This window comes from Carcharodon carcharias (assembly GCF_017639515.1).
Source record: "Carcharodon carcharias isolate sCarCar2 chromosome 37 unlocalized genomic scaffold, sCarCar2.pri SUPER_37_unloc_1, whole genome shotgun sequence".
In the NCBI taxonomy this organism is placed as follows: Eukaryota; Metazoa; Chordata; class Chondrichthyes; order Lamniformes; family Lamnidae; genus Carcharodon; species Carcharodon carcharias.
In genome coordinates this window covers 4,978,989-5,106,377 of record NW_024470758.1, presented here as the reverse complement: position 1 = coordinate 5,106,377, position 127,389 = coordinate 4,978,989, and the positions used below count along the sequence as shown (strand labels likewise).

At 43.7% G+C, this 127,389-nt stretch overlaps 4 protein-coding genes and 15 non-coding genes across 19 annotated transcripts; 15 read left to right on the top strand and 4 right to left on the bottom strand.

Moving 5' to 3' along the window:
• The first annotated feature begins 6,540 nt into the window (after positions 1-6,540).
• trnam-cau lies at positions 6,541-6,612 on the top strand. The gene has a single exon. It is a non-coding gene; the product is annotated as a tRNA-Met (tRNA).
• Positions 6,613-31,563: 24,951 nt separating this feature from the next.
• Positions 31,564-31,636, top strand: trnaf-gaa. Its single transcript has one exon. It is a non-coding gene; the product is annotated as a tRNA-Phe (tRNA).
• Positions 31,637-36,069: 4,433 nt separating this feature from the next.
• On the top strand, positions 36,070-36,142 carry trnaf-gaa. The gene has a single exon. It is a non-coding gene; the product is annotated as a tRNA-Phe (tRNA).
• A 4,237-nt stretch (positions 36,143-40,379) lies between these two features.
• Positions 40,380-40,452, top strand: trnaf-gaa. The gene has a single exon. It is a non-coding gene; the product is annotated as a tRNA-Phe (tRNA).
• Positions 40,453-44,688: 4,236 nt separating this feature from the next.
• Positions 44,689-44,761, top strand: trnaf-gaa. The gene has a single exon. It is a non-coding gene; the product is annotated as a tRNA-Phe (tRNA).
• Positions 44,762-49,001: 4,240 nt separating this feature from the next.
• On the top strand, positions 49,002-49,074 carry trnaf-gaa. The gene has a single exon. It is a non-coding gene; the product is annotated as a tRNA-Phe (tRNA).
• Positions 49,075-53,312: 4,238 nt separating this feature from the next.
• Positions 53,313-53,385, top strand: trnaf-gaa. The gene has a single exon. It is a non-coding gene; the product is annotated as a tRNA-Phe (tRNA).
• A 4,241-nt stretch (positions 53,386-57,626) lies between these two features.
• trnaf-gaa lies at positions 57,627-57,699 on the top strand. The gene has a single exon. It is a non-coding gene; the product is annotated as a tRNA-Phe (tRNA).
• A 4,239-nt stretch (positions 57,700-61,938) lies between these two features.
• trnaf-gaa lies at positions 61,939-62,011 on the top strand. The gene has a single exon. It is a non-coding gene; the product is annotated as a tRNA-Phe (tRNA).
• A 4,242-nt stretch (positions 62,012-66,253) lies between these two features.
• trnaf-gaa lies at positions 66,254-66,326 on the top strand. The gene has a single exon. It is a non-coding gene; the product is annotated as a tRNA-Phe (tRNA).
• A 4,238-nt stretch (positions 66,327-70,564) lies between these two features.
• Positions 70,565-70,637, top strand: trnaf-gaa. The gene has a single exon. It is a non-coding gene; the product is annotated as a tRNA-Phe (tRNA).
• A 4,240-nt stretch (positions 70,638-74,877) lies between these two features.
• Positions 74,878-74,950, top strand: trnaf-gaa. The gene has a single exon. It is a non-coding gene; the product is annotated as a tRNA-Phe (tRNA).
• A 4,237-nt stretch (positions 74,951-79,187) lies between these two features.
• On the top strand, positions 79,188-79,260 carry trnaf-gaa. The gene has a single exon. It is a non-coding gene; the product is annotated as a tRNA-Phe (tRNA).
• A 26,064-nt stretch (positions 79,261-105,324) lies between these two features.
• On the bottom strand, positions 105,325-105,396 carry trnam-cau. The gene has a single exon. It is a non-coding gene; the product is annotated as a tRNA-Met (tRNA).
• A 5,115-nt stretch (positions 105,397-110,511) lies between these two features.
• Positions 110,512-111,198, top strand: LOC121274516 (histone H1-like). Its single transcript, XM_041181853.1, has one exon. The coding sequence runs from the start codon at positions 110,533-110,535 to the stop codon at positions 111,196-111,198; it is 666 nt and encodes a 221-aa protein (XP_041037787.1). The 5' UTR covers positions 110,512-110,532.
• Positions 111,199-112,015: 817 nt separating this feature from the next.
• LOC121274569 (histone H3-like) lies at positions 112,016-113,941 on the top strand. Its single transcript, XM_041181907.1, has 3 exons — positions 112,016-112,301; positions 112,968-113,008; positions 113,409-113,941. Exons 1-3 carry the CDS (start codon positions 112,016-112,018, stop codon positions 113,820-113,822), a joined length of 741 nt encoding a protein of 246 aa, XP_041037841.1. The 3' UTR covers positions 113,823-113,941.
• Positions 113,942-114,716: 775 nt separating this feature from the next.
• Positions 114,717-115,309, bottom strand: LOC121274536 (histone H2A-like). Its single transcript, XM_041181876.1, has one exon. It carries the CDS (start codon positions 115,217-115,219, stop codon positions 114,827-114,829), a length of 393 nt encoding a protein of 130 aa, XP_041037810.1. The 5' UTR covers positions 115,220-115,309; the 3' UTR covers positions 114,717-114,826.
• Positions 115,310-116,026: 717 nt separating this feature from the next.
• On the bottom strand, positions 116,027-117,011 carry LOC121274499 (late histone H2B.L4-like). The gene is made up of 2 exons (XM_041181838.1): positions 116,990-117,011; positions 116,027-116,433 (listed from the first exon to the last, which is right to left on the bottom strand). The coding sequence occupies exons 1-2, from the start codon at positions 117,009-117,011 to the stop codon at positions 116,084-116,086; spliced, it is 372 nt and encodes a 123-aa protein (XP_041037772.1). The 3' UTR covers positions 116,027-116,083.
• Positions 117,012-125,311: 8,300 nt separating this feature from the next.
• Positions 125,312-125,383, bottom strand: trnad-guc. Its single transcript has one exon. It is a non-coding gene; the product is annotated as a tRNA-Asp (tRNA).
• Between the last annotated feature and the right edge of the window lie 2,006 nt (positions 125,384-127,389).

Here is a 127,389-nt window from a genome sequence, read left to right as displayed (position 1 = left end):
ATAGGATATCGCTAGAGTGTTGAATGAATACTTCACGTCCATCTTCACCCAAGAGAATGAGGATGAAGATATCAAACTCGGGGAGAGAGAATGCCAGGTTCTTAAGCAAATTGATATAGGGATTGACAAGTTGTTGGTGCTGGCAGGCTTAAAAGTGGACAAATCTCCAGGTCAGGATCATTTATTTCCCAGACTGCTGAAGGACGCAAGGGAGGAGATCTCAGGGGCTGAGACCCAAATTTTTAATTCCTCTCTGGCCACGGGGGAGGTGCCAAAGGACTGGAGAACAGCTAATGTGCTTCCGCTATTTAAGAAGTGTTGTAGAGATAAGCCAGGGAACTACAGGCCAGTGAATCTCATGTCACTGGTAGGGAAACTATTGGAGAAAGTTCTGAAGGAGAGTATCTATCTCCACTTGCAGAGGCAAGTTTTGATCAGGGTTAGTCAGCATGGCTTTGTCAGTGGGAGGTCATGCCTAACAAATTTGATTTTTTTGAGGAGGTGACCAGGTGTGTAGATGAGGATAGTGCAGTTAATGTAGTTTATATGGATTTCAGCAAAGCCTTTGACAAGGTCCCACATGGGAGACTTATAAAAGAGGCAAAGGCACATGGGATACAGGGCAATTTGATAAGGTGAATTCAAAATTGGCTTAGTTGCCGGAGGCAGAGGGTGATGACAGAAGGATGCTTCAGTGACTGGAAGCCAGTGTCCAGTGGCGTACCACAGGGATCTGTGCTCAGCCCCCTATTGTTTGTCATTTACATAAACAACATAGATGACTAAGTAGGGAGTAGGATTAGTCAGTTTGCGGATGACACAAAGATTGACCAGATGGTTAACAGTGAGGTTGAGTGTCTTGAGCTACAGGAAGTTATAGACGGGATGGTCAAATGGGCAGATAAGTGGCAGAATTTTACTCTGAAAAGTGTGAGGTGATACACTTTAGAAGGAGTAATTTGACAACGAAGTATTCAATGAACGGCATGGCACTAGTAAGTTCTGAGAAATAAAGGGACCTTCGTGTGTGTGTCCATAGATCTCCGAAGGTGGAGGGGCATGTTGGTGGTGTAGTGAAATAGGCATATGGGACACTTGCCTTTATCAATCGAGGCATAGATTACAAAAGTAGGGAGGTCATGTTAGAGTTGTATTGAACTTTGGTGAGGCCACAGCTGGAGTACTGTGTGCAGTTCTGGTCGCCACATTATAGGAAGGATGTTATTGAACTGGAGAGGGTGCAGAGCAGATTCACCAGGATGTTGCCTGGGATGAAACATTTAAGTTATGAAGAGAGATTGGATAGATTTGGGTTGTTTTCGTTGGAGAAGAGAACACTGAGGGGTGACTTGATCGTGCTGTACAAGATTATGAGGGGCATGGACAGGGAGCAGCTGTTCCCCTTAGTTGAATGGTCAGTCACAAATGGGCATAAGTTCAAGGTGAGGGGCAGAAGGTTTAGGGGGGATGTGAGGAAAAACTTTTTTACCCAGAGTGTGGTGATGGTCTGGAATGCACTTCTTGCGAGGGTGGTGGAGGCAGGATGCCTCACGTCCTTTAAAAAGTACATGGATGAGCACTTGGCACATCATAATGTTCAAGGCTATGGGACAAGAGCTGGTAAGTGTGATTAGGTTGGTCAGTCAGGAGTTTCTCACATGTTGGTGCAGACTCAATGGGCCGAAGGGCCTCTTCTGCACTGTGCTACTGTGATTCTGTGATTTGAAGATAAACTGTGCACACTCAGCCACTAAACAATATTGCACCTTCATGTGGAGTTCAAGAGAGAGGGGGTGGAGGGATAGACAGAGACAGAGTGAGTGAGGGCGGTGAGACACAGACAATGCATCAGTTGCAGAAATCCTTGTAAATTCTGGTGTTATCCAGAAAGATTCTCATGGAGAGGCAGAAGCTGCAGTGTCAGACCTTAATGATATTGTAACAGAGATACATTATTAATCCCACAGGCAGAAATAATGTTGTATTTTAACAGAAATGAGGCAGTATGAACATAACGGTCCAGTTCTAAAAATTGTGCAAGGACAGAGGGATCAAGAGTCTTTATATCTTTGAAGGTGACAGGAGATTTTGAGGGAGTAGTTAGGAAAGCAGATGGGATTTTTGGTTTCGTCAACAGAGGTATTGAGCATACAAGCAGGAACATTATGTTTAACATTTATAAAGTTCTGGTTAGCCTGCAACTAGAATATTGACTCAATTGCTGGTCACCAAGTTTTTGGAAGGATGTGAGTCTTTGAAAGAGTGCAAAGGAGATTTACCAGAATAGTTCCAGGCATGAGTGATGATAGCTGCAAGGTTTGTTTGCGGAATCTGGAGCTGCTCTCCTTGAAGCAACGGAGATTGAGGGGAGGTCTGAGAGAGGTGTACATTATTATAACAGGTTTAGATCAGGTAGACAAAGGAAAGCAGTTCCCATTAGCTGAGAGCAGAAGGATTAGGCAGCACGGATTTAAAATTTAAGGCAAGACGTACAGGGGAGATGTGTGCAAGAAATTTGTCTCACTCCGGGTAATGACCTCAATGTTGATCCCTCTGGGCATTGTGGAAACGGAGGTGGTTAATGATTTCAAATGGAAATTGGGTGGGCACCTGTGGGAAATAAAGTTGCAGGAATGGAGCAGGAGAATGGAACTGACTGGATTATTCTATAGACAGTCAGACTGAATGGGCCGTATGGCCTCCTTCTGAGCAACATTGTTTCCATGACTCTATGTCTCTCTTTCTCTATGACAGTGTCTGTGAGTGAGAAACAGTGGCCCATGTTTAACCCTCGATTCCCTGTTGTACTCCTTGCAGCTCAGGGCCGTTGGGTATCACTCACAGTGAGTGAGTGTTTCACTCAGATTGAATGAATCTGTTAGAGTTCCTGACAGATATTAACTCCTGCACGGTCCTAGCAAACACCCCGACTACCAGCTTCTTCCAGTGAATCTGAAAGATTGCTTTATGAAGACAGGCCCCTGAACAGCAAATAGGCTGCACAGAAAGATCCCAAGCAGAATTTCTTAAGGGAGCAAGTCCTAATTTTCATCGTTCCCTTTCTCAGGAGCTCTACATATTTTGCTGATCTCAGATTATAAGTGAATTGGAGAACTTTTCAAAACAAAATTGTTTCACGGAATGTTGTAGAATTCTGCATCATTCCGACCCACCAGAGCTCAATGGGATGGATTGGAAGAGCGCATGCGCGCTGCTTTCCCCCAGCTCCACCTGGGACAGGAAGAGCTGCCAATGGAGAGACCCCGGTGCTGGGGGAATGGAACAAACAGCAGCCTCCTGGGAGGAGGGAGTCAAAATGGCAAGAAGCTGTTATTGAAAATCATTGCTGCTTTCTCCCCACAATGCAACAGTGAATATTCCTGGTTGAGTTCCCACTCCCCAGTTTTGTTGATGTTGGACAGTGGGGAGTGAGAACAGAGCCGGACAGTCAGGATGTGGGGAGTCAGACAAAGAGCAGCAATTGCAGGCTCAAGGTGAGATATAGGACGGGCACTTTTTAAACAGTGGCTGTTTGGTTTTGATGGCAGTTTTATTAGCGGAGATGGTGGCGTAGTGGGAATCTAGAGTTCCAGGTTAATGAACATAAGAACAGAAGGAATAAAGAGCAGGAATAGGCCTCTCAGCCCCTCGAGTTTGCTCCTCCAATCAGTAAGGTCATGGTTGATCTGATTGTAACCTCAACTCCACATTCCTGTCTACCCTCGATAACCTCTCACCCACTTGCTTTCAAGAGTCTACCCCTGCTTTAAAAGTATTCAGAGACTCCGCTTCCACCCTCTTTTGAGGAAAAGAGTTCCAAAGACTTAAGACCATCAGTGAGAAAAGAAAAATCTCCTCATCTCTGTCTTAAATGGACGACCCCTTATTTTTAAATAGTGACCACGAGTTCTAGATTCTCCTCCAAGAGGAACCATCCTCTCCACACCTACCGTGTCAAGAAACATCAGGGCCCCCTCAGGATAATGTTATGGAGGCGAGGGATCAAATCCCACCACAGCTGCTGGTGACATATAATTTAAAAAATCTTGAAAGTCTCGTTGATAAAAACCCATCTGGTTCACACACTCTCCTGCTCCTTTTGAACGAATATACATTCCTGAGACTTGGGCTCACTGCCTGTCTACCTTAGTGCTAACAAAAACAGAAAATGCTGGAAAACTCAGGAGGTTGAACAGCATCTGTGGAGAGAAAGACAGAGTTTACCTTTCATGTCTGTATGACTCTTAAACGTTAACTCTGTCTTTCTCTCCGTAGATGCTGTTAGACCTGCTGAGTTTTTCCAGCATTTTCTATTTTTCTTTCAGATTTCCAGCATCTGCACTATTTAGCTCTTATCTTATTGTGCTGTTGGTGCTTGTGGAACTGATGTCTCTGCTTTCTGTGAGTGATACTGTACTTACTGTGTGAGAAGGAGCTGGCTGCACTTCTCCTTTTGTCACGGAATCATTATTTCGATTCTGCTGCTATCAAACTTTTGCCTGGAGGAAGAAAAAGTTATTTATAATAATTCAAAGAGAGGTGATGTAGCAAATATAAAATAGACTGATGCATTTGTTTCAATTAATAGTCATTATGATAAAACAGAAAATTAAAAGCAACAACTCAAGCAGGGTCTGGTCTGAAGGGCAATTAGGGCGAGGCAACATATCCTGGCCTCGTCAATGACTCCCACATCCCATGAACAAATAAAAACATTAGTGGATCCCGAAAGTGGGAAGTAGTAATTTGAACTGTACAGAACTCCCTTCTCTGTCAGTCAGTCCCATCCATGGAGCAGTGGATTGTTTCTGGATGGCAGGAAATTGTTGTAAAATGATCCAAGTCCTTGGTCTGCAGTAGCTGGGTGCTGCAGCACTATCGTACAATCAGACACTGACTCTGTTCAGAGAGGGAGAGAGAGAGACAGAGAGAGAGAGTGTAAGCAAATCATCCTCTATCCCAAAGGTCTGAATAATAGTAAGAATAACGGAGACATTCAGATACAGAATTAATTCCACTTCCCCTGGCAGTAATGGTGTCTAATAGACACAGAATGATTTCCACATTCACATTCAGTACCACTGCCTGATACAGAATTAATCTCACCCTCACATATAGTGCCAGGCATTGACCCGTAAAGAAGAAATCCTACTCTCACAAACTGTTCCAGAACAGAGATGCAGAATGAATCCTACACTCACAAACACTATCTGTGATGGACACATACAGAACAAATCTCGTTCAAGTCCAATAACAGAATTCTCAGGATGTATCACACAATCACATTCATCACCAGAAGGTAACAGATACAGCTGAGAATTGACGACTGTGGTCCAGTTGTGAATTTACCAGATTTTCACACAGGAAGAGACAACATCTGAACACAACATGGAACACATTAACATGACAGGGAAAATTAAGGCTCCTGAAAGAAAATAATTACCCAATAGAAAATAACTCTCACTGAGCAACAGAGAACACCTTTGCAGAACAGGGAGCACTTTGAAACAACAGAGAACATTTTTACGCAGCTGGGAACACATTTGCACGACAGGGAAGCACATTACACAATGGTGAAGATCTCTCAAAAGCAGAAAGCACAGTTACACAATATAGAACACAGTTACACAACAGAGGGCACAGTTACACAACGGAGAGCATTGTTACACAACAGGGAGCAGAGTTAGACAACAAAGGGCCCAGTTATACAACAAAGTACACAATTACATAATCATGAACAGTTACACATCAGAGGGCACAGTTCCACAACAGAGAGCACAGTTAAACAACAACGGCACAGCTCGACGACAGATGGCACAGCTACACAACAGAAAACACAGTAAAAGAGCAGAGAGCATAGTTACATGATAGATAACACAATTACACAACAGAGAGCACAGAGAAACAAAATAGGACGCAGCTACACAACAGAGGGCAGAGTAACACAACAGAGAGCACAGTTAAACGAGAGCCAGCACAGTTACACAACAGAGGGAACAGTGAAACAACAGAGAGCACAGTTGAATAACAGAGAACAGAGTCCCGCAACAATGAACACTTTTATACAACAGGGTGCACATGCACAAAACAGAGTGCACAGTTACAAATAAGAGGGCACAGGTCCACAACAGAGATCACCGTTACACAACAGGGTGCACCGTTACATAACAGGGAGCACAAATGCACAACAGAGAACACAATTGCACAACAGGGTGCACTATAACTTAACAGGATGCACAGTTGCACAACGGGAGTCATTATTACAAACAGGGCACATCTCTGTGCAGCTGGGAACAGTTTACAGAAATGATTAGTTTCTCCACCTCGGTGTCTTGCTCATTTGATCGGCGTCTTTCTCTGTCATCTTGTGTATCCTGACAGTCTCTTGCTGCTTTTCTGTGCATTTCTCTGTCTGTTTCTGGTGTTACGCAGTGGAATTGTGCAGCCAAGATGATCCTCTCAAAACTCAAAAGCACAAAACAATGACTATTTAGCTCCCTAATACACAAAACTAATATTCATCAATTAGTGACAACGTGCAGCAGAGTGGCGCAGCGGAAGCGTGCTGGGCCCATAACCCAGAGGTCGATGGATCAAAACCATCCTCTGCTATTTTAAGATACCCACTAAAATAAACTTATCTGATTTGCAGGTAGCTGCGTCCTATTTTGTTTCTCTGTGCTCTCTGTTGTGTAATTGTGTTATCTATCATTTGGCATCTGATTTGGCATCTGGCTTCCTGCAAACAGTTCAGTCTGCAACAAATATCTCAAATTGCTTTTATCTACACAAGATTACGAGCTGCAATTGCATCAAACATACACCAGCCGAGAACAGCCCATTTCTCGCAAACAGCTGGCACAGTATGAATGTTCTTCTCTCTTTCATTATCACCCCAACGTTACCTGAATTGGAAATTTCTGAGATGGAAAAATATAGTGAAATTGAAATTTATTACGTGCAGGCTGTCTGACCTATATGACAACCTGCAGTCATTCATCATTCTAATTTGGACAACAGCTTCCTTCACTGCGACATGTACCATCGAGGATGACAGAATCATCATAGTGAAGACAGCATCATGTCAAAGGCAGTTAATCAGTATTTGAGTAGATATCAGCCTTCATGTTTAATTACTGGTTTAAAACTGGGATAGTGAAGTTTCCTTCCTTGGGCCTTGCATCAGATCCCTCTTGTACAGAAAACCTTTGAGACCCTCTGATTGTTTCCTTTAGCCTGTTAATAGCGGTTCGGAATTTAATGTGTTCAGCTTCCTGCTCATTCTGCCCTTTCTGACATTACTTAAGGTGAAAATTGTAACATTTCTGTGACCTTTCTCAGCCTGTAACATATTGTGGTCACTCATTGCCAGATGCTCATTTACTATCAGAATATGAATTAATTACCTCTCTTTACTTATTATGAAATCTAATATAACATTTTTCTCTTGTGGTTTCCAAATCAGGGTGGACGGCAGGAGAGGTTAACTGACAAAAGATTTGATGGTGCAAGGTTAAGGTAAATGGGCAAGTAACAAAACCAAAGATGTGTCTAAAGGAGATGTGAATGATGGCATGATAAACAGCTGCCATCCAAATGCAAAAACAAGAGAAAAATGTGAATTCAACCAAAATATCCAACGGAAAAGATACATAATGGGGATTAAGATTACATTCTCAAATTTTTGTACTCAGTGTTGAGTCTGGAAGTTTTAAACTGCTCAATTTAAAGATGAGACACGGTTCCTCGAGTTTACATTGAGATTCATTAGAACATTGCAGGATGCGGAGGACAGAAAAGTCAGTGTGAGGACAAGATGGAAAATTAAAATCACAGGAGATCAGAAACTCAGAGTCGGACTTGCTGACCGAGCAGATGTTCGTCAAAGCAATCACTGAAACTGCCTAACATAGATCAGACCACCATTGTGAGCAGTAAATGTGGGGTGCTAAATTGAAGAAAATACACATAAATCACTGTTTCAGCTGGAATGAGTATTTTGGTGAGGACAGGTAATATTCCATACCAACACTGCTAATTTACCTACCTTTTTTCTCAACTGGTTATCACTCCTCTCTGTGGTTGACAGAGCCCTCAAGCATTTCTGTTCCATTTCGGGAGCTCTGCTCTCATCACTTCCCTCTCTCCCAGAACATCGACAGGCTTCCCTTGTCCTGACCATCCTCCCCACCATCTTCCACATTGAATAGATCATCCCTTGTCATTTCTTTGTAAGGCAGAGAGTTGTTGCGGTCTTAAATGCTCTGCCGTAATTGAAGGTTCAAACCGAATCAAAATAAACTTTCAAAAGTGAAACAAGTAAATACCGAAGGGAAAATATTTTAAGGCTATTGTAAAGGGGAAGCGGAGTGGGACTGATTTGCTTCTATTGAGCTTGCACAGAAACGATTAACACAAATGTTTTCTCCCGTGTCGCTGTTTAGAATGAAATGGCGGTAAAGGATTCCCAGAATGCTCTGGGGGACTTAAAACGGTCTAGCTCTACAAGAAGGACCGGACTGCGCAGGCGCACCCATGTCCACCGGAAATCCTGTCTACGCCGAGCATGCGCGGTACAGCAACAGAAAGTTTCGCGTGGTCGAGCGCAGCCTCAGTAACACCGAGTCTCAGCGGCTCTCAGAGTGCGAATCAGAGCCGCCGGGTTCGGTGGACGTGCGGCGAGAGACCCGGGGGACGGCACCGTGAAGCCGATGGTGCAGCGCCTCCCCCATCCCAGCCGCCGCTTCCCGGTTTCTTCTCCCGTTTGCACCGAGTCTTTGATGTGGTAACAGAGAGGGTTGGGGAGGGTGATGCTGTTCATGTGGTTTACATGGATTTCCAAAAGGCATTTGATAAAGTCTCACACAACAGACTTGTGAACAAAGTTAGAGCTCATGGAATAAAAGGGACAGAACAACATGGATATGGAATTGGCTGAGTGACAGGAAACAGAGGGTAGTGGTGAATGGTGGTTTTTCAGACTGGAGGAAAGTTTATAGTGGAGTTCCCCAGGGGTCGGTGTTCGGACCCCTGCTCTTCCTGATACATATTGTTGACCTACTCCTTGGTGTATGGGGCACCATTTCAAAATTTGCAGATGACATGAAACTTGGAGATATTGTGAACTGTGAGGAGGATAGTGTTAAACTTCAAGAGGACATCAGCATATTGGTGAAATGGGCCGATAAGTTCGACCTCAGAATGAGCCGGGGCCAGCCCTGGGGAGCATGCACACTCTCAATGCCGGGGAAGTCAGTGCATTTGATAGAGCCTTTTCTGGGATGCAGGGAATTGTCGGAACTACAGCTACCATGGGCAGATGTTAGTAAGTGTTTTATTGCAGGTTGATTGTCAGTGACCCAGAAATGTGAACTTTTCTTCTTTCAACATATTTGCTGTCTGATGTGCTGTGTACTTCCAGCATTTTCTCTCTTTATTCTAGATTGCCACTATCCACATGATGTTGTCAGTGAATTATTGCAGGTGTTGCTCACAAAACCAAGGTCAGAAACGCAAACTGACAACTGAAGAACACTTTTCAAGCAGAATGGATGTTGGATGTGGAAGCTGTTCCTTGCTTACTTTGAAGGTATGTTCTTGTTGGCTGACTTAGAACTGGAGAGTAGAGAGAGGAGAAGGCGGTGGGTTTAACCGCGAGCACTTTTGAGAACAGTAGGGCCCAAGCATTTCTGATACAAGGTCATTTACTGTTTCTTGTACAGTAACAGAGACTGACAGGAAGTAAATTTCACATTCACATGTAACAGCAGAGAGTGACAGACGGTGTTAATTCCACCCACACTCCTATATTGTAAGAGAGATTGAGAGAGAGTTACTTCATCGAATCATAGAATGATTACAGCACAGACGGAGGCCAATCTGCCCATTGTGTCTATGCTGGCCTTCTGAAGGAATAAATCACCTCTTGCCACTTCACCGCATTTTCTACATAGCCCTGCACATTTTTCCTTTTTGGATAATAACCCAATTCTCTCTTGAATTCCTTGATTGAACCTGACTCTACTATATTCTCATGCACTTCTATCCAGTCACTGCATGACAACGTTTTTCTTCATGTTGCCAATGCTTATTTCGCCAGTTACCTTAAATCTGTGCCCAATGTCCCTCCACCTTTCCACCAATGGGATAAAAAGTCTTCCTGTCTGCTCTGCCACACTCACAGTAACAGAGACAGACAGAAAATTAATTCCACATACATTCAGTAATGCAAATTATTAGACTTTTTATTCAAATTCGGTTACAGGAACAGACTCTAACAGAGAGTTAATTTCACACTCAGGTCCAGTAACAGACATTGACAGGAAGACAATTCCACTATCACAGACAGCAACCAAGACTGTCAGAAATTTAATTTCACACTTACTCACAGTAACTGAGACTAGCAGAGAGTGAATACCACACTCAGGGCATAATTGATACTGACAGGTACAGAGTTAATTCTGCATTCATGTACAGCAAAGAGGTTGATATGGAAGGTATGAATTCCACACCCACAAACAATACCAGAGACTGAATGATAGAGATTTAATTCTTCACTCACATAACAGAGACTGAGAGTTAATATCTCACTCATATACAGTAACACAGATTGGCAGATGATGAGTGTGGCATTAACTTTCTTGAAGTAGCAGAGCCTGAAAAGGAGTTCTTTCCATGGCCTAATATAGTAACTGAGACTGACAGATACAGATTTAATTCCACGTTCTGATACAGTGACAGAAACTGACAGAGTTAATTCTATATTCACCTACAGTAACAGATTAGCATACAGAGTTAATTTCACACTCATGTACATATAACCGACATAAATCCGCGCTTGCATACGTGACAGTGATAGCTTAACATAATAGGAAGGATCTGAATGCTTTGGAGAGAGTGCAGAAGAGGTTTACGAGAATGATTCCAGGGATGAGACACTTCAGTTATGAGGAAAGATTGGAGAAGTTGAGACTGTTTTCCTGGAAGAGGTTAAAGCTAAGAGGAGATTTGATAGAAGTTTTCAAAATCATGAGGTGTGTGGATAGAGTTGATAGAGAGGAACTTCCTGCTTGTAAATGGATCGAGAACCAGAGGGCATGGTTTTAAAGTGTTTTGCAAAAGAAGCAAATGCGAAGTGAGAAAAAATTTTTTCACACGAGTAGTTAGGTTTTGGAATGCACTGCCTGGAAGTGTGGTGGAGGCAGGTTCAACTAAGTCATTCAAGAGGGCATTGGACGATTATTTAAATAGCAACAATGTGCAGGGTTATGGGGAAAAGGCAGGAGATTGACACTAATGCTCAGAGAGCTGGTGCAGACATGATGGGCCAAATGGCCTCCTTCTATAGTGTAACAATTCTGTGATTCTGTGAATTCACACTCACAATAACAGAGACTGACTGATAGAGAGTGAATTCCACACCCATTTACATTAGTTCCACTCTCATAACCGTAAAAGAGACTGACAGAGATTTAAATTACACACTCACATTCAGTGAGTGATGGACAGAGAATCAATTCCACCCTCACATGCAGATCAGGCTGAATTAATTCCACACTGAAATACAGTAAAAGAGAGTGACAAACAGAGGGTCAATTCCACATTGACAAATTAAAAATATAAGAAAGAGAATCAGGAGGAGGCCATTCAGCCCATCGGGCCAGCTTCACCATTCAATAAGACCATGGCTGATCAATAAGACCATGGTTTGTGGCCTCAAACCCACTCTCCCACCTGCCCTATAACCCTTGACTCCTCTGCCGATGAAAAAACTGTCTAACTCAGCATGAATATATGCAATGACCCAGCCTCCACTGCTCTCTGAGGTGGAGAATTACAAAGATTAAGGACGCTGTAAGAGAAGAAATTCCTTCTCATCTTCGTCTTAAATGGGAGATGTTTATTTTTAAACTGTGGCCCCTGGTTCTATTTTCCCCACAAATGGAAACATTCCTCTCAACATCTACCCTGTCAAAGCATCCTCAGAATCTCATATGTTTCAATGAGATCACCTCTCATTCTTCAAATCTCCTATGCGGATCAGCCCAACCTGCTTAAACATTCCTCATAAGACAATTCCTTCATCTCAGGAGTCAGTCTAGCACTTCTGTGAATTGCCCCCTCTGCAATTATATCCCCCTTTAAATAAGGAGACTCCAACATAACACAGTACTCTCGGTGTCGTCTCACCAATGCTGTGTAGCTGCAGCAAGACTTTCCCACTTTTATTCTCCATCCCCCCCCCTCCTTGGAATAAAGGCCAACATTCCATTTACCTTCCTAATTACTTGCTGCAGCTGCACATTAACTTCTTGTCATTCATGTACAAGGAGATCTTGATTCCTCTGTACTGCAACATTCTGCAGTCTCTCTCCACAGTATCATTGCATCGAAAGAGGCCATTCGGCTTATCAAGTCTGCATTGGCTCTCTGAAAGAGCATTCTGCCTAGTGCCATTCTCCTCCCTTGTCCCCGTAACCTTGCACGTTCTTTCCTTTCAGGTAGCAATTCAATTCCCTTTTGAATATCTCAAGCAAACGTGTCTCCATCACCCTTTGAGGAAGTTTATTCCAGACTCCAACCACCCTCTGGGTGAAAAAAAATTGAATTTTAAATGAAACTTTTGAGTCTATCTCACATCACGTTTACTCCTTTTGCCAATTATTTTGAGTCTGTGCATTCTGGTTCTAGATGTTCTATTGTGTGGGTACAATTTGTCATTTATTTACTCTGTCCATACCCCTCAGGATCTTGAATACATCCCTCAAGTCTCCTTTAAGCCACTTTTTCTCCAGGGAAAACAGCCCCAACCTCTCCAATCTATGCCACAGCTACAGTTCATTATCTTGGAATCATTCTTGTGAATCTTCTGTGTACTCTCTCCAATGCCTTAACATCCTTCCTTAAGTATGACATCCAGAAATGGACTCCAGATGAAGCCTAAAAAGAGACTTATAAAAGTTCAACATGACCTCCTTACTCTTCACAGAATCACAGAATCTTGTATTTTGTGCCCCTATTAATAAAGCCTAAGTTACTATATGCTTTATTACCTGCTCCCTCAATATGCCCCACCATCTTCAATGACATATGTAGATATACAACGTGGTTCCTCTGTTCCTGCACCTCTTAGCCCACTCACGAAATCCATCTATGTCACTTTGTAGCCTCCTTATGTCCTCTTCACAATTTACTTTTCTACCAACTTTGTCTCATCAGCAAATTTAGCAAACATTCCTCTGGTCCCTTCATCCAGGTCATTGATATAAATTGTAAAAAGCTGGGGCCCCAGCACTGATCCCTGTGGCACTCGTCATATCCTGCCAGCCATAAAAAGACCCATGTAGGCCAACTCTACCCATGCCAATATGTTACCCGCTTCACTATGAGCTTTTATTTAATGCAATAACCTTTGATGTGGCACTTTATCAAATACCTTCTTGAAATCTAAGTACAGTACTTGGACTGATTCCCCTTCATCCACAGCACATGTGAGCCCCTCAAAGAACTCCAATAAATTGGTTAGACATGATTTCCTTTTCACAAAGCCATGTTGACCCTTGAATTTTTCTAAGTGCCCTGCTATAACTTGCTTAATAGCCTCTAAAATGTTCCCTGTGACAGATGTTAGGCTAACTGGCCTATAGTTTTCAGCTTTCTGTGTCCCTCCCTTTTTGAATGAAGGAGTTATGTTTGCTATTTTCAAATCTAATGGAACCTTCCCTGAATCTAAGGAAGTTTGGGAAATTAAAACCAGTGCATCAGCAATCTCACTAACCACTTCTTTCTAGACCTTAGGGTGAAGCACATCTGGACCTGGGGATTTGTCAGCCCGCAGCCCCAACTATTTGCTCAATACCACTTCCCTGGTGATTGTAATTTTCCCCAAGTTCCTCCCTCCCTTCCATTTCCTGATTTACAGCTATTTCTGGGATGTTACTGGTGTCCTCTACAGTGAAGAACGAAGCAAAATACTTGTCTAATTCACCCAGCATTTCCCTACTTTCCATTATCGATTCCCCTGAATCTAGAACATGTGGGCACCATGTCAGCATAAGAGGTTGATCATTTTGGACTGAAATTTGGAGAAATTCTGCACTCTCAGTGTTGAATATTAATACTTCTCTATCCTAGTGAAATATGGATGCTTCATCCATGAATATATTTAAGGATGACGCAGACAGTTATTCAGTGAATCAATGGATATGGGATGTAGGCAGGAAAATCTAGTTAGGCAGAAGGTCAGGCCTCTGACCTTATTTTGTTTGCTTTGATATTGCCCCTCAGTGAGTGAATTATTTGGTGTATTTCAGTCTTTGGTATGATGTATAAGTGGTTTGGGTTCTGCAAGTCAGTCTCTGGTACTCTATCTGTGTGTGAATATCCTTTTATTTATCTTTTAGTCTGAATAAGTGTGAGTGATTTTTTTTTTCCATCAGTATCTGGTACTGACTGTCAGCTTGAGATTCATTCAACGTCTGTCAGTGTTTTATATTCCATGTGAATGTGGAAATAATTCTGTTTTTCAGTGTGAGTAGTTGCAATTAATTCTGCATCTGTCAGTATTGGAACTGAACAGGACTATGGGATTCATTCTGTATCTTACAATCTCTGTTAATGAATGTGAGTAAAATTCATTTTGTGTGCATTATTTTCCGGTACTGGAATTGATGGCGGGATTTAATATTTAACTGTTATTGCCTGGTACTGCATGTGAATTTGTGTCACATCGTTTATCAGTCACTATCTTTGTGTGTGTCTGTATGTGCGTGCAGGGTTCATTCTGTATTTGTCAGCATCTGGTACTGAATAGGAATTTGGAATAATGTATTTTAATATATGTCTACATCTGGGGCAGAGAGTTAGTGTGGGATTAATTGTATATCACTCGGTTACTGGAACCGTGTGTTTAAGTGGGATTCGTAATCTATCTATGTGACTCGGGAGCTGTATGTGAGGGTACTTTTCTTCCATATCTGTATTTAATAGGTATCTCAAGTGTGGTCAGCAAAACCATTTATTTCACATTGTAGATTGCAGTTCAGGGTTAACCTGATAATTGTGATTGGTTCTAAATTCACATATAAGCCAAATTGGGTAAGGATTGGGATGAGAGGTTTCCTTCCTGACAGGGGTTAAGATGTGAATCATTTACAACACCATGCCTGAGATAACTATTGAGTACAGATCCAGAATTAATCCCAGAGTCATAAGCAACATCAAAGATTGAGAACAATAAAATAAACCCCACATTCACACACAAAACTGGACATGATGAACTACTGGACAAACCCTATATGTTACCAGACACGGACAAACTGCCCAATACACAGACAGCACCAGAGACAGACAAATGCAGAATGAATCCCACATCTCACACAGTATAACTGACCAGTAGATACAGAATGAATTTCAAACAGTCTGAGATGTAGAAATAGAGAATGAATCAGACTTTCACACAGTAGCACAGACTTACAGACACAGAGGAATCATGAGCACATGTTCAGAATCAAAGCCTGATAGAGACAGAATGAATCCCATAGTCATTAATGAAAATGCAAATAGCAGAAGATGGTTTCAATCCATCGAGCTCTGGGCTATGGGCCCAGCATGCTTCTGCTGATCCACTCTGCTAGATGGGGAGGTGGTGACACAGTGTTATTGTCACTGGACTAGTATTCCAGAGGGACCCGGCTTCGAATCCCACCATGGCAATGGTGACATTTGGAATCAAAAATCTGTTGATGATCAGAAAACCATTGTCTGTGGAGAAAGAAACAGAGTTAACGTTTTGAGTCTGTATGACCCTTCTTCAGAGCTAAAGAGCAGTAGAAATGTGATGAAATGTAAACTGTTTAAGGGGGTGGAGCAGGTGAAGCTGGAAAGAAGGTCAGTGATAGGTGGGGGCTAATGAGAGATTGACAAAGATGTCATGGACGATAAGACTCTGAAGAAGGGTCATACAGACTAGAAATGTTAACTCTGTTTCTCTCTCCACAGATGCTGTCAGGCCTGCTGAGTTTTTCCAGCATTTTCTGCTTTTTATTGTCAGATTTCCAGCATCAGCAGTATTTTGCTTTTATCTTAGTGTTTAATTGCCTGCCACTGCTCTTCCAGGAATGCCCACCTTGAAGAAGGACTACTCTTCTGTCCGACAGGATTTCCATTTGTCTCTTTCGTCCTGTTCACCTTCATTGCTTTCCATATCCCTCCTGGTGTTTGACAAGGTGTTTACCAAAACTCGCTTCCACAGCCATGTTTCCTTCCTCAGCGACTGTCTCCGTCTCCGACTCACCCCACATGGATTCCAACTAAAGCTCCATCCCTCATGTTTCAAATCCTCCCAGCATTACAGGTATCTTCCGGACATAAAACATTCCTCGGACTGCTGTTCTTGCCGCATCCTGAGATCCACATGCAGTGCCATGTGCCGCCATATGAACACACTTGACCTCTCCCTCCAGCAGCACCGACTCATCCTGTCTCAAAGCTGTCCTTGTCCCCGGTTTCATTTTATTCTTCATCTCATCCGACGCCTTAATAAGAAACTTTTCCTTTCAGGTGCTAAGGAACGCAAGCTCCAACAACCTATTGATACCAACGCCCATCCAGGACCCTCCATCCCTTCCCATCCCTCTGACCCCATCCCACCTTCTAATCCCAGCCCTTGTCGTGTATTCACCGTACCCTCTAACCTTCCCCTCTCTGATGCTGAATGTTCTGTACTCAGCAAAGGACTCAGTTTCATACCCTTATTCCCTCACCTCAATGAATGTTGGGCTCAGCACGATGCTGAACTCTTCTTCTGCCACCTTCGTCTCCATTCTCACTTCTTTGGGCTCCCCCCGTTCAACGAATCCTTTCACCCACCTCCAGGATTCTCCCTCCACCTGGGCCCCTCCCTCTGGCCTCTCACCTGTTCTTGATCTTTTCATTGAGAACTGTCAGCGTGACATCAGCCGTCTCAATTTCCCTGTTCCTCTCACCCACTCTAACCTGTCATCTCCTGAACTTGCTGCGCTCCGTCCTCTTAGGTCCAACCCTGACTTTGTTATCAAACCTGCCGACAGGAGCAGTACTGCTGTTGTCTGGTGTACTGACCTCTACCTCGCCTGTCCATTTATGGGATATGTGGAACATTCCTTGTTCCCGTGCTACTCAGGCCCCCTCCTACAACTCTTCTTTTCACCACATCGATGACTGTTTTGGTGCCGCTTCATGGCCTCATCTGGACCTGGAAAAATTTATCAATTTTGCTTCCAATTTCCGCCTCTCTATCACCTTCACATGGCCCATCACCGACACTTCCCTTCCCTTCCTTGACCTCTCTCCTCCATTTCTGGTAATAGACTGTCCACCAATATTCATTACAAGCCCACTGACCACTACAGCTCCTCACACTCTGCTTCCTGTAAGGACACCATCCCATTCTCTCAGTTCCTTCAACTCCATCGCATCTGTTCAGATGATGCCACCTTATAAAACACCGCTTCTGACACGTCTTCCTTCTTCCATAACCGAGCTTACCCACCCACTGTGATTGACAGGGCCCTCAACCGTGTCCGACCCAACTCCCCCGCTTCTGACCTCACACCTTCCCCTCCCCCGACAGAACCATGATAGGACCATCCTTGTCCGCACTTATCACCCTACCACCCTCTGCATTCAAGGGATCATCCTCCGCCATTTCCGGCAACTCCATCATGATGCCACCACCAAACATATTTTCCCCTCACCATCCCCCCACCCCCATCAGCATTCCGTAGAGACCGTTCCCTCATGGACACCCTGGTCTTCTGCTCCATCATTCCCAACAACTCATCCCCTTCCCATGGCCACCTTCCCATGCAATTGTAGAAGGTGCAACACCTGCCCCATTTCCTCCTCCCTCCTCACCGTCCAAGGGGCCAAACACCCCTTTTAGGTGTAGCAGGACTTCACTTGCACCTCCTTCAATTTGGTCTACTACATTCACTGCTCCCAATGTGGTCCACTCTACACTGGAGAGACCAAACGTAGACTGGATGACGGCTTTGTGCAACACCTTTGGTCTGTCTACATGCATGACCCAGATGTTCCTGTCACATGCCATTCGAACACACCATCCTGCTCTCATGCCCACATATCCGTCTTTGACCTGCAACGTTCCAGTGAAGCCCAACGCAAACTGGAGGAACAGCACCTCATCTTCCGATTAGGCACCTAACAGCCTTCCGGACTTAACACTGAGTTCAACAACTTCAGGCCAGGAACTGTCTCCTCTATCTTCAACCCTCTTTCAATCCCCATTTTAGTTTAAATTATTTTTTATCCACTTAACCTCATTTTTTATTCATTGTTTTATTCCCCTTATCCCTTTATCCATCCTTTTTCCCCAACCACTGCCCCCTCCCTCAAAAGGGCCATCTGTTACTTGTTCCATGTTGTTCTTTTACAGAGTGCTTACCCTTGTTCTGCTATTAACACATTCTCCTTTCTTAGCTTTACGCCACAATCAGCACCTCCTTTAGCCCTTTCCACCACCATTAACACTCCCTTTGCCTTTTTGTCCAGGCCATTTTTGTCAATTTCTCCTTAGCCGCCACCTATCGCTGACCTTCTATCCAGCTTCACCTGCTCCACCCCTTAAGCAGTATAAGTATCATCACATTTGTACCTCTCTTTAAAAAGGGTCATACAGACTCGAAACATTAACTCTGTTTCTCTCTCCACAGATGCTGACAGACCTGCTAAGTTTTTCCAGCATTTTCTGTTTTTATTTTGGATTTCCAACATCCGCAGTATTTTTCTTTTAACAAAACCATTGTCGATTGTCATCAAAATCCACCCATCACGAATGTCCTTTATCTGGTCTGGCTGACATTTGACTCCAGACCCCAGATCCACAGTCCATTTAAATGCCCTATTAACAAGGGCAATTAGGGACGGACAATGTTGTGGGCAAAATCAGGGACTGAGAGTTACACAATGTATCTAACACTCACACAGATTACCACAGACTGAAAGTGACAGAATTAAACCCATTCTCACATTCAGCACCAAAGACTAACAGATGCACAATATGTTGCAAAGAGTCCCCGATATTGAGAGTGACTCCCACATTCCCATTCAACATCAGATACTGACAGATCCAGACTGAGTTCCACACTCAACATGAGCATCAGGTGTTGGCATATCCAGAATTAATCCCACATTCAAACACAGAACCAGGCTCTGACAGTGAATGAGAAGTGCACAATCAGATACTAACATGGACTGAAAGATCTAGAATCAATACCACCCGGACCTAGTGCCAGAGACTGACAGGCAAAGAATCAATCCAACACTGACATCTTGTGGTCCAGAATGACAGAAACAGCGTTAATCTCAAACTGACACATAGCCCCAGGGAGAGAATGAACCCCCCACTCATACACATGCACCACGAACTGACAGATGCACAATGAGTCTCAAACACCACCACATTCAGATACTGAACCACACCAACAATCACATTCAGGCCCAAAAACTGACAGATGCAGATTGAATCCCCTACACTCACACTGTATCAGAGAGTGAGTAAATCCCACGCGCTCTCGCAGTATCAGAGTGAGTAAATCCCACGCTCACACACAGGATCAGAGTGAGTAAATCCCACACTCGCACACTGTATCAGAGAGTGAGTAAATCCCACACTCACACAAAGTGGCAGAGAGTGGGTAAATCCCACACTCTCACACAGTATCAGAGTGAGTAAATCCCACACACACACTACCAGAGAGTGAGTAAATCCCACACTCTCACACAGTATCAGAGAGTGAGTAAGTCCCACACTCTCACACAGTATCAGTGAGTAAATCCCACACTCACACAGTATCAGAGAGTGAGTAAATCCCACATGCTCACACAGTATCAGAGAGTGAGTAAATCCCACACACACACAGTATCAGAACGAGGAAATCCCCCACACTCTCACATTATCAGAGACTGAGTAAATCCCATACTCGCACACAAGTATCAGAGAGTGAGTGAATCCCACACTCACACACAGTATCAAAGAGTGAGTAAGTCCCACACTCTCACACAGTATCAGAGAATGTTTTTGTTTTGGATTTCCAGCATCCACAGTTTTTTTGTTTTTATCTATTAATAAATGAACTAATGACCGAAAGTAATCGAAATGATGCTAAAGCAGTTTGATTCATCTTTAGATTTCACGATCCTGTCTCCAGGTCAGTGCTCTTAATGTGACGTTTTGGATGGCTCTTAAAAGAGCCTTTGTTGTGTGTTTGGTAGAAAGGGTCGAGTTGTTCAGCCGCCGAAACCATAGAGAGTGCGGTCCTGGCATTTCAGAGCGTATACCACATCCATGGCAGTGACCGTCTTGCGCTTGGCGTGTTCAGTGTAGGTGACCGCATCCCTGATCACATTCTCCAGGAAAACCTTCAGCACCCCGCAAGTCTCCTCATAGATCAAACCCGAGATCCGCTTGACACCGCCACGGCGAGCCAGGCGGCGGATTGCTGGTTTGGTGATGCCCTGGATATTATCACGAAGCACTTTGCGGTGCCGCTTTGCTCCGCCTTTACCCAGTCCTTTTCCTCCTTTCCCTCTGCCAGATATGATGATTCTTCACTCAAATCGCTGCTGAATATGAGAGACGCGCTGCTTCACGTTCCTCTTTTGTAGAGCCCGCCCCGACCTGACTGAGAAAGGGACAGAGAGTGAGAGGCGGGGCGGGGAGGAGACTGAGTCGAACTGATTTGTTTTCGAATTCTGGGCACCATTAGTGAACAGGGCGCTCGAAACAAATCTTACTCAATGGAACATCTTGTTTATCTATAGTTAGAAACCCAGATCTTTTAAATCCAGACCTGTCAGCAATATCCCCGCCTCATTCCAGTCGTTTCTACAACCAGACAAACAGTCTGCTTCCATTTCTAGGACAGCTTCTATTCCATTAACACACAACTCCCCTCCCAGAAGCATTGAGACTTTTACTAACACCTCTTCCAGCTGAATTGGAGAATACAATGTGTTTGGGTTTGAGTTGTGACGCGGCGTTTGGCCAAGGTTGAGTTTGAGAGATTTGTAATCTACAAGGCAGTCAAGAGGTATGAGGAGCAGGCAGAGAAGGAGAACTCAGGTCACAAACACACCAGCCTCTAAACCAGTTAATCTGTAGGTGTAACAAATGATTGGGACGAAGAACCAGATAAAATCGGATTACGGGCCTGTAATTTAGTTTATTCAGCGGGAATTCGAAAAGTTTTGCTAAAATTGAACCGGTCAGTGAAAGTGTCTGTCTAAGAAATGGAAATGAATACTGGCTGAAATTTAAATGGTTGGTATTGAGTTTGTGACAGCAAATCGATTAATTTAAGGGCGGTGTTGGTCTACTTATTTCAGACAGAACTTCATCATCCCTTCCAGGATAAATTGCATTTTTTTATTGTTCGGTACTTTTGTGGTTATCTACATGGAGCCGTTGTAGTTGGTCTCTATCTTTGACTCTTTCACGGCCTGTTCCCCGGGCAGCAACAGACCTTTTCCTGTCTCGATGTGTCCACAGAACCAGCAGGAGCCAATTTATTATGGACTGGTGACATCTTCTCGCTGAACGTGAGACGTGCAAAGAGGTAAGTTCTTTGGGTACGTTTTAAATGAGTGTGAAAAATACACAAGCATGGTGAGAGTTATTGCAAAGCAGTTTATCATTCAGACGCAAAATGTCAAAGATATAGGGTGTTTCGCGGTACTGTAAATGCTGACTGTAATTTAAGTGAGCGATGGTGGTTTAGTGGTGAGCATAGCGGGTTCGATTCCCGGCCATCGCAGCAGTGATGTGAAATGGTCAGACCACAATTACATCCCTCAGAGTGTAATTCAAAATTAGGTAAAGTTAAAGAAGAGAGTGTGGGGCGATTTGCAATAAGAAAATAAACTACTAACGAAATAAAATAGATCTAACGTTTTCATCACTCACGTTTTTCGATCGTAAAATTCGGGCCTAGGATGGAAAGACGCCTCACCTCCTCCCCCTCACATATTTCCGATATGTGAATGATACGTTTGCTATAGTTAAATCCGCAGCTGCATGTAACAATTTCCTTACATGTCTTTATGAGTTCCATCCTGCGCTCAAATTCACCTATGAAATGGAGCAGTCAAAATAGCTCCCCTTCCTTAACACCCTAGTTGAGGAATCTGCCAGAGGATTCTCTACCAGGTTTATCGGAAGCCGACCTTCACTAATCAATATACGCGTTGGGATTCTTACAGTTCCACGCTCTGTAATATTGGTCTTATCGGCAACTTTGTAAACAGGGCCCGAGCCATTTGTTCACCATGCAAGCTTGATGCTGAAATCGGGCTCATCAAAGGCATCCTGCAGGGTAATTGCTACCCTGATCAGATCATTTCGCGCTGTGTATCACACAAGCTCATGACCGGGCCTGAGACCGTCACTTTCCACCCTGAAGTATATTCTCTATCAGTATAAATTGTTGTCTTCCCCTTATATTGGTTTTCTTGGAAGTGTCCTGTTGACTGCAGAAGGAAAAGCTTTGACATGTCTCTTTTTTTCAGCCATTCTCAAATACATTGGCGCTTGTTTTAAATTTGAAAACCCGTTTCAGCTCTGCCAGTTTGGCTCCGTCACTCTGCGGCCCATTTTCTCATTGACCTTCGAAAGTTGGTGAAATAGGCTGCTCTCTGATTGGTTACAAATGCCACCCAATGAGATTCCGAACACATTGACCATTCAGAAGTAAAAAACAAAAACTGCGGATGCTGGAAATCCAAAACAAAAACAGAATTACCTGGACAAATGTTGAAGGGTCATGAGGACTCGAAACCTCAACTCTTTTCTTCTCCGCCGATGCTACCATTCAGAAGTGGCTGACTGCATTCCCCAGAAGTTCGGTGAAGGGTGAGTGCGGGAGGAATTCTTCATTCGTGGTGTAAGTGTGTGTAAGATTGTAGAAAGACCGGTGGAAGAACTCAGGCCAAAGCCAAGTATCACTCCTCCCGGGCTGGACTGCAGCTCCCCGCGGGCCGTGTTCACAGGCTCCTGAGAAAGAGCAGCTATGCTGAGCGTGTGGCTGCTGGAGCGCTCCGCTCTTCCGATTGTAACATTCCCGGCCGCTTTCAGGGGAGAGGGTCAGAAATCAGCCGTTTCTCTCTGTCCCGATGAAGCCTGTGTGAAGGAGTCGGTCGGTAACCTATGTTATTGCGTTTCCAGTGAGCTGAGATTGGCTCTGTTTAAAATCGCTGCTTTGTTACCGCCGTTTACAGATAAGAGATTGACAAATTTAATCTGTTCCTAAAATACTGCCAGGATTCTGTGACGCAAAATGCAATATTACAGCTCCTAAAGTGTGAGATTAAAATTGCCGGGAAATTAAGTCCTCATTTATCACCCCACCAGCCTCCGCATTCAAAGGATCATCCTCCGCCATTTCCGCCAACTCCAGCATGATGCCACCACCAAACACATCTTCCCTTCACCCCCCCTATCGGCATTCCGTAGGGATCGTTCCCTCCGGGACACCCTTGTCCACTCCTCCATCACCCCCTACTCCTCAGCCCCCTCCTATGGCACCACCCCATGCCCACGCAAAAGATGCAACCCCTGCCCCTTCACTTCCTCTCTCCTCACCGTCCAAGGGCCCAAACACTCCTTTCAAGTGAAGCAGCATTTCACTTGCATTTCCCCCAACTTAGTCTACTGCATTTGTTGCTCCCAATGTGGTCTCCTTTACGTTGGAGAGACCAAATGTAAACTGGGCGACCGCTTTGCAGAACACCTGCGGTCTGTCCGCAAGAATGACCCAAACCTCCCTGTCGCTTGCCATTTTAACACTCCACCCTGCTCTCTTGCCCACATGTCTGTCCTTGGCTTGCTGCATTGTTCCAGTGAAGCCCAACGCAAATTGGAGGAACAACACCTCATCTTCCGACTAGGCACTTTACAGCCTTCCGGACTGAATATTGAATTCAACAACTTTAGGTCTTGAGCTCCCTCCTCCATCCCCACCCCCTTTCTGTTTCCCTCTTCCTTTTGTTTTTTCCAATAACTTATATAGATTTTTCTTTTCCCACCTATTTCCATTATTTTTAAATATGTTTAAATCTTTTATGCTCCCCCCACCCCCACTAGAGCTATACCTTGAGTGCCCTACCATCCATTCTTAATTAGCACATCTGTTTAGATAATATCACCAACTTTAACACGTATGTGTTCTTTTGTTCTGTTGTTTGTGACATCTTTTGATGATCTGCTTCTATTACTGCATGTTTGTCCCTACAACCACACCAACCCCCTCCACTTCTCTCTCTCTCCCCCCATCCAAACACCGCCCCCCCCGCACCACCCCCCCACCCCACCCCACCCCACCCCCCACACACACCTTAAACCAGCTTATATTTCACCCCTTTTTTGGACTCACTCAAGTTCTGTCGAAGGGTCATGAGGACTCGAAACATCAACTCTTTTCTTCTCCGCCGATGCTGCCAGACCTGCTGAGTTTTTCCAGGTAATTCTGTTTTTGTTTTGGTAATTAAGCCGTTCGGCTATTATCTTTTTTTCCCTCAAATTGGCGGGATTTTCGAATTTGAAAATATAAACCAATTGGCGCTTCCAATTCTTGCTACCTGGCTCTCCGATTGGTTGAAGATTTGGATTGACAATGGACTGACCAATCAGAGCTAGAGCCTGGCTAAAGCATCTCAAACCATTCACAATGATTATTTATAGAGGTTAAACTGATCTGTATCTTCCACCCCACCTGTACTTGAGTCCTAAAATATACTTTTTTCCAACAGGCAAATAATTGAAGAAACCAGAATAAATGTGGTGTTTCCTCCAGCCAAGCTAGAATGAAGATTCCCTCCAGCTCCTCCCACACAGTACGTATATTATCACTAACAGAGCGCAGAGACACAGACAGGTCATCAATTTCACTGTGTCAGACAGCAGAAATAGTTCCAGAGTCGCACTTCCCTTCCATCCCTCAAACATTGCAGGAGAGATAGATGTTGTTCCAATGTTACCTCGACTCAGTACCACAAACGGGTAGTCCACATTCTCAGCCACGATCCAATTTTCACCAGGTCAATCCCACAATAGTACAGCCTCAGCTACAAACTAAATGTCAAATAAAACTGATGCATGTTTCCAAGTACAAGTTTACAGGCTTAACTTAATAATGTACACTGAGATTCATGTTATGCACTGGTACAATATTTGCACACATCATTAGTTTATAAATTGCAGTATTAATTCCCACATTGTGTCCTGACATACATTAGATGCAAATCCAAATCTCAATTACATTATCAGTTTGAGATATTCTAAAAGCGAGTATAACCTGAGGTACAAATTCAGATTCTAGCTAAAACTCACCCTGATTATGAAACTGAGAAGCAATATTAATTTGATGAGTATGAATTGAGCTATAAACTACATTCTAAATCCTCACACAGTGTCAAATTAAAGATACTTTACCAATTCAGGACTGAATTCCATTTTGCATTTGTGTGGAAATTCTGACTCAGAATCAGACTGAATGCCACATATCAAATCATTTTGTACAAGACCCCCTCAGTCGAGGGAATATCCCAGTCACCTTTCTCTGGAACTGACTCCAATGCAAGTAGTGTCCATCCTTCAGTAATCAGACCAAATCAGCACCCATTATTCTAGATGTGGTCTCGCCAATGCCCTGAACAGTTGCAGCAAGGCTCCTCCGCTTTTCTATTCCAGTCCCCTTGCAGTTAAGATCAACATTCCACCTGCCCACTTAAGTATTTGATGCACCTGCATGCTAACTTTTTTTCAATGATTCTTATACAGCGGCACCCATATCCATCTGTACTGCAACATTCTGCAATGTCATCTAAACATTTTTTGTAATTCTTGTACAAGGATCCCTCTGTACCACAGGATTCTGCAGTCTCTCTCCATCTAAGTAATATTCTTCTCTCCAATGCTTCTTGCAGAAGTGGACAACCTGACATTTTACTACATTGTACTTCCATTTTATCCCCACTCACTTGAACATCTACATATCTATGCAGACTCTTTCTCCACCCTCCGGTCTCACTCAGCTCTCACTCTCAGCTCTTCCAGCATAGTCCCAAGTTTCTGACGGTTTAGGAAATTCTCGGATCTTTCTTTAGTTCAAGATGGATGACCTCACTCTTCCCAGTATTGACCACCAACGGCCACAGTTTTATTCACTCACTGAATCTGTCAATGACCCTTTGAAACTTGCTGCTCCCATATACGCTACTAACCATGTCACCTAACTTAGTATTATCAGCGAACTTGAATATAGGCTCGGAGTTATTAAAATTTACAATGAAACAGAAAATGTTGTAAAAACTCAGCAGCCCTGGCAGCACCTGTGCAGAGAGAAACACAGTTAATGATTGAGTCTGTATGACTCTTCATCAGAGCTCGCCACAACTTTACACTTTGTGTCTCTTATTCAATTTTGTATCCATGCTGTCGCTGCCCCCTTAATCCCAGCTGCTGGAATTTTACCAATACGTTCATTATGTGGGACTTTTTCAATTCCCCTTGGAAGTCCAGACACACATCATCATCCTCACTTCCCTGGTCAATGCTCTCTGACACGTCACCAAAGAGCTTTATTAAGTATTTCAGTGCTGATTTTCTGTTAACCATTCTGTGCTGGTTATCATTTATCAACTCATGTTCTACCAAGTGACAATGAATTTTGTTCTGGATTATTGTCTTTAAACGTTTCCCCACCACCAGCATGAGACTAACTGCTCTGTAGTTACTGGGTTTATCCCTCTCCATTTTAAACACGGATGTAACATGAACAACCTGCAGTCATTTGGCTTCACTCGCATCTCCAAGGAGGATTGAAAGATCGTGGCTCGAGTCTCCGCTATTTCCACCCTTCATTCCCTCAATAATCCAAGGTGTATCCAATGTGGATCGAGCAGCGGTTCTACTGTGAGCGGTGCCAGCCTTATGATAGCTTCCACTTCATCTATTTTCATCCTATCCAATTTCCCCACCAATGACATTAGCAGCAAATGCTTGTTTTGTGATGACAGGTTTAGTGCAAAGTTTACGAGGCGAATACCAGGGATGGGCCGTTTGTCTTATGAAGTGAGGTTGAACAGGTCAGGCTTGTATCGCCTGGAGTTCAGGAGAATAAGAGGCAACTAGATTCAAACCTTTAAGATCCTGAGGGTCTTGACAGGGTGGCAATGGAGAGCACGTTTCCTCTTGTAGCAAAATCTGGAACTTGGTGTCACTGTTTAGAAATAAGGGGTCACTCATTTCAGATAGAGTTAAGGATTGCTTTTCTATCTGAGGGTCAAGCGTCTTTGAAGCTCTCTTCCACAAAAGCTGGTGGAAGCAGAGTCTTTGAATATTTTAAAGGCAGAGTTAGATAGATTCTTGATTAACGGGGTGTGGGGGTAGTGAAAGGTTATTGGGGTAAGCAGGAATGTGAGGTTGAGTTTATAATCAGATCAGGCAGGGTCTTATTGAATGGCGGAGCAGGCTCGAGGGGAGGAATGGCCTACTCCTGCTGCTAATTAGTTTGTTTGTATGTTCTCATTTAGTACGTCAGTCATGGCCTCTCCCCGCACAGGATCTCCAAATCAGCCCCCCTTTCAGTGACTGCCCTTATGCTGGTAAAAAAATCTTCAGTGTTTTCGGTTGTTACCTGCAAATCTTTTTTCATACGCTCTCTATTCTGATCTAATTTCCTTTTTCCATCTCTCCTCTGCACTTTCTGTATTCTGCTTGGTCCGCTAATGTATTATGAATCTGATTATTATCATCAGTGTTATTTGGAGTTCCCACAGAGCACAGGATGTGTAGGCAACAGATCTCAGCTGTCCCAACATTTCACTGAAATGTGTTGTCTATTTAATTAAAGTTCTCGTTATTTAGAGAGTTCCATTCTTTCCCTCTTGTACTTTTGCTGCAGTCTCTCAGTTAAAATTTAGAGTGTTCCACTCCTTCCCTTTTGTACTTTTGCTGCAGTGTCTCGGTTAAAATTACACAGCAGCTCCTTCCCCCTCTGCACTTAACCCTCACTTGCAAAAAATTGAAAATTTTAAGTCTTCACTCTGAAATTTACTCTCTCTGTGTTTGAGCTCACAGGTCACTTGAGTTCTTGTTTGTAATTTAATTGTTCCATATAATTTACCTGAAAGTAAGTATTGATTTTGAATATCAATTCATTTGCACTGTAATTCCAGTTTATTTCAATTCAATATATCAACAAACTAGAAGTTTGCTCCTAGTTTCTATGTTTTCAAAGGAAAATCTAGAGGTGACTTCTTTGTTCTGCAATAACGTGCCTGCTCAACTCAGTTCAATAAATCATGTTTTAAACAGAATGCTTTATCCAGACAATACATCTACTTGATGAGCTGATGGTGCATGGAGCACTCAGCTTTTACACACTGATCGTCACAAGAGTTGATTCAGTTTTGATGTTGACTTGTTCGCTGGTGTCGATTTACTCAGACTCTTCACGTGATTTCTGTGCTGTCCAATGAAGCTTTCTCAGCAGAGCTCTCAATAATAACAACTTTTCCTCATAGGATTTCAAACTTGATGGTTTTTGAACTATTTTATCAAATGATTTAGTTTTGTAAAAGTCACAGTCGCTCTCATGATCAAGCAGAAAGTTTAAATGTTGTGTTTTCAAGCAGCCGACATCTTTATTTGAGATATCATTGAGACAGGATTTTGAGTTTGAATCCAGTCACAAAATGTTCCGATGAAGCTCAAGGTTCGCTGGAGGAACAGCGCCTCATCCTTCAATTAGGAACTTTACAGCCTTCCAGTGTGAACATTCAGCTCAACAATATCGCTCTGTAAAAACTGCCAACATTCTGATTTCCTTCTGTTCGCAGATGTGGTTTTGAGCCTCTGTTTCACTGAGATGTTCTGAATTGCTCTTTTTCTTGACGTCGCAAAGCGCTTTATTATTCAACACGTCTGTCCATTACAGGGGCTGATGAAAGATCCAATCAGTGAGGGACGCATTCACCCTTTTAAAAAATTATTTCAGGGGATGTGATCGTCGCTCGCAAGGCCAGTAGTTGTTACACATCCCAAACTGTTCTTGAACTCAGTGACTTTCTCAGCGGGCAGTTAAGAATCAAACTCATATGTAGGCCAGGCCATAGAAGACATCAGAGAATCACCACCAAGATTAGCGTTAAATTACAAGTTTTAATTATTGAGTTTAATTTCCATCAGCAACGATGGTGGGAAATGAACCCACGTCCCCGGAATATTTCCACTGCTCCAATGTTTCCCCTTAGAGAGAGATGGAAATATCATGTCGAACGGACTCTAAGTCGGATCCCCATGTTATTGTGAACAAAAGTATCGAATCCAAGAAAAGTCGAAGCCAGCTGGCCTCATAACTTGGGTTGGAGAATCACATCAGTGATTCCAGGCATAGCTTCTGCAAAATTACCGCAATAAGGCGGAAACACTTGATAAAGTAATGACGCGTGTGGGATTTAAACCCACGCATGCAAAGCACAATGGATTAGCAGTCCACCGCCTTAACTTCTCGGCCACCTCGTCGCAAAATAGCGTTCCTTAAACATCCTTCTATACTTTTTGCATCCATGAACCGTTGAAATAAATGATCCTCTTTGGTACAGGCCCTGAATATTCGGCGAGATGTGTAAAGATGGAAATGCAGTTTATGTCAATAAAATAAAAGTGCATCACATCAGATCAGGGACTGTTGTAAACCGACTGATGTGAAACACTTCAACCAAATATCTAACATGTTTCCACACAGTGTGAAAACCCACCGCGGAAAGACCGGAACTTACAAGCATTTGGTAGCAAAAAGAAAACCCTCCCAGCCCATTGCAAGCACTGGAAACCAGCTAAAATGTGGTCAGTTAAAATGAAACACTGGGTTTCCCAGCTCTGCTTATCCTTTCAGTCAAGATTGAAACTGAGTGCATTCAGCCTCCCACGTGAATCCACAAATAGACGGTTCCCTCATTTGATGTATTAGAATAAATTCAGAGTCTCATGGCACCTGGAAACGTTCTTGAAACTTGGCATTCATTTATATCACGTGTGTTGAAGTGATGCATCCCCTGCAATGACTTCCCCGGTCCTGATTTCCGGAACTGCCACCACCTCGAACGCGAAAGGAAATGCTGCATTAAGATGGGCTCGTCCGGGAATTGAACCCGGGATCTCTCGCATATGAACTCAATGGAAATCCCAAAACGAGAACCATACCCCTAAACCAACGAGTCACCTACATAACAAAACGCCGTCAAGGAATCCTTTCATTGTCACACATTGTCAATCATAAACGAATTATAGTTCATTCTGGAATTCTTTTCCAATGCTTTAGAAAACCCGGGGACGACTCCAACCAGTGGAGAGTTTCCCGCCTTATTTCCATTCACTTCACTTTTGCTGAGGTTCCTTAATGCCACATAAGGTCAAATGCTTCTTTGAACTCAAGTACTGTCACTTGCACCTCATGTATTGAGTTCGGCTGTTTTCTTCATGTTTGGACCAAGGCTGCAATGAGGTCAGTGACCCTAGCAGAAAACAAACTGAGCTTCAGTGAGCGGGTTATTGCTGAGTAAGTGTCACTTGATCACACTGTCCCTCACCTTCTTGATAAACGAGATAAGGCCGTATTTGCCGGTTGGATTTTCCTGGTTTTTTTTGCGGACAAGACAGACCTGAGCAATTTCCCACATTGCCGGGTAGATGCCAGTCTTGCAGCTGTAATGGAACAACTTGGCCAGGAGCGAGGCAATTTCTGGAGCACAGGTTTTCAGTACTGCTGCAGGAATGGTGTCAGGGCCCAAAGCCTTTGCAGTTACCCGTGCCTTCAGACATTTCTTGATTTCACTTGGAGTGAATGGAGCTGGCTGAAGACTGTGATGCAGGTTTGTGCAAAAGCAAAACAGAGGGAATCACATATGTGGCTCAGTGAAACTCATCAGCTAAGCGGTGAAAGGTTTATTACAAACGGGCTACATTAATTCAGATTTAGATTTGGTGCAAAAGTAGCCATGACCAAGTGCCACACACACACATTTTTCTGATTTGCAGTTAGATGTGCTCCCGCTGTGACGCTTACATACTCATGAGTTGAGAAAGTGTAGGCGCTATCTGGTTGAGGTAATTGAGATGATTAATAGGTTTTAATGCGGAGAAACGATTTTCTCTGGTGGGGTAATACAGAACAAATGGATGTTACCTTAAACTTAGAGTTAAGCCATTTAATAATGACGTCAGGGAGCAATTCACTCAAAAGATGAAAAAAGCTGTTTGTAGGACACTTCCTGTGTAGTGATTGGCCGAGAGCTTATGGCAATGAACTGTTTCTTCGTTGGGTTTTGCACCCCCACTTTTACAAGAAAAACTGGAAACCTGGTGGGAACTGAAACGAGGTGATGGCTGCCCTTTGTCATTATGAGACCATACTCTCTGATATAAGCGGAGGACTTCAGGTTCCTGTAAAACTAAAATCCTTAGGTCACTAGATCAATTCTCGCTCCAAGGAAGCGCGTCTGTCAGTCGAAACAGCTTAGTTGGGAGATCGTTAGACTGAATATCTAAAGGTCCCTGGTTCAATCCCGGGTTTCGGCAGCAAGTAGCAAATCCTTTTGCCTGAGCGTCACCAGTTGCTGCTTGTGTTGCTCGCTAGCTGATGGTGCCAACAGTGTTTGGGGAGACCTCGTCCCACTTTTCAGGGTAGGAGACACTTGCCCTCCTCCAAACCACGCTGGCAGCTCTGTGCCCGCTGGTCCACGTTACTGGAATAATCATCGGTTCAACCTTTCTTGATAAAAACATATGAAATAGCGCTTGTCAACTCAGCTCCCATGAAACTATGCTAACAGCCGTGCAACTCTCATATGTTTCCAGCTTCTGGTTCCTCGATCAGTCATTGAGAAATTAAATTCCTGAAAATCCGTATTTTGATCCATTGCAATGGTGATTTTTTAATGTTAACCAGGGGACTGCAATTGGAATCCAATTAATCCATCGTTTCCCTCTCGTTTATTATTATTTCTTTGTGTCTGTGTCTCTCAGTGATTAGGTCGAGAAATGAGCTCGCCTCAGTCATGTGGCGGACGGATCTCATGAGTATTACAAATATTTACCCTTTCCTTTAAAATTCACATCAAAATTTATAATTGAAACACAGGAAATTCTGCTGAACCTGCTCCAAGGTCACTTCCATGACTCACTGAAACAACATAATTTGACCTTTCAGCAAGCTCTTTGCGTGCAGCCGTTACTGGGGGTCTTCCTCAGTCACGAATATTGGAAGCGGATCTTAGTTTTCTGCAAGTTTAGTGGGAAGCTCAATGTGTCCTCTGCTTTATAGAAGGACTTCGATAGTGACCTGGAGCTAAGTCTCTGAGTGAGCACCCTGTTTTGTGCGGAATTGGAGGAGTGCGCCGTTGGTCTAGTCCCAGTACTTCTCAGGTCGCACCATTTGCTCAAATGTTCATTTCACTCACCAAAATGGCTAATTATTTACTTTCACCACTGTTCCCGAGAACAAAAGAGGTTATAAAGTGCATTATTTCAATAAACAATAAATGTGTTTGTTTATTATATAAAAGGGTATTTTCGAATAGAAAATTAAAGCTTATGAACATACAGTATGGATCTGAAATTACGCAAATTAATCTTTCGACATTCCATATGTCACACACGCACACAAACACACAGACATACACACCCTCTCCCTCTCTCACAAACACACACACACGCACACACACTCATAATAGAAAACCATGATATTAAAAAGAGAAAGAGGGGAAATTAAAGCAAAATGATGGGTATGTTGAAAATCAGCAACAAAAACAGAAAATGCTGGAGAAAATCATCAGGTCAAAGAGCATCTGTGGGGAGAAATAAATAGAGAGTCAACGTTTCGAGTCCTTAAGACACTGCTTTAGAAAGGGGGCAATTTTGCCAAACATTAAACGTCAATGGATCAAGGCAAAGGACAGGGTGTGCAGTCCTTGAGATGGGGACAGTGTTCTACAGTAGCTCCCTGAGCACTGATCTGAGACAATATCAAGCATTTCTCTTCTCAAAGGAAAAAAAAAGCCCGCTTTTTAAAGCACAGTCTCCCAGGTATGTTTTGCTTCAGAACCATGAAATCCATGTGACCCCCTTTGTGCACAGCCCTATCGAGTTGAAATGTTCACAGCCTGATTTCAACATGGGGTTATATGCTTGTCTGAAAGAAGATTCAGACTGGCAGAGCTGGGTGTGGCTGTGGGGCCGGGGGCTGAAGGGTGGTGGTGGTGGTGGTGTTGGGGGGTGGAGTTGTGGGTGGTGGCAGCTGTGGGGATGCAGTGAGGGGAGGGGCGTGTTGTGGGGGCGGATGTTTGTGGCTTAGGCGGGAGGGTTACAGCTTCATATTACTTGACCATAATTTAGCTGTGTTTTAGGAGTTGCAGAAAGTCAGCTTTAATTCTACTTAATAAAGAAGTTCACGGGGAATTAACGCTCAGGGAAGTTAGGCAGCGCTCACTTCAATTGCTGCTCATCACATGTCTAAGTGGCAGTTTCTCAGGGCAGTAAGAGTTGGGATGGGCTTACTTTTGACAGAAAGTGTTGAAGTGGCATTTTCTGCGACAGATCTGATAGCCAAGAATGTGCGGGAAATTAACAGAAAGTCCGACCAGCTCATCCACAAAGTCAAGCTGGTGAAATGAAATGACTGGCGACCTGGTTCTCACCCTGATCACTCGGTTCTCGGATTCCTGCAATGTTCCAATGAAGCTCAAGGTTCGCTGGAGGAACAACGGCTCATCCTTCAATTAGGAACTTTACAGCCTTCCAGTGTCAACATTCAGCTCAACAATATCGCTCTGTAAAAACTGCCAACATTCTGATTCCAGGCATAGCTTCTGCAAAATCACTGGAATAAAGCAGAACCAGTTGAGAAAATAGTAATAAAGTTGAGATTTGAACCCACAGGTGCAAAGCACAATGGATTAGCAATTCATCACCTTAACCTCTCAGCCACCTCACTGTGAAACGACGTTAATAAACACCCTTCTATACTTTTTGCATCCATGAACCGTTGAAATAAATGATCCTCTTGTGTACAGGCACTGAATATTCGGCCAGATATGTCAGGATAGAAATGTAGTTTCTGTCATTAAAGTAAATGCCCAGCACATCAGATCAGGGACTGTTGTAAACTGACTGATGTGAGTCACTTCAACTTAATATCTAACATGTTTCTACACAAAGTGAAAACCCACCGCAGAAAGACCGGAACATACAAGCATTTGGTAGCTAAAGGAAAACCCCTTCCAGCCCACTGGAAGTACCGAAACAGAGTTAAAATGTGGTCAAATAAAATAAAACACTGGAGTTCCCAGCTCTGCTTGTCCTTTTAGTCAAGATTGAAACTGAGTGCAATCAGCCTCCCACGTGAATCCACAAGTAAACACTTCCCTCATTTGTTGTATTAGAAAAAAATCAGAGTCTCATGGCACGTAGAAACATTCTTTAAACCTGACATTCATTTTCATCACGTGTGTTGAGGTGATGCATTCTCTGCAATGACTTCCCGGGTGTTCAAACCTGCTCCTGATTTCCGGAACTGCCACCAGCTCAAGCGCGAAAAAAAAGCTGCATTAAGATGGGCTCATCCGGGACCTCACACATATTAACTCATTGGAAAATCCAAAGCGACCAACAAGCCTCCTGCGTAACGACAGCCAGTCAAGGAATCCTTTCATTCTCACACAAAGTGCAGCAATCATAAGCAAACGACATTTCATGTTGGAAATATTTTCGAATGTTTTCGAAACCCCGGGGATGACTCCAACCAGTGGAGAGTTTCCCGCCTTATTTCCGTTAACTTCAGTATTGCTGGGGTTCCTTGATGCCACGTTAGGTCAAAAGCTTCTTTGAACTCAAGTGCAGTCACTTGCACCTCACGTCTTGAGTTCGGCGGCTTTCTTCATATTTGGACCAAGGCCGCAATGAGGTCAGGAGCTGAGTGACACTGGCAGAAAAAAAACTGAGCTTCAGTGAGCGGGTTATGCTGAGGAAGTGTCACTTGATCGAACTGTCGAAGACATTTTCCCTCACCTTCTTGATAAACTAGAGAAGACGGATGGGTCGGTTTTTGCCACTTGGATTTTCCTGTTTTCTTTTGTGGACAAGACATACCTGAGCAATTTCCCACATTGCCGGGTAGACGCCAGTCTTGTAGCTGTAATGGAACAACTTGGCGAGGAACGAGACTACTTCTGGAGCACAGGTTTTCAGTACTGCTGCAGGGAGGGTGTCAGGGCCCAAAGCCTTTGCAGTTACCCGTGCCTTCAGCCATTTCTTGATTTCACTTGGAGTGAATGGAGCTGGCTGAAGACTGACATCTGTGATGCATTTCCCCAGCTTTGTGCAAAAGCAGAACTGAGGGATTCACATACGTGGCTCTGTGAAACTCATTAGCTAAGTGGTGAAAGGTGACAGTGTTTATCACAAACGGGCTCCATTCATTCAGACACAGATTTGGTGCAAAAGTAGCCATGACCAAGTGCCACACACACACATTTTTCTGATTTGCAGTTAGATGTGCTCCCGTTGTGACGCTTACATACTCATGAGTTGAGAAAGTGTAGGCACTATCTGGTTGAGGTAAATGAGATGATTAATAGGTTTTAATGCAGAGAAACGATTACCTCTGGTGGGGGAATACAGAACAAATGGATATTACCTTAATGTGAGAGTGAAGCTATTTAATAGCGACGTCAGGGAGCAATTCACTCAAAGGAGGAAGAACGCTGTTTGGAGGACAATCCCTGTGTAGTGATTGGCCGAGAGCTTATGACAATGAACTGATGCTTCGTTGGGCTTTGCACCCCCTATTTATCAAGAAAAACTGGAAACCTGGAGGGAACTGAAACGAGGTGATGGCTGTCCTTTGTCATTATGCGATCATGTTCTCTAATATGAGAGGAGGATTGTAAGTACCTGTAAAACTAGCATTCTTAGTTCTCTGGGTCAATTCTGGCTCGAAGAAAACACACTTGTCCGCTGAAATAGCTCAGTTGGGAGAGCGTTAGACTGAAGATCTAAAGGTCCCTCGTTCAATCCCGGGTTTCGGCAACAAATAAGAAATCCTATCGCCGGTGCATCACCAGCTGCTGCTTGTGTTATTTGCTAGCTGATGGTGCCAACTGCTTTTGGGGACACCCAGTCCAGCTTCTGAGGCCCTCCTCCATAGCACATGGACAGTTCTGTGTCCGTTGGTCCACGTTACTGGAATAAAGCTCGCTTTCACCATTCTTGGAAAAAAAATATGAAAAACCGCTGGTCAACTCAGCTCCCATGAAACTATGCTAACAACCGTGCAACTCTCATATATTCCCACCTTCTGGTCCCTCAATCGGTCATTGGGAATTTAAATTCCTCAAAATCAGTCTTTTGACCCATTGCAATGGTGCTTTTTAAACGTTAACCAGGGGACCGTAATTGGAATCCAATTAATCCATTGTTTCCCTCTCGTTTATTATTATTTCTTTGTGTCTGTGTCTCTCAGTGATTAGTTCGAGAAATGAGATCGCCTCAGTCATGTGGCGGCCGGATCTCATGACTATTACAAATATTTACCCTTTCCTTTTAACTTCAGATCACAATTTCTCATTGAAACACAAGAATTGCTGCTTCACCTGCTCCAAGGGCACTTCCATGGCTCACTGAAACTAATAATTTGACATTTCAGTAAGCTCTTTTTGTGCACCTGTTTCCTCAATCACGAATATTGGAATCAGATCTTAGTTTTATGCATGCTTAATGGGAAGCCCAACATGTCTTCGGCTTGACAGAAGGAGTCGACAGTGACCTGGAGTTAAGTTTGTGAGTGAACACCCTGTTCCGTGCGGAATGGGAGGAGTGCGCTGTTGGTCTAGTCCCACTACTCCACAGGTCGCAACATTGGTTCAAGTATTCATTTCACTCACCAAAATGGCCAATTATTTACATTTATCACTGTTCCCGAGAATAAAAGAGGTTTAAAAGTGGATTATTTCAATAATCTATTGTTTGTTTATTATTATTATTATAAAGAAGGTATTTTCGAATAGGAAAGTAAAGCTTATGAACATACAGTGCGGATCTGTAACAAAACAGAAAATGCATGGAGAAAATCAGCTGGTCTAACAGCATCTGTGGGGAGAAATAAATACAGACTCAACGTTTCGAGTCGTTATGACCCTTCTTTAGAAAGGGGGCAATTTTGCCAAACATTAAACGTCAATGGATCAAGGCAAAGGACAGGGTGTGCAGTCCTTGAGATGGGGATAGTGTTCTACAGTAGCTCCCTGAGCACTGATCTGAGACAATATCAAGCAGTTGGTCCTTCTCTTCTCAAAGGAAACAAAAGCCCACTTTTTAAAGCACAGTCTCCCAGGTATGTTTTGCTTCAGAACCATGAAATCCATGTGACCCCCTTTGTGCACAGCCCTATCGAGTTGAAATGTTCACAGCCTGATTTCATCATTGAGTTGTAGGCTTATCTGAAACAACATTCAGACTGGCAGAGCTGCAGGTGGATGCGGGGCCGGAGTCGGGGGGGGAGGGGGGGGGTGTTGCAGTGTGGGGTAAGGTAGTGGATGGGGGAGGCAAGGGTGGTAGCAATTGGGGTGATGCAGTGAGGGGAGGGGCGTGTTGTGGGGGAGGATGATGCTGGGTTGGGCGGGAGGGTTACAGCTTCATATAACTTGACCATTTTTTAGTTGTGTTATAGGAGTTGCAAAAAGTCAGCTTTAATTCAATTTAGTAAAGAAACTCAGGGAGGGAATTAACGGTCAGGGGAGTTAGGCAGCGCTCACTTCAATTGTTGGTCATCACATGTCTAAGTGGCAGTTTCCTGGCCAGTAAGAGTTGGAATGGGGTTACTTTTGACAGAAAGTGTTGAAGTGGCATTTTCCTGTGACAGAACTGATAGCCAAGAATGTGCGGGAAATTAACAGAAAGTCCAACCAACTCATCCACAAAGTCAAGCTGGTGAAATGAAATGACTGGAAACCTGGTTCTCACCCTGATCACTCGGTTCTCGGACATCTGCAATGTTCCAATGAAGCTCAAAGTTCGCTGGAGGAACAGAGGCTCATCCTTCAATTAGGAACTTTACAGCCTTCCAGTGTCAACATTCAGCTCAACAATATCGCTCTGTAAAAACTGCCAACATTCTGATTCCAGGCATAGCTTCTGCAAAATCACTGGAATAAAGCAGAACCAGTTGAGAAAATAGTAATAAAGTTGAGATTTGAACCCACAGGTGCAAAGCACAATGGATTAGCAATTCATCACCTTAACCTCTCAGCCACCTCACTGTGAAACGACGTTAATAAACACCCTTCTATACTTTTTGCATCCATGAACCGTTGAAATAAATGATCCTCTTGTGTACAGGCACTGAATATTCGGCCAGATATGTAAAGATAGAAATGTAGTTTCTGTCATTAAAGTAAATGCCCAGCACATCAGATCAGGGACTGTTGTAAACTGACTGATGTGAGTCACTTCAACCTAATATCTAACATGTTTCTACACAATGTGAAAACCCACCGCAGAAAGACCGGAACATACAAGCATTTGGTAGCAAAAGGAAAACCCCTCCCAGCCCACTGGAAGTACCGGAACACAGCTAAAATGTGGTCAATTAAAATAAAACACTGGGGTTCCCAGCTCTGCTTATCCTTTCTGTCAAGATTGAAACTGAGTGCAATCAGGCTCGCACGTGAATCCACAAGTAAACACTTCCCGCAGTTGTTGCATTAGAATAAATTCAGAGTCTCATGGCACGTGGAAACATTCTTTGAACCTGACATTCATTTTCATCACGTGTGTTGAGGTGACGCATTCTCTGCAATGACTTCCCGGGTGTTCAAAAGTGTTCCTGATTTCCGGAACTGCCACCAGCTCAAGCGTGAAAAAAAAGCTGCATTAAGATGGGCTCATCCGGGACCTCACACATATTAACTCATTGGAAAATCCAAAGCGACCAACAAGCCTCCTGCGTTACAATAGCCAGTCAAGGAATCCTTTCACTCTCACACAAAGTGCAGCAATCATAAGCAAACGACATTTCATGCTGGAAATATTTTTGAATGTTTTCGAAACCCCGGGGATGACTCCAACCAGTGGAGAGTTTCCCGCCTTATTTCCTTTGACTTCAGTATTGCTGGGGTTCCTTGATGCCACGTTAGGTCAAAAGCTTCTTTGAACTCAAGTGCAGTCACTTGCACCTCACGTCTTGAGTCCAGCTGCTTCCTTCATGTTTGGACCAAGGCTGCAATGAGGTCAGGAGCTGAGTGACACTGGCAGAAAAAAAACTGAGCTTCAGTGAGCGGGTTATGCTGAGTAAGTGTCACTTGATCGCACTGTCGAAGACATTTTCCCTCATCTTTTTGATAAACGAGAGAAGACGGATGGGGCTGTTTTTGCTGGTTGGATTTTCCTGTTATGTTCTGTGGACAAGACAGACCTGAGCAATTTGCCACATTGCCAGTCTTGTAGCTGTAATGGAACTACTTGGCGAGGAACGAGACTATTTCTGGAGCAGAGGTTTTCAGTACTGCTGCAGGAATGGTGTCAGGGCCCAAAGCCTTTGCAGTTACCCGTGCCTTCAGCCATTTCTTGATTTCACTTGGAGTGAATGGAGCTGGCTGAAGACTGACATCTGTGATGCATTTCCCCAGCTTTGCACGAAAACAGAACTGAGGGAATCTCATACGTGGCTCTATGAAACTCATCAGCAAAGCGGTGAAAGGTGACAGTGTTTATCACAAACGGGCTCCATTCATTCAGACACAGATTTGGTGCAAAAGTAGCCATGACCAAGTGCCACACACACACATTTTTCTGATTTGCAGTTAGATGTGCTCCCGCTGTGACGCTTACATACTCATGAGTTGAGAAAGTGTAGGCGCTATCTGGTTGAAGTAATTGAGATGATTAATAGGTTTTAATGCGGAGAAACGATTTCCTCTGGTGGGGGAATACAGAACAAATGGATATTACCTTAGACTGAGAGTGAAGCTATTTAATAGCGACGTCAGGGAGCAATTCACTCAAAGGAGGAAGAACGCTGTTTGGAGGACAATCCCTGTGTAGCGATTGGCCGAGAGCTTATGACAATGAACTGATGCTTCGTTGGGCTTTGCACCCCCTATTTATCAAGAAAAACTGGAAACCTGGAGGGAACTGAAACGAGGTGATGGCTGTGCTTTGTCAATATGCGATCATGTTCTCTAATATGAGCGGAGGATTGTAAGTACCTGTAAAACTAGCATTCTTAGTTCTCTGGGTCAATTCTGGCTCAAAGAACACACACGTGTCAGCCGAAATAGCTCAGTTGGGAGAGCGTTAGACTGAAGATCTAAAGGTCCCTGGTTCAATCCCGGGTTTCGGCAGCAAATAACAAATCCTATCGCCTGAGCGTAACCAGCTGCTGCTTGTGTTATTTGCTAGCTGATGGTGCCAACTGCTTTTGGGGACACCCAGTCCAGCTTCTGAGGCCCTCCTCCATAGCACATGGACAGTTCTGTGTCCGTTGGTCCACGTTACTGGAATAAAGCTCGCTTTCACATTTCTGGGAAAAAAAATATGAAAAACCGCTGGTCAACTCAGCTCCCATGAAACTATGCTAACAAACGTGCAACTCTCATATATTCCCTCCTTCTGGTCCCTCAATCGGTCATTGGGAATTTAAATTCCTCAAAATCAGTCTTTTGACCCATTGCAATGGTGCTTTTTAAACGTTAACCAGGGGACCGTAATTGGAATCCAATTAATCCATTGTTTCCCTCTCGTTTATTATTATTTCTTTGTGTCTGTGTCTCTCAGTGATTAGTTCGAGAAATGAGATCGCCTCAGTCATGTGGCGGCCGGATCTCATGACTATTACAAATATTTACCCTTTCCTTTTAACTTCAGATCACAATTTCTCATTGAAACACAAGAATTGCTGCTTAACCTGCTCCAAGGGCACTTCCATGGCTCACTGAAACTAATAATTTGACCTTTCAGTAAGTTCTTTGTGTGCACCTGTTTCCTCAATCACGAATATTGGAATCAGATCTTAGTTTTATGCATGCTTAATGGGAAGCCCAACATGTCATCGGCTTGTCAGAAGGAGTCGACAGTGACCTGGAGTTAAGTTTGTGAGTGAACACCCTGTTCCGTGCGGAATGGGAGGAGTGCGCTGTTGGTCTAGTCCCACTACTCCACAGGTCGCAACATTGGTTCAAGTATTCATTTCACTCACCAAAATGGCCAATTATTTACATTCACCACTGTTCCCGAGAATAAAAGAGGTTTCAAAGTGGATTATTTCAATAATCTATTGTTTGTTTATTATTATTATTATAAAGAAGGTATTTTCGAATAGGAAAGTAAAGCTTATGAACATACAGTGTGGATCTGTAACAAAAACAGAAAATACATGGAGAAAATCAGCTGGTCTAACAGCATCTGTGGGGAGAAATAAATACAGACTCAACGTTTCGAGTCGTTATGACCCTTCTTTAGAAAGGGGGCAATTTTGCCAAACATTAAACGTCAGTGGATCAAGGCAAAGGACAGGGTGTGCAGTCCTTGAGATGGGGACAGTGTTCTACAGTAGCTCCCTGAGCACTGATCTGAGACAATATCAAGCAGTTGGTCCTTCTCTACTCAAAGGAAAAAAAAGCCCACTTTTTAAAGCACAGTCTCCCAGGTATGTTTTGCTTCAGAACCATGAAATCCATGTGACCCCCTTTGTGCACAGCCCTATCGAGTTGAAATGTTCACAGCCTGATTTCATCATTGAGTTGTAGGCTTATCTGAAACAACATTCAGACTGGCAGAGCTGGAGGTGGATGCGGGGCCGGAGTCGTGGGTGAGGGGGGGCGGTTGCAGTGTGGGGTAGGGTAGTGGATGGGGGAGGCAAGGGTGGTAGCAATTGGGGTGATGCTGTGAGGGGAGGGGCGTGTTGTGGGGGAGGATGATGCTGGGTTGGGCTGGAGGGTTACAGCTTCATATAACTTGACCATTTTTTACTTGTGTTATAGCAGTTGCAAAAAGTCAGCTTTAATTCAATTTAGTAAAGAAACTCAGGGAGGGAATTAACGGTCAGGGGAGTTAGGCAGCGCTCACTTCAATTGTTGGTCATCACATGTCTAAGTGGCAGTTTCCTAGCTAGTAAGAGTTGGGATGGGGTTACTTTTGACAGAAAGTGTTGAAGTGGCATTTTCCTGTGACAGAACTGATAGCCAAGAATGTGCGGGAAATTAACAGAAAGTCCAACCAACTCATCCACAAAGTCAAGCTGGTGAAATGAAATGACTGGAAACCTGGTTCTCACCCTGATCACTTGGTTCTCGGACATCTGCAATGTTCCAATGAAGCTCAAAGTTCGCTGGAGGAACAGAGGCTCATCCTTCAATTAGGAACTTTACAGCCTTCCAGTGTCAACATTCAGCTCAACAATATCGCTCTGTAAAAACTGCCAACATTCTGATTCCAGGCATAGCTTCTGCAAAATCACTGGAATAAAGCAGAACCAGTTGAGAAAATAGTAATAAAGTTGAGATTTGAACCCACAGGTGCAAAGCACAATGGATTAGCAATTCATCACCTTAACCTCTCAGCCACCTCACTGTGAAACGACGTTAATAAACACCCTTCTATACTTTTTGCATCCATGAACCGTTGAAATAAATGATCCTCTTGTGTACAGGCACTGAATATTCGGCCAGATATGTAAAGATAGAAATGTAGTTTCTGTCATTAAAGTAAATGCCCAGCACATCAGATCAGGGACTGTTGTAAACTGACTGATGTGAGTCACTTCAACCTAATATCTAACATGTTTCTACACAATGTGAAAACCCACCGCAGAAAGACCGGAACATACAAGCATTTGGTAGCAAAAGGAAAACCCCTCCCAGCCCACTGGAAGTACTGGAACGCAGCTAAAATGTGGTCAATTAAAATAAAACACTGGGGTTCCCAGCTCAGCTTATCCTTTCTGTCAAGATTGAAACTGAGTGCAATCAGGCTCGCACGTGAATCCACAAGTAAACACTTCCCTCATTTGTTGCATTAGAATAAATTCAGAGTCTCATGGCACGTAGAAACATTCTTTAAACCTGACATTCATTTTCATCACGTGTGTTGAGGTGACGCATTCTCTGCAATGACTTCCCGGGTGTTCAAAAGTGTTCCTGATTTCCGGAACTGCCACCAGCTCAAGCGTGAAAAAAAAGCTGCATTAAGATGGGCTCATCCGGGACCTCACACATATTAACTCATTGGAAAATCCAAAGCGACCAACAAGCTTCCTGCGTAACAACAGCCAGTCAAGGAATCCTTTCATTCTCACACAAAGTGCAGCAATCATAAGCAAACGACATTTCATGCTGGAAATATTTTTGAATGTTTTCGAAACCCCGGGGATGACTCCAACCAGTGGAGAGTTTCCCGCCTTATTTCCTTTGACTTCAGTATTGCTGGGGTTCCTTGATGCCACGTTAGGTCAAAAGCTTCTTTGAACTCAAGTGCAGTCACTTGCACCTCACGTCTTGAGTTCGGCGGCTTTCTTCATATTTGGACCAAGGCTGCAATGAGGTCAGGAGCTGAGTGACACTGGCAGAAAAAAAACTGAGCTTCAGTGAGTGGGTTATGCTGAGGAAGTGTCACTTGATCGCACTGTCGAAGACATTTTCCCTCACCTTCTTGATAAACTAGAGAAGACGGATGGGTCGGTTTTTGCCGCTTGGATGTTCCTGTTTTCTTTTTTGGACAAGTCATACCTGAGCAATTTGCCACATTGCCAGTCTTGTAGCTGTAATGGGACAACTTGGTGAGGAACGAGACTATTTCTGGAGTACAGGTTTTCAGTACTGCTGCAGGAATGGTGTCAGGGCCCAAAGCCTTTGCAGTTACCCGTGCCTTCAGCCATTTCTTGATTTCACTTGGAGTGAATGGAGCTGGCTGAAGACTGACATCTGTGATGCATTTCCCCAGCTTTGTGCAAAAGCAGAACTGAGGGATTCACATACGTGGCTCTGTGAAACTCATTAGCTAAGTGGTGAAAGGTGACAGTGTTTATCACAAACGGGCTCCATTCATTCAGACACAGATTTGGTGCAAAAGTAGCCATGACCAAGTGCCACACACACACATTTTTCTGATTTGCAGTTAGATGTGCTCCCGCTGTGACGCTTACATACTCATGAGTTGAGAAAGTGTAGGCGCTATCTGGTTGAAGTAATTGAGATGATTAATAGGTTTTAATGCGGAGAAACGATTTCCTCTGGTGGGGGAATACAGAACAAATGGATATTACCTTAGACTGAGAGTGAAGCTATTTAATAGCGACGTCAGGGAGCAATTCACTCAAAGGAGGAAGAACGCTGTTTGGAGGACAATCCCTGTGTAGCGATTGGCCGAGAGCTTATGACAATGAACTGATGCTTCGTTGGGCTTTGCACCCCCTATTTATCAAGAAAAACTGGAAACCTGGAGGGAACTGAAACGAGGTGATGGCTGTGCTTTGTCATTATGCGATCATGTTCTCTAATATGAGCGGAGGATTGTAAGTACCTGTAAAACTAGCATTCTTAGTTCTCTGGGTCAATTCTGGCTCAAAGAACACACACGTGTCAGCCGAAATAGCTCAGTTGGGAGAGCGTTAGACTGAAGATCTAAAGGTCCCTGGTTCAATCCCGGGTTTCGGCAGCAAATAACAAATCCTATCGCCTGAGCGTAACCAGCTGCTGCTTGTGTTATTTGCTAGCTGATGGTGCCAACTGCTTTTGGGGACACCCAGTCCAGCTTCTGAGGCCCTCCTCCATAGCACATGGACAGTTCTGTGTCCGCTGGTCCACGTTACTGGAATAAAGCTCGCTTTCACATTTCTGGGAAAAAAAATATGAAAAACCGCTGGTCAACTCAGCTCCCATGAAACTATGCTAACAAACGTGCAACTCTCATATATTCCCTCCTTCTGGTCCCTCAATCGGTCATTGGGAATTTAAATTCCTCAAAATCAGTCTTTTGACCCATTGCAATGGTGCTTTTTAAACGTTAACCAGGGGACCGTAATTGGAATCCAATTAATCCATTGTTTCCCTCTCGTTTATTATTATTTTTTTGTGTCTGTGTCTCTCAGTGATTAGTTCGAGAAATGAGATCGCCTCAGTCATGTGGCGGCCGGATCTCATGACTATTACAAATATTTACCCTTTCCTTTTAACTTCAGATCACAATTTCTCATTGAAACACAAGAATTGCTGCTTAACCTGCTCCAAGGGCACTTCCATGGCTCACTGAAACTAATAATTTGACCTTTCAGTAAGCTCTTTGTGTGCACCTGTTTCCTCAATCACGAATATTGGAATCAGATCTTAGTTTTATGCATGCTTAATGGGAAGCCCAACATGTCATCGGCTTGACAGAAGGAGTCGACAGTGACCTGGAGTTAAGTTTGTGAGTGAACACCCTGTTCCGTGCGGAATGGGAGGAGTGCGCTGTTGGTCTAGTCCCACTACTCCACAGGTCGCAACATTGGTTCAAGTATTCATTTCACTCACCAAAATGGCCAATTATTTACATTCACCACTGTTCCCGAGAATAAAAGAGGTTTCAAAGTGGATTATTTCAATAATCTATTGTTTGTTTATTATTATTATTATAAAGCAGGTATTTTCGAATAGGAAAGTAAAGCTTATGAACATACAGTGTGGATCTGTAACAAAAACAGAAAATGCATGGAGAAAATCAGCTGGTCTAACAGCATCTGTGGGGAGAAATCAATACAGACTCAACGTTTCGAGTCGTTATGACCCTTCTTTAGAAAGGGGGCAATTTTGCCAAACATTAAACGTCAGTGGATCAAGGCAAAGGACAGGGTGTGCAGTCCTTGAGATGGGGACAGTCTTCTACAGTATCTCCCTGAGCACTGATCTGAGACAATATCAAGCAGTTGGTCCTTCTCTTGTCAAAGGAAAAAAAAAACCACTTTTTAAAGCACAGTCTCCCAGGTATGTTTTGCTTCAGAACCATGAAATCCATGTGACCCCCTTTGTGCACAGCCCTATCGAGTTGAAATGTTCACAGCCTGATTTCATCATTGAGTTGTAGGCTTATCTGAAACAACATTCAGACTGGCAGAGCTGCAGGTGGATGCGGGGCCGGAGTCGGGGGTGAGGGGGGGTGGGGGGTTGCAGGGTGGGGTAGGGTAGTGGATGGGGGAGGCAAGGGTGGTAGCAATTGGGGTGATGCAGTGAGGGGAGGGGCGTGTTGTGGGGGAGGATGATGCTGGGTTGGGCGGGAGGGTTACAGCTTCATATAACTTGACCATTTTTTAGTTGTGTTATAGGAGTTGCAAAAAGTCAGCTTTAATTCAATTTAGTAAAGAAACTCAGGGAGGGAATTAACGGTCAGGGGAGTTAGGCAGCGCTCACTTCAATTGTTGGTCATCACATGTCTAAGTGGCAGTTTCCTAGCCAGTAAGAGTTGGGATGGGGTTACTTTTGACAGAAAGTGTTGAAGTGGCATTTTCCTGTGACAGAACTGATAGCCAAGAATGTGCGGGAAATTAACAGAAAGTCCAACCAACTCATCCACAAAGTCAAGCTGGTGAAATGAAATGACTGGAAACCTGGTTCTCACCCTGATCACTTGGTTCTCGGACATCTGCAATGTTCCAATGAAGCTCAAAGTTCGCTGGAGGAACAGAGGCTCATCCTTCAATTAGGAACTTTACAGCCTTCCAGTGTCAACATTCAGCTCAACAATATCGCTCTGTAAAAACTGCCAACATTCTGATTCCAGGCATAGCTTCTGCAAAATCACTGGAATAAAGCAGAACCAGTTGAGAAAATAGTAATAAAGTTGAGATTTGAACCCACAGGTGCAAAGCACAATGGATTAGCAATTCATCACCTTAACCTCTCAGCCACCTCACTGTGAAACGACGTTAATAAACACCCTTCTATACTTTTTGCATCCATGAACCGTTGAAATAAATGATCCTCTTGTGTACAGGCACTGAATATTCGGCCAGATATGTAAAGATAGAAATGTAGTTTCTGTCATTAAAGTAAATGCCCAGCACATCAGATCAGGGACTGTTGTAAACTGACTGATGTGAGTCACTTCAACCTAATATCTAACATGTTTCTACACAATGTGAAAACCCACCGCAGAAAGACCGGAACATACAAGCATTTGGTAGCAAAAGGAAAACCCCTCCCAGCCCACTGGAAGTACTGGAACGCAGCTAAAATGTGGTCAATTAAAATAAAACACTGGGGTTCCCAGCTCAGCTTATCCTTTCTGTCAAGATTGAAACTGAGTGCAATCAGGCTCGCACGTGAATCCACAAGTAAACACTTCCCTCATTTGTTGCATTAGAATAAATTCAGAGTCTCATGGCACGTAGAAACATTCTTTAAACCTGACATTCATTTTCATCACGTGTGTTGAGGTGACGCATTCTCTGCAATGACTTCCCGGGTGTTCAAAAGTGTTCCTGATTTCCGGAACTGCCACCAGCTCAAGCGTGAAAAAAAAGCTGCATTAAGATGGGCTCATCCGGGACCTCACACATATTAACTCATTGGAAAATCCAAAGCGACCAACAAGCTTCCTGCGTAACAACAGCCAGTCAAGGAATCCTTTCATTCTCACACAAAGTGCAGCAATCATAAGCAAACGACATTTCATGCTGGAAATATTTTTGAATGTTTTCGAAACCCCGGGGATGACTCCAACCAGTGGAGAGTTTCCCGCCTTATTTCCTTTGACTTCAGTATTGCTGGGGTTCCTTGATGCCACGTTAGGTCAAAAGCTTCTTTGAACTCAAGTGCAGTCACTTGCACCTCACGTCTTGAGTTCGGCGGCTTTCTTCATATTTGGACCAAGGCTGCAATGAGGTCAGGAGCTGAGTGACACTGGCAGAAAAAAAACTGAGCTTCAGTGAGTGGGTTATGCTGAGGAAGTGTCACTTGATCGCACTGTCGAAGACATTTTCCCTCACCTTCTTGATAAACTAGAGAAGACGGATGGGTCGGTTTTTGCCGCTTGGATGTTCCTGTTTTCTTTTTTGGACAAGTCATACCTGAGCAATTTGCCACATTGCCAGTCTTGTAGCTGTAATGGGACAACTTGGTGAGGAACGAGACTATTTCTGGAGTACAGGTTTTCAGTACTGCTGCAGGAATGGTGTCAGGGCCCAAAGCCTTTGCAGTTACCCGTGCCTTCAGCCATTTCTTGATTTCACTTGGAGTGAATGGAGCTGGCTGAAGACTGACATCTGTGATGCATTTCCCCAGCTTTGTGCAAAAGCAGAACTGAGGGATTCACATACGTGGCTCTGTGAAACTCATTAGCTAAGTGGTGAAAGGTGACAGTGTTTATCACAAACGGGCTCCATTCATTCAGACACAGATTTGGTGCAAAAGTAGCCATGACCAAGTGCCACACACACACATTTTTCTGATTTGCAGTTAGATGTGCTCCCGCTGTGACGCTTACATACTCATGAGTTGAGAAAGTGTAGGCGCTATCTGGTTGAAGTAATTGAGATGATTAATAGGTTTTAATGCGGAGAAACGATTTCCTCTGGTGGGGGAATACAGAACAAATGGATATTACCTTAGACTGAGAGTGAAGCTATTTAATAGCGACGTCAGGGAGCAATTCACTCAAAGGAGGAAGAACGCTGTTTGGAGGACAATCCCTGTGTAGCGATTGGCCGAGAGCTTATGACAATGAACTGATGCTTCGTTGGGCTTTGCACCCCCTATTTATCAAGAAAAACTGGAAACCTGGAGGGAACTGAAACGAGGTGATGGCTGTGCTTTGTCATTATGCGATCATGTTCTCTAATATGAGCGGAGGATTGTAAGTACCTGTAAAACTAGCATTCTTAGTTCTCTGGGTCAATTCTGGCTCAAAGAACACACACGTGTCAGCCGAAATAGCTCAGTTGGGAGAGCGTTAGACTGAAGATCTAAAGGTCCCTGGTTCAATCCCGGGTTTCGGCAGCAAATAACAAATCCTATCGCCTGAGCGTAACCAGCTGCTGCTTGTGTTATTTGCTAGCTGATGGTGCCAACTGCTTTTGGGGACACCCAGTCCAGCTTCTGAGGCCCTCCTCCATAGCACATGGACAGTTCTGTGTCCGTTGGTCCACGTTACTGGAATAAAGCTCGCTTTCACATTTCTGGGAAAAAAAATATGAAAAACCGCTGGTCAACTCAGCTCCCATGAAACTATGCTAACAAACGTGCAACTCTCATATATTCCCTCCTTCTGGTCCCTCAATCGGTCATTGGGAATTTAAATTCCTCAAAATCAGTCTTTTGACCCATTGCAATGGTGCTTTTTAAACGTTAACCAGGGGACCGTAATTGGAATCCAATTAATCCATTGTTTCCCTCTCGTTTATTATTATTTTTTTGTGTCTGTGTCTCTCAGTGATTAGTTCGAGAAATGAGATCGCCTCAGTCATGTGGCGGCCGGATCTCATGACTATTACAAATATTTACCCTTTCCTTTTAACTTCAGATCACAATTTCTCATTGAAACACAAGAATTGCTGCTTAACCTGCTCCAAGGGCACTTCCATGGCTCACTGAAACTAATAATTTGACCTTTCAGTAAGCTCTTTGTGTGCACCTGTTTCCTCAATCACGAATATTGGAATCAGATCTTAGTTTTATGCATGCTTAATGGGAAGCCCAACATGTCATCGGCTTGACAGAAGGAGTCGACAGTGACCTGGAGTTAAGTTTGTGAGTGAACACCCTGTTCCGTGCGGAATGGGAGGAGTGCGCTGTTGGTCTAGTCCCACTACTCCACAGGTCGCAACATTGGTTCAAGTATTCATTTCACTCACCAAAATGGCCAATTATTTACATTCACCACTGTTCCCGAGAATAAAAGAGGTTTCAAAGTGGATTATTTCAATAATCTATTGTTTGTTTATTATTATTATTATAAAGCAGGTATTTTCGAATAGGAAAGTAAAGCTTATGAACATACAGTGTGGATCTGTAACAAAAACAGAAAATGCATGGAGAAAATCAGCTGGTCTAACAGCATCTGTGGGGAGAAATCAATACAGACTCAACGTTTCGAGTCGTTATGACCCTTCTCTAGAAAGGGGGCAATTTTGCCAAACATTACACGTCAGTGGATCAAGGCAAAGGACAGGGTGTGCAGTCCTTGAGATGGGGACAGTCTTCTACAGTATCTCCCTGAGCACTGATCTGAGACAATATCAAGCAGTTGGTCCTTCTCTTGTCAAAGGAAAAAAAAACCCACTTTTTAAAGCACAGTCTCCCAGGTATGTTTTGCTTCAGAACCATGAAATCCATGTGACCCCCTTTGTGCACAGCCCTATCGAGTTGAAATGTTCACAGCCTGATTTCATCATTGAGTTGTAGGCTTATCTGAAACAACATTCAGACTGGCAGAGCTGCAGGTGGATGCGGGGCCGGAGTCGGGGGTGAGGGGGGGGGGGGTTGCAGGGTGGGGTAGGGTAGTGGATGGGGGAGGCAAGGGTGGTAGCAATTGGGGTGATGCAGTGAGGGGAGGGGCGTGTTGTGGGGGAGGATGATGCTGGGTTGGGCGGGAGGGTTACAGCTTCATATAACTTGACCATTTTTTAGTTGTGTTATAGGAGTTGCAAAAAGTCAGCTTTAATTCAATTTAGTAAAGAAACTCAGGGAGGGAATTAACGGTCAGGGGAGTTAGGCAGCGCTCACTTCAATTGTTGGTCATCACATGTCTAAGTGGCAGTTTCCTAGCCAGTAAGAGTTGGGATGGGGTTACTTTTGACAGAAAGTGTTGAAGTGGCATTTTCCTGTGACAGAACTGATAGCCAAGAATGTGCGGGAAATTAACAGAAAGTCCAACCAGCTCATCCACAAAGTCAAGCTGGTGAAATGAAATGACTGGAAACCTGGTTCTCACCCTGATCACTCGGTTCTCGGACATCTGCAATGTTCCAATGAAGCTCAAAGTTCGCTGGAGGAACAGAGGCTCATCCTTCAATTAGGAACTTTACAGCCTTCCAGTGTCAACATTCAGCTCAACAATATCGCTCTGTAAAAACTGCCAACATTCTGATTCCAGGCATAGCTTCTGCAAAATCACTGGAATAAAGCAGAACCAGTTGAGAAAATAGTAATAAAGTTGAGATTTGAACCCACAGGTGCAAAGCACAATGGATTAGCAATTCATCACCTTAACCTCTCAGCCACCTCACTGTAAAACGACGTTAATAAACACCCTTCTATACTTTTTGCATCCATGAACCGTTGAAATAAATGATCCTCTTGTGTACAGGCACTGAATATTCGGCCAGATATGTAAAGATAGAAATGTAGTTTCTGTCATTAAAGTAAATGCCCAGCACATCAGATCAGGGACTGTTGTAAACTGACTGATGTGAGTCACTTCAACCTAATATCTAACATGTTTCTACACAATGTGAAAACCCACCGCAGAAAGACCGGAACATACAAGCATTTGGTAGCAAAAGGAAAACCCCTCCCAGCCCACTGGAAGTACTGGAACGCAGCTAAAATGTGGTCAATTAAAATAAAACACTGGGGTTCCCAGCTCAGCTTATCCTTTCTGTCAAGATTGAAACTGAGTGCAATCAGGCTCGCACGTGAATCCACAAGTAAACACTTCCCTCATTTGTTGCATTAGAATAAATTCAGAGTCTCATGGCACGTAGAAACATTCTTTAAACCTGACATTCATTTTCATCACGTGTGTTGAGGTGACGCATTCTCTGCAATGACTTCCCGGGTGTTCAAAAGTGTTCCTGATTTCCGGAACTGCCACCAGCTCAAGCGTGAAAAAAAAGCTGCATTAAGATGGGCTCATCCGGGACCTCACACATATTAACTCATTGGAAAATCCAAAGCGACCAACAAGCCTCCTGCGTAACAGCAGCCAGTCAAGGAATCCTTTCATTCTCACACAAAGTGCAGCAATCATAAGCAAACGACATTTCATGCTGGAAATATTTTTGAATGTTTTCGAAACCCCGGGGATGACTCCAACCAGTGGAGAGTTTCCCGCCTTATTTCCTTTGACTTCAGTATTGCTGGGGTTCCTTGATGCCACGTTAGGTCAAAAGCTTCTTTGAACTCAAGTGCAGTCACTTGCACCTCACGTCTTGAGTTCGGCGGCTTTCTTCATATTTGGACCAAGGCTGCAATGAGGTCAGGAGCTGAGTGACACTGGCAGAAAAAAAACTGAGCTTCAGTGAGTGGGTTATGCTGAGGAAGTGTCACTTGATCGCACTGTCGAAGACATTTTCCCTCACCTTCTTGATAAACTAGAGAAGACGGATGGGTCGGTTTTTGCCGCTTGGATGTTCCTGTTTTCTTTTTTGGACAAGTCATACCTGAGCAATTTGCCACATTGCCAGTCTTGTAGCTGTAATGGGACAACTTGGTGAGGAACGAGACTATTTCTGGAGTACAGGTTTTCAGTACTGCTGCAGGAATGGTGTCAGGGCCCAAAGCCTTTGCAGTTACCCGTGCCTTCAGCCATTTCTTGATTTCACTTGGAGTGAATGGAGCTGGCTGAAGACTGACATCTGTGATGCATTTCCCCAGCTTTGTGCAAAAGCAGAACTGAGGGATTCACATACGTGGCTCTGTGAAACTCATTAGCTAAGTGGTGAAAGGTGACAGTGTTTATCACAAACGGGCTCCATTCATTCAGACACAGATTTGGTGCAAAAGTAGCCATGACCAAGTGCCACACACACACATTTTTCTGATTTGCAGTTAGATGTGCTCCCGCTGTGACGCTTACATACTCATGAGTTGAGAAAGTGTAGGCGCTATCTGGTTGAAGTAATTGAGATGATTAATAGGTTTTAATGCGGAGAAACGATTTCCTCTGGTGGGGGAATACAGAACAAATGGATATTACCTTAGACTGAGAGTGAAGCTATTTAATAGCGACGTCAGGGAGCAATTCACTCAAAGGAGGAAGAACGCTGTTTGGAGGACAATCCCTGTGTAGCGATTGGCCGAGAGCTTATGACAATGAACTGATGCTTCGTTGGGCTTTGCACCCCCTATTTATCAAGAAAAACTGGAAACCTGGAGGGAACTGAAACGAGGTGATGGCTGTGCTTTGTCATTATGCGATCATGTTCTCTAATATGAGCGGAGGATTGTAAGTACCTGTAAAACTAGCATTCTTAGTTCTCTGGGTCAATTCTGGCTCAAAGAACACACACGTGTCAGCCGAAATAGCTCAGTTGGGAGAGCGTTAGACTGAAGATCTAAAGGTCCCTGGTTCAATCCCGGGTTTCGGCAGCCAATAACAAATCCTATCGCCTGAGCGTAACCAGCTGCTGCTTGTGTTATTTGCTAGCTGATGGTGCCAACTGCTTTTGGGGACACCCAGTCCAGCTTCTGAGGCCCTCCTCCATAGCACATGGACAGTTCTGTGTCCGCTGGTCCACGTTACTGGAATAAAGCTCGCTTTCACATTTCTGGGAAAAAAAATATGAAAAACCGCTGGTCAACTCAGCTCCCATGAAACTATGCTAACAAACGTGCAACTCTCATATATTCCCACCTTCTGGTCCCTCAATCGGTCATTGGGAATTTAAATTCCTCAAAATCAGTCTTTTGACCCATTGCAATGGTGCTTTTTAAACGTTAACCAGGGGACCGTAATTGGAATCCAATTAATCCATTGTTTCCCTCTCGTTTATTATTATTTTTTTTGTGTCTGTGTCTCTCAGTGATTAGTTCGAGAAATGAGATCGCCTCAGTCATGTGGCGGCCGGATCTCATGACTATTACAAATATTTACCCTTTCCTTTTAACTTCAGATCACAATTTCTCATTGAAACACAAGAATTGCTGCTTAACCTGCTCCAAGGGCACTTCCATGGCTCACTGAAACTAATAATTTGACCTTTCAGTAAGCTCTTTGTGTGCACCTGTTTCCTCAATCACGAATATTGGAATCAGATCTTAGTTTTATGCATGCTTAATGGGAAGCCCAACATGTCATCGGCTTGACAGAAGGAGTCGACAGTGACCTGGAGTTAAGTTTGTGAGTGAACACCCTGTTCCGTGCGGAATGGGAGGAGTGCGCTGTTGGTCTAGTCCCACTACTCCACAGGTCGCAACATTGGTTCAAGTATTCATTTCACTCACCAAAATGGCCAATTATTTACATTCACCACTGTTCCCGAGAATAAAAGAGGTTTCAAAGTGGATTATTTCAATAATCTATTGTTTGTTTATTATTATTATTATAAAGCAGGTATTTTCGAATAGGAAAGTAAAGCTTATGAACATACAGTGTGGATCTGTAACAAAAACAGAAAATGCATGGAGAAAATCAGCTGGTCTAACAGCATCTGTGGGGAGAAATCAATACAGACTCAACGTTTCGAGTCGTTATGACCCTTCTTTAGAAAGGGGGCAATTTTGCCAAACATTAAACGTCAGTGGATCAAGGCAAAGGACAGGGTGTGCAGTCCTTGAGATGGGGACAGTCTTCTACAGTATCTCCCTGAGCACTGATCTGAGACAATATCAAGCAGTTGGTCCTTCTCTTGTCAAAGGAAAAAAAAAACCACTTTTTAAAGCACAGTCTCCCAGGTATGTTTTGCTTCAGAACCATGAAATCCATGTGACCCCCTTTGTGCACAGCCCTATCGAGTTGAAATGTTCACAGCCTGATTTCATCATTGAGTTGTAGGCTTATCTGAAACAACATTCAGACTGGCAGAGCTGCAGGTGGATGCGGGGCCGGAGTCGGGGGTGAGGGGGGGTGGGGGGTTGCAGGGTGGGGTAGGGTAGTGGATGGGGGAGGCAAGGGTGGTAGCAATTGGGGTGATGCAGTGAGGGGAGGGGCGTGTTGTGGGGGAGGATGATGCTGGGTTGGGCGGGAGGGTTACAGCTTCATATAACTTGACCATTTTTTAGTTGTGTTATAGGAGTTGCAAAAAGTCAGCTTTAATTCAATTTAGTAAAGAAACTCAGGGAGGGAATTAACGGTCAGGGGAGTTAGGCAGCGCTCACTTCAATTGTTGGTCATCACATGTCTAAGTGGCAGTTTCCTAGCCAGTAAGAGTTGGGATGGGGTTACTTTTGACAGAAAGTGTTGAAGTGGCATTTTCCTGTGACAGAACTGATAGCCAAGAATGTGCGGGAAATTAACAGAAAGTCCAACCAGCTCATCCACAAAGTCAAGCTGGTGAAATGAAATGACTGGAAACCTGGTTCTCACCCTGATCACTCGGTTCTCGGACATCTGCAATGTTCCAATGAAGCTCAAAGTTCGCTGGAGGAACAGAGGCTCATCCTTCAATTAGGAACTTTACAGCCTTCCAGTGTCAACATTCAGCTCAACAATATCGCTCTGTAAAAACTGCCAACATTCTGATTCCAGGCATAGCTTCTGCAAAATCACTGGAATAAAGCAGAACCAGTTGAGAAAATAGTAATAAAGTTGAGATTTGAACCCACAGGTGCAAAGCACAATGGATTAGCAATTCATCACCTTAACCTCTCAGCCAACTCACTGTGAAACGACGTTAATAAACACCCTTCTATACTTTTTGCATCCATGAACCGTTGAAATAAATGATCCTCTTGTGTACAGGCACTGAATATTCGGCCAGATATGTAAAGATAGAAATGTAGTTTCTGTCATTAAAGTAAATGCCCAGCACATCAGATCAGGGACTGTTGTAAACTGACTGATGTGAGTCACTTCAACCTAATATCTAACATGTTTCTACACAATGTGAAAACCCACCGCAGAAAGACCGGAACATACAAGCATTTGGTAGCAAAAGGAAAACCCCTCCCAGCCCACTGGAAGTACTGGAACACAGCTAAAATGTGGTCAATTAAAATAAAACACTGGGGTTCCCAGCTCAGCTTATCCTTTCTGTCAAGATTGAAACTGAGTGCAATCAGGCTCGCACGTGAATCCACAAGTAAACACTTCCCTCATTTGTTGCATTAGAATAAATTCAGAGTCTCATGGCACGTCGAAATATTCTTTAAACCTGACATTCATTTTCATCACGTGTGTTGAGGTGACACATTCTCTGCAATGACTTCCCGGGTGTTCAAAAGTGTTCCTGATTTCCGGAACTGCCACCAGCTCAAGCGTGAAAAAAAAGCTGCATTAAGATGGGCTCATCCGGGACCTCACACATATTAACTCATTGGAAAATCCAAAGCGACCAACAAGCCTCCTGCGTAACAGCAGCCAGTCAAGGAATCCTTTCATTCTCACACAAAGTGCAGCAATCATAAGCAAACGACATTTCATGCTGGAAATATTTTTGAATGTTTTCGAAACCCCGGGGATGACTCCAACCAGTGGAGAGTTTCCCGCCTTATTTCCTTTGACTTCAGTATTGCTGGGGTTCCTTGATGCCACGTTAGGTCAAAAGCTTCTTTGAACTCAAGTGCAGTCACTTGCACCTCACGTCTTGAGTTCGGCGGCTTTCTTCATATTTGGACCAAGGCTGCAATGAGGTCAGGAGCTGAGTGACACTGGCAGAAAAAAAACTGAGCTTCAGTGAGTGGGTTATGCTGAGGAAGTGTCACTTGATCGCACTGTCGAAGACATTTTCCCTCACCTTCTTGATAAACTAGAGAAGACGGATGGGTCGGTTTTTGCCGCTTGGATGTTCCTGTTTTCTTTTTTGGACAAGTCATACCTGAGCAATTTGCCACATTGCCAGTCTTGTAGCTGTAATGGGACAACTTGGTGAGGAACGAGACTATTTCTGGAGCACAGGTTTTCAGTACTGCTGCAGGAATGGTGTCAGGGCCCAAAGCCTTTGCAGTTACCCGTGCCTTCAGCCATTTCTTGATTTCACTTGGAGTGAATGGAGCTGGCTGAAGACTGACATCTGTGATGCATTTCCCCAGCTTTGTGCAAAAGCAGAACTGAGGGATTCACATACGTGGCTCTGTGAAACTCATTAGCTAAGTGGTGAAAGGTGACAGTGTTTATCACAAACGGGCTCCATTCATTCAGACACAGATTTGGTGCAAAAGTAGCCATGACCAAGTGCCACACACACACATTTTTCTGATTTGCAGTTAGATGTGCTCCCGTTGTGATGCTTACATACTCATGAGTTGAGAAAGTGTAGGCGCTATCTGGTTGAGGTAATTGAGATGATTAATAGGTTTTAATGCAGAGAAACGATTTCCTCTGGTGGGGGAATACAGAACAAATGGATATTACCTTAGACTGAGAGTGAAGCTATTTAATAGCGACGTCAGGGAGCAATTCACTCAAAGGAGGAAGAACGCTGTTTGGAGGACAATCCCTGTGTAGCGATTGGCCGAGAGCTTATGACAATGAACTGATGCTTCGTTGGGCTTTGCACCCCCTATTTATCAAGAAAAACTGGAAACCTGGAGGGAACTGAAACGAGGTGATGGCTGTGCTTTGTCATTATGCGATCATGTTCTCTAATATGAGCGGAGGATTGTAAGTACCTGTAAAACTAGCATTCTTAGTTCTCTGGGTCAATTCTGGCTCGAAGAACACACACGTTTCAGCCGAAATAGCTCAGTTGGGAGAGCGTTAGACTGAAAATCTATATGTCCCTGGTTCAATCCTGGGTTTCGGCAGCAAATAACAAATCCTATCGCCTGAGCATCACCAGCTGCTGCTTGTGTTATTTGCTAGCTGATGGTGCCAACTGCTTTTGGGGACACCCAGTGCAGCTTCTGAGGCCCTCCTCCATAGCACATGGACAGTCCTGTGTCCGCTGGTCCACGTTACTGGAATAAAGCTCGCTTTCACCTTTCTTGGAAAAAAAATATGAAAAACCGCTGGTCAACTCAGCTCCCATGAAACTATGCTAACAAACGTGCAACTCTCATATATTCCCTCCTTCTGGTCCCTCAATCGGTCATTGGGAATTTAAATTCCTCAAAATCAGTCTTTTGACCCATTGCAATGGTGCTTTTTAAACGTTAACCAGGGGACCGTAATTGGAATCCAATTAATCCATTGTTTCCCTCTCGTTTATTATTATTTTTTTGTGTCTGTGTCTCTCAGTGATTAGTTCGAGAAATGAGATCGCCTCAGTCATGTGGCGGCCGGATCTCATGACTATTACAAATATTTACCCTTTCCTTTTAACTTCAGATCACAATTTCTCATTGAAACACAAGAATTGCTGCTTAACCTGCTCCAAGGGCACTTCCATGGCTCACTGAAACTAATAATTTGACCTTTCAGTAAGCTCTTTGTGTGCACCTGTTTCCTCAATCACGAATATTGGAATCAGATCTTAGTTTTATGCATGCTTAATGGGAAGCCCAACATGTCATCGGCTTGACAGAAGGAGTCGACAGTGACCTGGAGTTAAGTTTGTGAGTGAACACCCTGTTCCGTGCGGAATGGGAGGAGTGCGCTGTTGGTCTAGTCCCACTACTCCACAGGTCGCAACATTGGTTCAAGTATTCATTTCACTCACCAAAATGGCCAATTATTTACATTCACCACTGTTCCCGAGAATAAAAGAGGTTTCAAAGTGGATTATTTCAATAATCTATTGTTTGTTTATTATTATTATTATAAAGCAGGTATTTTCGAATAGGAAAGTAAAGCTTATGAACATACAGTGTGGATCTGTAACAAAAACAGAAAATGCATGGAGAAAATCAGCTGGTCTAACAGCATCTGTGGGGAGAAATCAATACAGACTCAACGTTTCGAGTCGTTATGACCCTTCTTTAGAAAGGGGGCAATTTTGCCAAACATTAAACGTCAGTGGATCAAGGCAAAGGACAGGGTGTGCAGTCCTTGAGATGGGGACAGTCTTCTACAGTATCTCCCTGAGCACTGATCTGAGACATATCAAGCAGTTGGTCCTTCTCTTGTCAAAGGAAAAAAAAACCCACTTTTTAAAGCACAGTCTCCCAGGTATGTTTTGCTTCAGAACCATGAAATCCATGTGACCCCCTTTGTGCACAGCCCTATCGAGTTGAAATGTTCACAGCCTGATTTCATCATTGAGTTGTAGGCTTATCTGAAACAACATTCAGACTGGCAGAGCTGCAGGTGGATGCGGGGCCGGAGTCGGGGGTGAGGGGGGGTGGGGGGTTGCAGGGTGGGGTAGGGTAGTGGATGGGGGAGGCAAGGGTGGTAGCAATTGGGGTGATGCAGTGAGGGGAGGGGCGTGTTGTGGGGGAGGATGATGCTGGGTTGGGCGGGAGGGTTACAGCTTCATATAACTTGACCATTTTTTAGTTGTGTTATAGGAGTTGCAAAAAGTCAGCTTTAATTCAATTTAGTAAAGAAACTCAGGGAGGGAATTAACGGTCAGGGGAGTTAGGCAGTGCTCACTTCAATTGTTGGTCATCACATGTCTAAGTGGCAGTTTCCTAGCCAGTAAGAGTTGGGATGGGGTTACTTTTGACAGAAAGTGTTGAAGTGGCATTTTCCTGTGACAGAACTGATAGCCAAGAATGTGCGGGAAATTAACAGAAAGTCCAGCCAGCTCATCCACAAAGTCAAGCTGGTGAAATGAAATGACTGGAAACCTGGTTCTCACCCTGATCACTCGGTTCTCGGACATCTGCAATGTTCCAATGAAGCTCAAAGTTCGCTGAAGGAACAGAGGCTCATCCTTCAATTAGGAACTTTACAGCCTTCCAGTGTCAACATTCAGCTCAACAATATCGCTCTGTAAAAACTGCCAACATTCTGATTCCAGGCATAGCTTCTGCAAAATCACTGGAATAAAGCAGAACCAGTTGAGAAAATAGTAATAAAGTTGAGATTTGAACCCACAGGTGCAAAGCACAATGGATTAGCAATTCATCACCTTAACCTCTCAGCCAACTCACTGTAAAACGACGTTAATAAACACCCTTCTATACTTTTTGCATCCATGAACCGTTGAAATAAATGATCCTCTTGTGTACAGGCACTGAATATTCGGCCAGATATGTAAAGATAGAAATGTAGTTTCTGTCATTAAAGTAAATGCCCAGCACATCAGATCAGGGACTGTTGTAAACTGACTGATGTGAGTCACTTCAACCTAATATCTAACATGTTTCTACACAATGTGAAAACCCACCGCAGAAAGACCGGAACATACAAGCATTTGGTAGCAAAAGGAAAACCCCTCCCAGCCCACTGGAAGTACTGGAACGCAGCTAAAATGTGGTCAATTAAAATAAAACACTGGGGTTCCCAGCTCAGCTTATCCTTTCTGTCAAGATTGAAACTGAGTGCAATCAGGCTCGCACGTGAATCCACAAGTAAACACTTCCCTCATTTGTTGCATTAGAATAAATTCAGAGTCTCATGGCACGTAGAAACATTCTTTAAACCTGACATTCATTTTCATCACGTGTGTTGAGGTGACGCATTCTCTGCAATGACTTCCCGGGTGTTCAAAAGTGTTCCTGATTTCCGGAACTGCCACCAGCTCAAGCGTGAAAAAAAAGCTGCATTAAGATGGGCTCATCCGGGACCTCACACATATTAACTCATTGGAAAATCCAAAGCGACCAACAAGCCTCCTGCGTAACAGCAGCCAGTCAAGGAATCCTTTCATTCTCACACAAAGTGCAGCAATCATAAGCAAACGACATTTCATGCTGGAAATATTTTTGAATGTTTTCGAAACCCCGGGGATGACTCCAACCAGTGGAGAGTTTCCCGCCTTATTTCCTTTGACTTCAGTATTGCTGGGGTTCCTTGATGCCACGTTAGGTCAAAAGCTTCTTTGAACTCAAGTGCAGTCACTTGCACCTCACGTCTTGAGTTCGGCGGCTTTCTTCATATTTGGACCAAGGCTGCAATGAGGTCAGGAGCTGAGTGACACTGGCAGAAAAAAAACTGAGCTTCAGTGAGTGGGTTATGCTGAGGAAGTGTCACTTGATCGCACTGTCGAAGACATTTTCCCTCACCTTCTTGATAAACTAGAGAAGACGGATGGGTCGGTTTTTGCCGCTTGGATGTTCCTGTTTTCTTTTTTGGACAAGTCATACCTGAGCAATTTGCCACATTGCCAGTCTTGTAGCTGTAATGGGACAACTTGGTGAGGAACGAGACTATTTCTGGAGTACAGGTTTTCAGTACTGCTGCAGGAATGGTGTCAGGGCCCAAAGCCTTTGCAGTTACCCGTGCCTTCAGCCATTTCTTGATTTCACTTGGAGTGAATGGAGCTGGCTGAAGACTGACATCTGTGATGCATTTCCCCAGCTTTGTGCAAAAGCAGAACTGAGGGATTCACATACGTGGCTCTGTGAAACTCATTAGCTAAGTGGTGAAAGGTGACAGTGTTTATCACAAACGGGCTCCATTCATTCAGACACAGATTTGGTGCAAAAGTAGCCATGACCAAGTGCCACACACACACATTTTTCTGATTTGCAGTTAGATGTGCTCCCGCTGTGACGCTTACATACTCATGAGTTGAGAAAGTGTAGGCGCTATCTGGTTGAAGTAATTGAGATGATTAATAGGATTTAATGCGGAGAAACGATTTCCTCTGGTGGGGGAATACAGAACAAATGGATATTACCTTAGACTGAGAGTGAAGCTATTTAATAGCGACGTCAGGGAGCAATTCACTCAAAGGAGGAAGAACGCTGTTTGGAGGACAGTCCCTGTGTAGCGATTGGCCGAGAGCTTATGACAATGAACTGATGCTTCGTTGGGCTTTGCACCCCCTATTTATCAAGAAAAACTGGAAACCTGGAGGGAACTGAAACGAGGTGATGGCTGTGCTTTGTCATTATGCGATCATGTTCTCTAATATGAGCGGAGGATTGTAAGTACCTGTAAAACTAGCATTCTTAGTTCTCTGGGTCAATTCTGGCTCAAAGAACACACACGTGTCAGCCGAAATAGCTCAGTTGGGAGAGCGTTAGACTGAAGATCTAAAGGTCCCTGGTTCAATCCTGGGTTTCGGCAGCAAATAACAAATCCTATCGCCTGAGCGTCACCAGCTGCTGCTTGTGTTATTTGCTAGCTGATGGTGCCAACTGCTTTTGGGGACACCCAGTCCAGCTTCTGAGGCCCTCCTCCATAGCACATGGACAGTTCTGTGTCCGCTGGTCCACGTTACTGGAATAAAGCTCGCTTTCACCTTTCTTGGAAAAAAAATATGAAAAACCGCTGGTCAACTCAGCTCCCATGAAACTATGCTAACAACCGTGCAACTCTCATATGTTCCCAGCTTCTGGTCCCTCAATCGGTCATTGGGAATTTAAATTCCTCAAAATCAGTCTTTTGACCCATTGCAATGGTGCTTTTTAAACGTTAACCAGGGGACCGTAATTGGAATCCAATTAATCCATTGTTTCCCTCTCGTTTATTATTATTTTTTTTGTGTCTGTGTCTCTCAGTGATTAGTTCGAGAAATGAGATCGCCTCAGTCATGTGGCGGCCGGATCTCATGACTATTACAAATATTTACCCTTTCCTTTTAACTTCAGATCACAATTTCTCATTGAAACACAAGAATTGCTGCTTAACCTGCTCCAAGGGCACTTCCATGGCTCACTGAAACTAATAATTTGACCTTTCAGTAAGCTCTTTGTGTGCACCTGTTTCCTCAATCACGAATATTGGAATCAGATCTTAGTTTTATGCATGCTTAATGGGAAGCCCAACATGTCATCGGCTTGACAGAAGGAGTCGACAGTGACCTGGAGTTAAGTTTGTGAGTGAACACCCTGTTCCGTGCGGAATGGGAGGAGTGCGCTGTTGGTCTAGTCCCACTACTCCACAGGTCGCAACATTGGTTCAAGTATTCATTTCACTCACCAAAATGGCCAATTATTTACATTCAGCACTGTTCCCGAGAATAAAAGAGGTTTAAAAGTGGATTATTTCAATAATCTATTGTTTGTTTATTATTATTATTATAAAGCAGGTATTTTCGAATAGGAAAGTAAAGCTTATGAACATACAGTGTGGATCTGTAACAAAAACAGAAAATGCATGGAGAAAATCAGCTGGTCTAACAGCATCTGTGGGGAGAAATCAATACAGACTCAACGTTTCGAGTCGTTATGACCCTTCTTTAGAAAGGGGGCAATTTTGCCAAACATTAAACGTCAGTGGATCAAGGCAAAGGACAGGGTGTGCAGTCCTTGAGATGGGGACAGTCTTCTACAGTATCTCCCTGAGCACTGATCTGAGACAATATCAAGCAGTTGGTCCTTCTCTTGTCAAAGGAAAAAAAAAACCACTTTTTAAAGCACAGTCTCCCAGGTATGTTTTGCTTCAGAACCATGAAATCCATGTGACCCCCTTTGTGCACAGCCCTATCGAGTTGAAATGTTCACAGCCTGATTTCATCATTGAGTTGTAGGCTTATCTGAAACAACATTCAGACTGGCAGAGCTGCAGGTGGATGCGGGGCCGGAGTCGGGGGTGAGGGGGGGTGGGGGGTTGCAGGGTGGGGTAGGGTAGTGGATGGGGGAGGCAAGGGTGGTAGCAATTGGGGTGATGCAGTGAGGGGAGGGGCGTGTTGTGGGGGAGGATGATGCTGGGTTGGGCGGGAGGGTTACAGCTTCATATAACTTGACCATTTTTTAGTTGTGTTATAGGAGTTGCAAAAAGTCAGCTTTAATTCAATTTAGTAAAGAAACTCAGGGAGGGAATTAACGGTCAGGGGAGTTAGGCAGCGCTCACTTCAATTGTTGGTCATCACATGTCTAAGTGGCAGTTTCCTAGCCAGTAAGAGTTGGGATGGGGTTACTTTTGACAGAAAGTGTTGAAGTGGCATTTTCCTGTGACAGAACTGATAGCCAAGAATGTGCGGGAAATTAACAGAAAGTCCAACCAGCTCATCCACAAAGTCAAGCTGGTGAAATGAAATGACTGGAAACCTGGTTCTCACCCTGATCACTCGGTTCTCGGACATCTGCAATGTTCCAATGAAGCTCAAAGTTCGCTGGAGGAACAGAGGCTCATCCTTCAATTAGGAACTTTACAGCCTTCCAGTGTCAACATTCAGCTCAACAATATCGCTCTGTAAAAACTGCCAACATTCTGATTCCAGGCATAGCTTCTGCAAAATCACTGGAATAAAGCAGAACCAGTTGAGAAAATAGTAATAAAGTTGAGATTTGAACCCACAGGTGCAAAGCACAATGGATTAGCAATTCATCACCTTAACCTCTCAGCCAACTCACTGTGAAACGACGTTAATAAACACCCTTCTATACTTTTTGCATCCATGAACCGTTGAAATAAATGATCCTCTTGTGTACAGGCACTGAATATTCGGCCAGATATGTAAAGATAGAAATGTAGTTTCTGTCATTAAAGTAAATGCCCAGCACATCAGATCAGGGACTGTTGTAAACTGACTGATGTGAGTCACTTCAACCTAATATCTAACATGTTTCTACACAATGTGAAAACCCACCGCAGAAAGACCGGAACATACAAGCATTTGGTAGCAAAAGGAAAACCCCTCCCAGCCCACTGGAAGTACTGGAACACAGCTAAAATGTGGTCAATTAAAATAAAACACTGGGGTTCCCAGCTCAGCTTATCCTTTCTGTCAAGATTGAAACTGAGTGCAATCAGGCTCGCACGTGAATCCACAAGTAAACACTTCCCTCATTTGTTGCATTAGAATAAATTCAGAGTCTCATGGCACGTCGAAATATTCTTTAAACCTGACATTCATTTTCATCACGTGTGTTGAGGTGACACATTCTCTGCAATGACTTCCCGGGTGTTCAAAAGTGTTCCTGATTTCCGGAACTGCCACCAGCTCAAGCGTGAAAAAAAAGCTGCATTAAGATGGGCTCATCCGGGACCTCACACATATTAACTCATTGGAAAATCCAAAGCGACCAACAAGCCTCCTGCGTAACAGCAGCCAGTCAAGGAATCCTTTCATTCTCACACAAAGTGCAGCAATCATAAGCAAACGACATTTCATGCTGGAAATATTTTTGAATGTTTTCGAAACCCCGGGGATGACTCCAACCAGTGGAGAGTTTCCCGCCTTATTTCCTTTGACTTCAGTATTGCTGGGGTTCCTTGATGCCACGTTAGGTCAAAAGCTTCTTTGAACTCAAGTGCAGTCACTTGCACCTCACGTCTTGAGTTCGGCGGCTTTCTTCATATTTGGACCAAGGCTGCAATGAGGTCAGGAGCTGAGTGACACTGGCAGAAAAAAAAACTGAGCTTCAGTGAGTGGGTTATGCTGAGGAAGTGTCACTTGATCGCACTGTCGAAGACATTTTCCCTCACCTTCTTGATAAACTAGAGAAGACGGATGGGTCGGTTTTTGCCGCTTGGATGTTCCTGTTTTCTTTTGTGGACAAGACATACCTGAGCAATTTGCCACATTGCCAGTCTTGTAGCTGTAATGGGACAACTTGGTGAGGAACGAGACTATTTCTGGAGTACAGGTTTTCAGTACTGCTGCAGGAATGGTGTCAGGGCCCAAAGCCTTTGCAGTTACCCGTGCCTTCAGCCATTTCTTGATTTCACTTGGAGTGAATGGAGCTGGCTGAAGACTGACATCTGTGATGCATTTCCCCAGCTTTGTGCAAAAGCAGAACTGAGGGATTCACATACGTGGCTCTGTGAAACTCATTAGCTAAGTGGTGAAAGGTGACAGTGTTTATCACAAACGGGCTCCATTCATTCAGACACAGATTTGGTGCAAAAGTAGCCATGACCAAGTGCCACACACACACATTTTTCTGATTTGCAGTTAGATGTGCTCCCGCTGTGACGCTTACATACTCATGAGTTGAGAAAGTGTAGGCGCTATCTGGTTGAAGTAATTGAGATGATTAATAGGTTTTAATGCGGAGAAACGATTTCCTCTGGTGGGGGAATACAGAACAAATGGATATTACCTTAGACTGAGAGTGAAGCTATTTAATAGCGACGTCAGGGAGCAATTCACTCAAAGGAGGAAGAACGCTGTTTGGAGGACAATCCCTGTGTAGCGATTGGCCGAGAGCTTATGACAATGAACTGATGCTTGGTTGGGCTTTGCACCCCCTATTTATCAAGAAAAACTGGAAACCTGGAGGGAACTGAAACGAGGTGATGGCTGTGCTTTGTCATTATGCGATCATGTTCTCTAATATGAGCGGAGGATTGTAAGTACCTGTAAAACTAGCATTCTTAGTTCTCTGGGTCAATTCTGGCTCAAAGAACACACACGTGTCAGCCGAAATAGCTCAGTTGGGAGAGCGTTAGACTGAAGATCTAAAGGTCCCTGGTTCAATCCCGGGTTTCGGCAGCCAATAACAAATCCTATCGCCTGAGCGTAACCAGCTGCTGCTTGTGTTATTTGCTAGCTGATGGTGCCAACTGCTTTTGGGGACACCCAGTCCAGCTTCTGAGGCCCTCCTCCATAGCACATGGACAGTTCTGTGTCCGCTGGTCCACGTTACTGGAATAAAGCTCGCTTTCACATTTCTGGGAAAAAAAATATGAAAAACCGCTGGTCAACTCAGCTCCCATGAAACTATGCTAACAAACGTGCAACTCTCATATATTCCCTCCTTCTGGTCCCTCAATCGGTCATTGGGAATTTAAATTCCTCAAAATCAGTCTTTTGACCCATTGCAATGGTGCTTTTTAAACGTTAACCAGGGGACCGTAATTGGAATCCAATTAATCCATTGTTTCCCTCTCGTTTATTATTATTTTTTTGTGTCTGTGTCTCTCAGTGATTAGTTCGAGAAATGAGATCGCCTCAGTCATGTGGCGGCCGGATCTCATGACTATTACAAATATTTACCCTTTCCTTTTAACTTCAGATCACAATTTCTCATTGAAACACAAGAATTGCTGCTTAACCTGCTCCAAGGGCACTTCCATGGCTCACTGAAACTAATAATTTGACCTTTCAGTAAGCTCTTTGTGTGCACCTGTTTCCTCAATCACGAATATTGGAATCAGATCTTAGTTTTATGCATGCTTAATGGGAAGCCCAACATGTCATCGGCTTGACAGAAGGAGTCGACAGTGACCTGGAGTTAAGTTTGTGAGTGAACACCCTGTTCCGTGCGGAATGGGAGGAGTGCGCTGTTGGTCTAGTCCCACTACTCCACAGGTCGCAACATTGGTTCAAGTATTCATTTCACTCACCAAAATGGCCAATTATTTACATTCACCACTGTTCCCGAGAATAAAAGAGGTTTCAAAGTGGATTATTTCAATAATCTATTGTTTGTTTATTATTATTATTATAAAGCAGGTATTTTCGAATAGGAAAGTAAAGCTTATGAACATACAGTGTGGATCTGTAACAAAAACAGAAAATGCATGGAGAAAATCAGCTGGTCTAACAGCATCTGTGGGGAGAAATCAATACAGACTCAACGTTTCGAGTCGTTATGACCCTTCTTTAGAAAGGGGGCAATTTTGCCAAACATTAAACGTCAGTGGATCAAGGCAAAGGACAGGGTGTGCAGTCCTTGAGATGGGGACAGTCTTCTACAGTATCTCCCTGAGCACTGATCTGAGACATATCAAGCAGTTGGTCCTTCTCTTGTCAAAGGAAAAAAAAACCCACTTTTTAAAGCACAGTCTCCCAGGTATGTTTTGCTTCAGAACCATGAAATCCATGTGACCCCCTTTGTGCACAGCCCTATCGAGTTGAAATGTTCACAGCCTGATTTCATCATTGAGTTGTAGGCTTATCTGAAACAACATTCAGACTGGCAGAGCTGCAGGTGGATGCGGGGCCGGAGTCGGGGGTGAGGGGGGGTGGGGGGTTGCAGGGTGGGGTAGGGTAGTGGATGGGGGAGGCAAGGGTGGTAGCAATTGGGGTGATGCAGTGAGGGGAGGGGCGTGTTGTGGGGGAGGATGATGCTGGGTTGGGCGGGAGGGTTACAGCTTCATATAACTTGACCATTTTTTAGTTGTGTTATAGGAGTTGCAAAAAGTCAGCTTTAATTCAATTTAGTAAAGAAACTCAGGGAGGGAATTAACGGTCAGGGGAGTTAGGCAGCGCTCACTTCAATTGTTGGTCATCACATGTCTAAGTGGCAGTTTCCTAGCCAGTAAGAGTTGGGATGGGGTTACTTTTGACAGAAAGTGTTGAAGTGGCATTTTCCTGTGACAGAACTGATAGCCAAGAATGTGCGGGAAATTAACAGAAAGTCCAACCAGCTCATCCACAAAGTCAAGCTGGTGAAATGAAATGACTGGAAACCTGGTTCTCACCTGATCACTCGGTTCTCGGACATCTGCAATGTTCCAATGAAGCTCAAAGTTCGCTGGAGGAACAGAGGCTCATCCTTCAATTAGGAACTTTACAGCCTTCCAGTGTCAACATTCAGCTCAACAATATCGCTCTGTAAAAACTGCCAACATTCTGATTCCAGGCATAGCTTCTGCAAAATCACTGGAATAAAGCAGAACCAGTTGAGAAAATAGTAATAAAGTTGAGATTTGAACCCACAGGTGCAAAGCACAATGGATTAGCAATTCATCACCTTAACCTCTCAGCCAACTCACTGTGAAACGACGTTAATAAACACCCTTCTATACTTTTTGCATCCATGAACCGTTGAAATAAATGATCCTCTTGTGTACAGGCACTGAATATTCGGCCAGATATGTAAAGATAGAAATGTAGTTTCTGTCATTAAAGTAAATGCCCAGCACATCAGATCAGGGACTGTTGTAAACTGACTGATGTGAGTCACTTCAACCTAATATCTAACATGTTTCTACACAATGTGAAAACCCACCGCAGAAAGACCGGAACATACAAGCATTTGGTAGCAAAAGGAAAACCCCTCCCAGCCCACTGGAAGTACTGGAACACAGCTAAAATGTGGTCAATTAAAATAAAACACTGGGGTTCCCAGCTCAGCTTATCCTTTCTGTCAAGATTGAAACTGAGTGCAATCAGGCTCGCACGTGAATCCACAAGTAAACACTTCCCTCATTTGTTGCATTAGAATAAATTCAGAGTCTCATGGCACGTCGAAATATTCTTTAAACCTGACATTCATTTTCATCACGTGTGTTGAGGTGACACATTCTCTGCAATGACTTCCCGGGTGTTCAAAAGTGTTCCTGATTTCCGGAACTGCCACCAGCTCAAGCGTGAAAAAAAAGCTGCATTAAGATGGGCTCATCCGGGACCTCACACATATTAACTCATTGGAAAATCCAAAGCGACCAACAAGCCTCCTGCGTAACAGCAGCCAGTCAAGGAATCCTTTCATTCTCACACAAAGTGCAGCAATCATAAGCAAACGACATTTCATGCTGGAAATATTTTTGAATGTTTTCGAAACCCCGGGGATGACTCCAACCAGTGGAGAGTTTCCCGCCTTATTTCCTTTGACTTCAGTATTGCTGGGGTTCCTTGATGCCACGTTAGGTCAAAAGCTTCTTTGAACTCAAGTGCAGTCACTTGCACCTCACGTCTTGAGTTCGGCGGCTTTCTTCATATTTGGACCAAGGCTGCAATGAGGTCAGGAGCTGAGTGACACTGGCAGAAAAAAAACTGAGCTTCAGTGAGTGGGTTATGCTGAGGAAGTGTCACTTGATCGCACTGTCGAAGACATTTTCCCTCACCTTCTTGATAAACTAGAGAAGACGGATGGGTCGGTTTTTGCCGCTTGGATGTTCCTGTTTTCTTTTGTGGACAAGACATACCTGAGCAATTTGCCACATTGCCAGTCTTGTAGCTGTAATGGGACAACTTGGTGAGGAACGAGACTATTTCTGGAGTACAGGTTTTCAGTACTGCTGCAGGAATGGTGTCAGGGCCCAAAGCCTTTGCAGTTACCCGTGCCTTCAGCCATTTCTTGATTTCACTTGGAGTGAATGGAGCTGGCTGAAGACTGACATCTGTGATGCATTTCCCCAGCTTTGTGCAAAAGCAGAACTGAGGGATTCACATACGTGGCTCTGTGAAACTCATTAGCTAAGTGGTGAAAGGTGACAGTGTTTATCACAAACGGGCTCCATTCATTCAGACACAGATTTGGTGCAAAAGTAGCCATGACCAAGTGCCACACACACACATTTTTCTGATTTGCAGTTAGATGTGCTCCCGCTGTGACGCTTACATACTCATGAGTTGAGAAAGTGTAGGCGCTATCTGGTTGAAGTAATTGAGATGATTAATAGGATTTAATGCGGAGAAACGATTTCCTCTGGTGGGGGAATACAGAACAAATGGATATTACCTTAGACTGAGAGTGAAGCTATTTAATAGCGACGTCAGGGAGCAATTCACTCAAAGGAGGAAGAACGCTGTTTGGAGGACAATCCCTGTGTAGCGATTGGCCGAGAGCTTATGACAATGAACTGATGCTTCGTTGGGCTTTGCACCCCCTATTTATCAAGAAAAACTGGAAACCTGGAGGGAACTGAAACGAGGTGATGGCTGTGCTTTGTCATTATGCGATCATGTTCTCTAATATGAGCGGAGGATTGTAAGTACCTGTAAAACTAGCATTCTTAGTTCTCTGGGTCAATTCTGGCTCAAAGAACACACACGTGTCAGCCGAAATAGCTCAGTTGGGAGAGCGTTAGACTGAAGATCTAAAGGTCCCTGGTTCAATCCCGGGTTTCGGCAGCCAATAACAAATCCTATCGCCTGAGCGTAACCAGCTGCTGCTTGTGTTATTTGCTAGCTGATGGTGCCAACTGCTTTTGGGGACACCCAGTCCAGCTTCTGAGGCCCTCCTCCATAGCACATGGACAGTTCTGTGTCCGCTGGTCCACGTTACTGGAATAAAGCTCGCTTTCACATTTCTGGGAAAAAAAATATGAAAAACCGCTGGTCAACTCAGCTCCCATGAAACTATGCTAACAAACGTGCAACTCTCATATATTCCCACCTTCTGGTCCCTCAATCGGTCATTGGGAATTTAAATTCCTCAAAATCAGTCTTTTGACCCATTGCAATGGTGCTTTTTAAACGTTAACCAGGGGACCGTAATTGGAATCCAATTAATCCATTGTTTCCCTCTCGTTTATTATTATTTTTTTGTGTCTGTGTCTCTCAGTGATTAGTTCGAGAAATGAGATCGCCTCAGTCATGTGGCGGCCGGATCTCATGACTATTACAAATATTTACCCTTTCCTTTTAACTTCAGATCACAATTTCTCATTGAAACACAAGAATTGCTGCTTAACCTGCTCCAAGGGCACTTCCATGGCTCACTGAAACTAATAATTTGACCTTTCAGTAAGCTCTTTGTGTGCACCTGTTTCCTCAATCACGAATATTGGAATCAGATCTTAGTTTTATGCATGCTTAATGGGAAGCCCAACATGTCATCGGCTTGACAGAAGGAGTCGACAGTGACCTGGAGTTAAGTTTGTGAGTGAACACCCTGTTCCGTGCGGAATGGGAGGAGTGCGCTGTTGGTCTAGTCCCACTACTCCACAGGTCGCAACATTGGTTCAAGTATTCATTTCGCTCACCAAAATGGCCAATTATTTACATTCACCACTGTTCCCGAGAATAAAAGAGGTTTCAAAGTGGATTATTTCAATAATCTATTGTTTGTTTCTTATTATTATTATAAAGCAGGTATTTTCGAATAGGAAAGTAAAGCTTATGAACATACAGTGTGGATCTGTAACAAAAACAGAAAATGCATGGAGAAAATCAGCTGGTCTAACAGCATCTGTGGGGAGAAATCAATACAGACTCAACGTTTCGAGTCATTATGACCCTTCTTTAGAAAGGGGGCAATTTTGCCAAACATTAAACGTCAGTGGATCAAGGCAAAGGACAGGGTGTGCAGTCCTTGAGATGGGGACAGTCTTCTACAGTATCTCCCTGAGCACTGATCTGAGACATATCAAGCAGTTGGTCCTTCTCTTGTCAAAGGAAAAAAAAACCCACTTTTTAAAGCACAGTCTCCCAGGTATGTTTTGCTTCAGAACCATGAAATCCATGTGACCCCCTTTGTGCACAGCCCTATCGAGTTGAAATGTTCACAGCCTGATTTCATCATTGAGTTGTAGGCTTATCTGAAACAACATTCAGACTGGCAGAGCTGCAGGTGGATGCGGGGCCGGAGTCGGGGGTGAGGGGGGGTGGGGGGTTGCAGGGTGGGGTAGGGTAGTGGATGGGGGAGGCAAGGGTGGTAGCAATTGGGGTGATGCAGTGAGGGGAGGGGCGTGTTGTGGGGGAGGATGATGCTGGGTTGGGCGGGAGGGTTACAGCTTCATATAACTTGACCATTTTTTAGTTGTGTTATAGGAGTTGCAAAAAGTCAGCTTTAATTCAATTTAGTAAAGAAACTCAGGGAGGGAATTAACGGTCAGGGGAGTTAGGCAGCGCTCACTTCAATTGTTGGTCATCACATGTCTAAGTGGCAGTTTCCTAGCCAGTAAGAGTTGGGATGGGGTTACTTTTGACAGAAAGTGTTGAAGTGGCATTTTCCTGTGACAGAATTGATAGCCAAGAATGTGCGGGAAATTAACAGAAAGTCCAACCAGCTCATCCACAAAGTCAAGCTGGTGAAATGAAATGACTGGAAACCTGGTTCTCACCTGATCACTCGGTTCTCGGACATCTGCAATGTTCCAATGAAGCTCAAAGTTCGCTGGAGGAACAGAGGCTCATCCTTCAATTAGGAACTTTACAGCCTTCCAGTGTCAACATTCAGCTCAACAATATCGCTCTGTAAAAACTGCCAACATTCTGATTCCAGGCATAGCTTCTGCAAAATCACTGGAATAAAGCAGAACCAGTTGAGAAAATAGTAATAAAGTTGAGATTTGAACCCACAGGTGCAAAGCACAATGGATTAGCAATTCATCACCTTAACCTCTCAGCCAACTCACTGTGAAACGACGTTAATAAACACCCTTCTATACTTTTTGCATCCATGAACCGTTGAAATAAATGATCCTCTTGTGTACAGGCACTGAATATTCGGCCAGATATGTAAAGATAGAAATGTAGTTTCTGTCATTAAAGTAAATGCCCAGCACATCAGATCAGGGACTGTTGTAAACTGACTGATGTGAGTCACTTCAACCTAATATCTAACATGTTTCTACACAATGTGAAAACCCACCGCAGAAAGACCGGAACATACAAGCATTTGGTAGCAAAAGGAAAACCCCTCCCAGCCCACTGGAAGTACTGGAACACAGCTAAAATGTGGTCAATTAAAATAAAACACTGGGGTTCCCAGCTCAGCTTATCCTTTCTGTCAAGATTGAAACTGAGTGCAATCAGGCTCGCACGTGAATCCACAAGTAAACACTTCCCTCATTTGTTGCATTAGAATAAATTCAGAGTCTCATGGCACGTCGAAATATTCTTTAAACCTGACATTCATTTTCATCACGTGTGTTGAGGTGACACATTCTCTGCAATGACTTCCCGGGTGTTCAAAAGTGTTCCTGATTTCCGGAACTGCCACCAGCTCAAGCGTGAAAAAAAAGCTGCATTAAGATGGGCTCATCCGGGACCTCACACATATTAACTCATTGGAAAATCCAAAGCGACCAACAAGCCTCCTGCGTAACAGCAGCCAGTCAAGGAATCCTTTCATTCTCACACAAAGTGCAGCAATCATAAGCAAACGACATTTCATGCTGGAAATATTTTTGAATGTTTTCGAAACCCCGGGGATGACTCCAACCAGTGGAGAGTTTCCCGCCTTATTTCCTTTGACTTCAGTATTGCTGGGGTTCCTTGATGCCACGTTAGGTCAAAAGCTTCTTTGAACTCAAGTGCAGTCACTTGCACCTCACGTCTTGAGTTCGGCGGCTTTCTTCATATTTGGACCAAGGCTGCAATGAGGTCAGGAGCTGAGTGACACTGGCAGAAAAAAAAACTGAGCTTCAGTGAGTGGGTTATGCTGAGGAAGTGTCACTTGATCGCACTGTCGAAGACATTTTCCCTCACCTTCTTGATAAACTAGAGAAGACGGATGGGTCGGTTTTTGCCGCTTGGATGTTCCTGTTTTCTTTTGTGGACAAGACATACCTGAGCAATTTGCCACATTGCCAGTCTTGTAGCTGTAATGGGACAACTTGGTGAGGAACGAGACTATTTCTGGAGTACAGGTTTTCAGTACTGCTGCAGGAATGGTGTCAGGGCCCAAAGCCTTTGCAGTTACCCGTGCCTTCAGCCATTTCTTGATTTCACTTGGAGTGAATGGAGCTGGCTGAAGACTGACATCTGTGATGCATTTCCCCAGCTTTGTGCAAAAGCAGAACTGAGGGATTCACATACGTGGCTCTGTGAAACTCATTAGCTAAGTGGTGAAAGGTGACAGTGTTTATCACAAACGGGCTCCATTCATTCAGACACAGATTTGGTGCAAAAGTAGCCATGACCAAGTGCCACACACACACATTTTTCTGATTTGCAGTTAGATGTGCTCCCGCTGTGACGCTTACATACTCATGAGTTGAGAAAGTGTAGGCGCTATCTGGTTGAAGTAATTGAGATGATTAATAGGATTTAATGCGGAGAAACGATTTCCTCTGGTGGGGGAATACAGAACAAATGGATATTACCTTAGACTGAGAGTGAAGCTATTTAATAGCGACGTCAGGGAGCAATTCACTCAAAGGAGGAAGAACGCTGTTTGGAGGACAATCCCTGTGTAGCGATTGGCCGAGAGCTTATGACAATGAACTGATGCTTCGTTGGGCTTTGCACCCCCTATTTATCAAGAAAAACTGGAAACCTGGAGGGAACTGAAACGAGGTGATGGCTGTCATTTGTCATTATGCGATCATGTTCTCTAATATAAGCGGAGGATTGTAGGTACCTGTAAAACTAGCATTCTTAGTTCTCTGGGTCAATTCTAGCTCGAAGAAAACACATTTTGTCAGCCGAAATAGCTCAGTTGGGAGAGCGTTAGACTGAAGATCTAAAGGTCCCTGGTTCAATCCCGGGTTTCGGCAGCAAATAGCAAATCATTTCGCCTGAGCGTCACCAACTGCTGCTTGTGTTATTTGCTAGCTGATGGTGCTAGCTACTTTTGGAGATTCCCAGTCCAGCTTCTGAGGCCCTCCTACATAGCACATGGACACCTCTGTGTCCGCTGGTCCACGTTACTGGAATAAAGCTCGCTTTCACATTTCTGGGAAAAAAAATATGAAAAACCGCTGGTCAACTCAGCTCCCATGAAACTATGCTAACAAACGTGCAACTCTCATATATTCCCACCTTCTGGTCCCTCAATCGGTCATTGGGAATTTAAATTCCTCAAAATCAGTCTTTTGACCCATTGCAATGGTGCTTTTTAAACGTTAACCAGGGGACCGTAATTGGAATCCAATTAATCCATTGTTTCCCTCTCGTTTATTATTATTTTTTTGTGTCTGTGTCTCTCAGTGATTAGTTCGAGAAATGAGATCGCCTCAGTCATGTGGCGGCCGGATCTCATGACTATTACAAATATTTACCCTTTCCTTTTAACTTCAGATCACAATTTCTCATTGAAACACAAGAATTGCTGCTTAACCTGCTCCAAGGGCACTTCCATGGCTCACTGAAACTAATAATTTGACCTTTCAGTAAGCTCTTTGTGTGCACCTGTTTCCTCAATCACGAATATTGGAATCAGATCTTAGTTTTATGCATGCTTAATGGGAAGCCCAACATGTCATCGGCTTGACAGAAGGAGTCGACAGTGACCTGGAGTTAAGTTTGTGAGTGAACACCCTGTTCCGTGCGGAATGGGAGGAGTGCGCTGTTGGTCTAGTCCCACTACTCCACAGGTCGCAACATTGGTTCAAGTATTCATTTCACTCACCAAAATGGCCAATTATTTACATTCACCACTGTTCCCGAGAATAAAAGAGGTTTCAAAGTGGATTATTTCAATAATCTATTGTTTGTTTATTATTATTATTATAAAGCAGGTATTTTCGAATAGGAAAGTAAAGCTTATGAACATACAGTGTGGATCTGTAACAAAAACAGAAAATGCATGGAGAAAATCAGCTGGTCTAACAGCATCTGTGGGGAGAAATCAATACAGACTCAACGTTTCGAGTCATTATGACCCTTCTTTAGAAAGGGGGCAATTTTGCCAAACATTAAACGTCAGTGGATCAAGGCAAAGGACAGGGTGTGCAGTCCTTGAGATGGGGACAGTCTTCTACAGTATCTCCCTGAGCACTGATCTGAGACATATCAAGCAGTTGGTCCTTCTCTTGTCAAAGGAAAAAAAAACCCACTTTTTAAAGCACAGTCTCCCAGGTATGTTTTGCTTCAGAACCATGAAATCCATGTGACCCCCTTTGTGCACAGCCCTATCGAGTTGAAATGTTCACAGCCTGATTTCATCATTGAGTTGTAGGCTTATCTGAAACAACATTCAGACTGGCAGAGCTGCAGGTGGATGCGGGGCCGGAGTCGGGGGTGAGGGGGGGTGGGGGGTTGCAGGGTGGGGTAGGGTAGTGGATGGGGGAGGCAAGGGTGGTAGCAATTGGGGTGATGCAGTGAGGGGAGGGGCGTGTTGTGGGGGAGGATGATGCTGGGTTGGGCGGGAGGGTTACAGCTTCATATAACTTGACCATTTTTTAGTTGTGTTATAGGAGTTGCAAAAAGTCAGCTTTAATTCAATTTAGTAAAGAAACTCAGGGAGGGAATTAACGGTCAGGGGAGTTAGGCAGCGCTCACTTCAATTGTTGGTCATCACATGTCTAAGTGGCAGTTTCCTAGCCAGTAAGAGTTGGGATGGGGTTACTTTTGACAGAAAGTGTTGAAGTGGCATTTTCCTGTGACAGAATTGATAGCCAAGAATGTGCGGGAAATTAACAGAAAGTCCAACCAGCTCATCCACAAAGTCAAGCTGGTGAAATGAAATGACTGGAAACCTGGTTCTCACCTGATCACTCGGTTCTCGGACATCTGCAATGTTCCAATGAAGCTCAAAGTTCGCTGGAGGAACAGAGGCTCATCCTTCAATTAGGAACTTTACAGCCTTCCAGTGTCAACATTCAGCTCAACAATATCGCTCTGTAAAAACTGCCAACATTCTGATTCCAGGCATAGCTTCTGCAAAATCACTGGAATAAAGCAGAACCAGTTGAGAAAATAGTAATAAAGTTGAGATTTGAACCCACAGGTGCAAAGCACAATGGATTAGCAATTCATCACCTTAACCTCTCAGCCAACTCACTGTGAAACGACGTTAATAAACACCCTTCTATACTTTTTGCATCCATGAACCGTTGAAATAAATGATCCTCTTGTGTACAGGCACTGAATATTCGGCCAGATATGTAAAGATAGAAATGTAGTTTCTGTCATTAAAGTAAATGCCCAGCACATCAGATCAGGGACTGTTGTAAACTGACTGATGTGAGTCACTTCAACCTAATATCTAACATGTTTCTACACAATGTGAAAACCCACCGCAGAAAGACCGGAACATACAAGCATTTGGTAGCAAAAGGAAAACCCCTCCCAGCCCACTGGAAGTACTGGAACACAGCTAAAATGTGGTCAATTAAAATAAAACACTGGGGTTCCCAGCTCAGCTTATCCTTTCTGTCAAGATTGAAACTGAGTGCAATCAGGCTCGCACGTAAATCCACAAGTAAACACTTCCCTCATTTGTTGCATTAGAATAAATTCAGAGTCTCATGGCACGTCGAAATATTCTTTAAACCTGACATTCATTTTCATCACGTGTGTTGAGGTGACACATTCTCTGCAATGACTTCCCGGGTGTTCAAAAGTGTTCCTGATTTCCGGAACTGCCACCAGCTCAAGCGTGAAAAAAAAGCTGCATTAAGATGGGCTCATCCGGGACCTCACACATATTAACTCATTGGAAAATCCAAAGCGACCAACAAGCCTCCTGCGTAACAGCAGCCAGTCAAGGAATCCTTTCATTCTCACACAAAGTGCAGCAATCATAAGCAAACGACATTTCATGCTGGAAATATTTTTGAATGTTTTCGAAACCCCGGGGATGACTCCAACCAGTGGAGAGTTTCCCGCCTTATTTCCTTTGACTTCAGTATTGCTGGGGTTCCTTGATGCCACGTTAGGTCAAAAGCTTCTTTGAACTCAAGTGCAGTCACTTGCACCTCACGTCTTGAGTTCGGCGGCTTTCTTCATATTTGGACCAAGGCTGCAATGAGGTCAGGAGCTGAGTGACACTGGCAGAAAAAAAACTGAGCTTCAGTGAGTGGGTTATGCTGAGGAAGTGTCACTTGATCGCACTGTCGAAGACATTTTCCCTCACCTTCTTGATAAACTAGAGAAGACGGATGGGTCGGTTTTTGCCGCTTGGATGTTCCTGTTTTCTTTTGTGGACAAGACATACCTGAGCAATTTGCCACATTGCCAGTCTTGTAGCTGTAATGGGACAACTTGGTGAGGAACGAGACTATTTCTGGAGTACAGGTTTTCAGTACTGCTGCAGGAATGGTGTCAGGGCCCAAAGCCTTTGCAGTTACCCGTGCCTTCAGCCATTTCTTGATTTCACTTGGAGTGAATGGAGCTGGCTGAAGACTGACATCTGTGATGCATTTCCCCAGCTTTGTGCAAAAGCAGAACTGAGGGATTCACATACGTGGCTCTGTGAAACTCATTAGCTAAGTGGTGAAAGGTGACAGTGTTTATCACAAACGGGCTCCATTCATTCAGACACAGATTTGGTGCAAAAGTAGCCATGACCAAGTGCCACACACACACATTTTTCTGATTTGCAGTTAGATGTGCTCCCGCTGTGACGCTTACATACTCATGAGTTGAGAAAGTGTAGGCGCTATCTGGTTGAAGTAATTGAGATGATTAATAGGATTTAATGCGGAGAAACGATTTCCTCTGGTGGGGGAATACAGAACAAATGGATATTACCTTAGACTGAGAGTGAAGCTATTTAATAGCGACGTCAGGGAGCAATTCACTCAAAGGAGGAAGAACGCTGTTTGGAGGACAATCCCTGTGTAGCGATTGGCCGAGAGCTTATGACAATGAACTGATGCTTCGTTGGGCTTTGCACCCCTATTTATCAAGAAAAACTGGAAACCTGGAGGGAACTGAAACGAGGTGATGGCTGTGCTTTGTCATTATGCGATCATGTTCTCTAATATGAGCGGAGGATTGTAAGTACCTGTAAAACTAGCATTCTTAGTTCTCTGGGTCAATTCTGGCTCAAAGAACACACACGTGTCAGCCGAAATAGCTCAGTTGGGAGAGCGTTAGACTGAAGATCTAAAGGTCCCTGGTTCAATCCCGGGTTTCGGCAGCAAATAACAAATCCTATCGCCTGAGCGTAACCAGCTGCTGCTTGTGTTATTTGCTAGCTGATGGTGCCAACTGCTTTTGGGGACACCCAGTCCAGCTTCTGAGGCCCTCCTCCATAGCACATGGACAGTTCTGTGTCCACTGGTCCACGTTACTGGAATAAAGCTCGCTTTCACATTTCTGGGAAAAAAAATATGAAAAACCGCTGGTCAACTCAGCTCCCATGAAACTATGCTAACAAACGTGCAACTCTCATATATTCCCACCTTCTGGTCCCTCAATCGGTCATTGGGAATTTAAATTCCTCAAAATCAGTCTTTTGACCCATTGCAATGGTGCTTTTTAAACGTTAACCAGGGGACCGTAATTGGAATCCAATTAATCCATTGTTTCCCTCTCGTTTATTATTATTTTTTTGTGTCTGTGTCTCTCAGTGATTAGTTCGAGAAATGAGATCGCCTCAGTCATGTGGCGGCCGGATCTCATGACTATTACAAATATTTACCCTTTCCTTTTAACTTCAGATCACAATTTCTCATTGAAACACAAGAATTGCTGCTTAACCTGCTCCAAGGGCACTTCCATGGCTCACTGAAACTAATAATTTGACCTTTCAGTAAGCTCTTTGTGTGCACCTGTTTCCTCAATCACGAATATTGGAATCAGATCTTAGTTTTATGCATGCTTAATGGGAAGCCCAACATGTCATCGGCTTGACAGAAGGAGTCGACAGTGACCTGGAGTTAAGTTTGTGAGTGAACACCCTGTTCCGTGCGGAATGGGAGGAGTGCGCTGTTGGTCTAGTCCCACTACTCCACAGGTCGCAACATTGGTTCAAGTATTCATTTCACTCACCAAAATGGCCAATTATTTACATTCACCACTGTTCCCGAGAATAAAAGAGGTTTCAAAGTGGATTATTTCAATAATCTATTGTTTGTTTATTATTATTATTATAAAGCAGGTATTTTCGAATAGGAAAGTAAAGCTTATGAACATACAGTGTGGATCTGTAACAAAAACAGAAAATGCATGGAGAAAATCAGCTGGTCTAACAGCATCTGTGGGGAGAAATCAATACAGACTCAACGTTTCGAGTCATTATGACCCTTCTTTAGAAAGGGGGCAATTTTGCCAAACATTAAACGTCAGTGGATCAAGGCAAAGGACAGGGTGTGCAGTCCTTGAGATGGGGACAGTCTTCTACAGTATCTCCCTGAGCACTGATCTGAGACAATATCAAGCAGTTGGTCCTTCTCTTGTCAAAGGAAAAAAAAACCCACTTTTTAAAGCACAGTCTCCCAGGTATGTTTTGCTTCAGAACCATGAAATCCATGTGACCCCCTTTGTGCACAGCCCTATCGAGTTGAAATGTTCACAGCCTGATTTCATCATTGAGTTGTAGGCTTATCTGAAACAACATTCAGACTGGCAGAGCTGCAGGTGGATGCGGGGCCGGAGTCGGGGGTGAGGGGGGGTGGGGGGTTGCAGGGTGGGGTAGGGTAGTGGATGGGGGAGGCAAGGGTGGTAGCAATTGGGGTGATGCAGTGAGGGGAGGGGCGTGTTGTGGGGGAGGATGATGCTGGGTTGGGCGGGAGGGTTACAGCTTCATATAACTTGACCATTTTTTAGTTGTGTTATAGGAGTTGCAAAAAGTCAGCTTTAATTCAATTTAGTAAAGAAACTCAGGGAGGGAATTAACGTTCAGGGGAGTTAGGCAGCGCTCACTTCAATTGTTGGTCATCACATGTCTAAGTGGCAGTTTCCGAGGCCAGTAAGAGTTGGGATGGGGTTACTTTTGACAGAAAGTGTTGAAGTGGCATTTTCCTGCGACAGAACTGATAGCCAAGAATGTGCGGGAAAGTAACAGAAAGTCCAACCAACTCATCCACAAAGTCAAGCTGGTGAAATGAAATGACTGGAAACCTGGTTCTCACCCTGATCACTCGGTTCTCGGACATCTGCAAAGTTCCAATGAAGCTCAAAGTTCGCTGGAGGAACAGAGGCTCATCCTTCAATTAGGAACTATACAGCCTTCCAGTGTCAACATTCAGCTCAACAATATCACTCTGTAAAAACTGCCAACATTCTGATTCCAGGCATAGCTTCTGCAAAATCACTGGAATAAAGCAGAAACAGTTGAGAAAGTAGTAATAAATTTGGGATTTGAACCCACGGGTGCAAAGCACAATGGATTAGCAATTCATCGCCTGAACTTCTCAGCCACCACACTGTGAAACCACGCCTAATAATCACCCTTCTATACATTTGCATCCATGAACCATTGAAATAAATGATCCTCTTGTGTACAGGCACTGCATATTCGTCCAGATATGTAAAGATAGAAATGTAGTTTCTGTCATTAAAGTAAATGCCCAGCACATCAGATCAGGGACTGTTGTAAACTGACTGATGTGAGTCACTTCAACCTAATATCTAACATGTTTCTACACAATGTGAAAACCCACCGCAGAAAGACCGGAACATACAAGCATTTGGTAGCAAAAGGAAAACCCCTCCCAGCCCACTGGAAGTACCGGAACACAGCTAAAATGTGGTCAATTAAAATAAAACACTGGGGTTCACGTGCTCTGTTTGTCCTTTCTGTCAAGATTGAAACTGAGTGCAATCAGGCTCGCAGGTGAATCCACAATAAAACACTTCCCTCATTTGTTGCATTAGAATAAATTCAGAGTCTCATGGCACGTAGAAACATTCCTTAAACCTGACATTCATTTTCATCACGTGTGTTGAGGTGATGGATTCTCTGCAATGAATTCCCGGGTGTTCAAACCTGTTCCTGAATTCCGGAACTGCCACCAGCTCAAGCGTGAAAAAAAAGCTGCATTAAGATGGGCTCATCCAGGACCTCACACTTATTAACTCATTGGAAAATCCAAAGCGACCAACAAGCCTCCTGCGTAACAACAGCCAGTCAAGGAATCCTTTCATTCTCACACAAAGTGCAGCAATCATAAGCAAACGACATTTCATGCTGGAAATATTTTTGAATGTTTTCGAAACCCCGGGGATGACTCCAACCAGTGGAGAGTTTCCCGCCTTATTTCCTTTGACTTCAGTATTGCTGGGGTTCCTTGATGCCACATTAGGTCAAAAGCTTCTTTGAACTCAAGTACAGTCACTTGCACCTCACGTCTTGAGTTTGGCGGCTTTCTTCATATTTGGACCAAGGCTGCAATGAGGTCAGGAGCTGAGTGACACTGGCAGAAAAAAAACTGAGCTTCAGTGAGTGGGTTATGCTGAGGAAGTGTCAATTGATCGCACTGTCGAAGACATTTTCCCTCACCTTCTTGATAAACTAGAGAAGACTGATGGGTCGTTTTTTGCCGCTTGGATGTTCCTGTTTTCTTTTGTGGACAAGACATACCTGAGCAATTTCCCACATCCCACGCCAGTCTTGTAGCTGTAATGGAACAACTTGGCGAGGAACGAGAATATTTCTGGAACACAGGTTTTCAGTACTGCTGCAGGAATGGTGTCAGGGCCCAAAGCCTTTGCAGTTACCTGTGTCTTCAGCCATTTCTTGATTTCACTTGGAGTGAATGGAGCTGTCTGAAGACTGACATCTGTGATGCATTTCCCCAGCTTTGTGCAAAAGCAGAACGAAGCGAATCACATACGTGGCCCTATGAAACTCATTAGCTAAGTGGTGAAAGGCGAGAGTGCTTATCACAAATGGGTTCCATTCATTCAGACACAGATTTGGTGCAAAAGTAGCCATGACCAAGTGCCACACACACACATTTTTCTGATTTGCAGTTAGATGTTGGATATTAGGTTGAAGCGTTGAAGTGATTCACATCAGTCGGTTTACAACAGTCCCTGATCTGACGTGAGGCACATTTATTTTAATGACATAAACTACATTTCCATCTTTACACATCTGCCCGAATATTGAGGCCTGTACCAAAGAGGATCATTTATTTCAAAGACTTATGCATGCCAAAAGTATAAGCGTGCGGTTAAGGCGATGGACTGCTTATCCATTGTGCTTTGCATTCGTGGGTTCGAGTCCCACTTGCGTCGTTACTTTATCAACTGTTTACTCCTTAATGCAGTGATTTTGCAGAAGCTCTGCCTGGAATCACTGATGTTAATCTCCAACCCAAGTTATGAAGCCAGCTTGTTCCAACTTTTCTTGGAAGATCTTGAATTCGATACTTTTCTTCACAATAACATGGGGATCCAACTTAGAGTCCATTCGACATGATATTTCCACCTCTCTCGAAGGGGAAACATTGGAGCAGTGGAAATATTCCGGGGACATGATTTCATTTCCCAGCATAGTTGCTGATGGAAATTAAACTCAATAATTAAAACCTGCAATTAAACGCTAATCTCAGTGGTGGTTCACTGATGTCTTCCTCGTCTGTACTACATATGAGTTTGATTCCTAATTGCTCGCTGAAAAAGCCACTGAGTTCAAGGACAGTTTGGGATGTGTAACAAAGTCTGGCCTTGTGAGCGACGTTCACATCCCCTGAAATAATTTCTTAAAAGGATGAATGCGTCCCTCACTGATTGGATCTTTCATCAGCCCCTGTAATGGACAGATGTGTTGAATAATAAAGCGCTTTTTGATGTCAAGAAAAAAATCAATTCAGAACATCTCAGTGAAACCGAGGCTCAAAACCACATCTGCGAACAGAAGGAAATCAGAATGTTGGCAGCTTTTACAGAGAGATATTGTTGAGAATGTTCACACTGGAAGGCTGTAAAGTTCCTCATTGAAGGATGAGCCACTGTTTCAGTTCCCTCCAGGTTTCCAGTTTTTCTTGATAAAGTGGGGGTGCAAAACCCAACGAAGCATCAGTTCATTTCGATAAGCTCTCGGCCAATCACTACACAGGGATTGTCCTACAAACAGCTTTCTTCATCTTTTGAGTGAATTGCTCCCTGACGTCATTATTAAATGGCTTATCTCTAAGTTTAAGGTAATATCCATTTGTTCTGTATTCCCCTGCCAGAGGAAATCATTTTCCGCATTCAAACCTATTAATCATCTCAGTTACCTCAACCAGATAGCGCCTACACCTTCTTATCTCCACGAGTATGTAAGCGTCACAGCGGGAGCACATCTAACTGCAAATCAGAAAAATGTGTGTGTGTGGCACTTGGTCATGGCTACTTTTGCACCAAATCTGTGTCTGATTGAATGGAGACCGTTTGTGATAAACACTGTCATCTTTCACCGCTTAGCTAATGAGTTTCACAGAGCCACGTAAGTGATTTCCTCAGTTCTGCTTTTGCACAAAGCTGGGGAAATGCATCACAGATGTCAGTCTTCAGACAGCTCCATTCACTCCAAGTGAAATCAAGAGATGGCTGAAGGCACAGGTAACTGCAAAGGCTTTGGGCCCTGACAACATTCCTGCAGCAGTACTGAAAACCTGTGCTCCAGAAATAGCTTTGCCCCTCGCCAAGTTGTTCCATTACAGCTACAAGACTGGCATCTACCCGGCAATGTGGGAAATTGCTCAGGTCTGTCTTGTCCACAAAAAAAAACAGGAAAGTCCAACCAGCGAAAACTGCCTGATCAGTCTTCTCTCGTTTATCAAGAAGGTGAAGGAAAATTTCTTTGACAGTGCGATCAAGTGACACTTCTCGGCAATAACCCGCTCACTGAAGCTCAGTTTGTTTTCTGCCAGTGTCACTCAGCTCCTGACCTCATTGCAGCCTTGGTCCAAATATGAAGAAAACAGCCGAACTCAAGACGTGAGGTGCAAGTGACTGCACTTGAGTTCAGAGAAGCATTTGACCTAATGTGGCATCAAGGAACCCCAGCAAAACTGAAGTCAAAGGAAATAAGGCGGGAAACTCTCCACTTGTTGGAGTCATCCCCGGGGTTTCGAATACATTCCAAAAGATTTCCAGCAGGAACTGTAAGTCGCTTATGTTTGATGCACTTTGTGTGACAATGAAAGGATTCCTTGTTTGTACTTTGCAATGCAGGTGGTTCATTGGGTTAGCAGCATGAATTTCACTTTTGGATTTTTTGTTGAGCCAATATGCGACAGGTTCCAGGTTCAAATCCCACACGAGCCCATCTTAATGCAGCATTTTTTTTTTGCACTCGAGGTGGTGGTAGATCCGGAAATCAAGAGCAGGTTTGAACACCCGGGAATTCATTGCAGAGAATGCATCACCTCAACACACGTGATATAAACGAAAGCCAAATTTAAACAACATTTCTCCGTGCCATGAGCCTCTGAATTTATTCTAATGCATCAAATGAGGGAACTGTCTACTTGTGGATTCACGTGGGAGGCTGATTGCACTCGGTTTGAAATGTTGATTAAAATGACAAACAGAGGGGCAAGCCCTGTGTTTCATGTGGCCCAGAGGTTAAGGCGATGGACTGCTTATTGCTTGTTCTTTGTACGCATGATTTCAAATCGTAACTTCATCAACTGTTTCTGCCTTCGTGCAGTGATTTTGCAGAAGCTTTGCCTGGAAACACGAATGTGATACTGGAACCCAAGTTAAGAGCCCAGGTTGCATAGACTTTTCTTGTAACGTCTCGGGTTCGATCTTTTTGTTAACGGTAACATGGCAATCCATTCGACTTGATATTTCCAGCTCTCTCTAACGGAAGACAGTGGAGTACTGGAAATATTCCGGGGACTTGGGTTCATTTCCCACCATAGTTGCTGGTGGAAATTAAACTCAATATTTAAATCCTGCATTTTAACGCTAATCTCAGTTGTGGTTCTCTGATGTCTTCCCTGGTCTGGCCTACATATGAGTTTGACTCCTAACTTCCCGCTGAGGAAGTTCAAGAACAGTTTGGGATGTGTAACAAAGACTGGCTTTGCGAGCGACACTCACATCCCCTCAAATAATTTTTTTAAAGCATGAATGTGGACCTCATTGATTGGATCTTTCATCAGCCCCTGACACGGACAGTCGTGTTGAATAATAAAGCATTTTGTGACTTAAAGGAAAAGATCAATTCAGAATATCTCAGTGAAACATAAGGAATTTTCTTTAAGCTGCTCCAGGGACACTTTCACGGCTCACTGGAACAATATAAATTCTCTGCCTTCACGGAATGAAGCCAGGCAGGAGGAGATACATGTTTCTCAATGATCAGACAATGCAGGTCAGGAAGTCTGTGTTCCAATGGTCGATGGATTCCTCTGTGAGGAATCTCTGGGAGGGATTTGTTTTTGCTGCGAAATATTTGTCTGTTTCAGTCTTTCCGCAGTAGGTTTTCACACTGCGCAGAGACATGTTGGACATGGTTTTGAAGTGTTTAGCATTAGTCCATTCACATCAGTCCCTGAACTGAGGTGATGGAAATTTCGTCTGCTGACAGACACTACATTTCCATTTTGATCATCTGGCTGAATATTCAGGACCTGTGCCGAAGAGGATCATTTAGTTCTACAGTCCATGGATGCCAAAGCTACATGACATCGTTAGATAAGTGTCATGCATGTGGTGAGGCGGTCCAGAGTTTAAAGCTATGAAACCATTGTGCGTCCCACGCGTGAGTTTGAATCCTGTTTTTGTATGGGACAGCGTTATGCAGAATGGATATCTGAAATTATCATTGTGATATCAGAACCAAGTTATGAGGGCTGATGGATTGTCTCGACGTTTATTGTAATTCCTTGAATATCGATATTTAAGGCTTGACCTGATGGTGATGCGCACGATGATTAAATGACTCACTAGCTTCGTTATTTAACCTGGGGCAGACAGTCTGCAAACCAAGCGGGAATTTACCTTGTTCAGGGGCGCTGACAAGAAGAATGTCTTCACGCGAAGGGTATTGGAAATCAAGAAGTCTCCCCCACAGAAGCTACTGCGGCTGAGGGACAATGGAAACATTACAAAAAAGATGATTCATATAATTGATTATTATTTATTCTTTCTCTGGAATTGGCTCTCACTGGCTAAGCCATCAGTTATTGCCCATCCCTGACTGTCCTTGAGAACTTGAAACCACTGCAGTCCATGTGGTGTAGATACACTCACAGTGATGTTAGGAACCGAGTTCCACAATTTGTGCCTGTGAAGAAACGGCGATATAGCTCCAAGTCAAGATGGTGTGTGGCTTGAAGAAGAACTTGCAGGTGGTGGTGCTCCTATGCATCTGCTGCCCTTGCCCTTCTAGGCGGTAGATTTCACGGATTTGGAAGTTGTTGTGGACGGAGACTTGGTGAGTTACAGTAGTGCATCTTGTCGAATGGTATACACTGCCGCCACTGTGCATCGATGTTGGAGGGATTGGATGTAAAAGGTGGTGTATTAGGTGCCAGGCAAGCAGGCAGCTTTGCTCGTATGTTGTCGAGCTTCTTGAGTGCTCTTGGAGCTTCAAGCATTCAAGCAAATGGAAAGTATTCAGAAAGAATCCGACCTGTGCCTTGTGAATGTGGGAAAGATTTTGGGCTGGGAGTAGCTGAGACCCTCTCCGCAGAATTCCCAACACCTGAACTGCTTTTGTAAGCACAGTATTTATATGTCTGGTCCAGTACAGTGTCTGCTCAACCGTAACACCCAGGAATGGTGCTTTATTCAGCGATGTTAATTTCATTGAGCTTCAGGGGAGATAATTGGATTCTCTCTGGTTGGAGATGGTCACTGCTTGGCCACTGATGAGGTGCAATTCTTACTTGCCACCTATCAGGCTATGCCGGAATATTGTTCAGGCCTCACTGTTCATGCAACGGACTGCTTCAAAGCCTCATTACTTGCAAATGGTGCTAACATTGCTCAAATCATCTGCGAACATCCCCAATTCTGAATCAATTTTGCCGGGAAGATCATTAATGAAGCAGCTGAAGTTGCTTGGACATAGATCTTTTATATTGAGGCTGCAGTGCAGCTTTGCCATAATGATAGTTGGATGAACAAGACTGGCAGGGGGATGGGGACCTGAGAGGGAAGATACAAGAGAGGGAAACAAAGATAGAAATGAAAGACAGAAAAGCAAAAAAATCCGAAGCGGAAGGCAGAGAAAACGGAGGCTGCAGCAAATAGGGCCATCGTACAAAGAAAGATGTGTAAAAAGAAAAGCCTAAAGGCACTGTAGCTGAATGCATGGAGCAGTTGAATAAGGTAGATGAATTAACAATGCAAATAGATGTCAATGCATAGGATATGATTGTGATTACACAGACATGGTTGTAGGGTGACCAATTTTGGGAGCGGAATACCCAATGGTATTCGATATTTAGGAAGGACAGGCAAAAAGGAAAAGGAGGTGGTGTGGCATTTTTAGTTAACAATGATATCAATACAATATTGAGAGAAAATCTAGATGCAGAATCAACCTAGGTGGAGCTATGACGCAATCAGGTGCAGGAAACATTCGCGGGAGGTGTATATAGGCTTCCAAACAGAAATGGTAAGATAGGGGGGCGGCATTAGACAGGAAATTAGAGATGCATGTAACAAGTGTGCTATAGTTGTCACGGGTGACTTTAATTTACATATAGAGTGGACAAACCAAATTATCAATAACACTGTGGTAAATGATGGAGTGTGCATGAAATAGCTTTTTTGACAAGTACTTCAAAGAACTAACTAGGGAACAGCCTATAATAGATTTGTTTATGTTTTTCAATGAGAAGGGGTTAATGAATAATCTTGTTGTGCGAAGTCCATGAGGGAGCAGTGACCATAACATGAAAGAACTCTTTCTTAGGTTATAAAATGAAGTAACCCAATCTGAAACTATGGTCTGAAATAAAAACAAAGGAAACTGCAGAGGCATGAGGAGTGATTTGGCTAAAATCGATTAGGGAACTTCATTAAAAGGCATGATGGTGGGTAGGCAATGGCTAATATTTAAGGAATGAATTCATGCATTGCTACAAGTATATATTCCTTCTTGGCACAAAAAGACAACAGGAAAATTGGCCCAACCATGGCTACAAAATAAATGAAGGATAGTATTAGTTCCAAACAGCGGTCATATAAATTTGCTGGAAAAGGTAGCAAGCCTGAGGATTGGAAGCAGTTTAGAATTCAATAAAGGAGAACCAAAAGGTTAATTGAGAGGAAAAATAGAGTATGAGAGTAAACTTGAAAGAAACATAAAGAGTATTGCAAAAGCTTAATATAAGTACACAGAAGAAAAAGATTAATGAAGACAAATGTAGGGCCCTTATACTTCGAAACAGCAAAATTTACAATACGATGTAGCAGGGCAATTCAACAACTACTTTCGTTCTACCTTCACGGAGGAAGACACAAATAGATTCCCATAAATTCCAGCCCACCAAAGGTCAAATGAGAAGGAGGAATTGAAGGGAATTAGTATTACTAAAAAGCAGTACTGGAGAAATTAATGGCACTGAAAGCCAATAAATCTCCAGGGCCTGACAATCTACATTCCAAGGTACTAAAGAACGTGGCCATGGAATTAATGGATGTGCTGGTTACCATCTCCCAAATTTCTGTAGATTCTGGTACAGTCCAGGCAGACTGTAGGATGTCAAATGTAACCCCAATACCTAAAAAAAGAGGAGGGGAAGAACAGGGTATTACAGTTCGGTTAGCCTGACATGAGGGAAAATGCTACAGTCTATTATAAAGGATGTGATAACAAGAAACTTAGAAAACATCAATGGGATTAGACAAAATGAACAGGGATTTATGAAAGGGAAATCATGTTTGTCAATGCTACTGGAGTTTATTCGAGGACATAATTGGCAGAATAGATACGGGAGAACCAGTGGATGTGGTGTATTTTTATTTTAAGGAAGCTGTTGATAAAGTGTCACATAAGAGGTCGGTGTGCAAAATTTAAGCACATGGGATTGGGGGTGATATTTTGCTGTGGATTGAGAATTGGTTGGCAGACAGGAAACAGAGAGTAGGAACAAATGGGTATTTTTCGGAATTGGAGATGGTGACCAGTTGGGTACCACAAGGATCAGTGCATGGGCCCCAGTTTTTCACAATATATTTCATTGACTTGGATGAGGGAATCAAATGTAATATTTCCATGTTATCTGACGACAAGGAACCTCGTCGAAGTGTGAGTGGTGAGGATGATGTAAAGAGGCTTCAAGGCGATTAAGGGAAGTTGAGTGAGTGACAGAATATATGGTAGCTGCAGTTTTAGATGGATAAGTGTTGAATTTATCCACTTTTGTAGGATAAACATAATGGCAGAGTATTATTTCAATGTTGATACATTGGGAAATGTTGATGTTCAAATGGACCTGGGTGGCCTTGTACACCAAACACTGAAAACAAGCACGCAGGTGCAGCAAGCAGTTAAGAAGGCAAATGGTATATTGGCCTTCATTGCAAGGCCTCTTGAGCACAGCAGAAAGGATGTCTTGCTGCAGCAGTGCAGGGCTTTGGTAAGGCCACTCCTGGAGTATTGTGTGCAGTTTTGGTCTCCTTCCCGAGGAAAGGATATACCTGTCAAAGTGGAAGTGAATGGAAAGTTCACCAGACTGATTCCAGGGATGGCAGGATTGTCGTTTGAGGAAAGATTGGGCTGACTAGGCCTGTATTCACTGGAGTTTCGAAGAATAAGAGAGGTTCTCATTGAAACGTATACAATCCTGGCAGGGCTGGACAGATATTTCTCCTTGCTGGGAGGTCCAGAACAAGGGGTAAGAATCTCATGATGCGGGGTTGGCCATTTAAGACTGAGAAGAGGAGAAAAGTCTTCACTCAGATGGTGGCAAAGCTGTGGAAATCTCTACCACAGAGGCCACATCAGTGAATATGTTTATGAAAGAAATGGATTTCTAAACTCAAAAGGCATCAAGGGGCATGGGGAAAGAGCGAGAGTGTGGCGTTGAGATAGAGAATCAGCCATGACGATATTGAATGGCGGAGCGGGTTCGAAAGGCCGAATGGCCTACTCCTTCTTCGATGTTTCTAAAAGGCTAAAAGAATGGCGCTAGGTTGGAATCATAGCATCATAGAATGGTTAAAGTACAGGAAGAAGCCATTCATCCAGCCATGTCCATGTCAGTCGCCTCCAGTCTCTTTCTATTTCAATATTTATAAAGATTCTCCTTTGGTGCCTTGCTTTCGTACTCGATGCTTCTATTTATAAAATCCAGGTTCCCGCATGTGTTTTGTTCAGGTTGTTGAATTGAGGCATGCGAGGTGATTAAGGGACTTGATAGTTTAGATACAGAGAAACAATTTTCCCTGTTTCGGGGAATCCAAAACAAGAGGACATAACATTCAATTTCAGCTAAGCCGCTCAAGGGTGACGTCAGGAAACACTTCTTCACACAAAGGTTCGTAAACATGTGGATCCTACTTCTGAAAATCGCGACTGAAGCTTAGGATAGGCTGAAAGTTTTCGATACTGAAACTGGGTACAAGTTTTTATTGTTATTAAGATGTAGGATATTTAAGGATTATGAAACCACAGTGGATAGATGAAGTGAAAATAGGGACCAGTCATGAGTTGAACTTTCTCGTTATATTCCTATATTCCCAAATTCCTCATCCTGCAGCAAACAGGCTTTCAGATGATCACCACTCTGTACATTTCCCTCAGCATCTCCTACTTAAGGGGAACAGCCCCAGCTTCTCCAATGTACCAATAAACTGAGGCTCCTCAGTGAAATCATTTTACCCCCCAATGTTTCCTGCGCACTACCTAATGTCGCCACAGCTTTCTAAAGTGTGTTGATCATTGTTCGACACAACGTTTTGCTCACGGCCCAACCATTGTTTTATAAAACTGTAGCTGCACTGGAACAGCTTGGCGAGGAGCGAGACTATTTCTGGAGCACAGGTTTTCAGCAATGCTGCAGGAACGGTGTCAGGGCCCGAAGCCTTTGCCTTCAGCCATTTCTTGACTTCACTTGGACTGAATGGAGCTGGCTGAAGACTGACATCTGTGATGCATTTCCTCAGCTTTGTGCAAAAGCAGAACTGAGGGAATCACATACGTGGCTCTATGAAACTCATCTACTAAGCAGTGAAAGGTGACAGTGTTTATCACAAGCGGGTTGCAGTAATTCCGATACAGATTTGGTGCAATGGTAGCCATGACCATGTGCGATACACATACAGTTTTCTGATCTGCAGTTAGATGTGCTCCCGCTGTGACGCTTACATACTCGTGGAGTTGAGAAGGTATTGGCGCTATCTGGTTGAGGTAATTGAGATGATTAATAGGTTTTAATGCAGAGAAATGATTTCCTCTGGTGGGGGAATACAGAATAAGTGGATATTACCTTAAACTTAGAGTTTAGCCATTTAATAATGACGTCAGGGAGCAATTCACTCAAAGGATGAAGAAAGCTGTTTGGAGGACAATCCCTGTGTAGCGAAAGGCCGGGAGCTTATGGCAATGATCTGATGCTTCATTAGTCTTTGCACCCCCTATTTATCAAGAAAAACTGGAAACCTGGAGGGAACTGAAACGAGGTGATGTCTGTCCTTTGTCATTATGCGATCATGTTCTCTAATATAAGCTGAGGATTGTAGGTAATGTAAAACTAGCATCCTTAGTTCTCTGGGTCAATTCTGGCTTGAAGAAAGCGCCTCTGTCAGCCAAAATATCTCAGCTGGGGGAATGTTAGACTGAAGGTCGAAAGGTCCCTGGTTCAGTCCTCGGTTTCGGCAAGACTGCTTGCTTGAGCGTCTTCCGTGTCTGCATGTGTTGTTCACTAGTTGATGTTGCGAATAATTTTTGTGGAGACTCAGTCCCACTTCTGAGGGTACGGGTGACTTGCCCTCCTCCAAAGCACGTGTGCAGCTCTGTACCCGCTGGTCCACGTTACTGGAATAACGATCAGTTTACCTTATTTTTCTTTGAAAAACATGTGAACAAGTGCTGGTCAACTCAGCTCCTATTAAACTATGCTAACAAGCATGTAACTCTCATACGTTCCCAGCTTCTGATTCCTCAGTCAGTCATTGGGATAATAAATCCTGAAAAATCCGTCTGTTGATCCATTTCAATGGTGCTTTTGTTAACATTAACCAGGGGAGCAGAATTGGAATTAATCCATTTGTTTATTGTTTTTTCTGCGTTCCTGTACCTCTCTGTGATTAGATCAAGAAGTGAGCTCACCTCAGTCATGCGGCAGATGGATCTCATGAGCATTACAAATATTTACTCTTTTCTTTTAAATTCAGATCAAAATTTAACATTGAAACACAGGAAATTCTGCTTAACCTGCTCCAAGGGCACTTCTATGACTCACTGAAACTAATAATTTGACCTTTCAGTAAGCTCTTTGTGTGCAGCTGTTTCTGGGGGTCTTCCTCAGTCACGAATAGTGGAATCGGATCTTAGTTTTCTGCATGTTTAGTGGGAAGCCCAATATGTCACCTGCTTTACAGAAGGACTCGACAGTGACCTGGAGCTAAGTTTCTGAGTGAGCACCCTGTTCTGTGTGGAATGGGAGGACTGCGCTGTTGGTCTAGTCCCACTACTCCACAGGTCGCAACATTGGCTCAAATGTTCATTTCACTCACCAAAATGGCCAATTATTTACCTTCACCACTGTTCCTGAGAACAAAAGAGGTTTTAAAGTGGATTATTTCGATAAACAACAAATTCATTTGTTTATTATAAAAAACTATTCCCGAATAGAAAAGTAAAGCTTATCAACATACAGTATTGAATATAAAATTATACAAATTAATTTTTCAACTTACCATAAGTCACACACACACACACGCGCGCTCTCCCTCTCTCACGAACACACATTCTCACACACAGACACACACACACTCATAATAGAAAACCATGACATAAAAAAGAGAAATAGGGGAAATTAAAGCAAAATACAGTGGATGCTGGAAATCTAAAACAAAAAGAGGAAATGCTGGAAAAATTCAACAGGTCTAACAGCATCTGTGGGGAGAAAAAAAAAAATCAGAGTCAACATTTCGAGTCCTTATGACCCTTCTTCAGAAAGGGGGGATTTTGGCCAAACTTTAAATGTCAAAGGATCAAGGCAAAGGACAGGGTGAGCAGTCCTTGAGATGGAGTCAGGGTTATACAATCGCTCCCCCAGCACTGATCTGTAACAACACCAATGATTCTGGCACTGCTTTTCAGGTGGTCTCATGGAATAATCGAGAGCACTATTTTCCAGCATGTAGAGCATCTCAAGAGTAGTTCATTCTAAATTCCGGCTGTGGACTGACTCTAGAGTGCAAAAGCGTCTCTCCCCTCTGAACCACTTTTCAGGATCCCACACCCTGACAATTCAGTTTAAATCCACCCCAACAGCATTAGCAAATGTCCTCGTGAGGATGCTGCTCCCGTTCCTGTTCCGATGTAACCTGTCCAACTTGAACAGGTCCCAATTCCAACAGAAATGGTCCCAATGTCCCAGGAATCTAAAGCCCTCCCACCTGCACCATCTCTCCAGCCACACACCCATCTACTCTGCCCTTCTGCTCCTATAGTCACTCCTGTGTGGCACCCGGGGTAACCCGGAGATCACCACCTTTGAAGTCTTGCTTTTCAATTTCCCACCTAATTCCCTAAAGTCTGCTTGCAAACCCTCATTTCTCTTTCTTCCTACGTTATTGGTCTTAACATGAACCACGGCCTCTGACCGATCACCCACCCCCCTTCAGAATGCCCTGCAGCTGTTCCATGACATCCTTAACCCTGTCACCTGGGATGCAACAGACCAACCTGGAGTCGGGCCTACAGTCACAGAAGAGCCTGTTTCCTCCCCTCACTAACCAATCCCTTCCCACTATTGCCACTGTCCTCCCCCACTGAGCAGCTGGATCACCCACAGTGCCATGGCCTTGGCTCTGGTTGGCCTCCTCAGAGGAACCGTCACTCTCACCATTTTCCATCACCAAGAAACAGTTTGCAAGTGTGGTGCACTCAGGGATTCCCTCACTACCTGCCTGGTCCCCTTCTGCTGTCTGGTGGTCACCCATTCCCTCTCTGCCTGCACCTCCTTCAGCTGCAGGGTGACCACCTCCTGAAACATGCTATTCACGAGCCTCTGAGCCTCATGGATGCACCGTAGTGCCCTCATCTGCTGCTCAAGCTGCAAAATCAGGAGCTCGAGTTCCTCCAGTCGGAGGCACCTGCTGCACACATGGTCATCCAGACCGCCGGGAGAGTCTAGGATTTCCCACATAGCGCAGGATGTGCAAATCACAGCACTGAGCTCCCCAGGCATAACTTAACTAAATAGAATATGAACTCTTGCTTTTATTTTACCCTTACTCCTACTTGAGTCTCGCTGCTTTAACCTTCTCTCTCTCCTAGAGTATTGCTTGTTTATGCTCTCCCTCCGGAAGGGTCTGTGTTTTAACCTCCGTGTCCCAGAGTTTGCCATTTTAACATCTCTGTCCCGAATCATTGCTGCTTTAACCTCTCTGTCCCAATCCTTGCTGTTTTAACCTCTCCCCCCCGAAGTCTGTCTGTGTTAAGCTCTCTCGCCCGAAGTCTTGCTGTTTTAAACTCACTCTCCGAATTCTCCCTGTTTTAACCTCACTCTCCCATAGTCACTGTTCTCACTATCAAACTGGTTTTCAGCATTGGAGACTGCTGGGAATGTTGACACCCTGAAGGAGTGCAGTCCAGGCCATGGCATCAATGGGCAAGAAATTGCACAGGAGGGAACAGCAAGGAGTAGAAATGCAGTCATTATAGGAGATTTCATAGTAAAAGGGAACAGACAAACATTTCTGTGAGTCCTGCATGGTGTGTTCGCTCCTTGGTGCCAGAATAAAGGACATCATGGAGAGGGTGCAGAATATTCTGCAGGGGGAAGTGAGTAAGCAGAGGTTGTGGTACACGTCAGTGTCAATGATACAGGGGAATAAGGTATTGAGTTTCCTCAGTCAGAATTTCAGCAGCTGGGGAGGGAACTAAAATATAGCACTCGAAGGGGGTAATCTCTGGATTACTACCAGTGCCACGTCATAATGAGAGTAGAAATAACTAGGGAGCATCAATACATGGCTAGAGGCCAGTGCAGGAGGTGGGGGAGGAGCTTCAGATTCTTGGGACATTGGGGCCAGTTCCGGGACAGGAAACAACTATTCAAAAGGAACAGGTTGCACCATGACAAGGCTGGGACCAATGTCCTTGTCAGGAGGGTCACTTGTGAGGTTGGGGAGGGTTTGAACAGAACTGGCGGGGGTGGGTGAGCACCACTATAAAGAAGTTGAAAAAAGGAATAACTAGAGAAGGAAGTAGAACCATATAAGATAGGAGTAGATGCAGAAGGAATCTAAGAGGAATACAAGGCCAGGTTTAGAATGCATGTGCGTAATCACACAAAGAGCAGTGAATAAAGCTGGTGAGCTAGAAGCACAAAGAGCCATTTGGGAAAATGTTGTGGGGGCAATGATGAAAACGTGGTTTAAAAATGGTGAGGATCGGGTTCATATTCAAGGATACAAAGTGTTCAGAAAAGAGAGAGAGAGAAAAAAATGGAGTTGTGGTGAGAGAGAGATAGAGAAACAAATACGCAGAGAAATCACAGAGACGTATAAGAACTATAGAGTGGTGATATCTGGGGATTTCTGAAATGTATTCAGGAGAACTTCCTCAACCAGAATGTTCTCAGTCCAGTTAGGAAGGAGGCATTGCTGGATCTGGTGCTGGGGAATGAGGTGGGCCAAGGTTGGCCACGTGAACCAAGTGTCTGTGGGTGAACCCTTGGCTAAGAGCGATTGGAAGGGAGTGAACTTCAATGGGGGGAGACGGGATTTAGCCAGGGTAAAATGAAACCAGAGACTGACAGGAAAAACTGTAACAGAACTTTCAGGAGGAAATCTTTCAGGAGATGTTTCAGGTACAGACTTGGTACATTCCAGTAAGGGGGAAAGGGAGGGGAACAAAAGCCAATCCTCCTTGGATGATGAAGAAGATAGAAAGTATGATGAAACAATGAAGAGGCCGTATGACGTATGTCAGATGAATTCTTCAAGTGAGAACCAGGTCACTGCTATTGTATGAGAGTGTGGAATTAACTCTCTCTCTGTCCATCTCTGTTACTGTATGTGAATGTGGAATTAACAAATCCCCGATATCTGTCAATCTGTATATGGATGCAAAATTAACTCTCTATCCATCAGTCTCTATTGCTATGTTTCAGGGCAGAATTATGATAACTTTCTACCTATCACTAAACATTAGTTTGTATGAGTATGGAATTAATTCAGTATCTGTCACCCTCATTACCGTTACTGTGTGTGAGTGCACAATTAACTCTCATCTGTCAGTATTTGCTTCTGAGTTTCAGTGTGGAATTACCTCTCTGTCCATCTTCGTTAGTGTGAGAGGGCAGAATTAATTCTGTATCTGGTATTCTATATTACTGTATGTAAGCGGGGCATTAATTCTTTGCTCATCTCTGTTATTGCACGTGAGTGTGGAATTATCTGTCAGTCTTTGTTACTGTATATGAGTGCAACATTTCTTCCATTCGATGAGAGTAATTGAATACAGAATTAACTATCTCTTTAATAGTCTGTTACTTTATGTGAGTGTGAATTAATTCTCTATCCTTTAGTCTCCAACACTTTACTTTAGTGTGGCATTAGCACACTGTGAATCTCTGTTACTGTCTGAGTGTGGAATTTGCTCTCTGTCAATCTATAATAATGTGAGTGTCATTAACTCTCCGTCCGTCAGTCTCTGTTACTCTATGGCAGTGGCTCACTTTCAAGTTAGCAAACTGTAACCAGTAGAGTGTCACAGGGATCAGTGCTGAGTTCTCAGTTATTTACAATCTATATTAATCACTCAGATGAATGGGGAGAGCATCACCAAATTTTCAGACAATACAGAGATAGGTGGGAAAGCAGGTTGTGAGGGGGACGCAAAGAGTCTGCAAGAGGATATAGAAAAGTTAAATCAGTGGGCAAACATTTGGCAGATTGAATACAATGTGGGGAACTTTGATGGGAAGAATAGAAAAGCATAACATTATTCAAATGATATATATATTAATGGCCTAGACTGTGGTGTGCAGGGAGTTGAGGAAACTCAGAATTTGCAGATGATCAGAAGATTGGAAACATCGTCAACTGTGAATGGGATAGTCTTGAACTTCAAAAGGACATAGACATGTTGCTGGATTGGGCAGTCAAGTGGCAGCTGAAGTTCAATGCAGAGAAGTGTCAGGTGATTCATTTCAGTAGGAAAAATATAGTGAGTCTGTATTAAATAAAGGCAGAGCCTCTAAAGGAGGTGCAGGAACAGAGGGACCTAATTGTATATGTACATAGGTCATTGCAGATGGTGGAGCATGTTGAGGGAGCTGGTAATAAAGCATATAGAATGTTAGGCTTTATTAACAGTGGCACTGAGTACAAGATTCATCACTGAGAAGAGTAAGGAGGTCATGTTGAACTTGTATAGGTCGCTTTTTAGGCTTCATCTGGAGTACTGGGTCCAGTTCTGGATGGCATACTTAAAGAAGGATGTGAAGGCATTGGAGACAGTACAGAGGAGATTCACGAGAATGATTCCAAGATAAAGAACTGTAGCTACGAGGATAGATTGGAAAGGTCAGGACTGTTTTCCCTGGAGAAAAGAAGGCTGAAAGGAGACTTAATAGATGTATTCAAGATCCGGAGGGGCATGGACAGAGTAAATGATGAGAAATTGTTCTCACTCAATAGAACATTAAGAACCAGAACGCACAGACTCAAAACAATTGGCAAAAGGAGTAAATGTGATGTGCGATAGACTCATAACATTTAATTTAAAATTTAAACTTTTTTCACCTAGACGGTGGCTGGAGTCTGGAACAAACTTCCTCAAAGGGTGGTGGAGGCAGGTTTGCTTGATATATTCAAAAGGGAATTGGATTGCTACCTGAAAGGAAAGAACGTGCAAGGTTACGGGGAAAAAGGAGGACAATGGGATGAGGTAGAAAGCTCTTTCAGAGAGCCAATGCAGACTTGATAGGCTGAATGGCCTCCTTCGATATTGTGGAGAGAGACTGCAGAATGTTGCAGTACAGAGGAATCAAGATCTCCTTGTATATGAATCACTGCAGCAAGTAATTAGGAAGGTAAATGGAATGTTGGCCTTTATTCCAAGGGTGGTGTGGAGTATCAAAGTGGGGAAGTCTTGCTACAGCTACACAGCATTGGCAAGACTACACCAAGAGTACTGTGTTATATTGGAGTCTCTTTATTTAAAGGGGGATATAATTGCATAGGGGGATGTTCAGAGAAGTTTGACTAAACTGATTCCAGAGATGAAAGAATTGTCTTATGAGGAATGCTTAAGCAGGTTGAGCTGATCAGCATAGGAGTTTCGAAGAATGAGAGGTGATCTCATTGAAACATATAAGATTCTGAGGGGGTTTGACAGGGTAGATGTTGAGAGGATTGTTTCCATTTGTGGGGAAACTAGAACCAGAGGGCACAGTTCAAAAGTAAACATATCCCATTTAAGACGAAGATGAGAAGGAATTTCTTCTCTCAGAGCGTCATTAATCTTTATAATTCTCCACCTCAGAGAGCAGTGGAGGCTGGGTCATTGCATATATTCATGCCGAGTTAGACAGAATTTTTCATCTACAGGAGAGTCAAGGGTTATAGGGCAGGTGGGAAAATGGGTTTGAGGCCACAATCAGATCAGCCATGGTCTCATTGAATGGTAAAGCTAGCCTGATGGGCTGAATGGCCTCCTCCTGCTTCTCTTTCTTATATTTTTTATTTGTCAGTGTGGAACTGACCCTCTGTCAGTCTCTTTGGCTGTATTTCAGTGTGGAATTAATTCAGTCTGATCTGCATGTGAGGGTGGAATTGATTCTCTGTCCATCACTCACTGAATGTGTGTGTAATTTAAATCCCTGTCAGTTTCTTTTATGGTTTTGAGAGTGGAACTAACTCTCAAACAGCCTATGATACTGTATATCAGTGTGGAATTCACTCTTTGTCAGCCTCAAGCTGTCTGAGAATATGGAATTAACACGTCAGTCTCTGTTACTGTATGTGAATGTGGAATTACCTCTCTATCGGTCAGTCTCGGTTACTGTGAGTGTGGAATTCTCTTTTCCAGTCTTTGTTATGACATCTGGGAGTACAATTAAGAACCTGCCAATTTCCATTAATATTTCAGTGAGGGATTAACTTACAACAACAGAGACTGAGAGGAATTAGTCATATTAGTCTGTCAATGTTAATGTGTGTGATTGAGGAATAAACGAACAATCTGTCAGCCTCTGTTACTGAGTGTGTGAAATAACTCTCTATCAGTCAGTCTCTGTTATTGTGAGTGTGAATTCACAGAATCACAGAATTGTTATGCTATAGAAGAAGCCATTTGACCCATCGTGTCTGCACTGGCTCTCTGAGCATTTTAACTTAGTGCCAATCTCCTGCCTTTTCCCCATAACCCTGCACATTGTTTCTATTCAAATAATCATCCAATGCTCTCTTGAATGATTCAATTGAACCTGCCTCCAGCACACTTGCAGGCAGTGCATTCCAAAACCTAACGGCTCGCTGCTTCTTTTGCAAAACACTTTAAAACCATGCCCTCTGGTTCTCGATCCATTTCCAAGCGAGAACAGTATCTCTATATCTACTCTTTCCACACACTTCATGACTTTGAAAGCTTCTATCAAGTCTCCTCTTAGCCTTCTCTCTAAAGAATGCAGTCCAAACTTCTACAATCTTTCCTCATAACTGATGTGTCTCATCCCTGGAACCATTCTCGTAAACCTCTTCTGCTCTCTCTCCAATGCATTCAGATCCTTCCCATTGTGTTAACCTTAACTTTCAATCTCTGTCAAGTGTGCAAGTGCAGATTTAGCTTTCTACCCAATCATGTCAGTTACTGTACATGAGTGTGAAATTCACTCTTTGGATGATAATCTGTTACTGTGGGTGAATATAGAATTAACTCTGTCAGTTTCTGTCACTGTATCAGAGCGTGGAATTGATTCTGTATCTGTCAGTCTCTGTTACTGTATCAGGCCATGGAAATAACTCCTTTCAGGCTCTGCTACTTCAAGAAAGTTAATTCCACACTCATCATCTGTCAATCTATGTTACTGTATATGAGTACGATATTAACTATGAGCCTCTGTCATGTGAGTGAAAAATTGAATCTCAATCATTTTGTCTCTGGTACTGTCTGAGAGTGTGGAATTCGTACCTTACATGTCAACTTCTGTTGCTGTACATGAATGCGGAATTAATTCTGTACCTGTCAGCCTCAATTATGCTGTGAGTGTGGTACTCATTCTCTGCCAGTCTCAGTTACTGTGAGTGGGTGTCAGATTAAATTCTGACAGTCTTGGTTGCTATGTGTGATTGTGGAATTGTCTTCCTGTCAATGTCTGTTACTGGATCTGAGTGTGACATTAGCTCTCAGTTAAGAGTCTATCACTGTAAGTGAGTTTGAATAAAAAGTCAATAATATACATTACTGTATGTATGTGGAATTAATTTTCTGTCATTCTCTGGTGTGGCTAGTGTGGCAGAATAGACAGAGAGACTTCTATTCCCATTCCATTGATGGAAAGGTAGAGGACCAATGGATGCAGATTTAAGCTAATTGGCAAAATAAGCAATGGCAGCATGGCGAAAAACCTTGTCATGCAGTATGTGGATCAGAGAAGTGCCTGAGAATGTAGTAGAGGCCGGTTCAATCAAAGAATTCAAGAGAGAATTAGATTATTATCCAAAAAGGAAAAATGTGCAGGGCTATGTGGAAAAGGCAGTGAAGTGGCAAGAGGTGATTTGCTCCTTCAGAAGGCCAGCATAGACATAATGAGCAAAATGGCCTCCTTCTGTGCTGTAATCATTCTATGACTCGATGAATTAATTCTCTGTCAATCTAACAATATATGAGTGTGGGTGGAATTAACACTGTCTGTCACTATCTGCTATTACATGTGAATGTGAAATCTACTTCCTGTCAGTCTCTGTTACTGTACAAGAAACAGTTAATAACCTTTTATCAGGAATGGTTGAGCACTGCTGTTCTCAAAAGTACTCGCGGTTAAACCCATCACCTTCCCCGCTCTCTACTCTCTAGTTCTAAGTCAGCCAACAAGAACCTACCTTCAAAGTAAGCGAGGAACGGCTTCCACCTGCAACATCCATTCCGCTTTTGAAGTGTTCTTCATTTGTCAGTTTGAGTTTCGGACCATGGTTTTCTGAGCAACACCTGCAATAGTTCACTGAAAACATCGTGTGGATAGAGGCAACCTGAAATAAAGAGAGAAAATGCTGGAAATACGCCGCACGTCAGACAGCATCCGTGGAGAAAGGAGTTCATATTTCGGGTCACTGACAATCAACCTGCAATAAAACACTTACTAACATCTGCCCATGGTGGCTGCAGTTCCCACAATTCCCTGCATCCCACCCACCCCCGCCAGTTCTGTTCCTCCAGTTTGCGTTGGACTTCACTGGAACAATGCAGCAAGCCAAGGACAGACATGTGGGCAAGAGAGCAGGGTGGAGTGTTAAAATGGCAAGCAACAGGGAGGTTTGGGTCATTCTTGCGGACAGACCGCAGGTGTTCTGCAAAGCGGTTGCCCAGTTTATGTTTGGTCTCTCCAATGTGTCTCTACAATGTAGACAATGTAGGCAATGGAGACATTGCCATTTTAACACTCCACCCTGCTCTCTTGCCCACATGTCTGTCCTTGACTTGCTGCATTGTTCCAGTGAAGCCCAACGCAAACTGGAGGAACAACACCTCATCTTCCGACTAGGCACTTTACAGCCTTCCCGACTGAATATTGAATTCAACAACTTTAGGTCTTGAGCTCCCCCCTCCATCCCCACCCCCTTTCTGTTTCCCCCTTCCTTTTGTTTTTTATATAGATTTTTCTTTTCCCACCTATTTCCATTATTTTAAAATATTTTAAATCTTTTATGCTCCCCCCACCCCCACTAGAGCTATACCTTGAGTGCCCTACCATCCATTCTTAATTAGCACATTCGTTTAGATAATATCACCAACTTTAATACCTATGTGTTCTTTTGTCCTGTTGTTTATGACATCTTTTGATGATCTGCTTCTATCACTGCTTTTGCCTACAACCACACCACCCCCCTCCACTTCTCTCTCTCTCGCTCTCTCTCTCCCCCCACCCCCCAACACCTTAAACCAGCTTATATTTCAACTCTTTCTTGGACTCGAACTCAAGTTCTGTCGAAGGGTCATGAGGACTCGAAACGTCAACTCTTTTCTTCTCCGCCGATGCTGCCAGACCCGCTGAGTTTTTCCAGGTAATTCTGTTTTTGTTTGGATTTCCAGCATCCGCAGTTTTTTTGTTTTTATATATAGGCCATTTTATATCTCCCGGAGCATTCTGGGAAGCGTTATCGGCCATTTCATTATAAACTCTAACACGGAAGGAAGCTTTTGTGTTAATAGTTTCTGTGCAAGTTCTTTAGAAGCAAATTAGCCCCATTCCCATTCTCCTTTACAATAGCCTTAAAACATTGTCCCTCCTGTGTTTACTCTTGAAAGTTTATTTTTAATCGGCGTGCACCACTATTTTCCACAGAGCATTCAAGACCACAACTCACAGCCTTACAAAGAAATGACAAGGGATGATCCATTCAATGTGGAAGGTGTAGGGGAGGAGGGTGAGGACAAGGGAAGCCTAAAAGCATTCTGGGAGAGAGCGAATTGGTGAGAGCAGAGCTCGTGAAATGGAACAGAAATGCTTGAGGGCCCTGTCAATCACAGATTAGAGAGATACCCAGTTGAGAAAAAAGGAAGGTAAATTAGCAGTGTGGGTATGGAATCTTACTTGTCCTCACCAAAACACTCATTCCAGCTGGAACAGTGATTTATGTGTACTTTCTTCAATTTGGCACCCCGTATTCACTGTTCACAATGATGGTCTGATCGATTTTAGGCAGTTTCAATGATTGCTTTGATGAACATCTGCTCAGTCAGCAAATACAACACTGAGTTTCCAATCTCCTGTGATTTTAATTTTATATCTTGTTCTCACACTGACCTTTCTGTCCTTGGTATCCTGCAGTGTTCTAATGAATCTCAGTGTAAACTCGAGGAACCATGTCTCATCTTTAAATTGAGCACGTTAAAATCTTCCAGTCTCAACATTGAGTACAACAAGTTGAGAATGTAATCGCAATCCCCATTATGTATCTTCTCCATTGGATATTCACATTTTTATCTTGTTTATGTTTTTGGATGACAGCTGTTCATCATCCCATCATTCACACCTCCTTTAGACACATCTTTGGTTTTGTTACTTGTCCATTTACCTTAACCTGGCACCATCAACTCTTTTGTCATTTACCCTCTCCTGCCGTCCACCTTGATTTGGAAACCACAAGAGAAAAATGTTATATTAGATTTATTAATAAGTAACGAGAGAGAGTTAATTAATATTCTGAAAGTAAATGAGCACCTAGTAATGAGTGACTAAAATATATTAGAGGCAGGGAAAGGTCACAGAAATGTAACAATTTTCACCTTAAGTAAGGTCGGTAAGGGCAGAATGAGCAGGAAGCTAAAGAAATGAAAATGTGAACAGCTACCAAAAGGCTAAACAAAACAATCAGAGGCACTCAAAGGTGTTTTCAGTACATTAGGTGTCTGACCCAAGGCCGAAGGAAGGAAACTTCACTTTCTCACTTCATGGTGAATTTGGAACTGAATTCCACCTTTTAAACCAATAATTAAGCAGGAATTGTGATATCTGCCCAAATATTGATTAACTGCCTTTGACATAATGCTGTCTTTACTATGATGATTCTCTCATCCTCAATGGTACATGTCGCAGTGAAGGAAGCTGTTGTCCAAACTAAAATGATGGATTACTGCAGGGTGTCATTTAGATTGGACATACTGCACCTAATAAATATCAACTTCACGATATTTTTCCATCTGAGAAATTTCTTATTCAGGAAATGATGGAGTGATAGTGAACAAGAGAAGAACATTCAGGCTGTGCCAGCTTATTGCGAGAAATGGGCTGGTCTCGGCTGGTGTGTGTTTGCAGCAATTGCAGCTAGTGACCTCGTGTGAATAAAAACAATTTGGGATACTTGTTGCAAACTGAAGTGTTTACAGGAAGCGAGATTCCAATGTTAAGACGTGCAAACTGTAAAGATAAATCAGATAAGTTTGTGGGAATATAAATAGCAGAGGATGGTTTCGATCCATCGACCTCTGGGTTATGGGCCCAGCACGCTTCCGCTGCGCCACTCTGCTGCACATTGTTAACAGTGGATGAATGTAACTTTGTGTATTAGGGAGATAAATAGTCAATTGTTTTGTGCTTTTGAGCGAGAGAAAATGTGTTGGGAGGATCACCTTGGCTGCACAATTCCACTTTGCAACACCAGAAACAGACAGAAAAACACAGACAAAAAGGCAGCAAGAGGCTGCCAGGATACACAAGATGACAGAGAAAGATGCCGAGCAAATTAGCAAGACACTGAGGTAGAGAAACTGATCATTTGTCTAAACTATTCCCTGCTGTACAGAGATGTCCACTGTTTGTAATAATGAGTTCTGCTGTGTAACTGTGCACCCTGTTGTGTAACTGTGCACCCTGTTGTGCAACGGTGATCTCTCTTGTGGACCTGTGCCCTTTTTTTGTAACTGTGCATTCTGTTTTGTGTATGGGCACCCTGTTGTATAACTGTGCTCTCTGTTGCATAACTTTGATCTTTGTTGGTGAGACTGTGTTCTCTGTTGTGCAACTGTGCTCTCTGCTGTGTTACTGTGCCCTCTGCTGTGTAAGTCTGCCCTCTGTTGTGCAACTGTGCTCTCTTGTGTAACTGTGCTCTCTGTTCTATAACTCCGCCCTCAATTGTGTAACTGTGCCCTCTGTTGTCTATCTGTGCTCTCTGTTGTGTAATGTGTTATCTGTTGTGTCACTGTGCTGTCTGCTGTGTTACAGTGCCCTCTGTTGTTTACCTATGCCCTCTGTTGTGGAGCTGTGTTCTCTGTGTGTAACTCTGCCCTCTATTGTGTAACTGTGTCCTCTGTTTTTTAACAATGCTTTCCGTTGTGTGACTGTGCCCCTGTTGCATAAAGTGTGCTCCCTGTTGTGTAACTGTGCACTCTGCTGTTGAGAGATCTTCACCGTTGTGTAACGCACCTCCCTGTCGTGCAAAAGTATTGCCAGCTGTGTAAAAATGTTCTCTGTTGTCTCAAGATGCTCCTTATTCTGTAAATATGTTCTCTGTTGCTCAGTGAAGATGTTTTCTGTTGGGAAAATATTTTCTTCTTGGGGTCTTGATGTTCGCTGTCATGTTAATGTGTTCCATGTTGTGTTCAGATGTTCCCTCTTCTTGTGTGAAAATCTGGTTAAGCCGCAACTGGAAAACAGTCGTCAATTCTTGACTGTATCTGTTACCTTCTAGGAGTGAATGTGATTGTGCGATACATCCTGAGAACTCTGTTAATAGACATGAGCGAGATTTGTTCTGTATATGTCCATCACAGATAGTGTTTATGAGTGTAGGATTCATTCTGCATCTCTGTCTCTGGAACAGTTTGTGAGAGTAGGATTTCTTCTTTATGGGTCAATGCCTGGTACTATATGTGAGGGTGAGATTAATTCTGTATCAGGCAGTGTTACTGAATGTCAATGTGGGAATCATTCTGTGTCTATTGGACCCCATTACTGCCAGGGGAAATGGGATTAATTCTGTCTCTGAATGTCTCCATTATTCTTATTATTATTAAGACCTTCAGGATAGAGGACGATTTGCTTCCTCTCTCTCTCTTCTCTCTCTTCTCTCTTTCTTTCTCTCTTCCACTCTGAACAGAGTCAGTGACTGATTCCACGACAGTCCTGCAACACGCAGCTACTGCAGACCAAGGATTTGGATTATTTTACAACAATTTCCTGCCATCCAGAAACAATCCACTGCTCCATGAATGGGACTGAGTGACAGAGCAGGGAGTTCTGCACAGGTCAAATTACTACTTCCCACACTTGGGATCCACTTATATTTTTATCTGTTCACGGGATGTAGGAATCACTGACAAGGCCCGAATCTGTTGCCTATCCCTAATTGCCCTTCAGACCAGACCCTGCTTGAGTTGCTGCTTTTAATTTTCTGTTTTTTTGTATTGACTATTAATTGAAACAAATGCTTTGGTCTATTTTGTATTTGCTACCTCCTCTCTCTTTGGATTATTATAAGTAACTTTTTCTTCCTACAGGCAAATATTTGACAACAGCAGAATCAAATTAGTGATTCCATGACAAAAGGAGATGTGCAGCCAGCTCGTTCTCACAGAGTAAGTACAGATCACTCACAGACAGCAGAGACGTCAGTTCCACAAGCACCAACAGCACTGTAAGATAAGAGCAAAATAGTGCAAATGCTGGAACTCTGAAAGATTAAAGATTTAATACAGAGATGAGAAGACTTTTTATTCTCGCTGAGGGTCTTAAATCTTTGGAACTCTCTTCCTCAAAAGAGAATGGAAGCGGAGTCTCTGAATACTTTTAAAGCAAGGGTAGACTCTTGAAAGCAAATGGGTGAGAGGTTACCGAGGGGAGGCAGGAATGTGGAGTTGAGGTTACAATCAGATCAAAAATGACCTTACTGAATGGTGGAGCAAACTCAAGGGAACGAGTGGCCTATTCCTGCTCTTTATTCCTTCTGTTCTTATGTTCATTAACCTGGAACTCTAAATTCCTGCTACGCTGCCATCTCCACTGATAAAACTGCCACCGAAACCAAACAGCCACTGTTTCAAATGTGCCTGTCTTCTCACCTTGTGCCTACAATAGCTGCTCTTTGTCTGACACCTCACATCCTGACTGTCCGACTCTGTTCCGACTCCTCACTGTCCAATATCAAAACACCGGGGGAGTTGGAACTCAACAAGGAATATTCACTGCTGCTTTGTGGAGAGAAAGCAGCAATGATTTTCAATAACAACTTCTTGCCATTCTGTCTCCCTCCTCCCAGGAGGCTGCTGTTTGTTCCATCCCCCCAGGATTGTGATCTTTCTGTTGGCAGCTCTTCAAGTCCCAGGTAGAGCTGGGGGAGAGCCAGGTGCATGCGCTCTTCCACTCCCATCCATTGAGCTCTGTTGGGTCGGAATTACGCATGCGCAGAATTCTACAACATTCCATGAAACAATTTTGCAGTGAAACGTTCTCCAATTCACTTTTATCCGAGATTAGCAAATGATCTGGAGATCATGGGAAAGGGGACGGGGAAAACTGGGACTCGCCCCGTTAAGAAACTCAACCTGGGATCTTTCTGTGCAGCTTGTTTGGTGTTCAGGGGCATGTCTTCACAAAGCAATCCTACAGAATCATTGAAGGAACCCGGGAATCGGGGTGTTTGCTGGGACTGTGCACAAGTTAATATCAGACAGGAACTCTCCAGATTAATTCAATCTGAGTGAAACACTCACTCACTGAGAGTGATACCCAACAGCCCTGAGCTTCAAGGTGTACAACAGGGAACCGAGGTTTAAACATGGGCCATTGTTTCTCACCCACTGAGACTGTCATAGAGACATACAGTCATAGAGTCTTGGAGAAATTGCTGCTCAGAAGGAGGCCATTCGGCCAATCCAGTCCATACTGACTGTCTGTAGAATAATCCAGTCAGTCCCATTCTCCTGCTCTATCCCTGCAACTTTATTACCCCCAGACGCCCACCCAATTTCCATTTGAAATCATTCACCATCTCCGTTTCCACAATGCCCATAGGGATCAAGATCCAGCTCATTACCCAGAGCATAACAAAGTTCTTGCACACATCCCCCCTGCACATCTTGTCTTAAATTTTAAATCCGTTTCTCCTAAGCCTTCTACTCTCAGCTAACGGGGACTGCTTTCCTTTGTCTATCTGATCTAAACAATCTTGTTCACCTATCTCAGACCTCCCGTCAATCTCGGCTGCTTCAAGGAGAGCAGCTCTGGATTCCGCAAACAAACTTTGCAGCTATCATCCCTCACGACTGGAAATATTCTAGTAAATCTCCTTTGCACCTTCTCAAAGACTCTCATCCTTCCAAAAGTGTGGTGACCAGAAATGGATAGAATATTGTAGTTGCAGCCTAACCAGAGCTTTTTAAAGGTTAAACATAACGTTCCTGCTTTTATACTCAGCATCTCTGTTGATGAAACCAAAAATCCCATCTGCTTTCCTAACCACTCCCTCAAAGTCTCCTCTCACCTTCAAAGAGCTAAAGACTCTCGGTCCCTCTGACCTTGCACAATTTTTAGAACTGGACCATATAGTTTATACTGCCTCTCTTCTGTTAAAATACAGCATTTTTTTCCTGAGTGTGGGATTAATAATATGTCTCTGTTACAATATCATTGCAATCTGAGACTGCAGCTTCTGCCTCTCCATGAGGATCTTTCTGGGTAAAACCAGAGTTTACAAGGATTTCTGCAACTGGTGCATTGTCTGTGTCTCACCGCCCTCACTCACTCTGTCTCTAACAATCCCTCCATCCTCTCTTTTGAACTCCACATGAAGGCGGGATAGTGTTGTTTAGTGGCTGAGTGCACAAAATCAGTATCTTCAAATTATCAAAAAATAAATCTGCTTCTGAACAAGATCGTAATTTAAACCAGTTACAGGTTAACGCAGGCACAGCTGTGATTGGCTGCAGTCTCCTGAATCTGAGGAACAGAAACTGTGAACAGCTCGGATCTCAGAGGGTTTAACAGTTACTAAGCTGGGAAACTACAACTAATTCCCGAGAATCCACAGCACAGGCCGAGAGGAGAGGAAATCCTGTCCTGGGAGCTGTAAATCCGAGACACAGTTTGCCCTGTCAATGTGCAGATGTGAACATTGTATCAGCGAGAGTGAGTTAAAGGGGCGTGCGGGTTAGGCTAATGTCACTGTGTTTGTGTGTCCGGACTCAGCGCCAGATTTCCGAGTCCTTCTTGTGTAAAATCACAAGATTTCCCTGTAATTGGATCGCGATGCTCCTCTGCTCAGCCCTGAAGAGAAAATTTAAGGCAAAGGTTTAATTAATTTCAAGATTTCAGTGGAAACACAGAGAAGAAGTCAGCGCTCGGCTGAGAGGGCGCGATCAAAGCAGCAAAGAAACGGGTTTAAATCGAAATTGCTGCCTTTAATTCGGATGGAACTTTCTCGACAACAAAGATTCGGATTTTGTTAACAGAAGGAAGCGGGTGTGGGAATCTGAAATATCCAATTTGAACTGGAATTGGGGAGTTTATGAGGAGAGAGAAACACAGAGAGGCTGGAGGAGCCGGGAGCTGACAGCAGGTTGTCTCTGCCCCGTCCGCTCTCTGCCTTTAAGTTGCTCTGAGCCGCCACCACTGGTTTCATTTCTGATCCAGTTCTGACTGTCAGAGAGATTTTCCACAGAGTCTCGGATATGAGTGATACTGCAGCCGCCGAAACGGCTCCTCCAGCCGCTGCCGCTCAAGTCAAATCTCCCAAGAAGAAGAAGGCGGCTCCCCGATCGAAGGCAGCCGGTCCCAAGTTAGGCGAACAGATCCTGAAGATTGTGGCGGGTTGCAGCGATCGCAAGGGGATGTCCCTGGCCGCGATAAAGAAAGCTTTGTCTGGCAGCGGTGTCGATGTGGGGAAGCTGGGCTCCCAGATCAGGTTAAGTATCAGGAGGAAGGTGGAGAGCGGCTCCCTGGTGCAGGTAAAGGGACAGGGCGCCTCCGGTTCCTTCAAAATCCCTAAGAAGGAATCCCAGGGGAAAGTGGGAAAGAAGAAGGAACCAACAGCCAAGAAATCTTTAGTAAAGAAACCAGCGGCCAAGAAGGTGAAAACAAAGAAAGCAGCAGCCAAGAAATCTCCAGCCAGGAAAGTAGCAGCCAAGAAATCCCCAGCGAAGAAAGCAACAGTCAAGAAAACAAGCAGCAAGAAGGCGGCAACTCCAAAAAAGGCGGTGAAGAAAGCAGCGCTGAAGAAAAAACCTCCCGCCAAGAAGCTCACGGGCGGAAAGGCTTTAAAAAAAGTGGATAAATCGAAGGCCAAACCCAAAGTGAAAGCAGCAAAGGCTAAGAAAGCAGCGCCAGGAAAGAAGTGAAACCAGCCGAGCAAAGTGTAAACCTCTGAACACAAAGGCTCTTCTCAGAGCCACCCACGTCTCTCAGGAAAGAGCTGATCCCCGAATCATGTCCCTGCCCCGTCGCCGGGAGCAGGTTTCGCACCGAAATGATTTATATTAAATTGAAAATTACCAGTATCTCACTGACATGCACTATACCCAGCCCCTCCCCCACTGCAATAAAACAGCGGTGTCCGTGCCCCATTGTAACTGGGGATTTATTCAGCTGCTCTGTCAGTTTCTGCTCGTATCCTTTTCACAGATTCAGGGTGAGAGTGTGTAAGACAGTAACCCGGGCGGAGAAACCCCGCGTTACAACTCAAAGCCCAACACACGAGTTTGTCTAATTCAGCTGGAGTGAGGTGTCGGTAAACTGCTCAACCCGCCTGGAGGGGAGGTGTGTGGGGATAGAACAGAAGCTGGGAGTGAAGTGGAAACAGGCGGATTTGACGGGGTGAAGTTTATGCACTTGGGCTGGAATATTACAGAATTTTATTTGTAAAGATCTGCATTTAAAAGCTGCAGGTTTCTAGAACTGTTGAACATGGAGCCACAATCTATAAGTTTTGTGCCGAGCGCTGTGTTAACTTCCATTGACGAGAATGTAAAAAAATATTTCGGTTCGAGCAGGCAGGGGGCGGGGCTGGATTCCTCTAATCTATCTGTCACTCAGTCTCCTCCCCGCCCCGCCTCTCACTCTCTGTCCCTTTCTCAGTCAGGTCGGGGCGGGCTTTATAAAAGAGGAACCTGAAACAGCTCGTCTCATATTTTGCAGCGATCTGACTGAAGAATCATCATGTCTGGTAGAGGGAAAGGAGGCAAGGGACTAGGTAAAGGCGGAGCAAAACGGCACCGCAAAGTGCTTCGTGATAATATCCAGGGTATCACCAAACCAGCAATCCGCCGCCTGGCTCGCCGTGGCGGTGTCAAGCGGATCTCGGGTTTGATCTATGAGGAGACTCGTGGGGTGCTGAAGGTTTTTCTGGAGAATGTGATCAGGGATGCGGTCACCTACACTGAACACGCCAAGCGCAAGACGGTCACTGCCATGGATGTGGTGTACGCTCTGAAACGCCAGGGTCGCACTCTCTATGGATTCGGCGGCTGAACAACTCGAAACTTTCTACCGAACACAACAACAAAGGCTCTTTTAAGAGCCACCCACGGCCTCACAGAGAGAGCAGAGACCTGGGAACGGGAGCTGGGATGCGCTGTGATCGGGAATGTTAGTGCCTGATTTGTTCTGTCGGGGAATATACTGAGAATCTGATTAATCGTTTATTTATCCGGATGGCACATTCTGCACTGACACTGAAAAGTCTGTCCACTGCCTCATATTTTCGATCGGTTTTGTTTTAGATGAACAATTAGGTAGCAATGACAGGATCCGGCTGTCCTTCTGACACCAGCCGTTCAATCCGTCAGTGGAGTTGAGTTTACAATCCGATCAGCCATGATCTCACTGAATGGCGGAGCAGGCTCGATGGGCTGAGTGGCCTCCTCCTGCTCCTAATCACAATATTCGCACGTATGTTCGTGAAGACTCAGACCGGGAACAGCGGGAGATTCGAGCCACTCGTTATCGGCATGAACAGCCCAGAATGAGGGCAAGGGGAAGGGGTCTGATGCCCCCAGCACCGGTTCTATTTTATTACCGATTGCATTCCCTGACGTGAGCGTCGATTTCGAGGGTTGGTTGTGCTGTCGGGAGCAATGGACAGTCCTTCAATTTTTGCCTCGGAAATTCAGCGCTGCCTTTACACAGTTCAAAATACAGACTGGTGTTTCTGTCAAAAATGAGCAGGTTCACCAGGATGATACCGGGCTTAAAAATTGTCGGGACAGGTTACATGAACTGGAATTTCATTGGGGTGAGGAAATAGTGAGTGAGAGTGAAAGGTTGTATGTATTATTTTCAAAAAAGTGTAGAACTAAGTCTATTGTCGAGACGGTAAACGGCTGCATAAAAAAGGCGGAATTTTTGAAATGAGCAATTAAAAACAACTCGACCAATGGGGAGCTGAGTTTTCAGGGATTAATTCATTGGTTAGATTTGGATGAAACTGCCTGGGCGGAAGGCTGCAGCCAATTACTGTTCGGGGCGGTTCCTCACAGAGTTTAAAAAGGCGGATTTTAGAGCAGACTGTCTTAATAGTTCTTGTATCTCAGATTGTGGTGAATCTGTTCAGAAAATGGCCAGGACCAAGCAGACAGCGCGCAAATCGACTGGAGGGAAAGCTCCCCGCAAACAGCTGGCTACCAAAGCGGCCCGGAAGAGCGCTCCAGCCACGGGCGGAGTGAAGAAGCCTCATCGCTACAGACCCGGCACTGTGGCTCTGAGGGAGATCCGCCGCTACCAGAAATCCACCGAGCTGCTCATCCGCAAACTGCCCTTCCAGCGCCTGGTGCGAGAGATCGCTCAGGACTTCAAGACAGACCTGCGCTTCCAGAGCTCGGCCGTCATGGCCCTGCAGGAGGCCAGCGAGGCTTACCTGGTGGGGCTCTTTGAGGACACCAACCTGTGCGCCATCCACGCCAAGCGAGTCACCATCATGCCCAAAGACATCCAGCTGGCCCGCCGCATCCGCGGGGAACGCGCCTAAAACCCGGCTTCAGCACCAAGTATAACAACGGCTCTTTTAAGAGCCACTAAATCGACAAATGAAAGAGCTGCGATCTCCTGTTGACCACTCCAACACTTAGAAATCTCGAAGATACAATTTATTCTCTGTTACACCAGTTCATTTGTCTTGGCTGCACAGCGCTTGTAGAATTGAGAGAATACAGATGAGGCAGTTATCAATTGCAGCTTAGGTTATGACAGCGAATATTTTAGGGCTCTGGGATTTTTATTCAACGAATTGCGGCACAGGGTGAGGTACGGTTTGGAAGTCAATACTCATTATAAGGTAACACTAGGAGCAAGAAGCGAGTACCCAAGAGTAACCCTCGAGTGCTCAGATATAGTTGATGGTTGTCATTAGTTACAGTTATACAGCAAAGAAATAGGCCGCTCCTGTCCTTGCCGGACTGAATATCCTTAATCCTTGCCTCTCCAAGTGGAAATTGTGACCCTCAGAATCTTTTTCAAAAGGCTCCGTACCACTGATGTTAGACTCACTGGCCTATAGTTCTCTGGTTTATCCCTAGCCCCCTTCTTGAATAATGGAAACCTCCAGCCCTTTCACCTCTCCTGTGGTCAGAGAAAATTTGAAACTTAATAACAGGGTCCCTGCAATCTCCTCCCTTGCCTTCCACAGCAGCTGGGACACATCTCATCTGCCCCTATAGGATGTTGTTGCACTAGAGAGGTCATAGCGTTATACAGCAGAAACAGGTCCTTCTGCCCATCGTATCCGTGCTGACCATCAAGCACCTATCTACTCTAATCCTATTCTCCAGCACTTGACCCGTAGACCTTTTAGTTATGTCGTTTCGAGAGCTCATCTAAATACATCTCAAACGTTGAGTTCTTGCTTTGCCATTATTGGTGCAGAATCAATTACAAATTCGGCACGGCCGCGGACTGAAATAGGTCACCCTTTCACTGATCCTTTAAGTGGCTCTGAAAAGAGCCTTAGGGTTATTAGATTAAAGAATGGCCGCTTCACTTGGTCTTCGAGCCCGCAGCGGCGCTGGTTTTCTTGGGCAGCAGCACGGCCTGGATATTAGGCAGCACCCCGCCCTGAGCGATGGTCACCCCTCCCAGCAGCTTGTTGAGCTCCTCGTCGTTGCGGACGGCCAGCTGCAGGTGTCTGGGGATGATGCGGGTCTTCTTGTTGTCCCGGGCCGCGTTACCGGCCAGCTCGAGGATTTCAGCCGTCAGATACTCCAGCACAGCAGCCAGATAGACCGGGGCTCCGGCACCCACACGCTCAGCATAGTTGCCCTTTCTCAGGAGCCTGTGAACACGGCCCACCGGAAACTGCAGTCCAGCCCGGGAGGAGCGAGACTTAGCCTTGGACCGAACTTTACCGCCGGTCTTTCCTCTTCCAGACATCTCCACAATCTCACAAACACTTCGGCAGAAAATGAACAATTTCTCCAGCGTTTACTGTTCTTATAAACTGAAAACTCGTCTGATTGGTCTCTGTTCAAACCACCTTATTTGACTATATTATTCACCAATCAGATCACTGGAAGCAGAAGATTTGCCAACCGTCAGAACCAGAGAATGTGTCCATTGTAAAAATCCCGCCAATTTCATTGCGGTAAAGGAGCGGATTGAAATAAATGTCGTCCTTGGTCTGAGAATTCAAACCTCTTCTCTTTATTTGGTTTTATTCAGCTCGTGCCGTCACCAATCGCAGGCGCGGGTTTTAACATTTTGTTTTAATTTGGTTCATTCTCCTGTCGCTTTCTAACTGTCCCGGGCGGGAATCAATCCCTGTTTCCCGAATTCCCAGGAGGGAAAAATTCCGTTTAATCTTCAATCGGAACCGAACGCCCTTCGCTGAAAACAGGGAGCGGATCGTGTCTTCAGACTGTCCTTATTCCGCTCTGTAATAATCCCACTCCGGCTGGAACCCTGCGGAAAATTACTGTTAATAAAATGATGAATCAAATGACTATTTCAGGAATTGAGGGAAGGGACCATTACCGCTTAAAACAGCAGCTAATGAGGTCACTTAAAGACTGTGATGATAACAGAATAACAGCTTTCAGCCCAAAGCGAAGACCGATGAGCTAATTAAAGGGTTAGTGTCTGGGTTACAGGACAGGAGACACTAACAGCAGTGGAAATTATTTTCTATTATAATAGTCGAGTACGAAGATGCCGAATGCAGCTCCTTCGTAGAGATTGTGAGTGGCTCTTAAAAGAGCCGTTGTGTTGTGAATGTGTTTTTCAGTCAGTTGGGGGGTTTTACTTGGAGCTGGTGTACTTGGTCACCGCCTTTGTCCCTTCCGACACGGCGTGCTTGGCCAGTTCCCCGGGCAGCAGCAGGCGCACGGCGGTCTGGATCTCCCGGGAGCTGATGGTGCTGCGCTTGTTGTAATGGGCCAGGCGGGAAGCCTCACCCGCGATGCGCTCGAAAATATCGCTCACGAACGAGTTCATGATCCTCATGGCCTTAGATGAGATGCCGGTGTCGGGGTGAACCTGCTTCATCACTTTGTAGATGTAGATGGAGTAACTCTCCTTCCTCAACCTTCGCCGCCTTTCGCTACCGGTTTCTTTAAGGCTTTCTTGGCTCCCTTCTTGGGAGCTGGTTTCTTCTCATCAACCATCTTCCCTTTCAGACACAGAAATAAACCAAACCCCTTCCGAGCGCTGATTAAATAGACAGTGTCCCAGATCTCTGCTAATGAAGGGTTGGGAAAAGATGACACTAAATGGACAGTTTAAAGGCTAAACCAGCCTCTAAGTATATAATTTCAGGATTGGATATGGAAACAGGCCAATCAGATTGTGATTTCTCGCCCCCACGCCTCCTCCCACCCCGTCATCAGTCCATTTACTTTAGTCAGGAAATACATTTTACAAAGAGTCTCTCCAGCCCCAGTTCCTCAGTTTTTTACTATACATCGGAGAATGCCGCCTGATTGTTTTGCGAGGGTCCCTTCTCCACAGAGAGAGACTAGACGGGAAAGCGGGATTCCATCTGTAACAGTATGCGAGTGTAGGATTTACTCACTCTGATACTGTGCATGAGTTTGGGATTCATTCACTATTTGCAAGGACGTGCTACAGTGAGAGAGTCTGGGATTCATTCTGTGCTTGTCAGTCTCTGGGACTGAAAGTGATTGTTGATGTCGTTCTGTATCTCACTGTGATCGTGTTTGAGACTCATTGTGCATCTGTCAGTTAGCGGTGCATGTGAGTGATTGGGGGTTTCATTCTCTCCCTCTGACGGACGCCAAGTCTGGAGAGGTGAGTCGTACCCTCAGGGCCTGCAGGCGGTGGAGTTCAAAGTGACATCACGATTCAAAATATGACGCAGTAAGTAGGTCAGGTAAGTACTTATACTTAGTATATTAATTAAACTGCTGCAGTCCATTAGTTTAAACAAAATAGTGTGAGGACTTTGGACTGTTGTAGGAGTGGTTGAAGTGGAATAAGGACCCTAGTGCAATTAGTATTCTTTAAAACGGAGTAACTAACAAGCTCAATTTAAAGGGAACTCGTGGCAGCAGAGCTCACACCCGTGATATGCTCCTCCTGTGCTATGTGGGAATTTATGGACACTTCCAGTGACGCTGGTGAGCATGTGTGCAGGAAGCGCGTCCAGCTGCAGCTACTGGCTAATTGCATTTCGGAGCTGGAGCTGCGGGTGGATTCACCTTGGAGCATCTGCAATGCTGAGATTATCAGGGACAGCACATTCAGTGAGGTGGTCACACTGCAGTTAAAGACTGAATAGGCAGAAAGGGAATGGGTGACCACCAGGCAGAGTAGAGGGAGGCAGGGAAAGCAGAAGTCTATGGCACCACGGTTGGCTCTGCTGCAATAGAGGAAAGGGAAAGAATTGCTGGCCTACATGTGATAGGTGATTCAATAGTAAGGGGAACAAACAGGTGTTTCTGCGGCCACAAAAGAAACCCCAGGATGGTATGTTGCCTCCCTGGTGCCAGGGTCAAAAATGTCTCGGAAGGCTGCAGGGAATTCTGGAAGAGGGAGGGTTGGTGAACAGCCAATGGTCATGGTGCATATTGGTACTAACAGCAAAGGTAAGAAAAACTATGAGGTCCTACAAGCTGAATATAGGGAGTTAGGATGTAAATTCAAAAGTAGGACATCAAAGGTAGTAATCTCAGGGTTATTACCAGAGCCACATGCTAGCGAGAGTAGAAATAACAGGATATATCAGGTGAACATGTGGCTGAAGAAATGGTTTAGGGGGGAGGGATTCAGATTCCCGGCTCATTGGGACAGGTTCTGGGGTAAGTGGGACCGGTACAAACAGGACAGGTTGCATCTAGGTAGGATCGAGACCAATGTCCTCAGGGGGAGGGGTTGCGGTGGAGGAGAGTGTTTTCTAGTACAGACAGGGAGGGTTTATGTTGACATGGTTCCCGCATGTTTTAGATTCTGGGCAATGGATAATGGAAAGTAGGGAGATGGCGGGTGAATTAAACAGATTTATTATTTCAGTCTTCACTATAGATGACAGAAGTAACATCCCATAAATAGCTGTAAATCAGTAAATGGAAGGAAGGGAGAAACTCAGGGAAAATTACAATCACCAGGGAAGTGGTAATGAGCAAATAGTTGGGGCTGCGGGCTGACAAATCCCCAGGTCTGAATGTGCTTCACCCTAAGGTCTTGAAGGAAGTGGCTCTTGAGATTGTTAATACACTGGTTTCAATGTTCCAAAATTCCGTAGATGCAGGTAAGGCTCAATTAGATTGGAAAATAGCAAATATAAATCCATTATTCAAAAAGGGAGGGAGACAGAAAGCAAGGAGCTCGAGGCCTGTTAGCCTAACATGGGAAAATGTTAGAAGCTATAGTTAAGGATGTTTTAGCAGGACACTTAGAAAAAAAAATCAAGGCAATCAGGTAGAGTCAACATGGTTTCCCAAAAGGGAAACCATGTTTAACCAATTTACTGGAGTTCTTTGAAGGAGTCACATGTGATGTGGATAACGGGGAACTGGAGGATTTACTGTACTTAGATTTCCAGAAGGCATTTGATAAAGTGCCACATCAAAGATTAGCTTGGAAAATAAAAGCTCATGGTGTAAGGGGTAATATACTGGCATGGATAAAAGATTGACTAGCTAACAGGAAGCACAGGGTTGGCATAAATGGGTCTTTTCTGATTGGCAGGATTGGAAGACTGGTGTGTCATAGCGATCAGTGCTGGTGCCTCAACTTTTTACAATTTATATAAATGGCTTGGATGAAGGGACTGAAGGAATGGTTTCTTATAAGGAGGCTACAAAGTGACACAGATAGGTTAAAAGAGTGGACAAAGATCTGGCAAATGGAGTATAATGTGGGCAATTTTAGCAGGAAGAATAATAAAGATTATCTAAATGGTGATAGATTGCAGAGCTCTGAGATTCAGAGAGATTTGGGTGTCCTAGTGCATGAATCACAAAAGGTTAGTATGCAGATACAGCAGGTAATTAGGAAAACTAAGAGAATGTTATCATTTATTGTGAGGGGAACTGATTACAGAAGTAGGGAGGTTATACCTCACTTGTACAGGGCATTGGTGAGACCACATCTGGAGTATTGTGTACGGTACTGATCTCCTTATTAAAAGAAAGATGTAAATGCATAGAAGCAGTTCAGAGACATTTTACTGGACTATAACCAGGAATGGGTGGGTTGTCTAATGAGGAAAGGCTGGACAGGTTAGGCTTGTATCCAGTGGAATTTAGAAGAGTAAGAGGCAAATTGAAACTTTTTAGATCCTGAGCGGTTTTGACAGGGTGGATATGGAGAGGGTGTTGCCTTTTGTGGGAGAATCTAGAACTAGGGGTCACTGTTTAAAAATAAGGGGTTGTTCATTTAAGACAGATATGGAGAGAATTTCTTTCTCTAAGAGGGTAAAGTGTCTTTGGAAGACCCTTCTTCAAAAGGCAATGGAAGGAGAGTCTTTGAATTTTTTTAAGGCAGAGATAGATAGATTCTTCATTAGCAAGGGGGTGACAGGTTATAAGGAAGGTAGGAATGTAGGGTTGAGGTTACATGCAAATCAGCCATGATCTTATTTAATGGCACAGCAGGCTTGAGGGGTCAAGTGGTCTACTCCGGCTCCTAATTCATTTGTTCATATGTCCGTATTCCATAGCCAGGACAAACAACCTCTCAGTGTCTAACCTGTCAAGCTCCAATGTAATCTTGTATGCTTGGATGAGATTACTTCTACTAACAATAACCAAAGAATATAAACACAATTTACTCCGCTTCCCATCATTGGACAACCATCTCATTCCAGCGACCAATTATTTTCTGACTTCCAATGTAAATATACCCTTCCTCAAATATGGAGACAAAAAACGGTGCACAATGCTGCATGTGTGGTCTCACCAAAGCCTTACTGAAGTGCAGCAAGTCTTCCTTATTGTTATACTCCAATCTCCTTGCCATAAAGTCTATAAATGCTAGCTGCCTTCCCTATTGCTGCTTGGATTCTATCTTCCCATGAACCTTATACAAGTTCACTCAAGTCTCTCTGAACATTAGGATTTAAAATTTCACATGGAGAGCCATAGACTGTCAAACACAGAAATAATACAATGCTCACAGGCAGTAGTGGAGACTGACAGCTTGAGAATGTTTCTCATATTGACATACACTGTCACAGATTGACAGACACAAAATGTATGATATACTATATGATAGAGGACTAAAGACTAACCATCAGAATATGACTGCTAGATCACTTAGAACACTTTGCCGAATGATGCAAATTCAATGTCATGACATAGAGCAGGAGAGAGGAGAGGTTGTGATGTACACAATTAATGTGATACTGACACAGTATTGGAGAGTGGTATTTAAACAATCACACACTCAGGTAGCTCCCACAGTGACACATAACAATATGTAGACAAATATGTAAATAAATGTCCCAGCTGACACTGTTTAACAAAGTGAGATATAGAATAAAGTGCAAGAGACTGACCAACATTTAATGAAACAGGCGCACACACATACAAGCAGTAACTAACAGTGCTGGATATTGAAGTAAACATTTCTTAAACAACTGACAGCTATGTTGGCATTTAGTGAAAATGATGTGTGGTCATTGCTGGCAGTTAAATAGGTGGAAACTGTGAAAGTAAATCATTTTTCTGTTAATTTACTAACAAATAGTTAGAGGCAAGTGGTTGGGGTAGTTGGGAGTTCTGTTCCACTTACTGGGGAGAAACCACATACAAAAGAAAGCCACGCTCAATGAAAGGAGACTGACAGATATAGATTAAAATAACCTAACCCATACCAGAGACTGACAGTTACCAACCACTTTACCACAGACAAACGTGCCATAGACAGAAAGATCGAGAGTGTAGCACACTCATATGCCATAAAATGACTGGGACAAAATAACAATAATAAACATTCTTACCTGGAAATTGACAGATAGAGAATGAAAATCCCATTCACAAGAAAAAACACTTAATTTTAAATTAAGTCCAAAATCTCATTCACAGAACATTAACTCACAGATAGAGAGAATAAAATAAATGCACTCACATAGCAGAGACTGACAGATACAGAATAAACCCAGATTCCCAGAAGAGAAACAGAGAATGTCAATGGAAAACACACATATACATATCAGAAACTGAGATACAGAGTAAATCCCAGACTCAGATATCAGAAAGTGGCAGTTACAGAACAAAATTCAAACCAACTTTTCAGAAACTGGCAGCTGCGGAGAGAAACAAAAAAAAACACATATTAGAGAATGACAGCTTCAGAGTGAACCCCACAATCAATTAGCAGGCATTGCCATGTCCAGAATAAGAATGACATATTCATATTAGAAACCTACGGGCACAAGGAAATCACTGACTCTTCAAAGTTTGAGATATCAGAAACAAACTACACAATAAATCACACATTCACGTGTCAGTGTCTGATGTGCATAGATTAAGAACCATACTTTGATAAGTGTGACTGACAGGAACAAAGCAAAACCCATTTTCACACTGGGACCCAGAGGTTAAAAGATAGCGTGAAACATATATTTGGATATGAAAACAGAAGAACAATACAACACTTGAAAGAAATGAAGAGGCAGGCACAGAGGAAAATCCAATTGCAAACATGAGAACTTGGCAGATAGAGACAGTAAAACACTCACATGCCAGATATTGACAGGAACAGAGTAAAATCCACATTGACGTAAAAAAAAGTGAAAGACAACCTCATACTCAGCAACCTCAGTAATTGAATGATACAGAGTGAAGCACTTATTTCCATACCTACATGTGATTCCAGATCCACAATTATGGTGGTTGACTCTTAACTGCCCTCTGAAATGGCATAGCAAGCTGCTCACTTCAAGGGGAGCAAATAGTGAGGAGCAAAAAATGCTGGCCTTGCTGGCGACACCAACATCCCGTTCAATAATAAATGTTTTAAAATAGTGACAGATGCAGGTTAAAAGCCACATTTACATGTCAGAAATTGACAGGTAGAGTAAAACACACGCTCATGTATAGACACTGATAAGCTCATTGTAAAAGCTGCATTCACATATCATACCCCTATCAAACACTGACAGATTCAGATTAAAAATCACACTCACACACCAATAATTGACAAATACAGATTAAAGTTTCCATTTGCATACCACGGCCTGACAGATATTAAGAAAAACTCAACTGGCATTTACAAGCAACAAACTGTTACAAAACAAAGCACATACTCACATACCAGAAACTGACAGGGGCAGTATGACACCCACACTCACTTAACAGAAAGTTTCAGGTACAGTGTCAAAGACACACTCACATGCCAGAAACAAGATGGATACGGGATGGGGAAAAAGTCATATGCACATACCTTAAAATGGACAAAACATTGTAAAACCCACACTCAATATAAGGAACTGGAATGCAGAGAAAGAAACACAGACTGTCAAGCCAGAAACTGACATTAAAAGAAACCTTCATTCAAATAGCAGAAATCAAGCTGTGCATTGTGATGAGACTCAAAGAGCAAGAGCTACAGAGGAAAAACATTCTTCCACACCAGGAACCGCTAGATAAAGAATAAAACACAGAATTACTACCTAATGGCTCAGAGGTAGAGGGAGTAAAAACACTCTCCCAATATAGGACCCAGAACATACAGACATTCCGATTCTGGTACAATATGTTCCAGGCCATCAAGATAATTGATCTTACTTGGTTCATAATCTAAAAAAAAGGAAACATCTAATTATAAGTAATCATGATATAATTGAATTAATTTTTAATTTGCAAAGGAGAAACTTAAGACAAATGGTAATATTATTTAAAAAGAGGCATGTAAAAGCTTTTCATCTTGCATTCATCAGGACACTTTGCAAGAATACCAATATAAGGAGGAAACAACAATTTATACTGTGTGAAGAAAGTGCTGATTGATTGGTAAGTGAACTCTGATTGGTAGAGGCATTACCATATGAAACAGCATGTCCCAGCCACTGGACAAGTAGCCTGCACTTGCAATACTCAAAACACAGCATTGAACATTAGATGTGATTCCATGATTGGACAACATTTCCCAAATAATCCTCAGTGTGCTAAGAATTACACATATAACCAATTTAAAATTGCCAGCCAGATTTGCAATGTCACACATTTGCGTTACTACAAGCGACACATATTAATACACAAGGCCCTGTTCATTGCAGGCAGAAAGAACATTCGCACACATTGTGCCTGTTTTAGCTAAACAAAATAAGTGACAACCATTTGCTCAGGGCATTGCCTTCACCAATCAGGCTGAAGCTGCCTGGTTTAAATTTCAAAGAATGACAGTTAACTGCCAAGTAGTCACCATCAATGATGGATTCCCCATGGCAATGCCTCTACCATTCAGAGTCCACTTGTCAATCAATCCGCACACTCTTCACATACAGTACAAATTGTCGTTTTCCCCTTATATTGGTATTCTCGTGGTGTCCTGATGAGGGCAAGAAGAAAAGATTCGATATGTCTCTTTGTTCAGTACTCAAATTCTGTACTACCAAACGACTAAATACTAATATCTTAGATTACAGAAAGTCAAAATTTAAAGGGATGAGTTACAGGAAAATTGCAAATAACCTGTAGGGAGTGACAGCGAATTGAACATCTAAATGTGTCAAACCCACAGCTTCAAATGATAGGTCCCCGCCGCAGCCCCACACTCACTACCATCCAACGCCCCCTATCCAACCAGTCCAGGTCCAGAAACTCTGTTCTGTCTCTGATGAGGTTGAAATTAACTGGATTAACTGAAAAGGAAAAATGTACAGAGCTACAGGAAAAGGTGGTGAAGTAGCACAAGGTGAATTGTTCCTTCATTTGACCAGCACATACATGACAGGCTGAATGGCCACCTCCTGGACAGTGACCGTTCTATGATTCAATGAATGAACTACCTGTCAATCTCTCATACAATATGGAATTAACACTGTCTCTCACTTTCTGTCATCAAATGAGAGTGTGGAATGTACTTTCTTTCAGTGTCTCTTACAGTACAGGAAGCAGTTAATGATTTTTGCTTGTGGCTTTTTAACAGAAATAGACAGGCTCTACTGGTCTCAAAAGTACTCGGGGTTATATACTTCAACTTCTCTTCCATCTACACTCCAGTTGAAAGTCAGCCAACATGAACATACCTTCACAGAAAGCGAGAGATTGACTTCCACGTCCAACATCCACCCTGATGCAAAAGGACTCCTCATTTGTCAGTTTGTGTTTCTGGCCTTGGTTTTGTGAGCAACACCTGCAATAATTCACTGTCAAAATCATGTCGCTGCTGGGAGTCTTAAATAAAGACAGAAAATTCTGGAAATACACAGCAGGTAGGCAGCATCTGTGGAGAGAGAAACAGAGCTCACATTTCAGGTCACTGACAATCAGCCTGTAATAAAACACTTACTGACACCGCTCATGGCAGCTGCAATTCCCACAATTCTGTGCCCGAGAAACCGCTGTATCCAATGCATTGACTTTCCCAGGCACAGAGTTTGCATGTTCCCCAGGGCCAGTCCCAAGGCATCCTGATCGCAAACTTTTACCACTGCCACTTATCTGCCCATTCCACCAACCTGCCTATATCCTGTCTATATATTTAGCTCTGAAGAAGGGTCACACAGGATTGAAAAGTTAACTCTGTTTCTCACTCCATGGATGTTGTCAGAATTGAGTTTTTTCAGCATTTTCCGTTTTTATGCCTATTTCCAGTTAAAGTTTAACACCATCTTCCTCACAGTTCACAATATCTCCAAGTTTCATGAAGCCTGCAAATTTTGAAATGATGCTTTCCACACCAAGGTCTAGGCCATTCATTTATATCAGGAAAAACAGGGAACCTCACACCAACCCCTGCGGAACTCCGCTTTAAACCTTCCTCCAGCCTGAAAAACAACCATTCACCGATACCCTCTGTTTCCTGTCACTCAGCGAATATTCCATATCCATAATAAATGCACTCCCCGTCGGGGAATTGAACCCCGGTCTCCCGCGTGACAGGCGGGGATACTAACCACTATACTAACGAGGAGCTAATTTCCAACGTCCGCTGTTTTTTTTGTTTTTAATTCCATAACCATGTTGCTCCGTCCCTTTTATTCCATGAGCTCTAACTTTGTTCACAAGTCTGTTGTGTGAGACTTTATCAAATGCCTTTTGGAAATCCATGTAAACCACATGAACAGCATCACCCTCCCCAACCCTCTCTGTTACCGCATCAGAAACTCGGTGCAAACGGGAGAAGAAACCGGGAAGCGGGGGCTAGTTTGGGGCTGCACCATCGGCTTCACGGCGCCGACCCGCTCCCCTTCCCCGCGGCGGCGGCGGCGCTAAGAGTCGGTGTTAATGGGGCGACGATCACCCACATTCAGCTTCCTGGTACCGCTCCACGCATGCTCCACGCCGCAGGCGTTTTCCGGTGGCTGGGCCTGCCGCAGCTGCGCAGTGAGACCCTTCTGATGGCGATAGGGCGTATTCCCCGACCCGTGGAATTCTGGGTTATATTGTTCACCATTTCAAGAATAACAGCGCATTCGGTGATATTTGGACCCATCGCATATGTGCTACCTCTTCAGGAGCGAATCAGTCCAACTCCTCTGCTTGCACTGTAAGTATCTTCATTTCTGTATTTGTCCAATTCCCTCTTAAAAATTACATTTGAATCTAATAGCACCAGTCTTTCAGGCAACATATTCCGGATCACAGCAATTTGCAGCTGAGAGAAAAAAATGGGTTCCCTCACAACATCTTTACTTTTTTTACCTCATGATCCCGAACCTCTGTCACAGGAACAGTTTACCTTTATTTGCACTATTAAAACCGTTCATGATTTTGAACACCTCTATCAAACCTCCTCTTATCCTCAGTGCAGAAGCCAAGTACTATGCATGCTGGAAGTATGAATTAAAGATAGAAAATCGTGAAATACCCAGCATGTCAGCATTAACAAGAGACAACGTCGTTTCATCAGAACTGGCAAAAATGAGAAGTGCAATAGATTTTAAACAAATGAAAGGACTGGGGGGGGGTGTGCTGATGTGAAAGAAAGGGAAGGTCTGTGACAGTGTGGAATTAAATAGAGATTAAATGATAAGAATTGGTAGCACAGTCTAAAGTGAGCAGTAATGGAACAGATAAGAATAGAAAAAAAAAAAGGCTGTTTGGAGGAGGCATGCGTTGAGCTTCATTGGAACACGAAAGGAGACCTGAGACAGAATGATCAGTGTAAGAGCAAGTGCAGACTGAAAAAGATAGTCGACCAGAAGCTCTGATCAGAATTGGACTCACACTTGTGAGCTGAATCAAGATACTCCACAAGGTGGTTATCCTATCGCTGTTTGATCACCCCAATATAAAGCTGGCCACTGCTCTATTAAAGTGTAGAGCAGCGAATAGAGTATACTAAATTAAAAGAAGGAAATTGGTCTTTCACTTGGAAGGACTGTTTGGGGCCACAGACGATGAGAAGAGAGGAGGTAAAAGGGCAGATGTTGCAACCCCTGTGTGCACCTGAAAAGCCATGTCATGGGAAGTGAAAGGGGTGAGTCAGGAGTCGAAAAAATATAGGGGACGGTGGGGGGGTGGGGTGTCTTCAAAGTGCAGAAAAGGGAGGGGAAGGTATCTTTTGTGGTGCATCGAATCAAGGTGAAGGTAGCAGAAATGACAAGAATGAGGGTAAGGACAAGAGAAAAGCTATCATGGTTCAGGGAGTGATGGAACAGGATTAGAACAGAAGTCTGTGAAATGGGTCGGGTGCAGTTGCCCTGAAACACTGACCACAGAGATCATTAGTTCATGAAAAAGGAAGATATATTAGGAGCTCTCAAGGGAAAGGTTGCATTATCTCTCCTCACTGTTCAAGGCCCTGAATATACTGTCCAGTTGAAATAGTGATGTATGTGAGCATTCTTTTTTTTTTCAATTTATCATAATATATACATTGTTCACAATGTGCTCTGCTATACATTGGGCAGATTTTAAGTGACTGCATTATAGAATACCTGCACTCAGCCCATAAGTATGATTCCAAGCTTCCAA

What these genes read in the sequence shown, in the direction of transcription:
- LOC121274499 (XM_041181838.1), bottom strand. Translation starts at nt 117,011, where the DNA reads ATGAGTCTCAAACACGATCACA. An exon ending in GAGTCTCAAACACGATCACA is followed by an intron (nt 116,434 to 116,989) that starts GTGAGATACAGA and finishes GTTGATGAGAAG; the next exon opens with AAACCAGCTCCCAAGAAGGG.
- LOC121274516 (XM_041181853.1), top strand. Translation starts at nt 110,533, where the DNA reads ATGAGTGATACTGCAGCCGCCGAAACGGCTCCTCCAGCCGCTGCCGCT.
- LOC121274569 (XM_041181907.1), top strand. Translation starts at nt 112,016, where the DNA reads ATGTCTGGTAGAGGGAAAGGAGGCAAGGGACTAGGTAAAGGCGGAGCA. An exon ending in CGCTCTGAAACGCCAGGGTC is followed by an intron (nt 112,302 to 112,967) that starts GCACTCTCTATG and finishes CTCGGAAATTCA; the next exon opens with GCGCTGCCTTTACACAGTTC. An exon ending in AAATACAGACTGGTGTTTCT is followed by an intron (nt 113,009 to 113,408) that starts GTCAAAAATGAG and finishes GAATCTGTTCAG; the next exon opens with AAAATGGCCAGGACCAAGCA.
- LOC121274536 (XM_041181876.1), bottom strand. Translation starts at nt 115,219, where the DNA reads ATGTCTGGAAGAGGAAAGACCGGCGGTAAAGTTCGGTCCAAGGCTAAG.